General features: G+C 35.5%; 4 protein-coding genes and 1 long non-coding RNA gene across 20 annotated transcripts; 3 read left to right on the top strand and 2 right to left on the bottom strand.

The window, feature by feature from the left end:
- The first annotated feature begins 1134 nt into the window (after positions 1 to 1134).
- Positions 1135 to 17298, top strand: LOC124186333 (probable ATP-dependent RNA helicase DHX35). The gene is made up of 5 exons (XM_046577962.1): positions 1135 to 1141; positions 14826 to 15112; positions 15226 to 15531; positions 15618 to 15771; positions 16448 to 17298. Exons 2-5 carry the CDS (start codon positions 14878 to 14880, stop codon positions 16572 to 16574), a joined length of 822 nt encoding a protein of 273 aa, XP_046433918.1. The 5' UTR covers positions 1135 to 1141; positions 14826 to 14877; the 3' UTR covers positions 16575 to 17298.
- On the top strand, positions 6557 to 6927 carry LOC124186349. Its single transcript, XR_006871639.1, has 2 exons — positions 6557 to 6604; positions 6718 to 6927. It is a non-coding gene; the product is annotated as an uncharacterized LOC124186349 (long non-coding RNA).
- Positions 17299 to 18292: 994 nt separating the features above from the next.
- On the bottom strand, positions 18293 to 34032 carry LOC124187050 (calpain-A-like). Its single transcript, XM_046579296.1, has 14 exons — positions 33895 to 34032; positions 32145 to 32321; positions 30611 to 30798; positions 28233 to 28536; positions 27984 to 28165; positions 26805 to 27055; positions 26285 to 26442; positions 25970 to 26187; positions 25804 to 25846; positions 24838 to 24882; positions 24473 to 24602; positions 19906 to 20033; positions 19615 to 19810; positions 18293 to 19360 (listed from the first exon to the last, which is right to left on the bottom strand). Exons 1-14 carry the CDS (start codon positions 34030 to 34032, stop codon positions 19275 to 19277), a joined length of 2244 nt encoding a protein of 747 aa, XP_046435252.1. The 3' UTR covers positions 18293 to 19274.
- Positions 34033 to 56540: 22508 nt separating this feature from the next.
- Positions 56541 to 57787, top strand: LOC124187049 (probable ATP-dependent RNA helicase DHX35). The gene is made up of 4 exons (XM_046579295.1): positions 56541 to 56548; positions 56823 to 57109; positions 57223 to 57528; positions 57624 to 57787. Exons 1-4 carry the CDS (start codon positions 56541 to 56543, stop codon positions 57785 to 57787), a joined length of 765 nt encoding a protein of 254 aa, XP_046435251.1.
- A 304-nt stretch (positions 57788 to 58091) lies between these two features.
- Positions 58092 to 113646, bottom strand: LOC124186307 (calpain-B-like). 16 transcript variants are annotated; one of them, XR_006871622.1, is made up of 16 exons: positions 79774 to 80351; positions 78024 to 78200; positions 76490 to 76677; positions 74112 to 74415; positions 73863 to 74044; positions 72684 to 72934; positions 72164 to 72321; positions 71849 to 72066; positions 71683 to 71725; positions 70717 to 70761; positions 70352 to 70481; positions 66206 to 66340; positions 61910 to 62037; positions 61619 to 61814; positions 58356 to 58606; positions 58092 to 58238 (listed from the first exon to the last, which is right to left on the bottom strand). XR_006871622.1 is itself a non-coding variant. In XM_046577880.1 (16 exons), the coding sequence occupies exons 1-16, from the start codon at positions 113460 to 113462 to the stop codon at positions 61279 to 61281; spliced, it is 2457 nt and encodes an 818-aa protein (XP_046433836.1). In that variant the 5' UTR covers positions 113463 to 113646; the 3' UTR covers positions 59041 to 61278. The 16 variants fall into 16 exon arrangements, 14 of the variants coding, with proteins under 14 accessions (XP_046433836.1, XP_046433841.1, XP_046433840.1 ...); XR_006871623.1 differs by having other exon boundaries at positions 58356 to 58573; positions 79774 to 80350; XM_046577880.1 differs by lacking the exons at positions 58092 to 58238; positions 58356 to 58606; positions 79774 to 80351 and adding exons at positions 59041 to 61364; positions 112551 to 112686; positions 113383 to 113646.
- Between the last annotated feature and the right edge of the window lie 10183 nt (positions 113647 to 123829).

The following is a 123829-nucleotide window of genomic DNA, read 5'->3' as shown; positions in this document are numbered from 1 at the left end:
CTATATTCGTAAGCAACGAAGATCTTTTTCAAAGTACGAAAATAGAAAACATTGCTATTACAGACAAAGGATCAAATATCGATGCTTCGTTTGAAGCTGCTTCAAAATCGTAAAATAAAATATCTGCAGAAAAGATCCTGTACGATATTCACTGTAGGCCTTTCACTCTCTAGGATAGATTTCTGTTGAGCCGGAGGGCTCTCAAAATATATCAGTCTCAAACCCAACTCGTATATCCCCTGGGTACCTGTTAACGTCATTCGTAACCTCAAATAACAGTTCTTCTTTCCGTAGTTGCAACATCAATCTTAGAAAATGAGATCTGAGTATTTTATACCTCATCAGTTTAACTCCCAACTCGTACACCACCTGGTTACCTGTTACCGTCGTTCATAACCTCAAATAATAGATCGTCTTTTCGTAGTTGCATCATTATTCTCAAAAACTGCGATCGGAGTATTTTTAACAGCCACGCTTGCGACGATTTGGGCATGCCATTCTTGTTCGAGAAATGACAATGTTTTATGATGCAAATAATAAATAATAGAGAATATGTAAGTATCTCTTATTCCCATTGCGTGCAAACCATATATTTTATGTTTATTCCCGACCTAACCATAAAATTAACGTTCTTGACCTTGAAAGCGGGATGAAACATGAGATCATATTTCCCACAAATCCAAGTCCAGAAGAAGCGAGCGGCTTGAAAAAAAAAAAAGAAGTGAGCGCAAACAATTGCTCATAAGATGCAGCGCACCGCCTAAATCGCGGCCAATTTAAAAGTCCCAATTTTCAGATAAATATTGCAACCAGAGTCAAGTTGGCAATAAAGTCCTATATGTAACACAGGTATAAAAGTCAACTTTATTCCCTTGTTACATAATGTACTATTATTATTATTCATGAAGCTCAAGCTTATGATGACATGATTGTTTTTCATGTTTATGAGCCTATTGTACATGCATAATCCTCCCTATTTTAGTTTAGGTGGTTTGCCGGTACTTGACAATGCCGATCTCATGACGCCGCGCCTAACGTGTTAACTGTTGTTTGATCTTCCATGTGTTCATATTCCCTAATTGAATGCTCATATTAAATTAACTGTTTTTGAATTTGCAAAATTACATCAGCCTACATTCTTGTTTATTATGCGCTTGGTACAGCGAACATGACCTTGAACGTGTGGAAACAGTTTTATTGAAGTTCAACGAGTTATAAACGTATTGAAAGATTTTTCTATTTTGACATTTTTGCTAATTATCCTTACATATACCCAAACCACCCTATGACCGGCGTAAGAGCGGGACGAACAGGAGGGTGGCGAGTGACTTGGATACTCTGTTTAGTCACAGTTTGTTTTTATCTGGCATCCTAAGAACGACTGACTGTCGAGTGTTACACGAGCCTATAGCAGAATAATATATTGTGATACGAGTGCGGGATGTTGGCGATTCCTGATTAATGTTATTTGCTGCACTCGTCTTCGGCTCGTGCCATAAACATCTCGCTCATCGGCAATCGCCAACCAGCACTCGTGACACGTGATAACTTTTGTAACTCCTGTAACGGAAAGTTCGACCCGAGACAATTGTAAACGTGGTAGTTAGATGGCGCTAGTTGCACCGGTTCAGCTGAGTAAACTGTTGGGAAAAATACCATTTCCAGCATCTCGTGCACGTGTCGAGTGATGTCTTGCGTTCGTCTTTCTTCTTGTTGTTCTCTCTCTCTAGTTCCCATCACGTCGCCGTGCTGCTCATTGAGGTCCGCAATCAACGTTTATTGCCGATCTCGCACTGGCTCGACCGGAGTTATCCGATCAGTCGGTAATTCAGGAATCTTGAAGTGAGGTCCATACATATGGACAATAATAAAAGTTAGCCCAACCTTCCCAGATCTCTAGATCAATTATTTCAGATCTGCTACACTCAAAGATATCGCCTCAGATACATAATCTTCAATACTCGCGTTTGACAGCAGAAGCTTGAGGTGTCCCGCTTGCATGCAAAGACGATAAAGCTCACACATGCGTAGTCAAACACACAATTTCCTGGGTGGTTCACCATTTCCTCTCGGTATCTCTATCAACATTTACGTTACGTAATATAATATAATCTAATCTAACAGATGTGTAAGAGGTTTCGTATGTTTGTATGTTTGTAACCGATAACGTCAGGAACCAGCGGGCATTTACATAAAACTCGCAGCGATGTCTTTCTTATGTTTGCAGGATTAACATTGAGTCTATAAGTTATGCAAAATCAGTTTTATTTAGGTGAAAAAATGCTGCCTACGATACCAGAATAGCGCAAATCAGTATCGATGTATGCAATTGGTGAGTGAAAAATTACCAAAAAACGTGCATTCTGAATTCGATATTTCGAACTTCACCATATTCCGATGTACTGAAACACCGACATGTTCGCGGCAATTTTCAAAATTCCACGAAACTTCCCAATGGCATAAATGCTAATATGGAAGGCTGCAGCTCTTGGGCGCACCTTTACGTTAATATGCTGCAATGGATGCGTTTTATGTAGAAGAGTGGTTATTTTTTTCTCACCTCTGATAGCATTCACGTAAACATGGATATGCAGTTGAGGGGTAGTCAGGAAAATGCAACGTGATGACGAATATGTATGAATAATCGGTGTACCTGATCTTCTTCTATGGGTTCGTGCAGTCCGTTGAATGAAATAAACATTCTTATAAAAAATTTAACAGTATCGATTCTGTACCGGCACTCTACTAGTATGACCAACGGTACAAGTAAACTTACGAATCGATTCCCACCTTGAAATTAACACCTCATAGTTTATACGTGTGCATAAAATCTATCTGTTATAATAACTAGAAAGTAGCCATGAAGAGAGAAATTCTTTCCTATACACCTTGTCGACTGAATGGGTGATAAAAGTGATACTTTCTACATTGCGCATGTTTGTTTTCTTCCTCGAATTAATCGTCGAAACCTTCGTTGATCGGTCTTTTTCACTTTTCACGAATATCAATGAGATTATTTACATGTTTTCATGAGTTTTTGATACTCACGATTGACCATTCAAATAGCCATGTAGAGTAGGTTTGATTGTCGATTAGAGTATCGAAAGGAAAGGTTGTTGCAGTTTCGTAGGTTGGCCTCAGTGGCGTTCTATGACGATGAATATTACTCAGAAAACTATTTTTCAGGCATAGTTCTTGTTACTGTTTTGGAACATGTTTGGAATAATTGTAGTATGTAATAACAGTAAGTCTTAAATCCGTAATTTTAGAAACTGAGTTTACCAACTGCGGATGAGATCTTACCAAAAGTGTAACAATTTCGTTTCTTTCCCTAAAACAGATTGGTTGATGCAATTTTAACTCTACACGGTGTAAACGGTATCGCAAAGACGAAGTTATACTTCGTAGGCCTCACTCTCTACGTACAAACCGTGATACAATTGAAGGTTACATTCTTCAGACTGTCATCGCCGTCCGAAAGATCGTTTCGAACGGCCGAATTTTCATGTATTATTACTAGAGGGGCTTCGCGCGTCAACCCCCGTTTTCGAGTTTCGATGGAAGGGGGGAGGGAAAGCGATAAAAGGTCAGATTTTTGTAGGTATAGAGATGTATATGTATGAACGGTTAAGTGTCGAATCCTTGATTCCCAGATGGGTGTACATGCAGAAGGTAAAATATCAAGTCTTCATAGGTTTGCGATATACTGTATGTAGGGTAAAGGGTTAAACGTATAATGGTATATACGTAGGCTAAAGGGTTAAATCATTATAGGCGTAAGGGCATAAACGTTGCAAATATTGAACGTCGATCAATGGTCGAAAGTCGAAGGTTGATCAAATGTCGAAGGTCGAAAATCGAAGGCTGAAGGTGAAAGGTCGAAGATCGAAAGTCGAAGATCGAAAATCGAAGGTCGAAGATCGAAGGTCGATGGTCGAAGGTTGAAGCTCGAAGATCAAAGGGTGCAGGGTTGAATAGAGAAAGGGTGGGCGGTGGACGGATTGGCTAGGGTTGGTACGGGAGGGCGGGAGGGTGAAGGGAATCTATGAAGTTATGAGGGCATATATGTGGGTTTGAGGTTAAATATGTCAAGGTATAAGAGCATATATGTAGGTTCGAGGTGCGGATCAAGGGTCGAAGGTCAAAAGTCGCAGATTGAAGGTCGAACTTCGGATAAGTTCAGGCAAGTTCGAGTAACTTCGGCTGAGTTCGGGTAGGTTCGGGATTCTTGACACGGCAGCCGCGGCGGCGATGACGGCGGAGGCGATATCTTTATATAGTACAGAACGATTATGGTTAGGTTTAATGTTTTCTGAATCACTTATAACTCTAGATTGACACTCGGAACGTAGCTATATACCGTAGGGACCAAAGTGTCTAATACTGAAAAAATAAGTTATTTAATAACTCACTAGGGGCTTCGCCCCTGCGCGCTTCGCGCGCCAACCCCATCTCGGCGCTGCGCGCCTCGTGTTCGCGCCTCACTATTTCCTTACGCATTGTCTAGTAGACAGGCGAATTCCTTCATGTTGATTTGATCACAGGTCTGCACTTGCTGTCCACTTCAATTCCTTCTGTGCTTACTTTTCTTTTTTTCATCAATCTAAGCTCCCATTCGTTGGTTGAAAATTGGTGTTCCTTTTCTATTGATATCGATCTATCTCCTTGACTTGCTGAATTATTTTTGCTACCGCACTGCTCGTTATTCTCCAAAATCACCTTCTTCATATTATTTGTTTCTCTATATTTTTGTTGCTGTTCACTCCGCAGAACACCTCTTTCTCTTGTGGTTAACATAGATCCTGGTCGTCCTCTTGCCTGGTTAAAGGAATATTTGTTAATTATTATTCTCTGGCTTGTTTGGTTATTCGCACTCACAATTTTATTTTCCTTTTTCTTTTGTAATACGTCCGACCATCCACCGTCTCCATCGCCTTGTCTGCTGGTTGAAACTCCTTCTTTCTGTTCGTTGGTTGAAAAGCCAGTATGATATTTTTTGTTCGCTTCCCTATATTTTCGCTGCTGTTCTCGTCGTCTAATTTTTCGCTCTTCTATTTTCATCACATTGGTTGGTCGTCCTCTTGATTTATTCTCCAAATCAATAATCACAATCGATTCTTCTCATTCTTCGACACCCTTCGTTGAATTATTTTTACTACCACTCTGCCGGTTATTCTCCAAAATCACCTTCTTTATACTATTGTAACGATTTAGGCGTTACGTTAATAAAATATGGATCCGCGAGTTTACTTATTATCGAATCAAAGGCGTGAACAAAAATATCGTGATAAATGCTTTTAATGCAATATACGTGTTTCTTGTTTAAAGTCTGAAACAAGACTGTTTTTACAATAATATCGGTTGGCGCAGCAACCTTATTCTTTTTAAAGACATAAGAGGTTTATAAACGTCTTTTATCTATGCCGACTACTAGATCATTAAAGAGGGGACAAAAGGGGTGATTTCACCCTTTGTAACACTACTCCCCCCCGAGGAAAAGAGTCGTCCCGACTCGGGAAAGTTAAAACAATTATAAGGGTGATCCAGTAGTCAGTGCTCAAAGGTGAGTTGGAGCTGTGGCTCTAAAAATTTAAGAACTCCCTTTTTTACTATCTGGCATTTGCCCACAGTCTCAAGGTAAACCACAGAAAACCTTGAGCAGATAGTTGAGCGTTAAATAATCTCAAAAATTTATGTGCCGTGTTTTATAAAGGTTAGTGTTATTAAGTGTTATGTGGCTTCATGAATACAAAGTTTTCCGCAACGGCCCAGATTGACGTCGGGAAGAAATTCGATTTTCTTCATGAAGGATCCCTCCGAAACAGGTTCGGATGAAAACACCGAAACGGGAACCGACAATTCCAGGTCCAAATAAGACGAAAACAGACTTCTCTTCATATAAAATAAGGAAATCGTGGGGTGACTTCTTTAGAAATAGTTCACCCTAGAGTTTTGGAAGGACAAATGTGAGTGATGGTAAAACAATTCAAATTCACTAAGTGAATTTGAGAGAATACTTCAATAAAATAAATTGAATATGTATTCAAAAGAAAAGAAACGATCTTATCTGAATTATTTCTGCGTCCTTCTTCAAAATAAAACCACCAGTCATCCTCAGGAATCGGGAAAGATTGGAAGGAGAAGGCTGTGTCAAATCACCTGAAAAAGTGCTCACAAAAACTGACACTTAAGGTTAATAAAATGTGAAAATCAAGCAATCGCTCATCGACCTCGAAAAATAATCGTGGCTCATTTCACATTATTCCTTAAACCAAAGCCTATCCGACACAAAACTCGATTCCAGAGAAGAAGTTTCTAGAAAGAAACAACCGAAGAAAACAAATTTCAAATTGATTAGCAACCCAGAAATAACAACCCATTATCAAGCTTCCGTAGTAAGAAGAACCATGTCAAAAATTCATAATTTAATAAACGCGGGAATATTAGCCCAAACCTTTGACTTTATTAGTTTAAAAAACTTGTCAGAAGAAGAATTAGAAAACGTATTCCAGAACTCATGGAAAAAGTTTTCTTGTGGGTTTTTCGATTTTCGCATCGAAGAAGGGAAAATTGGTCTTCTGTGCACGTCATGCTGTACCCGCAGGTAAATGGAAAAACAAACACAAGAAACTACCCCTTATTTAAATAGAAATTTAAATTGAATTTTTTTTTTTTTTTTTTTTTTTTTTTTTTTTTTTATTATTGTGAAAATTCCAGTCCTGAACATCCGCGAGGTGAAGTTGACCTACACGTAACCTTTCTGAAGGACAATACGACCTGCAACGTTTGCAAAGATAGTCTCATTTTCATTGCAAAACCGACGGAAGGCTGCTCCGAATGTGAAGCCGTAAAAATTGAATTAAAAACAATTATTAAAACCGCATACCACTTTCAAATTATTTAGTTTTTCTGTTCTGTTCAAATATTCAAAAAAAATTCTGTTCAAACTGTTCAAATATTCTTGAAAATGTAAATAAAATAAAATTAAATTGAAAGGTTTAACTTTATCCGTGTGTCATTGCAAAACAGAAGCTAGAATAAACTTGATCGGCTGCAGATTCTGCATTGATAACCAAAACAGGAGCCGATAAAGAAGAAAAGGTTTGTTTTACTAGCCAATCTTCATGAACCTCATGGATAGTTCTGAGTAGCTCTAAAGAAATACTCGATTCTTCCTCACGAGAACGGGAACTGACTCGAGCGAAAGAAGTTTCTGGGGAAACTCGCAAATAAACAATCAAATCTACTCTGAGCTCAGGCGAGCGAATGAGAAGATCAAAATTTTTTGTCAATAAATGAGATTCGAAGTCGCGAAAATTACCTAACCTTCGACGAGCTTCTACAAAACAATTGCTACTGAATATCGATCTTTCCATCACCTTTACAGGCAATGAAGTCGTCTGCAGATGTCTATCTAACATAACCATTTGAGCGAAATGTTGAAAATAATAGCAATAACGATCTGGGTTCTGATACATCAAATCTAAAAGATTAATTCCGGCTACATTTCGATATTCTTCAAGAGGTTCTAAAAGTGTACAGACCTGGCGATCTGCTAAAAACCTCTTAGTGAAAGTTGTTTTTCCGCATCCGATATTTCCTTCAATAATAATCGTAAGCGGTCGAGTTTTACTCAAACGAATTCCGAAAGGTAAATTCTTCTCCCAATCGATGACCGACTGTAAAGAAGGTCAAGTCGATCACAGTCGTCAAGGGTGTTCGTTTGAAGATCTAACCTCGAAGGATGTCCCTGGTCGTGGAGAAATTGTTCCAGGTTGATCCTCTTCAAAAGGAGCAAGACGATCCAAGTGAACCACTTTCTGACGCGAATGAGGAGATCTTCGGATTCTATAAACAACATCATTTATCCGGTTAACCACTAAGTAAGGGCCTTCCCAATTTCTTTGTAGCTTTGGACATCGTCCTTTCTGTCTTCGAGGTTGAAAGAGCCAAACAGAATCTCCAGGGTTAAATTTTAACTCTCTGGCTCGAATATCATAACGAGTTTTCAATTTATCTGAAGCCATAGAAATTCTATTCCTAGCAAAGTGATGAATTTCTTCTAAGCGTTGTTGTAATGAAAAGGCATAATCTGTTTGATGCTGTCTTTGCACAGGAACAGGGCCTTTCTCTAAATCTGACGGAAGACGAAGATTTCTTCCAGTAAGCATGAGGGCTGGCGTCTGTTTCGTCGTCTCGTGAATCGCAGATCTGTAAGATAAGAGGAAGAAAGGGATCCAGGAGTCCCAGTCTCTCTGATTCTGCTCTACGAAGGACGACAAATATTGTAGTAAAGTCCGATTCAGACGCTCTATCATGCCATCAGATTGCGGATGCAAAGGAGTTGTACGAGTTTTTCTAACCCCTAAAATTTGAGTAACCTCTTTCATTAAGGTCGACTCAAAATTTCGGCCTTGATCAGTATGAAGTTCTAGAGGAACTCCGTGTCTACAAATAAATTCTTTAACGAATGCCTGCGCTACAGTAGAGGCTTCTTGATCAGCGAGAGGAACCACTTCTGGCCACTTAGTAAAATAATCAGCAATAACCAAAGCATATTTATTTCCAGAATGGGTTATCGGGAGAGGTCCAAGAATATCCATTGCTATCCTTTCAAATGGAGCTCCCACGTTGTAAATTTGAAGAGAGCTTTGTCCCTTCGCTCGAGGTCCTTTCTTTGCCGTGCAGATTCGACATCTTCGACACCAATCTTCAACGTCCATCCGGCAACGGGGCCAAAAGTAGAAGTTGCGAATTCTGCCCAGAGTTTTATTCGAAGCGAAGTGTCCGCCTGCAGGAGAATCATGATAAAGAGCAAGAATCTCTGGAACTCGTGACCTGGGAACCAAAAGTTGCCACCTGATTTCTTTCAAGTCTGCAGATTCCCATTTTCGGTATAAAATTCCATCAATTAAAAGAATAGAGTCCCATTGAGCCCAATAAATTTTCAAATCTGGCTCGGCTAAAGATATATCCTGCCAGTCCGGGCGAGTTTCTGCTTCTTTCCAAGACTTCACTTGATTCAAAGTGTCGTCCTCTTGTTGCGATTTTCTCCATTCCTCCTGGTTATTTTTGAAAGAAATCTTCCGTATTACAAGAGAGGGGTCACGATTTTTCTCTAATCGTGCACACTGTTTACACTCTGGCATTTCCTCACAGGGTCTTCGAGAGAGAGCATCGGCGTTTCCATGATGAATTCCTGCTCGATGACGAATATCAAAATCGTACTGACCGAGCCTTTCTAACCATCTAGCTACCTGACCTTCGGGAGATTTAAACGAAAGTAGCCACCTGAGAGAAGCATGATCTGTACGTATTAAAAATTTCCTACCGTACAAATAATGGTGAAAATGTACTACGGTCTTAACAACAGCTAAAAGCTCTCTACGAGTGACACAATAATTTCTCTCGGTTTTACTCAAAACTCTGCTGAAATAGCTTATCACTCTCTCTTGACCTCCCTGAATTTGTGACAGAACCCCGCCTATTCCTGAAAGAGATGCATCCGTATCTAAAATAAAAGGAATTTCGACCTCTGGATAAGCTAAAATCGGCGAAGAAATAAGATTTTCTTTTAATTTCTTAAAAGCCTCTTCGCATTCCGGGGTCCAGTCAAAAGAAATCTTGATTCCGGTCAAATGATGGAGAGGTTTAGCTATACTAGCGAAACCTTTTACAAATCTTCTGTAATACGTACAAAGGCCTAAAAAGCTTTGAACTTGTTCTTTATTCTTAGGTGTCGGCCAAGAAGAAACCTTCTCTATTTTGGATGGGTCGGTCTTCACACCTTGTGCTGAAACGATATGTCCGAGGAAGCCTACTTCTTTCTGGAACAGATGGCATTTTTTCGGGCTCATTTTCAGACCTGCTTGCTTCAGCCTAGCGAAAACTTGTCTGAGATTTTGAACTTCTTTTTCAAAGTTTTTGCCAAAAACGATTATATCGTCTAAATAAACGAGGCATATTTTGCCCGTGAGCCCATGGAGAACAGCCTCCATCATTCGTTCAAAGGTAGCCGGGGCATTACTCAAACCAAACGGCATAACCTTGAACTGCCATAATCCTCCTAAACCCGTAACAAAAGCTGTTTTTTCTTTATCTAGAGGATCCATTTCGACCTGCCAGTATCCGCTCTGAAGATCTATGGTGCTGAACCAAGTTGCACCAGCTATCAGGTCGAGTGTCTCGTCGATTCTGGGTAGAGGGTAAGAATCTTTCTTCGTTATATCGTTCAGCTTCCTGTAATCGATACAAAATCGTTTGGATCCGTCCTTTTTGTTAACAAGGACGATTGGTGAGGCCCAGGGACTAGACGATGGTTCAATAACATCGTTCTTTAACATGTCTTCCACCAGCTTCTTCACCTCTTCTCGGGCGTTGAGAGCAAGTCTTCGAGGAGCTTGTTTAATTGGCGAACTCTCTCCGACATCGATCTTGTGCTTGACAGAAGTACATCGGCCCTTATCACTACTATCTTTCGCAAAAGAATCTTTAAATTCTAGTAAAAGAGATTTAAACGATTCTTCCTGAGCTAAATTTAACGAAATCGAAGATTTCTCGACAAGGCTCCGTAAATGAAGAGGAAAATGTTGTTGCAAATCATCTTCCGACAGTTCTATTTCTCGAATTCTAGGAGGAGTCCAATAAATTCCATTCCTATTTGTACAAAGAGTTATTTCGCGATTGTTTGAAGCTAGTGAATTTCTCTTAGTCGAAATAACACAGTTATGGGCTGTAAGAAAGTCTATTCCCAAAATACCTTCATCCTCTATATCTGCTATAAAAACCTTATGTGGAGAGTCGATACACCCAAAAAGGTTAATTTGGACAGTAGCCTGTCTCAAAACCGGGGTCGTCTTTTCAGTGGCTGTTCGCAGAGAAAAAGAGGGAACAATCCGGTCATCGGATTTAAAGAGATCCGATCGAACTACGGTTACTTCTGCGCCCGTGTCTATTACCCACAGACAATCGACGCCATTCACAGTACCGCGCGCGTAAAGACCAGACTGTCGTAGACTTCTAATTAAAAACTGTTCTCTAAGAGGGCTTTCACTACTAACAATCTGCGATGATTTTCGCCCTGACAAATCATCTAGAATTAGTTTTTTGAGTGAGTTCCTGTTGAAGATCTTGATTGAGGATTTGCTTTCCCTATTTCTATATTTTTCTTACGCCAACTATAAGAATTTGGATTCGAGCCTTGCATCGGTTTTCCACTAATTTTTTTAATTAGAAAACAATGATTGGCGTCGTGGCCTGTTTTTTTACAAAATATACAAGTCAAGCTAGTTTGACTTGTCACGGCCACGTTTTTATTTATACGCTGGTTTTGTTGGTTTTGAAAAGAACCTCGATTTCTTGATTTAAAATTGTTACCGTTATTTCTATTTTTATAATTTTGAGGTTTTGGCTCCTCCGAGTATTCAAAACTCTGTCTTCCTGAGGTGTTTTCAGACACCTCAATCCGACGAAGTTTGCTTAACCCAAAATATTGCTTTCTCATTGCCTCCACCTCGAGGGCTTTGGCGGTTGCCTCCCGCAGAGAAGTGAGGCCCGACGTTCCAACGGCCATTTTAATTTCCGGATCATTAATCGCATTCAAAAAAGCTTGCGTTGCTAATAAGTTACGAGACGGCTCGTGATCCGGCAAAGCTATACGAGAAAGCCGTTCAATGTCCTGACTAAGAGACGCAAGGTCTTCGTCTCGTCCTTGTCTTCTCGTCTGTAATTGTGCTGTGTACAGTTTTGTTAAGTGGTCATTTCCGTACCTCAACTTTAATGCAGAACTAAGTTTTCCATAATCAGAGATTTCTTCCTCAGATAACGCCGTTAAAACATTCAAAGCCGGCGTTCGAAGACAGGAGGCAAGACTGTGGGCCCTCATGGCGGAGTCCCACTGATTATGTTTAGCAATTGTATTAAACTGGCGTTCGTAATCTGCCCATGGAACTTTTCCGTCAAAAATTGGCGGTTTTAAAGGATAAAGAGGCTTCTCATTAATCTGAGAAGCAACCTCAGGAAATCCTGAATTATTTAATTGATTAAAATGAGAATATTGAGGTCGAACTTGAGGCAAAGACTCGGAAAAACCAGCCTCATTATTTACTCTCATTCTACTAATTGGAGATTCATCTACTCTCCTAATAAAAGGCACAGACCTTGATTCAGGAACATCCTGGAATCGACCTGGATGTTGAACCTCCTGAACAGTAGGAACGGGAACAGGAGAGGGAACAGGAGAGGGAAGCGGAGTAACAACTCTGGAACCCTGCGGTGTTACAGCTGGTCCTCCAGTGCCGCTCATCTGATGAACGGACTGAAGAGCCACCACAGTCGTCCGGAGCAGTTCATGAAGACTAGTCTCGGAACGCTCTCGAGCCTCCCCTTCTCGCTTCCGTTGTTCTTGTTGTTCTTGAAGCAGCTGGATTAGTTGTTGTTGATGTTGAGTAGCTGCTTCTTGTTGTTGTCTTGCCGCTTCTTGTTGTTGTGTTAAGATATTTAACAGATCAAGTTGCGAAATTGACGAAGGAATTGGAAGAGGGTCCACTGAAGGTGATGGAATTGTTTCAGGGACCCGCGGATTCTCCGTAACGAAAGGTTCTTCTCCGCTTCTTTCTCTTCGTCGTGAGCGCGTCAAACGACTGCTACTCATAATTAAAGTTCGTGCACTGAATTGACTCAATTAATAAGAACTCAAGATCCCGCTTCTGACACCAATTGTAACGATTTAGGCGTTACGTTAATAAAATATGGATCCGCGAGTTTACTTATTATCGAATCAAAGGCGTGAACAAAAATATCGTGATAAATGCTTTTAATGCAATATACGTGTTTCTTGTTTAAAGTCTGAAACAAGACTGTTTTTACAATAATATCGGTTGGCGCAGCAACCTTATTCTTTTTAAAGACATAAGAGGTTTATAAACGTCTTTTATCTATGCCGACTACTAGATCATTAAAGAGGGGACAAAAGGGGTGATTTCACCCTTTGTAACACTATTTTTTTCTCTATATTTGCGTTGCTGTTCATTCCGCAAAACACCTCTTTCTCTTGTGGTCAACATCGATCCTGGTCGTCCTCTTGCCTGGTTATACGAATATTTGATGGATATTATTCTATGGTTTATTTGCTTCTTCGCACTTACAATTTTATTTTCCTCTTTCTTTTGTGATACTTCCGACCATCCACCATCTTCATCGCCTTGTCTGCTGCTTGAAACTGCTCCTTTCTCCATTGTCATTGTAAATCCGGGCTGTCCTTTTGACTGTTTGGTGATTTATTTGGATTTACTATTATTTGATTGTTACTTTTCATACTTATTACTCACTATCTGAATTTTATTTTGGTTCTGCAAGACATCAAAGTGTCCACTGTCTCCGTCGCCGGTGAAGCGTAGCGAGAATTGTGTTTCATTTTGTGATCCGATCCGGTGTGGATGAATTTGTTCTTCGCGATACACGATCATACATATCTTAAAAATGTCCGCAGCTGCATATATTGCATTTTTATTCATATGTGATTTGTAATCACCAGGTGACCTAATCACAGCACCGTTTGACTCATTACATGTAATAAGACCCGCAAATGTAGACCAATTATCCACTATATTTGAAACGATACTCAGTCTCACCTCTGCGTGTCGATCTTGAGTGCCATATACACAATACGCCAACGCGCGAGAAAGACAATCCCCGTCGGGAATCATCTTGATGATTTTCGTTTGCATGTTCATTTTTTGCGCGTCGGAAACAGATACCTATACAGATATTTGTCAAAGACTGTCATAAACAGCCGATGACAGCTGTCAACGGGTTTGCTAGATGCTTTTTGTTTTGTTTTCGGGATCTCATCCCACCGCCAACTTCATGCCTATACTATTGTTATTATAATCTTTTTTTTACTATTGTTATTATAATCTTTTTCTACGTTCATTTGTTTGAAACTTTTTTATTAGATAGAGAGATTTCGTTCATAGTAAACGACTATTTTCGAATAGGGGGATTTCACTTGAAGCAAATCAGTAATGTTTTGCTGTCTTGCCGTATCAGGGGGTCAAATTTTTCAACTGAGGATTTGTTTCGGAACATTATTTGTCTGAAGGTTTTTCGCAACAAATTTCTACTTGTTGTTGTTTTCCCCATAATTTATAATTTAGTTGCCAGCGCAATTAACAAAGTAGATGTTTTTGCCAGGATTCTGCAATAAAAATTAGGTTTGAGAAAGAAGTATTTGTTTTGCTTACTGAAAAAACAGTTTTCCGTAAATTTCATTGAATGTATTTTCTCGCTGAATGTACGTAATCGGTTTTTATCAGTATATATCTGTAGCAATAGTTTGAATCGTATACAAAAAAAAATAGATACTTACCTATCGTACTCTTGATAAAGAAAATTTTAACAAGTATTTGACTTGAGACAACGTACTTTTGGTATTCATGAATTAATTTACGTAACATCCGGATTAACAAAGATTCTTATGATTGTTCTGCAATTTAACGCTTGCAATCTTCAACATTCTGGATTCAAAAATTTATTCAAATAGCATGAACTTGTTAGTTCATAAATAATACAATAATTCGCAGTTTGATGAAATAACTAAAAACTTAGCTGGAAAAACATGAAACAAAAATTTTTAATTTAGGAATATAATAATCTGGTAAATACTAAATATTCGACTAACTCGTAATAAAATTATTAAAAAGTAACGATTTTTGACGAACCAATTTCGTCAAGGTGATCCATGATCAGTTACTGAAACTCTGGAAAAATGTGATCTCGAGAGCGATGGAATTGCAATGTCAATGAGATTATTTGTATATTTTCAGGCTCTACACAGAGGATGCTTTTGACAAATTTGTTGAAGCAACTCCTCCAGAAATGCAACGTTCAGATCTAGCACCTGCCATTCTACAGCTGAAAGCTCTGGGCATCGATAATGTCTTGCAATTTAATTTTCCCTCACCGCCACCAACAAAAAATCTCCTGTGTGGCCTAGAACTGCTTTATGCTTTGGGGGCCATTGACAATAATGGAGAATTGACAAGTCCGCTGGGAGCAACAATGGCAGAAATGCCATTAGATCCTGTCTATGCCAAGTGTTTAATAATCTCAGGTAGGATCCTACTCTAGTGTCATAATTTAATGTCCCTCAGATGTAATTGTTTGTTTCAGCCCAAATTCTCAACACATTAGATGAACAGCTTTCAATGAAAAAATTGCTTGCAGGTACTATGGAATGCTCTGCGGAGATAACAATCATCCTAGCTATGCTTCAGGTACAAAATGTGTTTACAATACCCGGAGGGGGTCAAGCAGCTCTGAAAGCACGAGTTGCACGTCGCAAGTTCGAAGCAGAAGAAGGGGATCTGATCACGTTGTTGAATGTCTATACGGCCTATGAGTCCCAGAAAGTAACAAGCTGGTGTCACCAGAATTTTCTCAATCACAAAACGCTACGAAGAGCCACAGAAATTCGTACCCAGATGTGTAAAATGCTTAAAAAGTTGAATATTCCACTTATCTATTGTCAAGGTAAGCAATTCCGTCGAAATGTGATTAAGTTTTATGGACGAGAGCTTGGTAAAGAGTTATTTACAAAGTTCCACTCTACTTGTCAGGTGACACCGAAAAGGTTCTGAGGTGCATTACTGCCGGCCTGTTTCCCAACACTGCGTATCTTCATTACACTGGGGTGTACAGGACCGTTCGAGGTAGCAGGGAACTTCACATTCACCCCAACAGCTGTTTGTACACTGTTCAACAGCCTCAATGGTTGGTATAGACATTTCCGAACATGAGTTTCAAAGAAAGGTAGAAAAAAAGAAGAAAATTTTGCCTCTTGGACGAAATGCTATGTATAATAATGCGGGGATGGTGGAACTAAAAATTTTTTCAATCATTTCTAATTTCAATCCTTGAATTTACACGTTGTTTACTAGAATGTGAAATTGAAATTCTCATGAATTTCAAATATCACCAGGTAATTTAAAACATTATCCAGATGTGTTGGAAATCAATTTGCTTATCAGATTAATGCTAAACAGTTACATAACTTTGCTCATTCAATTTTTTTTTTTTTTTTTTCAATCTTCGTGAAGATGAGTCATTGTCAGTTATACAAAACTTTTTTCCTTTTTATTCCAAGTAATTTAAACCAAAGAATATTTCACTAAAAAATTGCCTAAGTGACCTCAAAATACCCTGATGATTCCAGGTTTTTCCTGAACATGGATACCCTGTAAAACCAGTAATGTTTGTAAATTGGAAATATAACTAGTTTAGAATACTCCAATTAATTTGTTGAACCGGAGTAAAAACTTGATCTAAAATACCTGAAATGTTTCAATACATACATCGTTTTTTATTCGAGTAGCCACCTCGAAAGTCAATTTCCAACATGCCATACGATATTGTAAGTTGATAGTATTCAAATTCATTGTAATTCCAGGCTCATCTTTTGCGAAATTTTGCACACCAGCAAAACGTACATGCGAGAGTTGACAGTTGTAAAACCAGAATGGCTGGAAGAACTAGCACCTCATTTCTACCAAAGACGTGCCATCGATCCCTTCTAGCCCCCCAACGGATGAAAATGAATGGATCGCTGTTTTAAAATACATCATAAACGATGGAAGAATTTGCAAGCACTAAAACCATGAGAGAATTTTCAATTTTTCCATCAATGACTTTCATTAGATAGAAAAAATAGATATGAATTTTGGCAACTAATAAATTGGTACTTTGTGTAAACCGAGTTGATTTATTTTTTGTTGTCGTGATCAATACTCGAACTGAATCCGCTTACTTATTTCTACCGATGCTGCATATTAAAAAGTTCTGTAAGTGATAAGTGAACTTGAAAATTTCCTGTACATCCTTAGAGTCTTGCAACGTTTTGAATACAAAATAGGATAATTTTAGGAAATTTGATGGAATATGAAATCACGGGATGGTAAGAAAATTAGGAACATTAATTATAGCCAACCAAAAATTGTTGAGCAAAAGATAGGAATTTATGTAAAAATAAATGGGACTCTTTAGTGGATTGGTGCAAGGTGCGTAAATTTAATAAGTATAAGAAGAATACACAAGTTTCCTAAGAAATATAAAAATAAGTAAGTTGAAATATTTATCTACGTGTATGGTTTGAGTGAATGGGTTATTCGGCACGATGTTTTTGCAGTTTTGCATATCTGTAAACCTCGAGGACAGATAACTAACTTATGAAACTTCGTGATTAAATTCACGTAAATGTATAAAGCTTCAACTTTCAGATTTTCAGTGTGATCTGTTGAGTTCTGATTTATTATAAAAAAAAAAAGAAAAGGAAATAAATGAAAACAGTTGATAAAATATTAAGAATTCCGAAAATCATTTCGCGGAAAGATCAAATTTTTTGAAGCATACAGCATACAAATTTACTCAAAATCTAGAACTTGACTGTTTCTTCTAATGCATGAGGCAAACAGCCCTTGCATCTCACAATCGGTTTCTATCACCTGTATTATGACGATTTTTATCGAGTTATGTAATGCTAGTACTTTTCTTCTGTCATTTTTTCAAATGTAAATATTATCATTGTAATGACATTTATTTATTATCTCCAATACTTAAAAACAACTCTATGTAATATAAATATTTATCATAAATAAAACACTATAAGTGTAAATATACTGTATATTTTAAAGAAAATATCATTCTGATGCTACATATTAGACACAGTAGCGTTTATTGGTGCCTTCCACTCCCGGTATCCAATTAAAACTAATCCATGGTTCAGTTCTGTACGAATTGCAATTTATTACGTTGCTTAAATCAAGTATATTTCAAATGCCTTTCCGGCTATTGAGATTACCTTTATCAACCATGTCTCAGTCTTCATCTGATATTGGAAGTAAAAAGCTTAATGAACAATATGCATTCAAGCATAATAGGGATCTGGTTCGCGACGTTTCGATGCTCGAGCTACCTTAAGGCATTTTCTGGCGAGAGCTAACAGGAATACTCGAGAGTGCAACAACATGGTATATGGTTGAGCATGTATATATGTATTCTGGGCATCCATGGGTAGAAACCAGATATTACTGGTTGTATATACTATATACGCGATTTGAATTTAGCATACTGACTTATGAATAAGACAGACATGCGGAATGAGGTTAAAAAAGGCTTTTTTAGTGTCACAAAGTAAGTGCCATTTTGTAGACATGCAGCATACGAGTGGGATTTGAAAATTGTATTTTGTCAATCCGAATCCCACTAACTCACTGACCATATTTTTGTACATTTTTTCATATATAAAAGTTAGTTATAAACATCAACTATATACTTTGCACCATGAAACCAACTCGCTAATCATAATTTAGATAGCTATCCTGGTCCTGCTGCCTATGTCTTATTTAAAGAGGTGGGTTGGCCAAAATGGATACTTTTCATTAATTTCATTACAAGATACTAGCAAATTGAGTATTTATTGAATTATTATATTCGAACAAATCTACTAGATTTTTAACCATTTTAAAGCGATTAGAAACAAAGCTTCGGTGTTTAACTTTTTTTTCATAATTCGAGTAATTACGATTTTCGGATTTTTGTATTTTGTATAATGATTTCATAATTACTCAATGTATGACTATGTCGTGATGAAATTAATAAAAAGTCGTAATTTTTTGCCAATCAACCTCCTTAAGGTATCAGGATCCCTGTATACAGCCGACATAAATTAAACCTGTTTCTGTTTGACATCATCGTTTCTCCTGCAAATTGAACCAACTTCTACAAACTTTGATGTTTTCTCTTTACACACATAGGGGTTTATCATGCACCAATTGATGAATTGGAAAAAAATGATTATGCCCCGAAAGTGAAGATGTGAGTAAAATATTAATAATGTTCTCTCGATAAAACTGACTCTAAATATCAAGTTGGTAAGCCCAGTTAGCTCGAAAACTTGAATTGACTTAACACAAATGGATACACATGTACTTTAAAAATTATCTGTACATTTATGAATTGATAGAGTAAATCTGAAACGCACAAGCTTACAAACGAATATTTAGGGATAGTGAGTTATTAGTTACAATGAAAGAGGTGATCAATAAAGCTTAACAGGTACGAAAAAAGGAGTTTGGAGTTTCGAAGAAATGAGAGCTTCAATTGTATTTAGCTTCCGGGATTTGAAAAATGTAGTACTTCAAAGTTTCACGTTGACCAACATCTGGTCGATAATTTGTTCCTGAGTTTGTGCTTTTGGTTTGCCTCTTTTTTGTTATTGATTACGAATACAATGTCTTCTCAGCCCATTCTTCCATTGTAAAAGTAGCAGTGTTTGTCTTATCTGGATCGCGTTCTCTGAATATATCTACAAGCGTGAGTTAATCATGAGATATTATGAATATTTGTTGTTACCAAAGAATCGAGTGTCGATTGTTAGTTACTAGTAATGAAGAATATGTTGTTGTTAGATTAATTAGAGTACCAATCCTTATGTTGTATTGAGTATACTCTTCAAATCACGTCTAAAATTATACAATTTCTCGTTTTGAACTGACCACGAAGCTGTCTCATGTTTCTGTGAATCTTTTTTGTTCGTTTTGTTTTACCAATTTGACTCACCAATCATCGTCTTTAGACGTACAGCGCACATGATGTAGTCGTCGAATGCGATCATTCCATCCTTCGTTCCGTAACGATGTACAAGTACGTTCAAAATATGATTATTCATGCGATAGCCGGCGCTATTTAAAGCTTGTCTAAGCTCGAACGCGCTCAAGTATTCAGAACCATCTCTATCGTATAATATGAATACAGCCTGAAGAGAAGAATTTGGTAACATTCATCATGAGTTATACGTATGAATGAGCTTGGCAAATTATGATCGATCGATTAGAAAGCACCTTTACTCACCCTCCAATTTCTAATGTCATTCCAAAGTGATTTGAACTCTTCAAATCCTAGTTTACCGGAACGATCTGTATCCAGCATGGCAACCATACTACGGCATATATCTTTACTGAAACCTTCGTTTTGCAATTCTGAAATGAGATATCATTGTAGAATGAATAGCTAGATTCATAATGTAGCTGAGAGGTACTATTTTTTGTTTTTACGAATAGAATTTTTAGGGCTGAGTATAAAATATTTGTAGTAGTTATTAAAATTTATTCAATTAGTAACAGATTAATTAGCTGTCAAAGTTGTTATATGCGGTATAGCTGGTTATAGAGGTCGGTTAATTAAGCAAACCTATGAAAATAGAAAATTGTAGAATACTTATCACGAGTGACATATATCTTTCTTAATGAGTATCGATTTGTTACTACACGATCATGTTGTCAACAAACTGCTACTCGTTTGATGAATTGCGAAGCACATACATGATCGCTACTTATCTATTACTATCTGTTTTTTTATTAACATCTCTGTACATACATGTTGCATTGTTACATGTTCAAGACTAAGCGTTGGTAAATAGGGGGAACTTCGGTTCACCAAGGTATCGCAATATCAATGACGCTAAGAATTTTTGCTGTCAGCTCACCTATAAGAACTAATTCAAAGTTATAGGGCCTCGTACCATGAGATTTAAAAAATGTTCCACTTGACAAGAAAACAATAATTTCCCGTGTGAGATGATCTTTGAAAATGAATATCTACCATTCTAATTCTCCGAAAAATATTTGAAAGAAGATACATGTAAAAGTGGGTATGTTTTGGGAATTTTTATCTTGACAACCAGTTATTCAATTTAATTGGGGTTCAGATTTCCATTTCAACTCTAACCCATGCCCGTAAGAGGATGGATTTCCCCATTCAAACCCCAATAATCGCTATTTTGTATGAACAACATTACGGTAAGTGTACCAGTTATTGACACGTTTAGAACCAATTATTGCACCTTTTATTTTAAAAAATTATAAACTGACGGCGCAAATTGTGAATTTCTCGACGACTAAAACCAATTGCCAGAGGGTTGGACACTATATTTTCCAAGCAAGTATTGGAAAAACTTTTTACTTCTATGTAGGAGAAAAAAATTCATTATTACAACAATGTTGTCATTTTGTATGGCCTTTTTTATCAACCAAAATTACACCTCAAGACAGTTAATTTGAGTATCGAATGTCGTAATCAAGTTAAAACGCGATGATCAACAGAAATCGTCGATACTAGAGAATTTGTATCGCTCGAAATATGTGAAAGAAATGGCAGAAAAAATGTGTATTCCATTTCTCTAAATACAAACTACCTTGTTCTGAAGAGATGAAATTCTTGCGTTATTTATAACATTTATCGACTTATATCAGTTTTTCCACATGTGTACCAACCCTGTGTTATCCGTTCGTAGAATGAAATATACATGCAGAGTGATTCTGACAATTTTCAGCAATCGAGAATTTTCACCCACTTCAATTTTCAAATATATATTTTGTATTATGGCTCTAGATCTAGGAGTGATTAAGTTAAGTTCTAGAGAGACAGTGAATATTCAGTTCAGAATCTACGATTTTTCCAGTTCGCTATAGGTTGTTTTATAAATTTTTTCAATTTATAGCTGATACTTTGACTGAAATGATCATATGTAAAATTTCTCAGGGTTCAACCTTTTCTTGAACAAGCAGCATCCTTCAGTTATATCTCATACAATTGATGTCCAAGACATGAAATATGTAACTTTTCCAATGCTTTAAGACATAGTTTCATTAACTTTATCATCACTTCAAGCGTTAATTTTAAATAAATATCACCATAATCTTAATTTAGATTTGAGTGATGGTCGCTTTTAGTTTTGCAAACACTTGTGTACCCTAGAAGCTTCCAAACCATTCAGCGAACAAGTATGAAAAAATTCACCACAGATTCCTAGCTTTACGGCTGTGATACAAGAGATTTATTTGAAAATTTGTATTGGAATTTGATTCATAAACATCATATCCCACGTTAAGATTTCATTCCCAACATTTTTTAGCACTGGGCCATTGCCGGATAGATCAGTTTAAAAAAAAATTAGGGTTTTGATTAATTTATAAATTGAATTTAAAAATATGATTCAATTAACTTTATGAACTACATTTGAACAGTAGTTGACAAAAAAGGAATGGAATAGTTCGGAAGATAATTACAGTAATTATGCCCTAACAGAATTGATTTAGCGAAAAAATATTAGATCTTAAACAGAATTCATATGTTTACTAGCAGCATATATTTTTTAATCAATCATGTGGTGCAGCTTAGGAAATTATGTGTATATAATTTCAACTTCAGGTATGATGTCGATCCAAATTTTTAAACACGATGTTTTTTTTAACCATATTCTGAGATACGATGTTCTTGAATCAAATTTTGAGACGTTGCAATGTCGACACCCAAAATTCTGAGGTACACTGCTTTCGAACCCAATTCTCAACTACGATGTTTTGATCAGCCATTGATAGGCAATCACAGAAGCTTTAAAACAAATCATCAAAGGACTTGAGATTTCCTCTATGAATTGTTTTTTCTAAATCTTTCTCACGAATTTTCTGAAACCTCAGCGGTCGCACTGGGTCATTTTTGTTCCCAGAAACCATGTATTTCTTATCGGATGACTAACAAGCGCGACTGCAAAGGGTTAAAAATTTGAGTAATATCAAGCTTATTTTTATTTATACAGTTTTCGATAAATTTTAGCTACAAATTTTTGTGAAAATGTCTTAAGAACGCTAAGACATTGAATTAAAAGCATAGCACTCAAATGTCTGAAATTTAGATTTTAGTTTATAAATAAGACAGAACTTCCTTAATAAATTTTGAGGAAAAGGAGATCTTGATGTTGTTCTTAATACTTTTTCCCATGACAGAATTTTAGTAAAACTGGTGTAATAAGTCAATTTGTACTCTTGTTAAAAATATTAGTTGATTTGGAAAAATCATTTTCAGACTAAAAGAAACAAATCTCAGAGGTGAGAAGTCGATACAATGTAATAGCATTTTTTTAAAATACCCCTTACAGTATGAATGCACATACACTGTATGTATTATATTCATTTTTAAACCTGGACACTATCGAAAAACTGCATGGTGATTTGTACTTAGTGACCAGATACCAATGCAAATTACCATAAAGTTTTCCCACAATCTACCAGTAAATAAAGTGAAGCATATGGTTGAACTTTGATCTGACTTACAGAAGAGAAATCTGAGAAAGACAATAGAAAATGGAGCTGTGCAAATAATCGATTAATCGTAAGCTTAAATTGATTATTTTATTGAATAATCGATTGGTCGTAGAGTTTGATTAACTGTTCTTCCAATTAATCGATTGATGGATTGCTCGATAACACAATCAATCAACAAAAGATGATTAATCGATTAACATGAAAAAAAAATAAGTTAAAAAAAAAACATTTGAAAGGACCCGTGACTCCAAAATACGATTAATCAATCAATTACACAACCCGAAAAAAAACCAATCTGATGCACCGAACCTAGGTGAAAGAAAGATCGAACAAGCAAAAATAACCCAAAGTTAAAGGCGCAATACGTTTCTTTCAAATAACATCACGCTTATTAGAAAAAATTTTCCTTCCCTATTGACTATAGCAAGACCCGTTGTGCCTAATAATATATGAAACGCAACGCACGTCAATTCTCAAGACACAATGAAATATTATTCAAACCTATGAAGATTCCCATTATTTTTTATAGCAAAAAAAATTCCGCGTTTGAATTAATAATTTAAAGGATTCAATCGAACTCAAATGCAATGAACAATTACTTAATCAAAATGTATTTATGCATATATCACAATTATTATATACATGGCTCTCTATCGACAATTTATAGCTATTTATTCTCAGTCATTCTGAACAGTATTTGCATCTAACTTTACAGCATGCATTGAATCGTTTGTATCAAGAGAACAGAGCAAATTATTTGCAAACACAACGAGCCACATATATAAAATAACTAAAGTTAGAAGGCTGCATTTTAGTGGCATGTACATGCGTAAGCAAAAGAATAGAAATATGGGCATGAAATGATAATGTAGCCGTAAATAATGTGTAAACAAATTTTCGTGAAGAATTCATGCGAAATGTTCAAGTAGGTTGTGAAGATATCCAAGTGTGAATAATTTAACATTCACTGGGATGGGTTTGTTTGTTTTGCAGTGTAATTGTAAAATACTTCGAATATTATTCAAAGACAAACAGTTTTCAGTGAGTTTTTCAACTGAGCATCTCTAGCAAATACAAGACTGTGTTCAAATTTAACACAGATGTTTATCATTTGTTTGAAAAGAAACAATTATTCAACCAGCACTTCATTGGACTTGCATTTTGAAGTTTTTCAAGGTTTCCACAGCTAATGTTTAATGATTATTACATATAATGTATGTACAATGATAGTCCATCATACCTTTCAACAATATGAATATCCACCAACAAGCACACTTTCAATATTTTTGTACATAAAGATTAACTGTGCTACAAACCTTTGCGCATAGCGAAGTCCAAGATTTCTTTCAGTTCCATCCAATCGACTTCCATATCATCACCGGCAAGTTTTCTGAAGAACTCTCGTACTTTTTCCTCGTTTTTATCAGGCTCAGGCTGATCTCTTACCTGATGGAAAAATCATCACGATTGTCTTGAGTATAAAGTACATCTAAACAAAGTATACACTCACACTAAACATCAGTTTTCGTTACATCTATACATTTCAACTATGTTATACTCATTCTTGTGCTCGTGCAAGGTGCAAAGTGGAAATTTAATAAATTTCGACGAATATTTTAATTGGTCACTGTGTAACAATCTTTCCCCTAAAAATTACTTTCTCTTTAATAATAATACTTACTGTATCTTCTTGCCCTTCTGGCCTTTCTTTACCATGGTTATTGACCTAAAAGCCAAGCGACACAAACGTGCAACACGTGATTAGTGATTAGTGACAGTATATCACTTAGTTCCCACACAATTATAATATTGACAATGCCGACGGGCTGGTAGAACTGAGAAATAAAAGTTTTTCCTTGAAAATCGTATCTTTAATATAGGAAGAAATAGGGTAATTTTGCTCGGTCGGTAAAGGTAGGAGTACTCCATGACTTTAACTGAAGATTTCCGTTGGATTGTCACAGTACTTCAGGCCCAAAGCGAGTGGAATAAGGGAATATTCTCTAACTTTTCATGCTAATTAGAATGAAGTGAGGTAATAATTGCAAAAGTGTTACATTTTAAACTCTTTTCTTTTCTTTGTAAAAGCGAAATACCCTAGATAGTTTATTAAACAACAAATATTTTCGAGGTAAGAAAAATTCATATTTCGTTAAAACGTATGGAAAATGAGCAGAATGAGTTTCTACCAGCCTTGTTCAAATATATGTTTTTGTGATTGTTAGTACTACTATTTTTTCCACAAACATGCAGAGTCTCTACGTGATTTGCGTTGGCTGTGTTTCACTACGTAGCAGTATTCACATATGACTTGTGAAGTATGCTGCACACCTATAAGGTTTATAGACTGGAACAGGAAATTTGACTGTTATCTGTAATAGCAATGTTCTTGATACTTTAGAAAATTGAAAACTTAAGTAAGATTCTGTCCGATCGATATTCAGTTAGAGGATATTAGGTGAATATTAAGCAAAATTGAAAGTGACTGTTTTGTCGATTAGTTAGCGTTATCAATTAATATTTAAAATTGAAATATTAGTGTCCAAACAACTCAAGTTAATTGTTTACGCTTTCATGCATGTTCTTAGATAATCTATACACGTCTGTTGTTATTTGATTTCAGAAAACAAAACTCTATATCACATACCCTATCATCGACTTCGCCGATACCAATTTGTTCATCATTTTCCCTGCAATCAGAATTCAGAACTATAATATAATATGTAAAATCAGCATCATCTTTGACGTTTCATTAACTCGAAAGTTGCAGAAAAATTGCCAATTTCGTTATTGACTGTGTTTTCATGACTCACTCCATGTTGTTCTGATTTTCAGAAAATACTCTCAATAAGAATTCGCCTTCTTCATGCGGATCAAAAGTACTGGGAACAATGCAGTAAACACCAGGCGGCAACTTGAATCGGCAGCTAACTTCACGAAGGTTAATGAATGACGGAGATCGAGCTACCGAGGCGTTGTACTTGAAGAAATTAACATCCAACGGCTTTGGTAATCTGTCGGGATCTTCCAGCTAAAAAAAACGGATTGAAAAGTCACTACTCACATTCTTCCAACAATATGTAAGATACATTCCTCAAATTTTTCAAACATAGCCAATTAAAACTTACACGATACATGGCAAAGCCAATTGTCAGACAATCAGCACCCATCTGTTTTTGTGCCCTACGATTTTTTTGCATCAATGCTATGATAACCGTGCATTTGTCATCATCTTCATCAGGGTATTCTAATGTTATACGATACTGGGGGTTGTGCCAAAAGGTTTCTAAAAATAGTTAAGAAATTCGCTCTAACAAATGTCATCCAGCGTCAGGTTTTGAAACTTAATGATCTTTTGCATAGGCTTTTTTAATTATGGGGATTGTCACTGTATGTTGTAAAAAAATCAAAGTAATGCAACCAGGCTGACAGCTTGACCAGTTATTTCGCCCGTGGATGGTAGAACCTGTACATTATTGTTTATGTTCAAATAATTTATACAACATGAGTAATTTGAAACCCTAAGAATTAAGATTTGCCTCCATTGAAATTAAACGCTTAGGGTATCTGGTTATAGAATAATGCGAACAATTAGGTTCTGATGTTATGATGATATTTCCCAATAGTAATGATTGTTTGGCAAGGTACCTAAAAAGTTACGGCATCCACCAGCTGTTACTCCGCGTACCCATTCCCCTTCAAATATGCTCATTTCCCATTTTTTTTTACCAGCGCTGAGATCACTGTCTGTTAAAGAGTCCGGATTCAAGTTACAGATCTCAAGCCGTGTGAAGTGATGCTTGAAATCTTGTAAAGACATCCAAAATTCACCATCTACATCGAACGTTAATCCCAGTTCCTCTTTCTCATGATCAGGAATAAACCTCCATTCAGGTGATCTACAGGACACATAATTTCAATTAGGTTAATCAGATTTTTGGCAACGTTACAAGCATAAAAACTATGGCATTCTTACAATGAAGCAAATATTACTTATAGTTTGTCACGACAATAACACAATGCACTTGCACTATAATTGCTGCAGGTCAACTTCCGTAAAAAATACAGCCTGAAATTAACGAAAACTATGATCATATGCTGATTCTCAATCTCTATGACATATGAATACTGAACTTCACATTAGAAGAACAGTGACACGCCAATGGTCGTCATCTAATATGAAATCTATCTATCTATCTATCTATCTATTCATCGGGATAATATTACAAATAATGTTCATTTATATCCTTCAATCTGATTATGAAAAGTACATGGTATATTCTCGGCCGTCTGTGTGGCTGATGGGGTAGCTAAATATTCGCAGTTATTTTGTATTAAATTTCAGGCCTCATATTGTAACGCTCACATCGATAATTGGTAAAACTTCATGCATCGTTCTATGTTTTGATTCTAGTACTGTGCGCTATTAGCACATTAAGAAAATTCCGAGGGGTAACTATTCCTGAATTAGTTGGTTGTACACCAGATTTGGGGACTCCTAAACTCTAAAGAACTGGATGACTCCAAGTGACTTCACAGGACATTTTTTCACGAAGTACACACTTCCCTTTAGGAGTGTTCACCTCCTCAAGAAATCTTAAATTCCAATAGCCGCTTTAAGTATTATTCATTGAAGTGTTGCAACCCAGATGTTTGTACACTTTTGATAGATTTAGAATACGGTAGAATGCATTAAAAAAAATATGCAAATATGCACAAGGTTTTACAGCCTATTTAAAATCTCTAATTTAATTCGTATCTCTGTAATTACTTTTAGATTATTTTTTTTATCTACGTTGCAAGATTTTTTGCATAGCATATACTCACTGATCACTCCAAGGTCCGTTCCATTCAGCCTCGTTACCCCATGGGTTCCTCAATCTCAATAAAGGAATTTTTCCTACTTGATTTGGCGTCATGATATCAACATACTTGACTCGTGTAATACTATAGGCATGTCCCCTGATTAAACCTTCTGGCGTTTCAGCTTCTAATACGTTTGGATCCGGCTGAAAGATTCGTGTGTGAATGTTTAGATCATCTTCACAAGATTAAAAGTTCGCTTTTGTCAATTACCTCCAGTGAACAACCCATTAATGAGTTTCTTTCATAAGCTTTGAGTAGAATATTGAACAAGTTTGGCGGTGTTTCATTCATTTCGTACAGCTCTGTTACTCCTCCGGTAAAGTCTTCCATAGCTTCACATGTCGTTCCTCCCTTTAAAGCTTCATACGAACCATGAAGCTTCGCGTAGGCTTTCTCAAGCAGTGCACTCCAAAACTCGTTATTTTCAGCTGAATGTAAAAACATCAATTTCCCTTGACTAGTCGGCAGGCGATCATCTATGACTACATCTACCCATCTTCCGTACTGCCAAAATCTAAGTGCAGAAAGCAATTGAAAAAATCAAAATTACCACTCATTGCAGGAATACATTTATTGGACGTAAACTCGCATGATACAAAAAAGTTTTTGGACCTTTTTATTTTGGTAAAAAGAAGTGATATCTTGCTCGACCTGTAAAAACTGATAGCACCCTATTGCGGTGAATGAGTCATCCCGTCTAAATTAAAATTTCGGTAAATGGAAACCGAAGCGTTAAATAAACCTCCAACAGTGTTTTTTGTGTCAATAATGGTGAACCTGAATAAAACAACATCCCTTCTATGAAACAGCAATCCTTCTGAACAAATTCGAATACACAAGCTGACATATCAACAATCTGAGAAAAGATTTTAAAATTAAAACGTTCAAAATGATGAAAGTCTGGTCGTTTTTATTTGATTATAATGTAATTGAGTTCATTTTACAATAGCTAGCCAGATCCCTACAAACGGTCTGAAAAACATTCAAGAAGTCTTATATTGCGATAGTTATGGAGCACAAATATAGTAATTCGCGAACATTTGTACTTATACCAATCGATTTCTACCTGCTTGAGAGATCGTTATCCGTAGAATTTTTGTAGAATATCTCTAAGTAAGCCCATAAGCACTCACAGTCGGACAGTTGAGAAATTTTAAATATATATACTGCAACTCCACTCAAATTTTTGATAACTCAGCTTGTATTATTTCAAGTTGCTCAGACTCATTTTTATTACGCAATGAGGATGTTATTCCATGTGTATTCGCTATCATTGGTACAAATACGAATGTCTGAAGTTGGCAATCCAAATTCAAAATTTATTAACAATTATGAGTGTGCTGACTCTCTCCGAAAGAGTTCTGGATTTCTGAACTATTTTCAAAAATAATTCATTTCAATTATTACTGAAAAATCCATCATAACTTTTGGGGGGTTCAATAACACGAAGTACCCCATTTCAAGAAAAATGTTATGTTGACTAGAGTGCACGATAGTTATTTAGTCCCCAAAATTTACCGTACGTTGCATAAAACACTTTCTACTGACTTTTTTGATCGGCGATACGAATTTGAAAAAATAACAGCGCTGTCTCCAGTAGCCAGAGTACTTAAAGTCACGTTGCCAAGACTCCATTGAAAAAATCAGTACTGGCAATTTCTACAATTTTTCTATTCCAATTGTTATTTTACTAGAAACATCATCAATTGTCAATTCGTTTGTAAAGTGTACGGGTAAAAATCGTTTTAGATATATCGACTGGCGTAATATGTACTATGATAGATGATGTATTGAGCAAATGGAAAGAACTTACGACGAAAAGAAGTTGCTGTTTGGAGAAATTAGATGAAATTGTTAAATCTTTACAACAATATCAAATACTGATTTGTAATTACATTCTGCAAATTTTCGCGTTTGAAAAACTTTTGTACTACATTGGACCTTCAACTGTCAGCATAGCAAATTGGCTACGTTGGTGATGCAGCTATTCTTTTTTTCAATACGTTTCTTAAAATTTTAATTCAATAAATTCAGAAATAACTTGACGAATTTAGAAATTCTGATGGACATTACTAAACCTGGGATTGATCAAAAAATAAATTCATATAGCTGTCAAAATTGGGAAAACCTAATCCTTTGAGACTGCCATTTTTTTGATATTTAGACTCAGAAACATATCAGGCAGTTCAAAACAATAGTTTGCTCGATTTTTTCCGAAATGGGGTGCTTCGTAAAGTTGGCCCCTCGAAAAGTCAATATTTTTCATTAATAATTAAACAGAACTATTTTTGAAAATATTCGAGAACTCCTGAACTCATTCGGGAAGAGTTAGCGCACACATAATTTTTATTGAATTTTTAATTTGGGCCGCCAACTTCACACACCCACAAATACACACTGGCAGAGATTTTGTAAAACAGATTTTTCTTCTTCCGTAACTTACCATCGAGACAATATCACCCATTTATCTTTAAAAAGATCCCACGCACCTTGATAGAATTATTTTTTGGATAGTTAATGAAAATATGCGATCACAAACAGTTTAGATGCAACATGAATGGTGTAACATGTCAGATGCTAAATTATACCTGAAATGGAATATCCCTGCATAGTTGTCTTCGAAGCTTTGATCTTCGGGTACAATTTGAAAGAATAAGTTTGGATGTAGTGTAAGATTGGCAACAGCTGCGATGAGCCAGCAATCACCAAGCTCGCCCTGTTGTACGTCAAACCGTGAAAACCCCTCAACGAATAGTTGTGGATCGTGTGCAATTTCCTGAAAATAAGTGAACTCATTACCTATAGGTGTCTTTGATTGGTGAAATAGGAGAAAGAACGTAGCAGAAAATTCTTGTGATACACGATCTACCTGAAATTTCTATGCATCAATATTGATTGGAAACTAAAATATGATAGTCTTGAGGATTAAATAAATCTTGGTAAGCTAGCCAGAAGCATGAAACGATGAACTTTGGGCTATATATTTTACTGGTCATTATGTTTTGTTTGTTGTCCGAAATGGGAATAAAAGCAAGAATTTCAGTTTTTAATCAAGCTTGACTAATCGAGACTTCCGATACATGGTACGAGACACTGCCTCGCTAATTTGTGACCTGTCACTGACATCGAGAGTGTCAGGCCTCCGGAACACGGATTCTGCCGGAACTTTAAGGGCTGTTTCTACGGTTCAAAATGGAAAAGTTCTGGTGTGTAGTTTCATCCATTGGGCTTCTCTTCAGTCCGGTTAAAATTGATCAAATTAGCAGTTTGATGAGTGAAATACCGTAATAAAGGAAACCTGTTATGTATTTTTGCCATAAATATTAATGTTCGTTGTCCTCTATTTTCAATTCGATGAAAGACTCTTATAGATTGAACTGTATCGGGTTTATTATTATTTCAAAGCCATATAGTGCAGTTCGAATTCCAGATCTTCTACAACCTAATTCTATTGAAAACTGAGCGAGAAAGACCCAATGGATGGAACCAAGCATCGGAAGTTCCAAATTTTGGGCCGAAGAAACACCATTGGAAGTTTAAGCAAAAATTTTGAGTCTGGGTTCTAGATGTCCAATTTTGATTTCTTCCACGTAACTAATGAAAGAAAAACTAGTTTTCTTAGATAAAGTTTGCTTTTGTAGAAACCAGAACGATGTTTCGTATTTTAAGAAATTTGACCTATTTTCTCAATCGTTTATTGTAAATAAAAATTTAAAAAAACTTCAATGTCGCATCTAAATCACTCTCATTTAAAAATTTAAATGCGAAGCTGAAGTTTGTTTAATTGTCACATGCAATAAATGTTTGAAAAACTAGGTAATTTTTGGTAAAATCCGAAATATCGTTATGGTTTCTACTAATCCAGACTTTATTTACTAAAATTAGTTTTCCTTTCATTAGTTACGTGGAAGAAATAAAAATTTGACATCTAGAACCCAGACTCGAAATTCGTGTTCACCGGTGTTACATATGAACGTCAAAAAGACAAAAGCAAATTTTGTGAATATTAAATGAAGACGTTGGTTATTATTCAATGTACAGAATAAATATTTACTTATTTACATAAATACTCAAAAAAAATTTTTTTTATTTTGTTAACCTTTGTTATTCGTTCATCCTTACCATTGGACGTTTCCATTCGATGTAGCGGTCGGGTCTTCTCGAAAAATATATGGAATCATCTTGTGCCGGGAACTCGGGGTCTTCGAACAGTGTTCCATTCGATAAACATTCCTGCCTCAGCTGGTTAAAATCTTGAATTGTTCCTTGTGCTCTGATACCCGAGCCTCTTTCTCCGAGCTATGAACAACACAACAGAGGTATGAGTCAATATTTTAACGATAGTTACGAAAGAATTACAAAATAATACGAAATTGTTTATATTCTTGCTATCTTTCAAGAAGAATTATATTTTTTAAACATCTCTAGATTTACAATTAGCTTAATTAACACTTAACTTCTACATGCATTATGCTGTGAATTAATTTCAGTGGATTTATTAAAAAACCTTGATATTACTTGAAAATGTTTGAAAAAGTTTTTATGATTGTAGTCATATTGAAAATACTCTTTCACAGACACGTTGGTTCAGATTTTTTAGGATTTACATTTCAGAACCATTAATTTTAACTGTTTCCCCAAGAAATTATTATTTCTATTACAAATCTTCCTTAGTTTTTCATAACATGTTATCGTCGAAAAACAGGCAGAAACACCAGAACTCATATCCTTTCAGATTTGTAGTACAAAATGAAGTTCTAAAAAAATATTCATTCTCTAGAAATCGATTCTAAACTGCAGCTTGACTTTATCGGAAACGGTCAGAAGGATGAAAACTCAGATTTTTAAAGATTATCAATAGAAAGTGAAGTTTGTAGCGACTTTGAGAAGTCCTTTGCAAATTCATTCGATTCTGATGTAGAACTCGACTTAGGTCAGTTTTTGTCGGAAATTCTGTAGAGAATTCGTTCGAATTTTTCCAGAAATAATGCAAAACTTGTCTAAATAATATCCAGAAAAACACATATTGAATTTCTAAGAATCACTAAAAACAAAATTATGAGAAATTGCTGACAATAAGGTTTTTTCACTAGGGGTGTTATTGTTCAACGTAAGAATTTTTCTCACTGGGGTACAAACGACCCCAGTGTGTCAAGCATGTGATTTTCCAGAAGTGCGGCAAACAAGGGTTAATTATAAAAAAAAATACATAGATGATAAAATTTCAAACCTTTGGTGAGGGTTCTCCTCACAACTATAACATTCATTGAACGTAACTAACGTTATACAAAATCCATTTGATAACAATCAAAAACAAAAAACGAGGAACCAGTTTTGCCATCCGGCCTAATAATTATCAAGAACCAATAGGCGTTAAAACTAAAATAAACAATTAAAAACCAATGGTATACTCGCTTATTTGACATACAGGGAGACCACTTACGGTCAATCGCTGAACCTACTCATGCATTTTAAATTTAAACGAAACCAATATCTCTTATTCAACATCGTATCTTGCATGTAAGCCTATAAAGACGTCGTCTGTCTTACAGATCTCGATAATTATTGTGTCAGATGGCCAAAGTGGTACTTCGCTTTTTGTTTTTGGTTGTTGTCAAATGCATTACGTATAATATAAAGTATGTTCAATAAATGTTATAGTTCTGAGTAGGGCCCCCACCAGAGGGCTGAAATGTTAACATCTATGGATATTTTTTATCATTAACCTTGGATACCAAGATAAAAATCCCTCGTTAGCATCTCATTGTTAATATGCACTGTAACACATCCAAACTGCGACCATATCAAAACTTGAACCCTAAAACGCTGGCCAAAAGCTGGCAAATCGTTTGTCGGTATAATTTTTGCCTACGTTATAGTATGGTTTTCCGATGTAGTTTCCATGAGTGGTGCGAGGCTTGTCGTCGTAAGTTATGTGAGTTGGGCGTGTATTTCCGGACGCGGATTGACGATAGGTGGTACATGAAGGCGCACTCGTATTGCGATTCATTTCGTTAGATTTGGTTCCGTCATTCGATTTGTAGATAGAGTTTATTTTCAAATCGGCTGTTCCATGCTGACGATAGTTTTTGAGGCGATAGTTCCCACTATTCGATGTATACGTCCTGTGATTCATTTCAGCGTTTGATATGGCTTTGTATTGTTGTTACAATCTCTAAAACTTTGCAACTCTTCTCGCACTATGTATTAAAATCAAGAGTATTTATATATCGGCAAATAAAACTTTTTTTTTTCTTCGAATTTAAAATGCAATGAAAACTCTTGCTTTTGTGCAAACTTTTTGATGCCCTGCGAGCTTTATACCCTAGCTTACTTGAAAGTGGGGAGCTTTACCAACGCTTTATCCAGCACAATATTGCGATAATGAGTGTCAAGCAGGAAACTCGAAATGATATTTTTAAGAAGTAGGAAACGAGAATGCCACAAGTCTGAGATTCCAAAACCAAGGTTTCATTTGTTTCCGCTTTCGTAATTATCGGATTAAACTTGTTAATTGTAAGTCAGTACGATAAAAAAATTGTATTACTTTCGCTGGAATTTCAAAAACTTCATGAAGCACAATCACAGTAAAATATCAAGAAAACATTTGCGAATTTGCAATTCTTTCATCAGTCTGTAACATTTTTTTCGTCCACAGCATTTTCAACATTCACGAAATATCTTATTCCAAATATCCTTCGTACATTAGATGAGAATTTATATTATAATCTGTACGGAATACGTACATATTTTTATTTCGTAAATATCAAGATAATTGTTTTTTTCTCACTACCAGTGCAGATGGGCAAAATTGTAGATGATAAAAATCTGTGTTTGTATCTGATGTGGTTGTCATTCAAATTTGAAAATTATGACCGATCAGAATAAGAATATCAATAATTACTTGCGAATATGGTAACTAGACCGAAGTTAAACATTAACCACAAATGTAATTTGTGTTTCATTCAGTCCCGAATACAAAGTTGAGACGTACATTGCCTTTTATTTCAACCAACTTACGCGAAGCAAACGTAATTTCTATTTTGATTTTTTCAAATTACAAACAAGAATGTTATTTTGTCATCTGTTTTGTGAAAGTAATTAATCATTTACTTATGCAATTTGTCATTAAAATGTAATTTAATTATACGCGTGACTTGTAATTAAAAGGTAATTTGTAATTAGAATGTGCCCGATACCGTTGCCTGCTGGCACTTATATTTCATATTTTTATAGCAACCTTACGGTCTCTTTACTGTCTTCCTACTTCCGTTTGATATTTCAATTCTAGCCCTTGTCGAGAAAAAATTTGTAAACTTATTGTAAAAACGGTATTATCCGTATGCTGACATTTTCACAAACGCTGCCATGGATTACCGTACGTACAATCCGAGAGAGAAGTTTTAAAAAATTAGCTCTTTGCTACAGAGAATACTTTAACAAATTAAATTCAAATCTTCGAGGTACATGGTCAAACAGCTCTAGCACGAGATGAGAAATAATCGTGAGAAGCAATTTAATCATTGAGTCAAGATCACGTAGAACTCCTACCTTTACCGATCGAGTCTTTTTCTTCCTTTATGAAATGAACAACCGAACGGAAAGGGTTCAAATCGCTCGGTAAGGTAGGAGTACTCCATGATCTTAATGGTGAAGCTACGCCCTTTTTTTCACCACACCCTTGTACTAGTTCTCTAGAGTAATCTTTCAAGATACAAGATATAAAATATAAACTAATACCAATTTCCCACACCATAAAATTACTCACCGTACGACTACCGTGTGTCTTAACTTTCTGCTTGAAAAGAGAGGAAAACTATTATTATATTCATTGTCAGCCTGATTAAAATAATTTCAACCTTTCATTGCATTTTCACATTTTGAGACCTCGAGAATCATTTCCAATCACAATGAGAATAATGCCATTTGTTGTAGTTACTAGGAAACTCTAGTGAAATGGGTATAGTTACAATAATAGTTCAAATTTTGTTGGTGTTACAAGAAAATGTGGTGCAAGTAACTATTTGGTGCGTTTATAGTTACCGGTACTACATTTTCCGGGCTTTAACATTCAATCGAATTGTTCAATTTGCTCCTACTTTTAGTTAAATAAGGCTTCGACATAAACGAATGGCTTCACCGTCATCAAATTATAGCAAACGTTACAAAAAAATCTAGTTATCCCTGCACGAGTAACCATAATCCAGAACACATACTAAATTTTCTGATCAAAGCTGCAAAACTGATTTTCATTTTCTACTCGGAACTATACTTTGTTTACGGCTGTTGTAAAAAATGAAAACAGTTGAAGAAGACACAGGTGAAAAACTTGAGCCGGATTTTTTTTTCTGCTTTTATCAATGAAAAAAATTTGGCAAGAGAGAAAAGAAATTTCAGTCAAGATGATGCGTGATGAAAATTGTCTAGTGAGAGGTTTATCATATTCTCCTTAACTTCAACACTCGGGAAAAATACGGAACGGTAAGATGAAAAACTGCTCCACACGTCACACGTCATTGGCACGAATTTGATGAATTATTAATATTGCAATACATCAAAACCATTACCGGAAAATTATGCGTATTATGCCTGGTTTACACGCTATGATTATGCTGGACGGTGCGATAATCAAGGTACGATTATTACAGGATTTGCCACAGTTTTACAATTGTACCAATCATGGTGTGAAAAAAGATCCAGACCTCGAAAATCTCGGCGCGAAAAAAAATCCTACCTCCTCTTGAATCTAGAACACGGTCCTATAAACAGGTCTGGGCACTCCGGCTGTAGAACCGTGCTTGAAAATGAAGCCGATGTTGTGAATTTTCGCCGCTAGCGCTAGTGAGGGAGAGGCCTACTTAGTACGCATACACCGGCCACGGGGATGGCAGCGCTCCGGTCTTTGGTGCATAAATTGAGAAACACAGGCTTCAAGACGGTCACGCTGCGTTATATAGGAAGGGGCTTGGAGTGAGACCCAGACCTGTCTATAAGACCGTGATCTAGAACGACGACTAACCTCTAACTTCTGTGTACACGCTGCGTTCGTATGAAGCGTTGTTGTTGTGCGCACGCAAAACCATTGAGTAGAAGGGGATGAATCTTCCTCGGATTTCGCTAACGGAAAGTGGTCCCATTTTTCGGGGGAAAAACCGTTATTTTCCGACCGGTGGAAACATTCAAATAGATTTAATTTGCAATACAGAATTCATAAGATTTATGGAAAAAGACAACATAGAACGCTACCGGTATTGCAATACGCAACGATATTACGTATAATCTTATAATTTAATAAATATGTCAACCTTTCGTTTACCCATTATTCCGATAATTGTAAAAAAAAGTTTCTTACTACGAAATGCGCAACTTTATGCATGAATATCGTGAAATTTATTACAATTCGTGTAACATGCAACTGGTATCAACAACTCGAATTAGGAGGTGGAATGTGTATCTATACTTGGCTCAAAAGAGCGAATGAAAATAAATTTGCGTTGATCACAAAAATTAATTTAATTTAGAATCGATAATTAGAAAAAACAGTTAGGTATGTAAAATGTACTTGTGAAAACAGCATAGTTATTTAAGTGTAATATGCTTTACTTTATATTCATATGCTAGGTGAGTCTGGACTGCTCTCGTAGCAGTCTGAGTGTTTTTTTTTTTTTTTGTTATGTATAGCATCAAAATAGCATCGGGCAATCACGAATGTTTTACCCGTTGTTTATTCAATTGATAAAAAGTTTCATTCGTCAACAGTTCATATGACCTGACGCAACTACGATGCAACCTTCTTTAGTGCGGATGCGCAAAACGTTCCAAGTTCGATGTGAATCGATACGCTTATGTGCAGTGATAGTCGGGGAATTTCAGGAACATTAAGATACTTCCATATTATGACACAGTGAGGTTAGCCACACGTGCGTTTTCACGCTACGATTATGTTGGTATGATTATGTCGACCAATCATAATACGCACGTGCAACTGCATTACGTCTTATATTTTATTCGATGACTTGAGTCACATTCGCTGTGAATGCGAACGTGAAAAATGATACCGATAAAACTACGTAAAATCGCAAGTTCGGACAGAGTGGGATTGCGATAAATTCAAAATATCTACAAATTCATTTTTTCAACGTTACTCTCACTTACACCACATCGTATTGCCGTATAATTGTATAATAGTTGGTGAATTGTTACTGTGTTACGAAATTATTTCGCTATTGTTATACTTTTCAAAACATTTAAAGTATATCATTCTGACTACCGTGCATTGTTGGGCGAATTTCTAATTAAACCACCACACCACGATAATGGGAAGAAAATTGTGTGTATTCTCGTTATTTTTTCAAGGAAACGATGATAAGATATATATTTATAAACTAAACGTTGCGGTCTGTAGCACCACGTAGCGAAAAGTTGATATTTCAAAAATTAACAAAATGGCGGACTACTACATTTTTTTCAAATATTGCGGAAAAAGTGAGTTGTAAAAAAAAATAATAGAAGTGCGCCTATGGTAAACAATTTCCCACGTGCTGCCATAGAGACTAGCTTTTCGTAGAATAGATATGACACGCCCCGTACAAATTAAAGGTATAGTTTTTTTTTATTTGCTGTCAACCAGGTTGAAAAATGTAGTTTTGAAAAAAACGCGTTCAAAGTTTTAGTGATGGATAATTCATACGTGAACCTAAATTTATTAACTCACCGATTCTGACGTCTAATGCCTTCGATACATTCATGAGGCCCATGTAACCAGCGTTGAATAGTATACAAGCAATATATTATCAGCGACAATTTCCAAATGAAGGAGTTTAAACTCCACAGTCACGTGCTCGAAACTGTTTCACAGAAAATGCTTCATTTCCCTCAGTTTTACGAATTTCTTCATAAAATCTGGAGAGGCACTCTTGGAACATGCATCTTTAGGAAAAAAAAAAAACAACCAAAACGCAAGATTTCGCATTTTTATCGTGGTATTGTGCCTCAATTAAATACAAATTACAAATTATAATTTCAATTTCTATTTGAAAACGAAATCAATCAGAGAGTAATTTACATTATTGAAATGAAATCGGTTGCAAATTATTATTCCAATTTACCGTTGAAGCCAGAATCAAGTACAAGTTAGAAAATTAATTTATAATTGAAACGAAATCTATTCCACCGTAGATCAGAATATCCGTATTTGTGATGAGGCTGAAGTTAGTAACTTTATTGTAATGATTTACTTTGCGAAAAAATTGTTATTTCACAATTGCAGGGATGTCTGAAATGCAATAAATCGTCGTGAAACAAAACTTATCCATATTTTGAAGACTTAGCTACTTCAAAGTCACTATAAACTTGCAGAATAGTAATTTTTGACAGGCTACTTTCCAGGTTCAAATTGATCGTTATCACCTGGGAGGTTCTTAGTTCTCACGGTCACCGCAGCACGAATTGGCGCTTATGGTCGGGCGCAAGGCAAACTCAGTAGGATTTCGACAATATTAATTGAAAAAAATCGCATTATCCATAAGCGCAATAATGGGCTATGCATCGAAACTAGGATTTGTAGTTACTTGAATAAATGACAATGGTTGATAACACAATTGGTAATTACCAAAGCATTCATTAATTGATTCGAGTTGCATTAACCATCACAGTAAAACCTCGATTATCCGAACCAATTGGGACCAAGAATAGTTCGGATAATCGAAACGTGGGTTTTTCGGACGAGATCATGAACAACACCTTTTTTACATAAAAACATTACATACATATCGATTAAAATTTGGCATACGTATTGACGACTGAAAAAAGTCGAATAGCTTTTTTTATATTTTTTTTATAAAATCGTCAATTTTATATTGACGAACGGCTGTAGCGCGTTTTTGCATGCCCGCAATTCTCGCAAAGATACATTGTTGCTCACGGCGGTGGCAGCGAGCAAAAATGTATCTTTCGCGCCAACTTTCGGATAACTGAGTGTTCGGATAAACCAAACCGTCGTTCGGATAATTGAGGGTTCGGATGATCGAGGTTCGGATAATCGAGGTTCTACTGTACTAAATCAATGAGTAATTTATTTAAATTGCATTAACCATTACTGGTATACTGAATAATACACCGAGCCATTATTAGTTACCCAAATAATGCATAATGGGTAAAAATTGCATTATTCATTGAATATGTAATGAATAATGCAACGATGCCCCATTATAAATTGTCGGAAAAATCACGATAAAAAAAGAATGCATTAATCGTTGCAAAATTAACGAGTAATGAAACGGATAGTACAATAATAAAATAATGTATTTTTCATAACCCTGAATCTGACCAGCTGATCGCAGTTTATACCCAAAATGATTATAAATTTTATTTTTATTTTCCTGGCGTGAAAATGGTATATATAAAATTACATTTTATTCATAATTATTTCCAGAAACGTTAACTGCAGATATACTTATATCCTCAGTCAACGCAAAATGAGAGGTCATCAACTGGGCACTTTTTAGTTCGCGCAGTCACCGCAGCACGAAGTGGCGCTTATGGTTGAGCACAATGCAACCTCACCGGCTGATCACTATTTCTACCCAAAATTATTATTAATTCTACTTTCATTTTCCTGGCCTAAGAATGGCACGAATAAAATTATGTTTTGCTTATAATTATATCCGGAATAGGAGGCATCTCTCACCGATGGACATTACTGCCCGCAAAATTCATGAAATACGAAAATGGTGATGCGTATTGGCAAAACATATATTTTTCATAAATAACAAAATACTAATTCAACGTACAAGAGAAAGAAATTGACTGTTTACATTTGGGCCCGATTCCATTTATTTGTTTATTGAATAAACGAGAAATACAAAAAAGATGATTCGCTTAGGAAGGGCGGGCCTGTTGCAAAATAAATCTCGCCTTCAGTAGCCACTTGCCCGCATTGAAAGTCGGCTTACAATTAGTTCAGTTCAGTGCGCGTTCATAGTAAATACGACACAAATGTACTGGTCCAGGATAGTTAGCTCGAAAAGTACGAGATATCTACAAAATGGATGGGCCAGCCAAATTTTTTAGGATAAGTGCAGGGTCATTAGAGATGCCTAAATCCGTCGGATTCCAACAAAATTTCCTGGTGCTTCGTCCGCCATCTTGAAAAACGGAAAATCGTCGATATCTTTGCTCCTACTGGTTGAATTTGCGTTTATTTTTACAGTTTTGTAGGAAAAAATATTGTCCATAACTTTTGTTGGAAGAATCTTTCAATATCGGTGAAAGAAAAAACGGTACAATAAAAAAAGTTCTATAAATTCATGGTTACGATTGTTTCTTGTCATATCGCCCCTTCCAATTCTATCGAAAAATTGAAAAAAAAAAAACTTTTAGAGGACTCAATTTCCAAAAATTTTTACATAAATTATATTGCGATAACTCAAACATTGCCTGACATAGAAAGCGTCAAAGTTGTCTTTTTTCGTAATAACTGAAAAGAATCCGAACGCAACTGAGTCCGGTCAAAGTCCCCACAATTTAACTAGTCGCGACTGGCACGTTCCCATATTTTCATTTTCTCCTTCAGCCCCCACTCGAAACTACCGACAGTGTGAAGGTCACCAAATTGAAATACGGAAACGGTCAAAATATGGGAAGTTAAATTATGGGAACTTTGACTGTACTCAATTGCGTTCGGATTTTTTTCAGTTATCATGAACAAAGACAACTTTGACGCATTCTATTTCAGGTAATATTTGAGTTATCGCAATATAATTCATGAAGATATTGTTTGAAATTGAGTCCTCTACAATTTTCATTCAAATAATTTTTCGATAAAATTAAAAGGGGGCAATAAACAATAGTAACCATAAATTAATGGCACTTTATTTATTGTAACTTTTTTTCTTTTACAGATATTGAAAAATTCTTTCAACAAAAGTTGTGGAGAATATTTTATCCGACAAAACTAAAAAAAAAAACGCAAATCCAATCAGTAGGAGCCGAGATATCGAAGATTACCTATTTTTCAAGATTGGCGGACGAAGATCCAGGACAATTTATTGGATTCCGGCGGATTTAGGCATCTCCAATGACCCTCTATTTGTTCTAAAAAAATTTGGCATGCCCATCCAATTTGTCATGTTCAAACCCAACTATCCTGGACTATACTGAGTTTCCGCGTGCTTGTGAACACAATAAAAAATGTTTTCGGGAACTAAACCCGATTAAAATAAAAAAGTTTTATAGTTCACTTGTACTTTTAAAAATCATTGAAGACGTGAAAACATTAGACATAACCTCTGAACTGGCAGCTACTAGCCACCGACCCTTCAATAAGATCATAAGAGGAAGTTCCAGTCAATTTTGACAAAAATTGAACATATCTTCGCAATGATGCGTTTACTATGATTTTTGAATAATGGAATCTAACGGTCACAAAAATCATCGAAATCGTGAAGTAATGAAGTTTCGTGTGCACGTCTCACTTATTTTGACCACTCTGCAAGCCTACGCATCACCGCACCGGTGCAATTCAACCGATGATAGCCCCATTCTATGTTCAACCCTGAACAGTGTATATATGCAAGAATAATTGGGTTTCATGTAATAATTGCACCGCAAAGAAGAACTTGCAATTGCGGGTAATTGAAGCATGATGTTACAGAATTTCCGACTCATGATAGAGGCTGTGTAAATGACAGTTTTGAGGCTGTGACAATCGACCGTCAGAGCACGCCACAGTCAAATTCGAGAAATGGACAAGAAATACCGACAGATCATATTGTTAGAATTTTCAAGTCATTTAGAATTTTGAGATGATAGAGTTCTGATAGGGAAGCGCCTCTTGATGGAACTTCCATAACTTAAAATAATTTAGACGGAGTGCCAAATTATTTAAACGTCATGACATAACTTTAAGCTCTTCCAGTAGCGCAAAAATTAACATAGATCAGGAAAAGTATCTAAAAATACTGACGGCAAATTTAGTTTCTTTTATTTTCTTTAACCCTCCGCCGGCTATCCATGACGATATCGTCATCGGCTATTTCTAACCCACTTAGGAGTATCCGAAAATTCCCAAAAATTTCAGGGAACCAGTTTTGGGTCTCATCTCAATATTCCAAAATGTTCGACCAATCAAGAAATAGAAGTTTATAAACAATGAAAAACGACTAATCCCGACCATTTCACTAAAAAATCGATATCTTGAACCCAAATTTCTATTAAGAAAAAATATTCTGGGGATTTATTCTTGATACTATGGTCTTTCAAAAAAACCTGCTCACATTGGGCTCGATTCCAGAAAAACTATTTATATCACCACCTGAAAATGGGCTACTGCGAAGGGAGAAGTTTCTCATAAAATTGAAGTATTTCTGAAAACACAATGTATTTATCGCAAAAATATGTAATTGATTATTGGAAAAATGAACATCGACATGTTATATGACTGTTCAGACTCGCTTCGTTCGTGCGAACCTCTAGCAAGGTGACAAAACAGTTCGCACAACAGTGTCATAACATACAATTTAGGTAAACTTCATAAATAGGGTCAGGAACTCTGATTTTCAACGAGAAAATGTGGATTTTATATGTGTCTCAAAAGTCGAAAAAACTGACGCCGCCAGCTATAGGTGACGAATTCGTTCACTTTCAAGCTTCGAACGGTCGCCCGGTCGTAACTTCGCAAGGTCCTGACGCATACTAACGTGTTTGCGCGTGTAGCGTATACGCCATGAAGTTTTTGTAGGTGCGAGGCTCAAGCCGCATCCACCTTACCTCCCCATCCCGAGATACCTGGACGTGCCGAAGTCAGATATGACGATGTCGTCATGGATAGCCGGCGGAGGGTTAAATTATGTCGAGGCAATTTCTTTATTTTTTTCTGTTACTGGTGATCTTTAATTGATTAAAAAGTTTTGTTGAACGAATCTACCTTTCTGTCCGACAGAGTACATATAAAATTCCATTTTTATTTTCGGTCAGAATAGCAGACGGTAAGGAAGATCTCCGTAAATTGATCGGCTCTGGTTTAAAACACCCGAGTCCGGGGAGGCTGCTGGACAATTCCAAAGCAGACAGACATCCACGGCTTAAAGACTCTTAGCCTAAGGTTAACTTTCGTTTAAAATTTAATTTGTAAGCACATTAACCACGGTGGCATTACCCGGTTCAGGAGGGAAGCGGCTGTCGCTTGAAAACATTGTATTGAAGTTAGTAATGTTATCATAACAATTCGTGCCGAGGGAAAACAGTTATATCACGATTCTGGAACTGTCTAAAATTCAGTAAACCGGAATAACATAAAACACATCCATAGTTCGAAATCTTTATTCTTTAAAAATCGTTATAAAATTAGGAAAATAGTGATTGTTTACTCAATCTTTCGTTACGATAATGTTACTAACTTTAACTCGTCTCTTCAAAAAGGAGCTCTTGCTTAATAACCCGAATCTCTGAAAATCGCGCTCTGACTTGAAACCCCGAGTCTGCGAGGCGCATATTTAACTAGCGTAGGCTTTTTTTCGGTTCGGCTGACCCGATCCTTATTTTTTACCATCTAAGAGGAAGCCGTTTATGTCATTTATCTTAATCTTTATCTCACACGGTGAAGACACTCACAATACCGTGACGATCTCATACCGCCAAGTAGGCTCCGAAAATCCGCACACATCATACTATAGCATTCTTTTAAACGTCAAAGGAAAAAACGCGAAAGTTATATCTGAGTCTATTTTTACTTTATAGGTATAAAGAAATATATCCTAACCGACTCCACAATGCTCGTTGTTAGTTAGTGGTTAATTTATGGAAGACAAATACTCCCCGAATTTTATGGTTTCAGATCCAGGGTTTTTGGCTGACATAAAGAGGCAGTTTTCTATATTCTAACTCTCAGGGGGGTGAAAGAGGTAAAATGGGGTTTCATGGATTCCTCAATATTTTTCCGCTCAAAGAGATATTGATTTGATTTTTGCTCAGAAAGGTTACCTAAACAGAAGCTTAAATACAGATCTAAGCATTTTCGGTTGGTCATTTCCTGAAGAGGCGAATCGTTAGGTACATTAACATCAAGCATTTCACTTTCATACATAATTGCGATTTTCATTACTTCGTCGACAAAACAAGTCGATTTTGTGTCAAAATGTACAAAGAATAAAGTGGCACGTATGAAGTAAAAAATCAAAATTAAAAAAACTTGCTCGCTCTGTAATTATAAAAATTATCTCCTTTGCGATATAATTAAACTTATAATCTCATACGCGGTCGGTAAGTGTAGGACATTTCTATTAACCCAACTCCTTGAACGCTTTTTCGCTAGTTTCAAATACAATGATAGTTGGCTGTCTGTCTTTAATGATCTTTCGTCAATGCTCGCGGCAGTACACATAGACACGGTCTTACATACAGGTCTGGAAACTCGCTCAAAATTTCAATGGTGGGGGTGTCCTCTTATAGAAGCACCGGCCGTTTCGCCTAGTGACCACGAGTGTCGCTGCTATCGAGGGATTCCGGCTGTGTGAGAGAGATGGAAACAGGTTTCAAAACCACGGACGGTCTACAACCTGTTTCCATCTCTCTCGCACAGCCGGAATCCCTCGATAGCAGCGACACTCGTGGTCACTAGGCGAAACGGCCGGTGCTTCAATGAGAGGACATACCCCCACCACCAGAGTGTCCAGACCTGTGTGTAAGACCGTGGGCATAGACTTGCAGTTTTGGTCAATTCTTATTACGAGGATAGCGACTTTTGATTTTCTTTTTTAAATGAGTGCCAATGAAATTTTGAATAATCCAATACATTACGAATACGGGGCCATCATCCTCAGACATTCTTCACCAATAGCGTATATTCCACTTCTCTTATTGTTGGAAACGTTGATTGAAAGAAAACGACAAGCGAAAAACAGACGAAAAAACATGGAGTCAAAAGGAAGTGTGAGCTGACAATATTAAAAAAAGCACACTCCAAAATCAAACATGTACGTACACATAATCAATTATTCGCGAAACTATGGACTGACTAATATTACAGCAGTCTTTAGTTTATGCAACCGCCACTACGTGTCGCTGCTACAAGTTTATCCTCAATATAAACAAAAAAAAAAAAAAACCGCCACCGACAACGGTAGCTATTTTTATATAAATATTGATAAAATTCAGTTTTTTATTTTACATCCACTTTTTTAGCGACCTGACGAACAAACTCTGACTCACTGACCACTTCCATGTTCCACCCGTAACTCATCTTGCGTATATTTTATCCAAACTAATCACTTGTTCAAATTCAAATTCAACCAATGTTTGTAGTTTATAATTATACTCCTGTAATTCACTTGAATGCCTTTGCATCAATCTCTGCCTTCGTTTAGGATATATATTTTACAATTCACCAGCTAATTCACAATCAGTGTAATTTTTACGAATCCGTTTGCACCTCATTTGTCCAATTATTAATCAGCATCGTAACATCTTGAAATAAATGCTACAAATTTTAGTTTTTTGTAGAAGCTTAAACTTTTCCTATGCATCTATCATCGTGCTCTTTCTGAAGTCACTTTGGTACTATAAAATTAGGTCATCATTGTGGTTTACATTTCGGAATACGAATGAATACTGACTTATTCATGGAATAGCTGTCCGTTCGACAATAGACAGACGGATATTCAAATCTACTATTACCCACGTTTACCTAAACCGACAAGATGCCATCAATTTGATTGCTTATATGTAAAATAAAATAGGTATACTTTGACATGTACCAAAAATACATATCACATGATGTTTTCTTTACATTTTAATACAATTAGTATACCAAAGATGGATAGTAATCGCTCATACATGAAACATTGTAGGGATTTCATCGACGTAATAAGAGAGAAACAGACGGTGCAGAGTCGAATTTTTTACACAGTCTTATGAGAAAACTGCTCTGGAACGCTTTTGTTTGAAAAATAAAAGCAAGTATTTCGTATTGAAGAAAAAAATATACATCTGCAGTATATTCTACAGTTGTGCTGATTTAAAATATTAGGATAAAACATGAGACCGTCGAGTTTATTAGAGCGATTTTTCTACAATAAAGAGGTTACGAAGTCCATTCTAGATTGAAAAATTCGAGATAATCGTAAATACAGGACGATTAATGAAAGTAATAATTATCTCCGAGATAACAACGTTGTTTAGAACTCTTTTCAAATAAGATGCGACGCAGTTTGGAAAGGAAAAGACAAGTTTTCGGTTTATCAAGGATATCATTTTCTAACCGGTTCAAGATTAGGATACTAGTAAATTTACTACCTACGCAAGAAATAGAAGCGAACCAAAATGTGTAGAAAAAGAAACCATCGGTGCATGTTATAGTTTGTTGTTGATGAAATATCACGGAGAAGAAGGATAACCAATATATGGAAAATTACTCGAACATGCAATCGCGATTATTCGCGGTAAATGAATTTTTCACCTCGGTTTTTTTCAACTTTCTGCTCAGGGAGACATGAAAATCTTTTGGTTGCCTAGGCTCCATGATGCGCACGACTTTGAGTAAGAATAGTTAACCAATTCCAGCTAGACTCTAATGGAAGGAGTTAATGGAGGGCTAAATGAGCTCTCTCAAAGTCTGCTTGAACAAGATTATTATTCAATTTTCGACTATGAAATTAGTATCATCCGCAACTCAATTCGGGACATGAATGTAGTTTAACCATACTTTGATGGCTTGCTTTCATCGACTAGAATTGGTAGCCACATTTTCATCAGTAATGAAAAGCTGACTATAACTTATTGTTCGAAATTCCTGAAGAACGCCGTTTTCCCGAAGTTGATGAGCTTTGCGTTTAAGAAACCGTTATCGAAACTTTGAATGTATAATGTTGATCACGATTTTACAAATTGGGATGTTTCACCGAATTACATGCGAAGATCAATACACGAAGATGGTTGAGAGGATTTGGTAAAAATCCCAGAAACTCAACCTCGTCATTGCAACGATAGTTGAAAAAAAAAATGTCCTTCAGAAGTCGATTTTTTGGATGCGGAATGTTTTGCTTTATAGTAAATATTTTTAAAATATTTGAAAAAAATTTTTTCATGGCCCACGTATCTTTCAAAATGACAAATTTTGTTATTAGGACTTTTGAACCGGACTATACGGATTTCTGACTTACGCTGGTTGAATGAAAGAAAAAAAAAAAACAATCGAAAATGGACATCGAGAAAAATTTCGTATATTATATTTACAACGACTGATCGAATTTTTTTAGAATGACAAGAAAATGTGCAGGTACAAGTATAATTATTTAATGCGACTATAGTTAGTTGATACTACTTTTCCTGGTTATTGCAACATCATCTGCTAGTTCAGCTTGCTACATTTTTTCAGTCGAGCTCTATAATTCATTTTTGCACTTACACTATATTATTACAAAAGTTATAAGAAAATATAGTACACCAGTGACCATCACCGAAAAGAATATTGACGTACTAGATTTTCTGGTTACCGCTAGTCTACTCATTTTCGTGTTTTGCTCAGAACTATTTATGTTCTTTGTTCATTTTTTGTGGTGAAAATGAAAATAGCTATCGATTGTACAGTAACCGTAACTAGAAATTTTTATCGGTGCAATAGTTCAGAAGTTCTGTACTTGGACACGTGTGTCTAGGCAAAATCTCGAATAATTTGAATTATTATCTCGACTGATACCACGACTATGAAAACAGACAGGTAGAGGTAAAGTGGGGGAATCCCTCAGGTGTATTATAACACAGCATAATTAACTACCTATAATGTAAAATGTAAATAGACGCCACTCTCGGTACCTACCGGGTGTCCTCTCGTTTGCACCGCAGTGCAGTGAGTTGCTCATCGGCTTCTTCAGCTAACTGGAATTACTTAATCGTGAACTGAGATGCGACGGTTCTAAATCAAATTGTGAGGTACGACGATTGGGGATCAAAATCTGAAATACGATGTTTTTGAACCGAATACTGAGATTCGATGTCATTCTGCTTAGTCGTCGATACAGTCTGAATAAAGAAGTAGGTTAGATGAGAAAACCTTTGAAAAAATCTCCATAAGTCTTATTTAGGTTAGTGTTGGCGAATACAAATGTAAGAACATTCCTATTTATGTAATAAAAATGAATCCGAGAAAATTCGAATAATATAATACAAGCAAAGATATTAACAATTTAAGAAGAAGTCTTGTACTTTTTTTCAAAAAGTTGTTACATTCACGTGGATTAAACTCTAGTGTCGTTTCGTCTGGTTTTATGTTTTGGGGATTATTCTGTTCACCGTAGATATCTTAAGAGATCGTCTGGAATAATTGTACTAATAGTTATCTCTCGAGTTATCTGCAGAGTTGATTAAAATGTATTTGTCCAAGTACAATACAACGGATGTTCGTCAACAATTACATTTGCGTGTTAAAACTATACCATAACGTTAAATTTCTAAAGTGTTTCTCATACGATTGGTGGGGTTCTGATCAGCGTGCAAAAGCAGCCCAGAAACATTAGAATCGACTAAAAAATACCAGAGTGTGAGCATTTTTAACATTTTAATTACGAGGAGTTACTTAAATTGCTGATATTTCAGATCGTGTTTTTCTAATTTACTCAAAATTATTCCTGTTGCGTGGTAGGGATGTCATTTCATTTGTGTTTACCGTCCTTCGCAAAAGTAAATTTTTAAATGGTTTTTTCTTTTTTTCAAACTTTTTAATCAGACGGTACAGTCCGATGTCAGTGAACAAAAAATCGATGAATTTTATCAATTTTATTATAATATAGGCCGACATTGAGTATTTATCGAGTTACTATATTCGTAAGCAACGAAGATCTTTTTCAAAGTACGAAAATAGAAAACATTGCTATTACAGACAAAGGATCAAATATCGATGCTTCGTTTGAAGCTGCTTCAAAATCGTAAAATAAAATATCTGCAGAAAAGATCCTGTACGATATTCACTGTAGGCCTTTCACTCTCTAGGATAGATTTCTGTTGAACCGGAGGGCTCTCAAAATATATCAGTCTCAAACCCAACTCGTATATCCCCTGGGTACCTGTTAACGTCATTCGTAACCTCAAATAACAGTTCTTCTTTCCGTAGTTGCAACATCAATCTTAGAAAATGAGATCTGAGTATTTTATACCTCATCAGTTTAAATCCCAACTCGTACACCACCTGGTTACCTGTTACCGTCGTTCATAACCTCAAATAATAGATCGTCTTTTCGTAGTTGCATCATTATTCTCAAAAACTGCGATCGGAGTATTTTTAACAGCCACGCTTGCGACGATTTGGGCATGCCATTCTTGTTCGAAAAATGACAATGTTTTATGATGCAAATAATAAATAATAGAGAATATGTAAGTATCTCTTATTCCCATTGCGTGCAAACCATATATTTTATGTTTATTCCCGACCTAACCATAAAATTAACGTTCTTGACCTTGAAAGCGGGATGAAACATGAGATCATATTTCCCACAAATCCAAGTCCAGAAGAAGCGAGCGGCTTGAAAAAAAAAAAAAGAAGTGAGCGCAAACAACTGCTCATAAGATGCAGCGCACCGCCCAAATCGCGGCCAATTTAAAAGTCCCAATTTTCAGATAAATATTGCAACCAGAGTCAAGTTGGCAATAAAGTCCTATATGTAACACAGGAATAAACGTCAACTTTATTCCCTTGTCACATAATGTACTATTATTATTATTCATGAAGCTCAAGCTTATGATGACATGATTGTTTTTCATGTTTATGAGCCTACTGTACGTGCATAATCCTCCCTATTTTAGTTTAGGTGGTTTGCCGGTACTTGACAACGCCGATCTCATGACGCCGCGCCTAACGTGTTAACTGTTGTTTGATCTTCCATGTCTTCATATTCCCTAATTGAATGCTCATATTAAATTAACTGTTTTTGAATTTGCAAAATTACATCAGCCTACATTCTTGTTTATTATGCGCTTGGTACAGCGAACATGACCTTGAACGTGTGGAAATAGTTTTATTGAAGTTCAACGAGTTATAAACGTATTGAAAGATTTTTCTAGTTTGACATTTTTGCTAATTATCCTTACATATACCCAAACCACCCTATGACCGGCGTAAGAGCGGGACGAACAGGAGGGTGGCGAGTGACTTGGATACTCTGTTTAGTCACAGTTTGTTTTTATCTGGCATCCTAAGAACGACTGACTGTCGAGTGTTACACGAGCCTATAGCAGAATAATATATGGTGATACGAGTGCGGGATGTTGGCGATTCCTGATTAATGTTATTTGCTGCACTCGTCTTCGGCTCGTGCCATAAACATTTCGCTCATCGGCAATCGCCAACCCGCACTCGTGACACGTGATAACTTTTGTGACACCTGTAACGGAAAGTTCGACCCGAGACAATTGTAAACGTGGTAGTTAGATGGCGCTAGTTGCACCGGTTCAGCTGAGTAAACTGTTGGGAAAAATACCATTTCCAGCATCTTGTGCACGTGTCGAGTGATGTCTTGCGTTCGTCTTTCTTCTTGTTGTTCTCTCTCTCTAGTTCCCCTCACGTCGCCGTGCTGCTCATTGCGGTCCGCAATCAACGTTTATTGCCGATCTCGCACTGGCTCGACCGGAGTTATCCGATCAGTCGGTAATTCAGGAATCTTGAAGTGAGGTCCATACATATGGACAATAATAAAAGTTAGCCCAACCTTCCCAGATCTCTAGATCAATTATTTCAGATCTGCTACACTCAAAGATATCGCCTCATATACATAATCTTCAATACTCGCGTTTGACAGCAGAAGCTTGAGGTGTCCCGCTTGCATGCAAAGACGATAAAGCTCACACATGCGTAGTCAAACACACAATTTCCTGGGTGGTTCACCATTTCCTCTCGGTATCTCTATCAACATTTACGTTACGTAATATAATATAATCCAATCTAACAGATGTGTAAGAGGTTTCGTATGTTTGTATGTTTGTAACCGATAACGTCAGGAACCAGCGGGCATTTACATAAAACTCGCAGCGCTGTCTTTCTTATGTTTGCAGGATTAACATTGAGTCCATAAGTTATGCAAAATCAGTTTTATTTAGGTGAAAAAATGCTGCCTACGATACCAGAATAGCGCAAATCAGTATCGATGTATGCAATTGGTGAGTGAAAAATTACCAAAAAACGTGCATTCTGAATTCGATATTTCGAACTTCACCATATTCCGATGCACTGAAACACCGACATGTTCGCGGCAATTTTCAAAATTCCACGAAACTTCCCAATGGCATAAATGCTAATATGGAAGGCTGCAGCTCTTGGACGCACCTTTACGTCAATATGCTGCAATGGATGCGTTTTATGTAGAAGAGTGGTTATTTTTATCTCACCTCTGATAGCATTCACGTAAACATGGATATACAGTTGAGGGGTAGTCCGGAAAATGCAACGTGATGACGAATATGTATGAATAATCGGTGTACCTGATCTTCTTCTATGGGTTCGTGCAGTCCGTTGAATGAAGTAAACATTCTTATAAAAAATTTAACAGTATCGATTCTGCACCGGCACTCTACTAGTATGGCCAACGGTACAAGTAAACTTACGAATCAATTCCCACCTTGAAATTAACACCTCATAGTTTATACGTGTGCATAAAATCTATCTGTTATAATAACTAGAAAGTAGCCATGAAGAGAGAAATTCTTTCCTATACACCTTGTCGACTGAATGGGTGATAAAAGTGATACTTTCTACATTGCGCATGTTTGTTTTCTTCCTCGAATTAACCGTCGAAACCTTCGTTGATCGGTTTTTTTCACTTTTCACGAATATCAATGAGATTATTTACATGTTTTCATGAGTTTTTGATACTCACGATTGACCATTCAAATAGCCATGTAGAGTAGGTTTGATTGTCGATTAGAGTATCGAAAGGAAAGGTTGTTGCAGTTTCGTAGGTTGGCCTTAGTGGCGTTCTATGACGATGAATATTACTCAGAAAACTATTTTTCAGGCATAGTTCTTGTGTACTGTTTTGGAACATGTTTGGAATAATTGTAGTATGTAATAACAGTAAGTCTTAAATCCGTAATTTTAGAAACTGAGTTTACCAACTGCGGATGAGATCTTACCAAAAGTGTAACAATTTCGTTTCTTTCCCTAAAACAGATTGGTTGATGCAATTTTAACTCTACACGGTGTAAACGGTATCGCAAAGACGAAGTTATACTTCGTAGGCCTCACTCTCTACGTACAAACCGTGACACAATTGAAGGTTACATTCTTCAGACTGTCATCGCCGTCCGAAAGATCGTTTCGAACGGCCGAATTTTCATATATTATTACTAGAGGGGCTTCGCGCGTCAACCCCCGTTTTCGAGTTTTGATGGAAGGGGGGAGGGAAGGCGATAAAAGGTCAGATTTTTGTAGGTATAGAGATGTATATGTATAAACGGTTAAGTGTCGAATCCTTGATTCCCAGATGGGTGTACATGCAGAAGGTAAAATATCAAGTCTTCATAGGTTTGCGATATACTGTATGTAGGGTGAAGGGTTAAACGTATAATGGTATATACGTAGGCTAAAGGGTTAAATCGTTATAGGCGTAAGGGCATAAACGTTGCAAATATTGAACGTCGATCAATGGTCGAAAGTCGAAGGTTGATCAAATGTCGAAGGTCGAAAATCGAAGGCTGAAGGTGAAAGGTCGAAGATCGAAAGTCGAAGATCGAAAATCGAAGGTCGAAGATCAAAGGGTGCATGGTTGAATAGAGAAAGGGTGGGCGGTGGACGGATTGGCTAGGGTTGGTACGGGAGGGTGGGAGGGTGAAGGGAATCTGTGAAGTTATGAGGGCATATATGTGGGTTTGAGGTTAAATATGTCAAGGTATAAGAGCATATATGTAGGTTCGTGGTGCGGATCAAGGGTCGAAGGTCAAAAGTCGCAGATTGAAGGTCGAACTTCGGATAAGTTCAGGCAAGTTCGGGTAACTTCGGCTAAGTTCGGGTAGGTTCGGGATTCTTGACACGGCAGCCGCGGTGGCGGCGACGGCGGAGGCGATATCTTTATATAATATAGAACGATTATGGTTAGGTTTAATGTTTTCTGAATCACTTATAACTCTAGATTGACACTCGGAACGTAGCTATATACCGTAGGGACCAAAGTGTCTAATACTGAAAAAATAAGTTATTTAATAACTCACTAGGGGCTTCGCCCCTGCGCGCTTCGCGCGCCAACCCCATCTCGGCGCTGCGCGCCTCGTGTTCGCGCCTCACTATTTCCTTACGCATTGTCTAGTAGACAGGCGAATTCCTTCATGTTGATTTGATGACAGGTCTGCACTTGCTGTCCACTTCAATTCCTTCTGTGCTTACTTTTCTTTTTTTCATCAATCTAAGCTTCCATTCGTTGGTTGAAAATTGGTGTTCCTTCTCTATTAATATCGATCTATCTCCTTGACTTGCTGAATTATTTTTGCTACCGCACTGCTCGTTATTCTCCAAAATCACCTTCTTCATATTATTTGTTTCTCTATATTTTTGTTGCTGTTCACTCCGCAGAACACCTCTTTCTCTTGTGGTTAACATAGATCCTGGTCGTCCTCTTGCCTGGTTAAAGGAATATTTGTTAATTATTATTCTCTGGCTTGTTTGGTTATTCGCACTCACAATTTTATTTTCCTTTTTCTTTTGTAATACGTCCGACCATCCACCGTCTCCATCGCCTTGTCTGCTGGTTGAAACTCCTTCTTTCTGTTCGTTGGTTGAAAAGCCAGTATGATATTTTTTGTTCGCTTCCCTATATTTTCGCTGCTGTTCTCGTCGTCTAATTTTTCGCTCTTCTATTTTCATCACATTGGTTGGTCGTCCTCTTGATTTATTCTCCAAATCAATAATCACAATCGATTCTTCTCATTCTTCGACACCCTTCGTTGAATTATTTTTACTACCACTCTGCCGGTTATTCTCCAAAATCACCTTCTTTATACTATTTTTTTCTCTATATTTGCGTTGCTGTTCATTCCGCAAAACACCTCTTTCTCTTGTGGTCAACATCGATCCTGGTCGTCCTCTTGCCTGGTTATACGAATATTTGATGGATATTATTCTATGGTTTATTTGCTTCTTCGCACTTACAATTTTATTTTCCTCTTTCTTTTGTGATACTTCCGACCATCCACCATCTTCATCGCCTTGTCTGCTGCTTGAAACTGCTCCTTTCTCCATTGTCATTGTAAATCCGGGCTGTCCTTTTGACTGTTTGGTGATTTATTTGGATTTACTATTATTTGATTGTTACTTTTCGTACTTATTACTCACTATCTGAATTTTATTTTGGTTCTGCAAGACATCAAAGTGTCCACTGTCTCCGTCGCCGGTGAAGCGTAGCGAGAATTGTGTTTCATTTTGTGATCCGATCCGGTGTGGATGAATTTGTTCTTCGCGATACACGATCATACATATCTTAAAAATGTCCGCAGCTGCATATATTGCATTTTTATTCATATGTGATTTGTAATCACCAGGTGACCTAATCACAGCACCGTTTGACTCATTACATGTAATAAGACCCGCAAATGTAGACCAATTATCCACTATATTTGAAACGATACTCAGTCTCACCTCTGCGTGTCGATCTTGAGTGCCATATACACAATACGCCAACGCGCGAGAAAGACAATCCCCGTCGGGAATCATCTTGATGATTTTCGTTTGCATGTTCATTTTTTGCGCGTCGGAAACAGATACCTATACAGATATTTGTCAAAGACTGTCATAAACAGCCGATGACAGCTGTCAAAGGGTTTGCTAGATGCTTTTTGTTTTGTTTTCGGGATCTCATCCCACCGCCAACTTCATGCCTATACTATTGTTATTATAATCTTTTTTTTACTATTGTTATTATAATCTTTTTCTACGTTCATTTGTTTGAAACTTTTTTATGAGATAGAGAGATTTCGTTTATAGTAAACGACTATTTTCGAATAGGGGGATTTCACTTGAAGCAAATCAGTAATGTTTTGCTGTCTTGCCGTATCAGGGGGTCAAATTTTGCAACTGAGGATTTGTTTCGGAACATTATTTGTCTGAAGGTTTTTCGCAACAAATTTCTACTTGTTGTTGTTTTCCCCATAATTTATAATTTAGTTGCCAGCGCAATTAACAAAGTAGATGTTTTTGCCAGGATTCTGCAATAAAAATTAGGTTTGAGAAAGAAGTATTTGTTTTGCTTACTGAAAAAACAGTTTTCCGTAAATTTCATTGAATGTATTTTCTCGCTGAATGTACGTAATCGGTTTTTGTCAGTATATATCTGTAGCAATAGTTTGAATCTTATAGAAAAAAAATAGATACTTACCTATCGTACTCTTGATAAAGAAAATTTTAACAAGTATTTGACTTGAGACAACGTACTTTTGGTATTCATGAATTGATTTACGTAACATCCGGATTAACAAAGATTCTTATGATTGTTCTGCAATTTAACGCTTGCAATCTTCAACATTCTGGATTCAAAAATTTATTCAAATAGCATGAACTTGTTAGTTCATAAATAATACAATAATTCGCAGTTTGATGAAATAACTAAAAACTTAGCTGGAAAAACATGAAACAAAAATTTTTAATTTAGGAATATAATAATCTGGTAAATACTAAATATTCGACTAACTCGTAATAAAATTATTAAAAAGTAACGATTTTTGACGAACCAATTTCGTCAAGGTGATCCATGATCAGTTACTGAAACTCTGGAAAAATGTGATCTCGAGAGCGATGGAATTGCAATGTCAATGAGATTATTTGTATATTTCCAGACTTTACACAGAGGATGCTTTTGACAAATTTGTTGAAGCAACTCCTCCAGAAATGCAACGTTCAGATCTAGCACCTGCCATTCTACAGCTGAAAGCTCTGGGCATCGATAATGTCTTGCGATTCAATTTTCCCTCACCGCCACCAACGAAAAATCTCCTGTGTGGCCTAGAACTGCTTTATGCTTTGGGGGCCATTGACAATAATGGAGAATTGACAAGTCCGCTGGGAGCAACGATGGCAGAAATGCCATTAGATTCTGTCTATGCCAAGTGTTTAATAATCTCAGGTAGGATCCTACTCTAGTGTCACAATTTAGTGTCCCTTTGCTATAATCGTTTGCTCCAGCCCAAATTCTCAACACATTAGATGAACTGTTTTCAATGAAAAAATTGCTTACAGGTACTATGGAATGCTCAGCGGAGATAACAATCATCCTAGCTATGCTTCAGGTGCAAAATGTGTTTACAATACCCGGAGGGGGTCAAGCAGCTCTGAAAGCACGAGTTGCACGTCGCAAGTTCGAAGCAGAGGAAGGGGATCTGATCACGTTGTTGAATGTCTATACGGCCTATGAGTCCCAGAAAGTAACAAGCTGGTGTCACCAGAATTTTCTCAATCACAAAACGCTACGAAGAGCCACAGAAATTCGTACCCAGATGTGTAAGATGCTTAAAAAGTTGAATATTCCACTTATCTCTTGTCAACGTAAGCAATTCCGCCGAAATGTGATTAAGTTAAAGCCCTTTTATGGACGAGAGCTTGGTAAAGAGTTATTTACAAAATTCCACTCTACTTGTCAGGTGACACCGAAAAGGTTCTGAGGTGCATTACTGCCGGCCTTTTTCCCAACACTGCGTATCTTCATTACACTGGGGTGTACAGGACCGTTCGAGGTAGCAGGAAACTTCACATTCACCCCAACAGCTGTTTGTACACTGTTCAACAGCCTCAATGGTTGGTATAGATATTTCCGAACATGAGTTTCAAAGAAAGGTAGAAAAAAAGAAGAAAATTTTGCCTCTTGGACGAAATGCTATGTATAATAATGCCGGGATGATGGACCTGAAAATTTTTTCAATCATTTCTAATTTCAATCCTTGAATATACACGTTATTTGCTACAATGTGAAATTGAAAGTCTCATGAATTTCAAATATCACCAGGTAATTTAAAAAATTATCCAGATGTGTTGGAGATCAATTTGCTTATCAGTGTAATGCTAAACAGTTACATAACTTTGCTCATTCAATTTTTTTTTTTTTTTCAATCTTCGTGAAGATAAGTCATTGTCAGTTATACAAAACTTTTTTTCTTTTTATTCCAAGCAATTTAAACCAAAGAATATGTCTCTAAAAACTTGCCTAAGTGACCTTAAAATACCCTGATGATTCCAGGTTTTTCCAGAACATGGATACCCTGTAAAACCACTAATGTTTGTAAATTGGAAATATAACTAGTTTAGAATACTCCAATTAATTTGTTGAATCAGAGTAAAAACTTGATCTAAAATACCTGAAATGTTTCAACACATACATCGTTTTTTATTCGAGTAGCCACCTCGAAATTCAATTTCCAACATGCCATACGATATTGTAAGTTGATAGTATTCAAATTCATTGTAATTCCAGGCTCATCTTTTGCGAAATTTTGCACACCAGCAAAACGTACATGCGAGAGTTGACGGTTGTAAAACCAGAATGGCTGGAAGAACTAGCACCTCATTTCTACCAAAGACGTGCCATCGATCCCTTCTAGCCCCCCAACGGATGAAAATGAATGGATCGCTGTTTTTTGAAATACATCATAAACGATGGAAGAATTTGCAACCACTAAAACCATGAGAGAAGTTTTAATTTTTCCATCAATGACTTTCATTAGATAGAAAAAATTGATATGAATTTTGGCAACTAATAAATTGGTACTTTGTGTAAACCGAGTTGATTTATTTTTTGTCGTCGTGATCAATACTCGAACTGAATCCGCTTACTTATTTCTACCGATGCTGCATATTAAAAAGTTCTGTAAGTGATGAGTGATCTTGAAAATTTCCTGTACCCCCTTAGAGTCTTGCAACGTTTTGAATACAAAATAGGATAATTTTAGGAAATTTGATGGAATATGAAATTACAGGATGGGAAGAAAATTAGGAACATCAATTATAGCCAACCAAAAACTGTTGAGGAAAAGATAGGAATTTATGTAAAAATAAATGGGACTCTTTAGTGGATTGGTGCAAGGTGCGTAAATTTAATAAGTATAAGAAGAATACACAAGTTTCCTAAGGAATATAAAAATAAGTAACTTGAAATATTTATCTACGTGTATGGTTTGAGTGAATGGGTTATTCAGCATGATGTTTTTGCAGTTTTACATATCTGTAAACCTCAAGGACAGATAACTAACTTATGAAACTTCGTGATTAAATTCACGTAAATGTATAAAGCTTCAACTTTCAGATTTTCAGTGTAATCTGTTGAGTTCCGATTTATTATAAAAAAAAAAGAAGAGGAAATAAATGAAAACAGTTGATAAAATATTAAGAATTCCGAAAATCATATCGCGGAAAGATCAAATTTTTTTAAGCATACAGCATACAAATTTACTCAAAATCTAGAACTTGACTGTTTCTTCTAATGCATGAGGCAAACAGCCCTTGCATCTCACAATCGGTTTCTATCACCTGTATTATGATGATTTTTATCGAGTTATGTAATGCTAGTACTTTTCTTCTGTCATTTTTTCAAATGTAAATATTATCATTGTAATGACATTTATTTATTATCTCCAATACTTAAAAACAACTCTATGTAATATAAATATTTATCATAAATAAAACACTATAAGTGTAAATATACTGTATATTTTAAAGAAAATATCATTCTGATGCTACATATTAGACACAGTAGCGTTTATTGGTGCCTTCCACTCCCGGTATCCAATTAAAACTAATCCATGGTTCAGTTCTGTACGAATTGCAATTTATTACGTTGCTTAAATCAAGTATATTTCAAATGCTCTTCCGGCTATTGAGATTACCTTTATCAACCATGTCTCAGTCTTCATCTGATATTGGAAGTAAAAAGCTTAATGAACAATATGCATTCAAGCATAATAGGGATCTGGTTCGCGACGTTTCGATGCTCGAGCTACCTGAAGGCATTTTTTGGCGAGAGCTAACAGGAATACTCGAAAGTGCAACAACATGGTATACGGTTGAGCATGTATATATGTATTCTGGGCATCCATGGGTAGAAAACAAATAGTACTGGTTGTATATATTATATACGCGATTTGAATTTAGCATACTGACTTATGAATAAGACAGACATGCGGAATGAGGTTAAAAAAGGCTTTTTTAGTGTCACAAAGTAACTGCCATTTTGTAGACATGCAGCATACGAGTGGGATTTGAAAATTGTATTTTGTCAATCCGAATCCCACACACTCACTGACCATATTTTTGTAGATTTTTTTATACATAAAAGCTAGTTATAAACATCAACTATATACTTTGCACCATGAAACCAACTCGCTAATCATAATTTAGATAGCTATCCTGGTCCTACTGCCTATGCCTTATTTAAAGAGGTGGGTTGGCCAAAATGGATACTTTTTATTAATTTCATTACAAGATACTAGCAAATTGAGTATTTATTGAATTATTATATTCGAACAAATCTACTAGATTTTTAACCATTTTAAAGCGATTAGAAACAAAGCTTCGGTGTTTAACTTTTTTTTCATAATTCGAGTAATTACGATTTTCGGATTTTTGTATTTTGTATAATGATTTCATAATTACTCAATGTATGACTATGTCGTGATGAAATTAATAAAAAGTCGTAATTTTTTGCCAATCAACCTCCTTAAGGTATCAGGATCCCTGTATACAGCCAACATAAATTAGACCTGTTTCTGTTTGACATCATTGTTTCTCCTGCAAATTGAACCAACTTCTACAAACTTTGATGTTTTCTCTTTACACACATAGGGGTTTATCATGCAATAATTGATGAATTGGAAAAAAATGATTATGCCCCGAAAGTGAAGATGTGAGTAAAATATTAATAATGTTCTCTCGATAAAACTGATTCTGAATATTAAGTTGGTAAGCCCAGTTAGCTTGAACACTTGAATTGACGTAACACAAATGGATACACATGTACTTTAAAAACTATCTGTACAGTTATGAATTGATAGAGTAAATCTGAAACGCATAAGCTTACAAACGAATATTTAGGGATAGTGAGTTATTAGTTACAATGAAAGAGATGATCAATAAAGCTTAACAGGTACGAAAAAAGGAGTTTGGAGTTTCGAAGAAATGAGAGCTTCAATTGTATTTAGCTTCCAGGATTTGAAAAATGTAGTACTTCAAAGTTTCACGTTGACCAACATCTGGTCGATAATTTGTTCCTGAGTTTGTGCTTTTGGTTTGCCTCTTTTTTGTTATTGATTACGAATACAATGTCTTCTCAACCCATTCTTCCATTGTAAAAGTAGCAGTGTTTGTCTTATCTGGATCGCGTTCTCTGAATATATCTACAAGCGTGAGTTAATCATGAGATATTACGAATATTTGTTGTTACCAAAGAATCGAGTGTTGATTGTTAGTGATTAGTAATGAAGAATATATTGTTGTTAGATTAATTAAAGTACCAATCCTTATGTTGTATTAAGTATACTCTTCAAATCACGTCTAAAATTATACAATTTCTCGTTTTGAACTGACCACGAAGCTGTCTCATGTTTCTGTGAATCTTTTTTGTTCGTTTTGTTTTACCAATTTGACTCACCAATCATCGTCTTTAGACGTACAGCGCACATGATATAATCGTCGAATGCGATCATTCCATCCTTCGTTCCATAACGATGTACAAGTACGTTCAAAATATGATTATTCATGCGATAGCCGGCGCTATTTAAAGCTTGTCTAAGCTCGAACGCGCTCAAGTATCCAGAACCATCTCTATCGTATAATCTGAATACAGCCTGAAGAGAAGAATTTGGTAACATTCATCATGAGTTATATGTATAAATGAGCTGGGCAAATTATGATCGATCGATTAGAAAGCACCTTTACTCACCCTCCAATTTCTAATGTCATTCCAAAGTGATTTGAACTCTTCAAATCCTAGTTTACCGGAACGATCTGTATCCAGCATGGCAACCATACTACGGCATATATCTTTACTGAAACCTTCGTTTTGCAATTCTGAAATGAGATATCATTGTAGAATGAATAGCTAGATTCATAATGTAGCTGACAGGTACTATTTTTTGTTTTTACGAATAGAATTTTTAGGGCTGAGTACAAAATATTTGTAGTATTTATTAAAATTTATTCAATTAATAACAGATTAATTAGCTGTCAAAGTTGTTATATGCGGTATAGCTGATTATAGAGGTCGGTTAATTAAGCAAACCTATAAAAATAGAAAATTGTAGAATACTTATTACGAGTGACATATATCTTTCTTAATGAGTATCGATTTGTTACTACATGATCATGTTGTCAAAAAACTGCTACTCGTTTGATGAATTGCGAAGCACATACATGATCGCTACTTATCTATTACTACCTGTTTTTTTATTAACATCTCTGTACATACATGTTGCATTGTTACATGTTTAAGACTAAGCGTTGGTAAATAGGGGGAACTTCAGTTCACCAAGGTATCGCAATATCAATGACGCTAAGAATTTTTGCTGTCAGCTCACCTATAAGAACTAATTCAAAGTTATAGGGCCTTGTACCATGAGATTTAAAAAATGTTCCACTTGACAAGAAAACAATAATTTCCCGTGTGAGATGATCTTTGAGAATGAATATCTACTATTCTAATTCTCCGAAAAATATTTGAAAGAAGATACATGTAAAAGTGGGTATGTTTTGGGAATTTTTATCTTGACAACCAGTTATTCAATTTGATTGGGGTTCAGATTTCCATTTCAACTCTAACCCATGCCCGTAAGAGGATGGATTTCCCCATTCAACCCCTTCAGGGGCACATTAAATCCACCAAACGGGTTTCAATAAAATTTGGTCTGGAGGGTTTTTTGGGTCGCTGATTACAAATCTGAAATAAAAATTTGACAATTCAAAATGGTGGATCCATTACGGCGGACAAAAAGCGAAAAAGTCATTTGATTTCGATAACACTCAGTGTGCGGGAAGTTGTCGAGGTCGCTGATTATAAATCTGAACTTGAAACCACAAAATTCAAAGTGGTGGGTCCAATGCGACAACGTCAAGTGACTTTTGGGATTTTCCGTTCAGTAGATTCAATGTGCCTCTGGAAGGGGTTAACTGGGAAAATCCACCCTCTTGCAGGTACGAGTTAGAATTGAGATAAAAATCTGAAAATATAAGAGAATTCTTTGGAGCCGATTTAAAAATGACCATTTTAATTACCACCCTAATATATAGTCCCTTAAATACATACATATACTTTGTTCAACAAGAGAACAACCTCAATCTGCTAATAGGCTGTGGTAGAACAGGGAGAGCTGTGGTTGGTAAAATTTCCAGCAAAAAAAAAATGATGCTATTTTGTAGGTCAAGAAATGAAAAAAATTTGTTCTCTGGTTTTGTTGTGACCAATATTTTTGAACCTACTTAAGAGTATGTAGCAGTCCTACCTTTACCGACTGAGTAAACTCACCCATTTTTGCTTCCTATATTAAATAAACAAATGAACGGAAACGGTTCCAATTTCAGCGGTGCTTCGATCTTCCGCAGCGGAATTCAAGAAAGTTACTCATAATTCGAATATCGTCAATAAAATTTGTGGTTTTTTTCATACGTTACTATTCCCACATTTTCCGCAATTCAGGGGCCAAAAAGTGCATAGTTGTGATACTTTGCGCAATTAAGGAAAAAATTAGAAGTGAAATGAGCCATCGTGAGACTGTTTTCATGCAATATTGAGGTCGCTAGACGAGAACTAAGAATTACAATAATTTCGTAAAACCAAGGAACGTTTCAACCAAGGAACGCTCGGCCGTGCGCCCAGCATATCGTAGGAGTATTTTTTATTTACGAAATTATTTTAATGCCTGGTTCTCATCTAGCGATCTTAATATTGCATGAAAACAGTCTCACGATGGCTCATTTTACACAGTATTCTTTCCGGAATTCCGCAAAGTATCTCAGCTATGCACTTTTTGACCCCTCCTTTTCATGCGGCAAATGTGTGAATAGTGACGTGTTTCAAAAAATTACACGTTTTGGGACAATTTTTGAGATATGACTAGCTTTCCTGAATTCTGCTACGAAAGAGCGATGTATCGTTGAAATTTGAAATTCGAAACCCTTTCCGTTTGTTTGTTTATTCAATATAGGAAGAAAAAGGGTGAGTTCGCTCGGTCGGTAAGGGTAAGACTGCTACATGCTCTTAAGACTCATTCTCTTGAAAACCCGTTACAAGATCAGATGAAAATTCTGGACAGTGGAAAATCGAAGGTAAAAGTTGTGAAAGCAAATGTTATTGAAATAGGCTTTAGTTTGAAATTTATACATTTCTCACAGCGTGATAAGCACGACCATAATATGTACCTGAAAACATAAATTCGAATGTTATAAACACAGAATGTAATAACAAGAATACATGACGTCCCGACACTCATATTAGTGAGATATCGTATTATACATACAACAATGCTGCCATGATTAGTAAAGTTATATATACACGTACATAACGAAATTTGATGAAATAGTTAGTTCCTTAATACAATGAGGATTTGGTAATTTTAGCCGTTCGAAACATTCAAGGAGATGATTAAACAATTTGAAATAATCTTAAAACTTCCTTATATTATACCGTAATGCACAGATGTCAGTGAGCAACATATACATGAATATATATATGTATATATATATATATTGTGCATGTAATATACAATACATATAGGTAATGCAAAGTCTGTACTTTGCAATTTTCCATGTTCAAATGTTCCGTTGAGTCACAGAATAAAATTTGGAAATGGAACGTGGGGACGGAGGCTGAATTATTATCTGTACCTTCACCTATTGTAAACATACCAAACATACAAAGAGGAAACGTGAAACGCCACCAGAGTGCTACGCAGGGAAAATTACTCTAGTGCGACAAAAACTTGAGAGGAGAAGCATAGCATGTTGAGACACAATCACCTTCGCAGCACTGTCAGCAACGGTCGGTTCACTGATTTTTGCACCCATGGACAGGACCAGTAAATGTTCACATACAGAAAGGGAAACAGTATGTCCGTATAATCAGACTTTTGATTAGAAACTTGTAAGTCTCTGTAGAACTTCAAATACCGTGAGGTAAGTAAGTGTAACACATTTGGATTGCGGAATACGTATGAGTAAATTTTGCTTCTGAATATAATAAAAAACTACATTCAGACGATGATTCTTGATCCTACTTTTCATCCCTGATAAAAAAAATTCCTATGATTTTCTACAAAAATCCCTACGATCTTTAAGGAAATTTGGAACACACCTCTAGTATTTGAATACACTTTTTCATAGATTTCAGTGGTTTTTTTTAGAGACTTTTTATAGGTAATTGTAGAATGAATTGCATTTTCGCGAACGTTTTTCATATATGTAATGTTGAAATGCATATAATTTGTATCGTAGAATTCCTGTTTTAGAGATATAACAAATGTTATTTTTTTGGTAAGACTCGTATTGAGACAAGGTGAGTTCAAAAATGCACGATAGCATTCCTAAATCCATCTTGATCATACACAAAAGATTAAAAGAGTCTTTAAACATAAACCCAAATTCTGCTAGGTACTTAACTTGTCTGCAATAAGTTAAAAAATACTATTTCATACTTTCTCGTACATATTCGTAATGTTGTCGACAATCATTCTTAGAAATTAATATATTTCCAGAAATTGTATGAAAAACAATCATTTCATTTTCGAGATCCAGATTTCCTTAATACTTTCAAAAATTTTCAGTTTCTATGCCAATAGATTATGATGGGAATTCGTACAATTTTCCAAAAGGTTGCAAAATTTTATTTTCATTATAATGGCCAGTGGACTTTTTTATTTTTGTTATAAAAAATTATCAACTATCATCATTTTTCATAATATTTTGTACTTTTATGGGAATTTGTGGAGTTTAATTTAATTTTATTGACTTGATTTTTCAATAGCAATATTTCGTGGTTTTCTATAAATGAAATACAAAAAAAATAACCATTTTCTACAACTTACTATAATTCTATATTTTTGTAGAATAGCGTAGAAATTATTTTTACCAGGGGGGCGCCTAGAGTAAAATATCTTTGTGGAAATTCTTGTTTCACAGTCCAACGTGACGTCACATATTCATAATTTTTCGTCTATACTGTTAGGTGGTAGCTTGCAGAATACCTTACCTACAGGTTTATTGTATTGCTCGTTATTACAAACAAGACCACAGAGTAACGAGATGAGCGTGTCGACAATGGACCCTTCTCCTGGGGTGATTTCTGGGGCTCGAGCCTCGCTACGTCGAGCAGATGATGGTAGCTCTATGCGTAACACACACTACGAGTTAGCTAGACTATTAACATATATACATTTGGATTAATGTCCACCGCGCTGGCAAATATCAATTCTGACAAGATTTGCGTCATTCAGGTACTTTTTTTCTAGATAGTGAAAGTGTCGTTAATTTGTCTACGTACTAAGTGCAAAGAGAATCCTCGAACAATTGTATTTGTAACATCATAATGTAGAGGTATTTTAAAAGTCTACAAATTTATACCTTATACAAAACATCGATTCAGGGTTTGTACTCTTTTTAGAGTCTAAATATTCCCTCACTTTCCCAGGTAATCCAGTCGTCTAATAAGACTTTTCCAATAGCTTTTCGAGAAGCATATTCCTCAATAATCGCTATTTTGTATGAACAACATTACGGTAAGTGTACCATTTATTGACACGTTTAGACCCAATTATTGCACCTTTCATTTTAGAAAATTATAAACTGACGGCGCAAATTGTGAATTTCTCGACGACTAAAACCAATTGCCAGAGGGTTAGACACTATATTTTCCAAGCAAGTATTGGAAAAACTTTTTACTTCTATGTAGGAGAAAAAAATTCATTATTACAACAATGTTGTCATTTTGTATGGCCTTTTTTATCAGCCAAAATTACACCTCAAGACAGTTAATTTGAGTATCAAATGTTGTAATCAAGTTGAAACGCGATGATCAACAGAAATCATCGATACTAGAGAATTTGTATCGCTCCAAATATGTGAAAGAAATGGCAGAAAAAATGTGTATTCAATTTCTCTAAATACAAACTACTTTGTTCTGAAGAGATGAAATTCTTGCGTTATTTATAACATTTAGTGACTTATATCAGTTTTTCCACATGTGTACCAACCCTGTGTTATCCGTTCGTAGAATGAAATATACATGCAGAGTGATTCTGACAATTTTCAGCAATCGAGAATTTTCACCCACTCAAATTTTCAAATATATATTTTGTATTATGGCTCTAGATCTAGGAGTGATTAAGTTAAGTTCTAGAGACACAGTGAATATTCGGTTCAGAATCTACGATTTTTCGAGTTCGCTATAGGTTGTTTTATAAATTTTTTCAATTTATAGCTGATCCTTTGACTGAAATGATCATATGTAAAATTTCTCAGGGTTCAACCTTTTCTTGAACAAGCAGCATCCTTCAGTTATATCTCATACAATTGATGTCCAAGACATGAAATATGTAACTTTTCCAATGCTTTAAGACATACTATCATTAACTTTATCATCACTTCAAGCGTTAATTTTAAATAAATATCACCATAATCTTAATTTAGATTTGAGTGATGGTCGCTTTTAGTTTTGCAAACACTTGTGTACCCTAGTAGCTTCCAAACCATTCAGCGAACAAGTATGAAAAAATTCACCACCGATTCCTAGCTTCACGGCTGTGATACAAGAGATTTATTTGAAAATTTGTAGTGGAATTTGATTCATAAACATCATATCCCACGTTAAGATTTCATTCCCAACATTTTTTAGCACTGGGCCATTGCCGGATAGATCAGTTTAAAAAAAAATTAGGGTTTTGATTAATTTATAAATTGAATTTAAAAATATGATTCAATTAACTTTATGAACTACATTTAAACAGTAGTTCACAAAAAAGGAATGGATTATTTCGGATGATAATTACAGTGATTATGCCCTAACAGAATTGATTTTACGAAAAAATATTAGATCTTAAACAGAATTCATATGTTTACTAGCAGCATATATTTTTTAATCAATCATGTGGTGCAGCTTAGGAAATTATGTGTATATAATTTCAACTTCAGGTATGATGTCGATCCAAATTTTTAAACACGATGTTTTTTTTAACCATATTCTGAGATACGATGTTCTTGAATCAAATTTTGAGACGTTGCAATGTCGACACCCAAAATTCTGAGGTACACTGCTTTCGAACCCAATTCTCAACTACGATGTTTTGATCAGCCATTGATAGGCAATCACAGAAGCTTTAAAACAAATCATCAAAGGACTTGAGATTTCCTCTATGAATTGTTTTTTCTAAATCTTTCTCACGAATTTTCTGAAACCTCAGCGGTCGCACTGGGTCATTTTTGTTCCCAGAAACCATGTATTTCTTATCGGATGACTAACAAGCGCGACTGCAAAGGGTTAAAAATTTGAGTAATATCAAGCTTATTTTTATTTATACAGTTTTCGATAAATTTTAGCTACAAATTTTTGTGAAAATGTCTTAAGAACGCTAAGACATTGAATTAAAAGCATAGCACTCAAATGTCTGAAATTTAGATTTTAGTTTATAAATAAGACAGAACTTCCTTAATAAATTTTGAGGAAAAGGAGATCTTGATGTTGTTCTTAATACTTTTTCCCATGACAGAATTTTAGTAAAACTGGTGTAATAAGTCAATTTGTACTCTTGTTAAAAATATTAGTTGATTTGGAAAAATCATTTTCAGACTAAAAGAAACAAATCTCAGAGGTGAGAAGTCGATACAATGTAATAGCATTTTTTTAAAATACCCCTTACAGTATGAATGCACATACACTGTATGTATTATATTCATTTTTAAACCTGGACACTATCGAAAAACTGCATGGTGATTTGTACTTAGTGACCAGATACCAATGCAAATTACCATAAAGTTTTCCCACAATCTACCAGTAAATAAAGTGAAGCATATGGTTGAACTTTGATCTGACTTACAGAAGAGAAATCTGAGAAAGACAATAGAAAATGGAGCTGTGCAAATAATCGATTAATCGTAAGCTTAAATTGATTATTTTATTGAATAATCGATTGGTCGTAGAGTTTGATTAACTGTTCTTCCAATTAATCGATTGATGGATTGCTCGATAACACAATCAATCAACAAAAGATGATTAATCGATTAACATGAAAAAAAAATAAGTTAAAAAAAAAACATTTGAAAGGACCCGTGACTCCAAAATACGATTAATCAATCAATTACACAACCCGAAAAAAAACCAATCTGATGCACCGAACCTAGGTGAAAGAAAGATCGAACAAGCAAAAATAACCCAAAGTTAAAGGCGCAATACGTTTCTTTCAAATAACATCACGCTTATTAGAAAAAATTTTCCTTCCCTATTGACTATAGCAAGACCCGTTGTGCCTAATAATATATGAAACGCAACGCACGTCAATTCTCAAGACACAATGAAATATTATTCAAACCTATGAAGATTCCCATTATTTTTTATAGCAAAAAAAATTCCGCGTTTGAATTAATAATTTAAAGGATTCAATCGAACTCAAATGCAATGAACAATTACTTAATCAAAATGTATTTATGCATATATCACAATTATTATATACATGGCTCTCTATCGACAATTTATAGCTATTTATTCTCAGTCATTCTGAACAGTATTTGCATCTAACTTTACAGCATGCATTGAATCGTTTGTATCAAGAGAACAGAGCAAATTATTTGCAAACACAACGAGCCACATATATAAAATAACTAAAGTTAGAAGGCTGCATTTTAGTGGCATGTACATGCGTAAGCAAAAGAATAGAAATATGGGCATGAAATGATAATGTAGCCGTAAATAATGTGTAAACAAATTTTCGTGAAGAATTCATGCGAAATGTTCAAGTAGGTTGTGAAGATATCCAAGTGTGAATAATTTAACATTCACTGGGATGGGTTTGTTTGTTTTGCAGTGTAATTGTAAAATACTTCGAATATTATTCAAAGACAAACAGTTTTCAGTGAGTTTTTCAACTGAGCATCTCTAGCAAATACAAGACTGTGTTCAAATTTAACACAGATGTTTATCATTTGTTTGAAAAGAAACAATTATTCAACCAGCACTTCATTGGACTTGCATTTTGAAGTTTTTCAAGGTTTCCACAGCTAATGTTTAATGATTATTACATATAATGTATGTACAATGATAGTCCATCATACCTTTCAACAATATGAATATCCACCAACAAGCACACTTTCAATATTTTTGTACATAAAGATTAACTGTGCTACAAACCTTTGCGCATAGCGAAGTCCAAGATTTCTTTCAGTTCCATCCAATCGACTTCCATATCATCACCGGCAAGTTTTCTGAAGAACTCTCGTACTTTTTCCTCGTTTTTATCAGGCTCAGGCTGATCTCTTACCTGATGGAAAAATCATCACGATTGTCTTGAGTATAAAGTACATCTAAACAAAGTATACACTCACACTAAACATCAGTTTTCGTTACATCTATACATTTCAACTATGTTATACTCATTCTTGTGCTCGTGCAAGGTGCAAAGTGGAAATTTAATAAATTTCGACGAATATTTTAATTGGTCACTGTGTAACAATCTTTCCCCTAAAAATTACTTTCTCTTTAATAATAATACTTACTGTATCTTCTTGCCCTTCTGGCCTTTCTTTACCATGGTTATTGACCTAAAAGCCAAGCGACACAAACGTGCAACACGTGATTAGTGATTAGTGACAGTATATCACTTAGTTCCCACACAATTATAATATTGACAATGCCGACGGGCTGGTAGAACTGAGAAATAAAAGTTTTTCCTTGAAAATCGTATCTTTAATATAGGAAGAAATAGGGTAATTTTGCTCGGTCGGTAAAGGTAGGAGTACTCCATGACTTTAACTGAAGATTTCCGTTGGATTGTCACAGTACTTCAGGCCCAAAGCGAGTGGAATAAGGGAATATTCTCTAACTTTTCATGCTAATTAGAATGAAGTGAGGTAATAATTGCAAAAGTGTTACATTTTAAACTCTTTTCTTTTCTTTGTAAAAGCGAAATACCCTAGATAGTTTATTAAACAACAAATATTTTCGAGGTAAGAAAAATTCATATTTCGTTAAAACGTATGGAAAATGAGCAGAATGAGTTTCTACCAGCCTTGTTCAAATATATATTTTTGTGATTGTTAGTACTACTATTTCTTCCACAAACATGCAGAGTCTCTACGTGATTTGCGTTGGCTGTGTTTCACTACGTAGCAGTATTCACATATGACTTGTGAAGTATGCTGCACACCTATAAGGTTTATAGACTGGAACAGGAAATTTGACTGTTATCTGTAATAGCAATGTTCTTGATACTTTAGAAAATTGAAAACTTAAGTAAGATTCTGTCCGATCGATATTCAGTTAGAGGATATTAGGTGAATATTAAGCAAAATTGAAAGTGACTGTTTTGTCGATTAGTTAGCGTTATCAATTAATATTTAAAATTGAAATATTAGTGTCCAAACAACTCAAGTTAATTGTTTACGCTTTCATGCATGTTCTTAGATAATCTATACACGTCTGTTGTTATTTGATTTCAGAAAACAAAACTCTATATCACATACCCTATCATCGACTTCGCCGATACCAATTTGTTCATCATTTTCCCTGCAATCAGAATTCAGAACTATAATATAATATGTAAAATCAGCATCATCTTTGACGTTTCATTAACTCGAAAGTTGCAGAAAAATTGCCAATTTCGTTATTGACTGTGTTTTCATGACTCACTCCATGTTGTTCTGATTTTCAGAAAATACTCTCAATAAGAATTCGCCTTCTTCATGCGGATCAAAAGTACTGGGAACAATGCAGTAAACACCAGGCGGCAACTTGAATCGGCAGCTAACTTCACGAAGGTTAATGAATGACGGAGATCGAGCTACCGAGGCGTTGTACTTGAAGAAATTAACATCCAACGGCTTTGGTAATCTGTCGGGATCTTCCAGCTAAAAAAAACGGATTGAAAAGTCACTACTCACATTCTTCCAACAATATGTAAGATACATTCCTCAAATTTTTCAAACATAGCCAATTAAAACTTACACGATACATGGCAAAGCCAATTGTCAGACAATCAGCACCCATCTGTTTTTGTGCCCTACGATTTTTTTGCATCAATGCTACGATAACCGTGCATTTGTCATCATCTTCATCAGGGTATTCTAATGTTATACGATACTGGGGGTTGTGCCAAAAGGTTTCTAAAAATAGTTAAGAAATTCGCTCTAACAAATGTCATCCAGCGTCAGGTTTTGAAACTTAATGATCTTTTGCATAGGCTTTTTTAATTATGGGGATTGTCACTGTATGTTGTAAAAAAATCAAAGTAATGCAACCAGGCTGACAGCTTGACCAGTTATTTCGCCCGTGGATGGTAGAACCTGTACATTATTGTTTATGTTCAAATAATTTATACAACATGAGTAATTTGAAACCCTAAGAATTAAGATTTGCCTCCATTGAAATTAAACGCTTAGGGTATCTGGTTATAGAATAATGCGAACAATTAGGTTCTGATGTTATGATGATATTTCCCAATAGTAATGATTGTTTGGCAAGGTACCTAAAAAGTTACGGCATCCACCAGCTGTTACTCCGCGTACCCATTCCCCTTCAAATATGCTCATTTCCCATTTTTTTTTACCAGCGCTGAGATCACTGTCTGTTAAAGAGTCCGGATTCAAGTTACAGATCTCAAGCCGTGTGAAGTGATGCTTGAAATCTTGTAAAGACATCCAAAATTCACCATCTACATCGAACGTTAATCCCAGTTCCTCTTTCTCATGATCAGGAATAAACCTCCATTCAGGTGATCTACAGGACACATAATTTCAATTAGGTTAATCAGATTTTTGGCAACGTTACAAGCATAAAAACTATGGCATTCTTACAATGAAGCAAATATTACTTATAGTTTGTCACGACAATAACACAATGCACTTGCACTATAATTGCTGCAGGTCAACTTCCGTAAAAAATACAGCCTGAAATTAACGAAAACTATGATCATATGCTGATTCTCAATCTCTATGACATATGAATACTGAACTTCACATTAGAAGAACAGTGACACGCCAATGGTCGTCATCTAATATGAAATCTATCTATCTATCTATCTATCTATTCATCGGGATAATATTACAAATAATGTTCATTTATATCCTTCAATCTGATTATGAAAAGTACATGGTATATTCTCGGCCGTCTGTGTGGCTGATGGGGTAGCTAAATATTCGCAGTTATTTTGTATTAAATTTCAGGCCTCATATTGTAACGCTCACATCGATAATTGGTAAAACTTCATGCATCGTTCTATGTTTTGATTCTAGTACTGTGCGCTATTAGCACATTAAGAAAATTCCGAGGGGTAACTATTCCTGAATTAGTTGGTTGTACACCAGATTTGGGGACTCCTAAACTCTAAAGAACTGGATGACTCCAAGTGACTTCACAGGACATTTTTTCACGAAGTACACACTTCCCTTTAGGAGTGTTCACCTCCTCAAGAAATCTTAAATTCCAATAGCCGCTTTAAGTATTATTCATTGAAGTGTTGCAACCCAGATGTTTGTACACTTTTGATAGATTTAGAATACGGTAGAATGCATTAAAAAAAATATGCAAATATGCACAAGGTTTTACAGCCTATTTAAAATCTCTAATTTAATTCGTATCTCTGTAATTACTTTTAGATTATTTTTTTTATCTACGTTGCAAGATTTTTTGCATAGCATATACTCACTGATCACTCCAAGGTCCGTTCCATTCAGCCTCGTTACCCCATGGGTTCCTCAATCTCAATAAAGGAATTTTTCCTACTTGATTTGGCGTCATGATATCAACATACTTGACTCGTGTAATACTATAGGCATGTCCCCTGATTAAACCTTCTGGCGTTTCAGCTTCTAATACGTTTGGATCCGGCTGAAAGATTCGTGTGTGAATGTTTAGATCATCTTCACAAGATTAAAAGTTCGCTTTTGTCAATTACCTCCAGTGAACAACCCATTAATGAGTTTCTTTCATAAGCTTTGAGTAGAATATTGAACAAGTTTGGCGGTGTTTCATTCATTTCGTACAGCTCTGTTACTCCTCCGGTAAAGTCTTCCATAGCTTCACATGTCGTTCCTCCCTTTAAAGCTTCATACGAACCATGAAGCTTCGCGTAGGCTTTCTCAAGCAGTGCACTCCAAAACTCGTTATTTTCAGCTGAATGTAAAAACATCAATTTCCCTTGACTAGTCGGCAGGCGATCATCTATGACTACATCTACCCATCTTCCGTACTGCCAAAATCTAAGTGCAGAAAGCAATTGAAAAAATCAAAATTACCACTCATTGCAGGAATACATTTATTGGACGTAAACTCGCATGATACAAAAAAGTTTTTGGACCTTTTTATTTTGGTAAAAAGAAGTGATATCTTGCTCGACCTGTAAAAACTGATAGCACCCTATTGCGGTGAATGAGTCATCCCGTCTAAATTAAAATTTCGGTAAATGGAAACCGAAGCGTTAAATAAACCTCCAACAGTGTTTTTTGTGTCAATAATGGTGAACCTGAATAAAACAACATCCCTTCTATGAAACAGCAATCCTTCTGAACAAATTCGAATACACAAGCCGACATATCAACAATCTGAGAAAAGATTTTAAAATTAAAACGTTCAAAATGATGAAAGTCTGGTCGTTTTTATTTGATTATAATGTAATTGAGTTCATTTTACAATAGCTAGCCAGATCCCTACAAACGGTCTGAAAAACATTCAAGAAGTCTTATATTGCGATAGTTATGGAGCACAAATATAGTAATTCGCGAACATTTGTACTTATACCAATCGATTTCTACCTGCTTGAGAGATCGTTATCCGTAGAATTTTTGTAGAATATCTCTAAGTAAGCCCATAAGCACTCACAGTCGGACAGTTGAGAAATTTTAAATATATATACTGCAACTCCACTCAAATTTTTGATAACTCAGCTTGTATTATTTCAAGTTGCTCAGACTCATTTTTATTACGCAATGAGGATGTTATTCCATGTGTATTCGCTATCATTGGTACAAATACGAATGTCTGAAGTTGGCAATCCAAATTCAAAATTTATTAACAATTATGAGTGTGCCGACTCTCTCCGAAAGAGTTCTGGATTTCTGAACTATTTTCAAAAATAATTCATTTCAATTATTACTGAAAAATCCATCATAACTTTTGGGGGGTTCAATAACACGAAGTACCCCATTTCAAGAAAAATGTTATGTTGACTAGAGTGCACGATAGTTATTTAGTCCCCAAAATTTACCGTACGTTGCATAAAACACTTTCTACTGACTTTTTTGATCGGCGATACGAATTTGAAAAAATAACAGCGCTGTCTCCAGTAGCCAGAGTACTTAAAGTCACGTTGCCAAGACTCCATTGAAAAAATCAGTACTGGCAATTTCTACAATTTTTCTATTCCAATTGTTATTTTACTAGAAACATCATCAATTGTCAATTCGTTTGTAAAGTGTACGGGTAAAAATCGTTTTAGATATATCGACCGGCGTAATATGTACTATGATAGATGATGTATTGAGCAAATGGAAAGAACTTACGACGAAAAGAAGTTGCTGTTTGGAGAAATTAGATGAAATTGTTAAATCTTTACAACAATATCAAATACTGATTTGTAATTACATTCTGCAAATTTTCGCGTTTGAAAAACTTTTGTACTACATTGGACCTTCAACTGTCAGCATAGCAAATTGGCTACGTTGGTGATGCAGCTATTCTTTTTTTCAATACGTTTCTTAAAATTTTAATTCAATAAATTCAGAAATAACTTGACGAATTTAGAAATTCTGATGGACATTACTAAACCTGGGATTGATCAAAAAATAAATTCATATAGCTGTCAAAATTGGGAAAACCTAATCCTTTGAGACTGCCATTTTTTTGATATTTAGACTCAGAAACATATCAGGCAGTTCAAAACAATAGTTTGCTCGATTTTTTCCGAAATGGGGTGCTTCGTAAAGTTGGCCCCTCGAAAAGTCAATATTTTTCATTAATAATTAAACAGAACTATTTTTGAAAATATTCGAGAACTCCTGAACTCATTCGGGAAGAGTTAGCGCACGCATAATTTTTATTGAATTTTTAATTTGGGCCGCCAACTTCACACACCCACAAATACACACTGGCAGAGATTTTGTAAAACAGATTTTTCTTCTTCCGTAACTTACCATCGAGACAATATCACCCATTTATCTTTAAAAAGATCCCACGCACCTTGATAGAATTATTTTTTGGATAGTCAATGAAAATATGCGATCACAAACAGTTTAGATGCAACATGAATGGTGTAACATGTCAGATGCTAAATTATACCTGAAATGGAATATCCCTGCATAGTTGTCTTCGAAGCTTTGATCTTCGGGTACAATTTGAAAGAATAAGTTTGGATGTAGTGTAAGATTGGCAACAGCTGCGATGAGCCAGCAATCACCAAGCTCGCCCTGTTGTACGTCAAACCGTGAAAACCCCTCAACGAATAGTTGTGGATCGTGTGCAATTTCCTGAAAATAAGTGAACTCATTACCTATAGGTGTCTTTGATTGGTGAAATAGGAGAAAGAACGTAGCAGAAAATTCTTGTGATACACGATCTACCTGAAATTTCTATGCATCAATATTGATTGGAAACTAAAATATGATAGTCTTGAGGATTAAATAAATCTTGGTAAGCTAGCCAGAAGCATGAAACGATGAACTTGGGGCTATATATTTTACTGGTCCTTATGTTTTGTTTGTTGTCCGAAATGGGAATAAAAGCAAGAATTTCAGTTTTTAATCAAGCTTGACTAATCGAGACTTCCGATACATGGTACGAGACACTGCCTCGCTAATTTGTGACCTGTCACTGACATCGAGAGTGTCAGGCCTCCGGAACACGGATTCTGCCGGAACTTTAAGGGCTGTTTCTACGGTTCAAAATGGAAAAGTTCTGGTGTGTAGTTTCATCCATTGGGCTTCTCTTCAGTCCGGTTAAAATTGATCAAATTAGCAGTTTGATGAGTGAAATACCGTAATAAAGGAAACCTGTTATGTATTTTTGCCATAAATATTAATGTTCGTTGTCCTCTATTTTCAATTCGATGAAAGACTCTTATAGATTGAACTGTATCGGGTTTATTATTATTTCAAAGCCATATAGTGAAGTTCGAATTCCAGATCTTCTACAACCTAATTCTATTGAAAACTGAGCGAGAAAGACCCAATGGATGGAACCAAGCATCGGAAGTTCCAAATTTTGGGCCGAAGAAACACCATTGGAAGTTTAAGCAAAAATTTTGAGTCTGGGTTCTAGATGTCCAATTTTGATTTCTTCCACGTAACTAATGAAAGAAAAACTAGTTTTCTTAGATGAAGTTTGCTTTTGTAGAAACCAGAACGATGTTTCGTATTTTAAGAAATTTGACCTATTTTCTTAATCGTTTATTGTAAATAAAAATTTAAAAAAACTTCAATGTCGCATCTAAATCACTCTCATTTAAAAATTTAAATGCGAAGCTGAAGTTTGTTTAATTGTCACATGCAATAAATGTTTGAAAAACTAGGTAATTTTTGGTAAAATCCGAAATATCGTTATGGTTTCTACTAATCCAGACTTTATTTACTAAAATTAGTTTTCCTTTCATTAGTTACGTGGAAGAAATAAAAATTTGACATCTAGAACCCAGACTCGAAATTCGTGTTCACCGGTGTTACATATGAACGTCAAAAAGACAAAAGCAAATTTTGTGAATATTAAATGAAGACGTTGGTTATTATTCAATGTACAGAATAAATATTTACTTATTTACATAAATACTCAAAAAAAATTTTTTTTATTTTGTTAACCTTTGTTATTCGTTCATCCTTACCATTGGACGTTTCCATTCGATGTAGCGGTCGGGTCTTCTCGAAAAATATATGGAATCATCTTGTGCCGGGAACTCGGGGTCTTCGAACAGTGTTCCATTCGATAAACATTCCTGCCTCAGCTGGTTAAAATCTTGAATTGTTCCTTGTGCTCTGATACCCGAGCCTCTTTCTCCGAGCTATGAACAACACAACAGAGGTATGAGTCAATATTTTAACGATAGTTACGAAAGAATTACAAAATAATACGAAATTGTTTATATTCTTGCTATCTTTCAAGAAGAATTATATTTTTTAAACATCTCTAGATTTACAATTAGCTTAATTAACACTTAACTTCTACATGCATTATGCTGTGAATTAATTTCAGTGGATTTATTAAAAAACCTTGATATTACTTGAAAATGTTTGAAAAAGTTTTTATGATTGTAGTCATATTGAAAATACTCTTTCACAGACACGTTGGTTCAGATTTTTTAGGATTTACATTTCAGAACCATTAATTTTAACTGTTTCCCCAAGAAATTATTATTTCTATTACAAATCTTCCTTAGTTTTTCATAACATGTTATCGTCGAAAAACAGGCAGAAACACCAGAACTCATATCCTTTCAGATTTGTAGTACAAAATGAAGTTCTAAAAAAATATTCATTCTCTAGAAATCGATTCTAAACTGCAGCTTGACTTTATCGGAAACGGTCAGAAGGATGAAAACTCAGATTTTTAAAGATTATCAATAGAAAGTGAAGTTTGTAGCGACTTTGAGAAGTCCTTTGCAAATTCATTCGATTCTGATGTAGAACTCGACTTAGGTCAGTTTTTGTCGGAAATTCTGTAGAGAATTCGTTCGAATTTTTCCAGAAATAATGCAAAACTTGTCTAAATAATATCCAGAAAAACACATATTGAATTTCTAAGAATCACTAAAAACAAAATTATGAGAAATTGCTGACAATAAGGTTTTTTCACTAGGGGTGTTATTGTTCAACGTAAGAATTTTTCTCACTGGGGTACAAACGACCCCAGTGTGTCAAGCATGTGATTTTCCAGAAGTGCGGCAAACAAGGGTTAATTATAAAAAAAAATACATAGATGATAAAATTTCAAACCTTTGGTGAGGGTTCTCCTCACAACTATAACATTCATTGAACGTAACTAACGTTATACAAAATCCATTTGATAACAATCAAAAACAAAAAACGAGGAACCAGTTTTGCCATCCGGCCTAGTAATTATCAAGAACCAATAGGCGTTAAAAATAAAATAAACAATCAAAAACCAATGGTATACTCGCTAATTTGACATACAGGGATACCACTTACGGTCAATCGCTGAACCTACTCATGCATTTTAAATTTAAACAAAACCAATATCTCTTATTCAACATCGTATCTTGCATGTAAGCCTATAAAGACGTCGTCTGTCTTACAGATCTCGATAATTATTGTGTCAGATGGCCAAAGTGGTTCTTCGCTTTTTGTTTTTGGTTGTTGTCAAATGCATTGCGTATAATATAAAGTATGTTAAATAAATGTTATAGTTCTGAGTAGGGCCCCCACCAGAGCGCTGAAATGTTAACATCTATGGATATTTTTTATCATTAACCTTGGATACCAAGATAAAAATCCCTCGTTAGCATCTCATTGTTAATATGCACTGTAACACATCCAAACCGCGACCATGTCAAAGCTTGAACCCTAAAACGCTGGCCAAAAGCTGGCGAATCGTTTGTCGGTATAATTTTTGCCTACGTTATAGTATGGTTTTCCGATGTAGTTTCCATGAGTGGTGCGAGGCTTGTCGTCGTAAGTTATGTGAGTTGGGCGTGTATTTCCGGACGCGGATTGACGATAGGTGGTACATGAAGGTGCACTCGTATTGTGATTCACTTCGTCAGATATGGTTCTCTTATACTGGCGATTGCTAGTCGGGCTTTTCTGCCAGGAATATTTTTTGTTTGTGTCCGTGATCTGTGGACCTTTAATAGTTATCGCCGAAACGTAAGTAGGCGCAGAGTCTAATTTTGGATAGTTGTTATTCGATTTGTAGATAGAGTTTATTTTCAAATCGGCTGTTCCATGCTGAAGATAGTTTTTGAGCCGATAGTTCCCACAATTCGATGTGTACGTCCTCTGATTCATTTCAGCGTTTGAAATGGCTTTGTATTGTTGTTACAATCTCTAAAGCTTAGCAACTCTTCTCGCACTTAATTTTAAAATCAAGAGTATTTATACATCGGCAAATCAATTTTTTTTTTTTCATCGAATTCAAAATGCAATGAAAACTCTTGCTTTTGTGCAAACTTTTTAATGCCCTGCAAGCTTTATACGTCAGCTTACTTGAAAGTGGCGAGCTTTACTAACGCTTTATCCAGCACAATATTGCGATAATGAGTGTCAAGCAGGAAACTCGATAGGATATTTTTAAGAAGTAGGAAATGAGAATGCCACAAGTCTGAGATTGCAACACCAAGGTTTAATTTGTTTCCGCTTTCGTGATTATTGGATTAAACTTGTTAATTGTAAGTCAGTATGATAAAAAAATTGTATTACTTTCGCCGGAATTTTAAAAACTTCGTGAAGCACAATCACAGTAAAATATCAAGAAAACATTTGCGCATTTGCAATTCTTTCATCAGTCTATAGCATTTTTTTCGTCCACAGCATTTTCAACATTCACGAAATATCTTATTCCAAATATCCTTCGTACATTAGATGAGAATTTATATTATAATCTGTACGGAATACGTACATATTTTTATTTCGTAAATATCAAGATAATTGTTTTTTTCTCACTACCAGTGCAGATGGGCAAAATTGTAGATGATGAAAATCTGTGTTTGTATCTGATGTTGCTGTCATTCAAATTTGAAAATTATGACCGATCCGAATAAGAATATCAATAATTACTTGCGAATATGGTAATTAGACCGAAGTTAAACATTAACCACAAATGTAATTTGTGTTTTATTCTGTCCCGAATACAAAGTTGAGACGTACATTGCCTTTTATTTCAACCAACTTACGCGAAGCAAACGTAATTTGTATTTTGGTTTTTTCAAATTACAAACAAGAATGTTATTTTGTCATCTATTTTGTGAAAGTAATTAATCATTTACTTATGCAATTTGTCATTAAAATGTAATTTAATTATACGCGTGACTTGTAATTAAAAGGTAATTTGTAATTAGAATGTGCCCGATACCGTTGCCTGCTGGCACTTATATTTCATATTTTTATAGCAACCTTACGGTCTCTTTACTGTCTTCCTACTTCCGTTTGATATTTCAATTCTAGCCCTTGTCGAGAAAAAATTTGTAAACTTATTGTAAAAACGGTATTATCCGTATGCTGACATTTTCACAAACGCTGCCATGGATTACCGTACGTACAATCCGAGAGAGAAGTTTTAAAAAATTAGCTCTTTGCTACAGAGAATACTTTAACAAATTAAATTTAAATCTTCGAGGTACATGGTCAAACAGCTCTAGCACGAGATGATAAATAATCGTGAGGAGCAATTTAATCATTGAGTTTAGATCGCGTAGAACTCCTACCTTTACCGATCGAGTCTTTTTCTTCCTATATGAAATAAACAATCGAACGGAAAGGGTTCAAATCGCTCGGTAAGGTAGGAGTACTCCGTGATCTTAATGGTGAAGCTACGCCCTTTTTTTCACCACACCCTTGTACTAGTTCTCTAGAGTAATCTTTCAAGATACAAGATATAAAATATAAACTAATACCAATTTCCCACGCCATAAAATGACTCACCATACGACTACCGTGTGTTTTAACTTTCTGCTTGAAAAGAGAGGAAAACTATTATTATATTCATTGTCAGCCTGATTAAAATAATTCCAACCTTTCATTGCATTTTCACATTTTGAGACCTCGAGAATCATTTCCAATCACAATGAGAATAATGCCATTTGTTGTAGTTACTAGGAAACTCTAGTGAAATGGGTATAGTTACAATAATAGTTCAAATTTTGTTGGTGTTACAAGAAAATGTGGTGCAAGTAACTATTTGGTGCGTTTATAGTTGCCGGTACTATATTTTCCGGGCTTTAACATTCAATCAAATTGTTCAATTTGCTCCTACTTTTAGTTAAATAAGGCTTCAACATAAACGAAAGGCTGCACCGTCATCAAATTATAGCAAACGTTACAAAAAAATCTAGTTATCCCTGCGCGAGTAACCATAATCCAGAACACATACTAAATTTTCTGATCAAAGCTGCAAAACTAATTTTTATTTTCTACTCGGAACTATACTTTGTTTACGGCTGTTGTAAAAAATGAAAACAGTTGAAGAAGACTGCGCAGTAACCACAACCAGGAGTTTTTAAATTTGCATCGTTGCTTGGACGAGTGTATGTATCCCGTTCATGAGACACATTTTTCGTCTGTCGTTAACTCGAGAACAAAAATTAATTTTCTGCAGTATTCAAACTTTTTCATAGTTACACGTTTAAAAAAAAAATCAAGCCAAAGGTATATAAGCCGTGAAGAAAAAATTCAAACTGCCGCGGGTGGATAGAATATATAAATCAGAGTCTGTATTTTTAGATTGTGTTATCTCAAATCTGAAAAGGTACACGACGTTATCGTATAAAAATTTATGATGTACAGATATAACTAAATAATGATATAACTGATTTATTTCATTCAAGTAAACACCTGTTTGTAAAAAAGTTATTAATAAATTTAGAAAAACTAAAACTAAAAAATCCATGAATTTTTATTTTTCGTTACGAACATAATTGTGCCAAAATGATTTGTATACTTGTATTGGGTAATTCACCGTTTTGCATTCAATAAATAAATAAATACATTACGTTATAAAGCGCCATACATATGATATACATAAATGACGGAGAGCAAAATAAAAGTATCCCACTTCACCGAAGTGATGTTTACAATGAGATGTACTGTATCTGAAGTTTCGAACAGTTTCAAACTTGGAAAGCCAATTCCTTGAGAGTCATTCCAAAGTTAAGTAATAATGATTTTCTCCTTGATGTTTCGTTACGTTAACGTTACTAACTTCAGCCCCATCACTACGTAAACACACCACGTTATCAGAAAAATTTTGTAGCTATGAATATCGTGAATTATTTTTTGTTCAATTGATTGATACGCATTAAAAACGAATATTCGGAAACATTGTCGAAGTCTGAAAAATTTGGTGTATTTTATAGGTTAAAAAATTCAGTATTCCACCCCTATAAATTTTTTTTTTATAAGTGATATAATCACGCTAAAAACGGTTTTTGACCAAAAAATTACTCTGGAATTACTTTGGTTCTTTAAAAACATTCCAAATAAAAAAAAGTCACATATTTTTTTCATATAATTATATTCTGATTTTATTTTAAATTGGTGAAAAAAAGTAAACATAATGACAATGCAAAGTTTAGAATCAAAGTGCATCAAATAATAATGTACAAACATATACGTGTACAGAATCATCGAGCATTCCAGAGTATATGAAACCAACGTAATGTCCAAATTCTAGAGAATTTCATTGGTTTCTTCATCAAGACGACGAAAAATACGAATGAGATTGATTAGTTGTAGGCAAAAGTGGAAATTTTTTATCGCCTTCATACCAAAACATAATAATAAAAAAAGAAAATAAAAAGTCGTGTTTCTGTTGTGAAATTTTTACTTTTAAAAATGTATGTTAAATAACATCACAATCTTTCTGATCACCTGGAACATTTTTACGACGACATAGCGAAAATATTTTTATGTAATATTGTTGAGATGTTTCTGAAGCATAAGCGTGATATAAATTCCCGGTAACTCATATCGTTACACTCGACTGCGTTGTTTTGAGTTCCATTTTAGGTTCAAATCAGTATTATAATTTTGTACAACGCAGTATAATATGAATAAATTCGTATTTGCCCGGTACATTTAAATGGGTATACTCGACTGGGTTGTATTATGATATCTTTTCTTTAATCGTAAGCACGTTTAAATTAGCAATGTTATCTTGTATGACAAACTATATATAAATAAACTTACAAAAGCGATAAAATCATTAAAAACATTAAGTCATATTTTATCCCATACTTAGCCAATGGAAAACAATATTTCAGTCACCCATAAAAAAAAAAATGTTTTTAACTAAATCCGGGCCCATAACGAAATTCAAAATATCATTTTTCTTTTTTGATATTGATGCAAGAGTATTTTCTCAAATTTTAAATCGAAAGACGCATATTTTTTCTGAAATATAAAAAACTAAGGTCGCTTTTTTCATCAACTTTCAGAGATGACTATACTTTAACTGGTGTTGAAAGGGTCAGCAGAAAAACAGCGTTTAGTATGAGACAAGTTCCTATTTTCTCGAAAAGTGATAGTAGTTTTACCTTAATCTAAATTAGAAAAGTTGTGTAACTAGGGAGTGAGATAAAAGAGAAAGCTAAATTAGTACTGAAAAACTTGATCCGGATTTTTTTTTTTGCTTTTATCAATGACAAAAAATTGGCAAGAGAGAAAAGAAATTTCAGTCAAGATGATGCGTGATGAAAATTGTCTAGTGAGAGGTTTATCATATTCTCCTTAATTTCAACACTCGGGAAATATACGGAACGGTAAGATGAAAAACTGCTCCACAAGTCACACGTCATTGGCACGAATTTGATGAATTATTTATATCGCAATACATCAAAACCGTCACCGGAAAATTATGCATATTATGCCTGGTCTACACGCTATGATTATGCTGGACGGTGCGATAATCAAGGTACGATTATTACAGGATTTGCCACAGTTTTACAATTGTACCAATCATGGTGTGAAAAAAGATCCAGACCTCGAAAATCTCGGCTCGAAAAAAAATCCTACCTCCTCTTGAATCTAGAACACGGTCCTATAAACAGGTCTGGGCACTCCGGCTGTAGAACCGTGCTTGAAAATGAAGCCGATGTTGTGAATTTTCGCCGCTAGCGCTAGTGAGGGAGGGCCTACTTAGTACGCATACACCGGTCACGGGGATGGCAGCGCTCCGGTCTTTGGTGCATGAATTGAGAAACACAGGCTTCAAGACGGTCAGGCTGCGTTATATAGGAAGGGGCTTGGAGTGAGACCCAGACCTGTCTATAAGACCGTGATCTAGAACGACGACTAACCTCTAACCTCTGTTTACACGCTGTGTTCGTATGAAGCGTTGTTGTTTTGCGCACGCAAAACCATCGAGTAGAAGGGGATAAATCTCCCTCGGATTTCGCTAACGGAAAGTGGTCCCATTTCTCCGGGCAAAAACCGTTATTTTCCGACCAGCGGGAATATTCAAATAGATTTAATTTGCAATACAGAATTCATAAGATTTATGGAAAAAGACAACATAGAACGCTACTGGTATTGCAATACGCAACGATATTACGTATAATCTTATAATTTAATAAATATATCAACCTTTCGTTTACCCATTTTTCCGATAATTGTAAAAAAAGTTTCTTACTACGAAACACGCAACTTTATGCATGAATATCGTAAAATTTATTACAATTCGTGTAACATGCAACTGGTGACAACAACTCGAATTAGGAGGTGGAATGTGTATCTATACTTGGCTCAAAAGAGCGAATGAAAATAAATTTGCGTTGATCAGAAAAATTAATTTAATTTAGAATCGATAAATAGGAATATAGTTAGGTATATAAAATGTACTTGTGAAAATAGCATACGTTATTTAAGTGTGCAATATGCTTTACTTTATATTTATATGCTAGGTGAGTCGAGACTGCTTTCGTAGCAGTCTGAGTGTTTTTTTTTTTTTTTATGTATAGCATTAAAATAGCATCGGGCAATTACGAATGGTTTACCCGTTTTTTATATAATTGATAAAAAGTTTCATTCGTCAACTGTTCATATGACCTGACGCAACTACGATGCATACTTCCATATTATGACACAGTGAGGTTAGCTACACGTGCGTTTTCATGCTATGATTATGTTGGTATGATTATGTCGACCAATCATAATACGCACGTGCAACTGCGTTACGTGTTATATTTTATTCGATGACTTTAGTCACATTCGCTGTCAATGCGAACATGAAAAATGATACCGATAAAACTACGTAAAATCGCAAGTTCGGACAGAGTGGGATTGCGATAAATTCAAAATATCTACAAATTCATTTTTTTAACGTTACTCTCACTTACACCACATCGTATTGCCGTATAATTGTATAATAGTTAGTGAATTTTTACTGTGTTACGAAAATATTTCGCTGTTGTCATACTTTTCAAAACGTTTAAAGTATATCATTCTGACTACCGTGCATTGTTGGGCGAATTTCTAATTAAACCACCACACCACGATAATGGGCAGAAAATTGTGTGTATTCTCGTTATTTTTTTTAAGGAAACGATGAAAAGATATATACTTATAAACTAAACGTTGCGGTCTGTAGCACCACGTAGCGAAAAGTTAATATCTCAAAAATTGACAAAATGGCGGACTACTACATTTTTTTCAAATATTGCGGAAAAAGTGAGTTGTAAAAAAAATAATAGAAGTGCGCCTATGGTAAACAATTTCCCACGTGCTGCCATAGAGACTAGCTTTTCGTAGAATAGATATGACACGCCCCGTACAAATTAAAGGTATAGTTTTTTTTATTTGCTGTCAACCAGGTTGAAAAATGTAGTTTTGAGAAAAACGCGTTCAAAGTTTTAGTGATGGATAATTCATACGTGAAACTAAATTTATTAACTCACCGATTCTGACATCTAATGCCTTCGATACATTCATGAGGCCCATGTAACCAGCGTTGAATAGTATAGAAGCAATATATTATCAGCGACAATTTCCAAATAATGGAGTTTAAACTCCATAGTCGCGTGCTCGAAACTGTTTCACAGAAAATGCTTTATTTCCCTCAGTTTTACGAATTTCTTCATAAAATCTGGAGAGGCACTTTTGAAACATGCATCTTTAGGAAAAAAAAACAAACAAAACGCAAGATTTCGCATTTTTATCGTGGTATTGTGCCTTAATTAAATACAAATTACAAATTATAATTTCAATTTCTATTTGAAAACAAAATCAATCGGAGAGTAATTTACATTATTGAAATGAAATCGGTTGCAAATTATTATTCCAATTTACCGTTGAAGCCAGAATCAAGTACAAGTTAGAAAATTAATTTATAATTGAAACGAAATTTATTCCACCGTAGATCAGAATATCTGTATTAGTGATGAGGCTGAAGTTAGTAACTTTATTGTAATGATTTACTTTTCGAAAAAAATTTTATTTCGCAATTGCAGGGATGTCTGAAATGCAGTAAATCGTCATAAAACAAAACTTATTCATATTTTGAAGACTTAGCTACTTCAAAGTCACTATAAACTTGCAGAATAGTAATTTTTCTTCCTCAATGTTTCGTTACGTTGACTTTACTAGCTTCAGCCTCATTATTTGTTTCATATCTACTCGAGTGAACCACACCTAATCATTACTACTCATACGTGTTAGAAATGGTTCGAAATAAGTAGTTTGAAAATTATAATTTATTTGAAAAATATGTCAATTATTTTTGAATATTGATTTCGTTTCGATTATAAATTACTTTCGAATTTGTAATTTGAATGTAATTAGGTGCTGTCCAAAACTGCTACGGCTGTGTGATTTTTTCGACAGTGGTAACTATTCTCTAGTCTATACAACATGACGGACCAAAAATGAAAAAGTAAACGAAAGGGGGACGTACCACTTTGATGTTACGAAGTGACGGTAATATACGTTTAATTTCTGCAACCTTTTTCACGAAAAACTCGAGTCCTGAATATCCTTCTTGATTCTCATTATCATCATCATTATCTTCGTATGACCTAATGGGGTAGGATTCATCACTGTCATAATCGTTGCCCATCACAAATGAACTGAACCGCAATTGAATCGAAACAATTCTTCACTATTGAGAATAACTATTCATTTATTGTCGTAGATTGTACCGTTTACTCACCAGTGCATAGCAAGTGTTTATTTTGAAATTATAGGTATGGTTACCGAATCGATGGCACGGTTGAATGGTTTTGCGTGTAATTGCTCGACGTGACAGTCGTTTATCACTAGGTGTACAGGAAGAGCGTAAACTCTACTATCAACCAAATTAACTGCGCTCGACGGACCGCGATAAGCGTGAAACGCGAGCGTGCGTCACGTTTCATCCGATCGCAGACCGGCCGTGATGAGGTCACATCTGATTCATTACGAACTCGTACTACTTAAATTATAATTATAACATAACGTTATTGTATAACTTTTATCAGGTGAAAACATGGCTGAAATTCACATTTGGCGCTGGGAACAGCCTGAGCCATATCTATTGAATAACCGCACCATGTAAAGTTTGAAAAATTATCTTCAGTCGCACGAATTTGCATGACGGATTTTTTAGAGGAGCCAAAAATAATTCCGGTGCCCCTCAGCTACTTTCGATATGTATGCCATAAGAGTCAAGAGTATTCGTAATAACGGCCTTTATTTGACAGGGTACTTCCAGGTTTAAATTGATCGTTATCACCTGGGCGGTTCATAGTTCTCACGGTCACCGCAGCACGAATTGGCGCTTATGGTCGGGCGCAAGGCAAACTTAGTAGGATTCCGACAATATTAATTGAAAAAAAGTGCATTATCCATTTCAAAAATAATGGGCAATGCATCGAAACTAGGATTTGTAATTACTTGAATAAATGACAATGGTTGATAACACAATTGGTAATTACCAAAGTATTCATTAATTGATTCGAGTTGCACTAACCAAGAATAGTTCGGATAATCGAAACGTGGGTTTTTTGGGACGAGATCATAAGCAACACCTTTTTACATAAAAACATTACATACATTTTTTTTTAAAATCGTCAATTTTATATTGACGAACGGCTGTAACGCGTTTTTGCATGCCCGCAATACTCGCAAAGATACAATGATGCTCACGGCGGTGGCAGCGAGCAAAAATGTATCTTTCGCGCCGACTTTCGGATAATTGAGTGTTCGGATGATCGAGGTTCGGATAATCGAGGTTCTACTGTACTAAATCAATGAGTAATTTATTTAAATTGCATTAACCATTACTGGTATACTGAATAATACAGTGAGCCATTATTAGTTACCCAAATAATGCATAATGGGAAAAAATTGCATTGTTCATTGAATGTGTAATGAATAATGCAACGATGCCCTATTATAAATTGTAAAAAAAAAATCTCGATAAAAAAAGAATGCATTAATCATTGCAAAATTAATGAGTAATGAAATGGATAGTACAATAATGAAACAATGTATTTTTCATAACCCTGAATCTGACCAGCTGATCGCAGTTTATACCCAAAATGATTATGAATTTTATTTTTATTTTCCGGGCGCGAAAATGGTATAAATAAAATTACATTTTATTTATAATTATTTCCAGAAACGTTAACTGCAGATATACTCATATCCTCAGTCAACGCAAAATAAGAGGTTATCAACTGGGCATTTTTTAGTTCGCGCAGTCACCGCAGCACGAAGTGGCGCTCATGGTTGAGCACAATGCAACCTTACCGGCTGATCACTATTTCTACCCAAAATTATTGTAAATTCTACTTTCATTTTCCTGGCCTAACAATGGCACGAATAGAATTATGTTTTGCTTATAATTATTTCCAGAATAGGAGGCATCTCTCACTGATGGACATTACTGCCCGCAAAATTCATAAAATACGAAAATGGTGATGCGGATCGGCAAAACATATATTTTTCATAAATAACAAAATACTAATTCAACGTATAGAGAAAGAAATTGACTGTTTACATTTGGGCCCAATTCCATTTATTTGTTTATTGAATAAACGAGAAATACAAAAAAAGATGATTCGCTTAGTAAGGGCGGGCTTGTTGCAATATAAATCTGGCCTTCTGTAGCCACTTGCCCGCATTGAAAATCGGCTTACAATTAGTTCAGTTCAGTGCGCGTTTATAGTAAATACGACACAAATGTACTAGTCCAGGATAGTTAGCTCGAAAAGTACGAAATATCTACAACATGGATGGGCAAGCCAAATTTTTTAGGATACGTACAGAGTCATTAGAGATGCCTAAATCCGCCGGAATCCAACAAAATTTCCTGGTGCTTCGTCCGCCATCTTGAAAAACAGAAAATCGTCGATATGTCGGCTCCTACTGGTTGAATTTGCGTTTATTTTTATAGTTTTGTAGGAAAAAATATTGTCCACAACTTTTGTTGGAAGAATCTTTTAATATCGGTGAAAGAGAAAACGTTACAATAAAAAAAGTGCTATTAATTTATGGTTACGATTGTTTATTGTCATATTGCCCCTTTTAATTTTATCCGAAAATTAAAGAAAAAAAACTTTCAGAGGACTCAATTTCCAAAAATTTTTACATAAATTATATTGCGATAACTCAAACATTACCTGACATAGAAAGTGTCAAAGTTGTCTTTTTTCATGATAACTGAAAAGAATCCGAACGCAACTGAGTACGGTCAAAGTCCCCACAATTTAACTAGTCGCGACTGGCACGTTCCCATATTTTCATTTTCTCCTTCAGCCCCCACTCGAAACTACCGACAGTGTGAAGGTCACCAAATTGAAATACGGAAGCCATCAAAATATGGGAAGTTAAATTATGGGAACTTTGACTGTACTCAATTGCGTTCGGATTTTTTTCAGTTATCATGAACAAAGACAACTTTGACGCATTCTATCTCAGGTAAGATTTGAGGTATCGCGATATAATTCATGTAAATATTGTTTAAATTGAATCCTCTACAATTTTCATTCAAATAATTTTTCGATAAAATTAAAAGGGGGCAATAAACAATAGTAACCATAAATTAATGGCACTTTATTTATTGTAACTTTTTTTCTTTTACAGATATTAAAAAATTCTTCCAACAAAATTGTGGAGAATATTTTTTCCGACAAAACTAAAAAAAAAACGCGAATCCAATCAGTAGGAGCCGAGATATCGACGATTACCTATTTTTCAAGATGGCGGACGAAGCACCAGGACATTCCGTTGGATTCCGGCGGATTTAGGCATCTCCAATGACCCTCTGTTTGTCCTAAAAAAATTTGGCATGCCCATCCAATTTGTCATTTTCAAACCCAACTATCCTGGACTATACTGAGTTTCCGCGTGCTTGTGACCAAAATAAAAAATGTTTGCGGGAACTAAATATGAATAAAATAAAAAATTTTTATAGTTCACTTTTACTTTTAAAAATCATTGAAGACATGAAAACATTAAACATAACCTTTGAACTGGCAGCTACTAGCCACCGACCCTTCAATAAGATCATAAGAGGAAGTTCCAGTCAATTTTGACAAAAATTGAACATATCTTCGCAATGATGCGTTTACTATGATTTTTGAATAATGGAATCTAACAGTCACGAAAATCATCGAAATCGTGAAGTAATGAAGTTTCGTGTGCACGTCTCACTTATTTTGACCATTCTGCAAGCCTACGCATCACCGGTGCAATTCAACCGATGATAGCCCCATTCTATGTTTAACCCTGAACAGTGTATATATGCAAAAATAATTGAGTTTCATGTAATAATTGCACCGCAAAGAAGAACTTGCAATTGTAGGTAATTAAGGCATGATATTATAGAATTTCCGACTCATGATAAAGGCTGTGTAAATGACAGTTTTGAGGCTGTGACAATCGACCGTCAGAGCACGCCACAGTCAAATTCGAGAAATGGACAAGAAATACCGACAGATCTTATTGTTAGAATTTTCAAGTCATTTAGAATTTTGAAATAATGGAGTTCTGATGGTAAAGCGCCTCTTGATAGAACTTCCATAACTTAGAATAATTTAGACGGAGTGCCAAATTATTTAAACGTCATAACAAAACTTTAAGCTCTTGCAGTAGCGCAAAGATTAATATAGGTCAGGAACAGTGTCTAAAAATACTGACGGCAAATTTAGTTTCTTTTATTTTCTTCAACCCTCCGCCGGCTATCCCTTTTTTCGACTACGCCGCCGGCTATCCATGACGATGTCGTCATCGGCTATTTTTAACCCACTTAGGACTATCCGAAAATTCCCAAAAAATTCAGAGAACCAGTTTTGGGCCTCATCTCAATATTCCAATAGTTTTTATTCCAAAATGTTTGACCAATTAAGAAATAGAAATTTATAAACAATGCAAAACGAGTAAATTCGACCATTTCACTAAAAATCGATATCTTGAACCCAAATTTCTACTAAGAAAAAATATTCTAGGGATTTATTCTTGATACTATGGTCTTTCAAAAAAACCGACTCACATTGGGCTCGGTTCCAAAAAAACTATTTATTTCACCACCTGAAAATGGGCTACTGCGAAAGGAGAAATTTCTCATAAAATTGAAGTATTTCTGAAAACACAATGTATTTATCGCAAAAATATGTAATTTATTATTGAAAAAATGAATGTTGACATGTTCTATGACGGTTCAGACTCGCTTTGTTCGTGCGAACAACCTCTAGCAAGGTGAAAAAACAGTTCGCACAACAGTGTCATAACATACAATTTAGGTAAACTTGATAAATAGGGTCAGAAACTCTGATTTTCAATGAGAAAATGTGGATTTTATATGTGTCTCAAAAGCCGAAAAAACTGACGCCGCCAGCTATAGGTGACGAATTCGTTCACTTTCAAGCTTCGAACGGTCGCCCGGTCGAAACTTCGCAAGGTCCTGACGCATACTAACGTGTTTGCGCGTGTAGCGTATTCGCCATGAAGTTTTTTTAGGTGCGAGGCTCAAGCTGCATCCACCTTACCTCCCCCTTCCGAGATACTAGGACGTGCCGAAGTCAGATATGACGATGTCGTCATGGATAGCCGGCGGAGGGTTTAATTATATCGAGGCAATTTCTTTATTTTTTTTCTGTTACTAGTGTTCTTTAATTGATTAAAAAGTTTTGTTGAACGAATCTATATTTCTGTCCGACAGAGTACATATAAAATTCCATCTTTATTTTCGGTCAGAATAGCAGACGGTAAGGAAGATCTCCGTAAATTGATCGGCTCTGGTTTAAAACACCCGAATCCGCGGAGGCTGCTGGACAATTCCAAAGCAGACAGACATCCACGGCGTAAGGACTTTTAGCCTGAGATTAACTTTCGTTTAAAATTTAATTTGTAAGCACATGAACCACGGTGGCATTACCTGGTTCAGGAGGGAAGCGGCTCTCGCTTGAAAACATTGTATTGAAGCTGGTAATGTTATCATAACAATTCGTGCCGAGGGAAAACAGTTATATCACGATTCTGGAACTGTCTAAAATTCAGTAAAACGGAATAACATAAAACACATTCATAGTTCGAAATCTTTATTCTTTAAAAATCATTGTAAAATTAGGAAAATAGTGATTGTTTACTCAATGTTTCGTTACGATAATGTTACTAACTTTAACTCGTCTCTTCAAAAAGGAGCTCTTGCTTAAAAACCCCGAATCCCTGAAAATCGCGCTCTGACTTAAAACCCCGAGTCTGCGAGGCGCATAGTTAACTAGCGCAGTCTTTTTTTCGGTCCGGCTAACCCGATCCTTATTTTCACCATCTAAGAGGAGGCCGTTTATGTCATTTATCTTAATCTTTATCTCACACGGTAAAGACACTCACAATACCGTGACGATTTTATACCGCTAAGTAGGCTCCCAAAATCCGCACACATCATACTATAGCATTCTTTTAAACGTCAAAGGAAAAAACGTGAAAGTTATGTCTGAGTCTATTTTTACATTATAGGTATAAAGAAATATATCCTAACCGACTCCACAATGCTCATTGTTAGTTGGTGGTTAATTCATGGAAGACATATACTCCCCGAATTTTATGGTTTCAGATCCAGGGTTTTTGGCTGACATAAGGAGGCAGTTTTCTATATTCTAACTCTCGGGGGGTCGAAAGAGGTAAAATGGGGTTTCATGGATTCCTCAACATTTTTCCGCTCAAAGAGATATTGATTTGATTTTCTGCTCAGAAAGGTTACCCAAACAGAAGCTTAAATACAGATCTAAGCATTTTCGGTTGGTCATTTCCTGAAGAGGCGAATCGTTAGGTACATTAACATCAAGTATTTCGCTTTCATACATAATTGCGATTTTCATTACTTTGTCGACAAAACAAGTCAATTTTGTGTCAAAATGTACAAAGAATGAAGTGGCACCTATGAAGTAATCAATCAAAATTAAAAAACTTTCTTGCTCTGTAATTACAAAAATGATCTCCTTTGCCGATATAATTAAACTTATAATATCATACGCGGTCGGTAAGTGTAGGACATTTCTATTAACCCAACTCCTTGAACGCTTTTTCGCTAGTTTCAAATACAATGATGGTTGGCTGTCTGTCTTTAATGATCTTTCGTCAATGCTCGCGGCAGTACACATAGACACGGTCTTACATACAGGTCTGGAAACTCGCTCAAAATTTCAATGGTGGGGGTGTCCTCTTATTGAAGCACCGGCCGTTTCGCCTAGTGACCACGAGTGTCGCTGCTATCGAGGGATTCCGGCTGTGTGAGAGAGATGGAAACAGGTTTCAAAACCACGGACGGTCAACAACCTGTTTCCATCTCTCTCGCACAGCCGGAATCCCTCGATAGCAGCGACACTCGTGGTCACTGGGCGAAACGGCCGGTGCTTCAATGAGAGGACATACCCCCACCACCAGAGTTTCCAGACCTGTGTGTAAGACCGTGGGCATAGACTTGCAGTTTTGGTCAATTCTTATTACGAGGATAGCGACTTTTGATTTTCTTTTTCAAGTGAGTGCCAATGAAATTTTAAATAATTCAATACATTACGAATACGGGGCCATCATCCTTTGACATTCTTCACCAATAGCGTATATTCCACTTCTCTTATTGTTGGAAACATTGATTGAAAGAAAAGGACAAGCGAAAAACAGACGAAAAAACATGGAGTAAAAAGGAAGTGTGAGCTAACAATATTAAAAAAAGTACACTCCAAAATCAAACATGTACGTACACATAATTAATTATTCGAGCAACTATGGACTGACTAATATTACAGCAGTCTTTAGTTTATGCAACCGCCACTACGTGTCGCTGCTATAAGTTAATCCTTAATATAAACAAAAAAAAAAAAAAACCGCCACCGACAACAGTAGCTATATTCATATAAATATTGATAAAATTTAGTTTTTTATTTTCAGATAACTCTTCACCGAGATAGCGATGTCACGATGAAGAGAAAGGTTCATACCTTTGTTAATCTCAAATATTTTTTAATACAGATTTATATAAAATAAGTTTAATATACACTTAATAAAAACTAACAATCCGATCCCTTTATTAATCAGTTATCCCTGTGAAAAAAACCCTTAGAAAATCGGTTATGTTTTTGGCCGTTTTGCTGGCCTTTCACCATAAGGTGTAGGTAGCAGATCTCTATAAGCAACGAAAATGTACAATTGACTTTTTAGCACTAATTATTTTCAACAGAGGAAAAGAAGAAGAAGAAGAAGAAGAAGAGTATACTGACCGAAGAACTTCATTTTGTTTGTTTTCTCTTTCGTCAACGATGTTAGTGAGTCAATGTTAATTCGTTATTAGCTAGAATGTATAAACTATACTTACATCCACTTTTTTAGCGACCTGACGAACAAACTCTGGCTCACTGACCACTTCCATGTTCCACCCGTAACTCATCTTGTATATATTTTATTCAAACTAATCACTTGTTTAAATTCAAATCCAACCAATGTTTGTAGTTTATAATTATACTCCTGTAATTCACTTGAATGCCTTTGCATTAATCTCTGCCTTCGTTTAGGATATATATTTTACAAATCACCAGCCAATTCACAATCAGTGTAATTTTTACGAATCCGTTTTCACCTCATTTGTCCAATTATTAATCAGCATCGTAACATCTTGAAATAAATGCTACAAATTTTAGTTTTTTTGTAGAAGCTTAAACTTTTTCTATGCATCTATCATCGTGCTCTTTTTGGAGTCACTTTGGTACTAGAAAATTAGGTCATCATTGTGCGTTACATTTCGGAATACGAATGAATACTGACTTATTCATGGAATAGCTTTCTGTTCGACAATAGACAGATGGATATTCAAATCTACTATTACCCACGTTTACCTAAACCGACAAGATGCCATCAATTTGATTGCTTACATGTAAAATAAAATAGGTATACTTTGACATGTACCAAAAATACATATCACATGATGTTTTCTTTACATTTTAATACAATTAGTATACCAAAGATAGATAGTAATCGCTCATACATGAAACATTGTAGGGATTTCATCGACGTAATGAGAGAGAAACAGACGGTGCAAAGTCGAATTTTTTACACAGTGTCTTATGAGAAAACTGCTCTGGAACGCTTTTGTTTGAAAAATAAACGTAAGTATTTCATATTTAAGAAAAAAATATACATCTGCAGTATATTCTACAGTTGTGCTGATTTAAAATATTAGGATAAAACATGAGACCGTCGAGTTTATTAGAGCGATTTTTCTACAATAAAGAGGTTACGATGTCCATTCTAGATTGAAAAATTCGAGATAATCGTAAATACAGGACGTTTAATGAAAGTAATAATTATCTCCGAGATAACAACGTTGTTTAGAACTCTTTTCAAATAAGATGCGACGGAGTTTGGAAAGGAAAAGACAAGTTTTCGGTTTATCAAGGATATCTTTTTCTTACCGGTTCAAGATAAGGATACTACTAAATTTACTACCTACGCAAGAAATAGAAGCGAACCAAAATGTGTAGAAAAAGAAACCATTGGTGCATGTAACAGTTTGTTGTTGATGAAATATCACGAAGAAGAAGGATAACCAATATATGGAAAATTACTCGAACATGCAATCGCGATTATTCGCGGTAAATGAATTTTTCACCTCGGTTTTTTTCAACTTTCTGCTCAGGGAGACAAGAAAATCTTTTGATTCCCTAGGTTCCATGATGCGCACGACTTTGAGTAGGAATATTTAACCAATTCCAGCTAGACTCTAATGAAAGAAGTTAATGGAGGGCTAAATGCACTCTCTCAAATTCTGCTTGAACAAGGTTATTATTCAATTTTGGACTATAAGCTGAAGCTAGTCGCCTATTCACAGAAAGTTCGTGCACGGTATCATTTTCTTTGGGTACCACACGGATCAACGGAAATTCGATGTTTTCGATACTAGTCACTGACACGAGAAGATCTGCCATAAAGAACATCGCGTGAAATAACTTTTGGTGACTCGCTATCGGCTGCTAACTTCAGTATCATTGCGACACACCCTGTTGCAGTCCACGCCCGTCCGCATATTATAGATCCACCTACTCATTAAAGTTTATTTTGGTGACTCTTCTCTCTATACAGAATACTGATAAATCAATGGGCGCGTACTGTTTTCATAAAGAATCGCAAGTATCTAACTCCGTAAGAAGTGAATCAGGTTGGCTTTTTGGTGCAAGTAAACTTGTTCATCGTTTACAAATAGGTATTCGAGTGCTTGAGGTTTCGTTCGACCAAACTTAATTGAAAAAAAAAGATAAATAAATGGTTCGAACAAATAGCGAGCCAGGATTCATTCTCTACTGAAAAATTCACTATCGGTACTTTATATTATAGTAAAGACTCAAATCTTTATTCAACGTAGATCGATCAGAACTTCTGATAGGTAAATAATTTACTCATGTATACTGTTAAAGATTTCTGCATGGAACTTCCTACACTGTATCGGACGTTTTATTCGAATAGGGAAGAGCGAATTCATCGCCATACATTTATTGTTTATTCGATTTACAAGTACAATAAATTTACTACACAATTTAATTTACGTCGCCACACCGAATTTATAAACTTGTAACCTGATTTCGTAAATTGACAACTCTTGTACATTAAATTTGTAATAAATTCACAATCATTTTTAACAGTGTAAGCAAAGAGCCAAATCTTTGTCAGCTCTCTCTTATTGATCCCGGCTTTATGTAACGTACTACAGTAAAAACCATCGTCTGCATGCCATTCACTGCAGTTTGACCGAATACAGAACATAGAAACTGTCGCAGAAATTATCACGCACATCACGCATACTAGTCCAGTCGAGATAGTCATTCAAATGGAAATAATTAGGGGGAGCGATTAAATTTCCAACAACTTTGGATTCTGCCATTTTTGCTCTAAAGTTGTAAATTAACGAGTTATTTCAGAAAAATGAAAAAATTGAACTTTAAATCAAGATGGCGGCAAACGCAATGGCGGGATTTTCCCGAAATTCGAGATTTAGACTTCCGACCTCCCCCCCCCCCCCCCCCGAAGTTGAAAAAAAAAAAATCGCTCCCCGTAATTATTTCCATTTAAGGCTATTTTAATGTCTATCTCGACTGGACTATACCAAGGAATAGATTTTACTGTCAATTATTGAGAGTCCGTTACGTAAATCGCGTTACGAATGAACCCTTTTATTCTGTACAGTGTTTTAGGAAAAAAGCATGTCACGCCCAAAATTTTTGTCTGATAGCATCGTCACATCGCGTGCAAACCGAACAAGAAATAATGTATTTAGCTCATAAATAAACAAAAGATATTTTAATAGATGAAAATTACGTTTCATTACAAGTCTTTTTCCTTTTCTCAAAGTGTAAAAATTGTCGGAGATTTAGGCATACGTTACAGGTAGAATTATGAGGTCAGAATGGAACTATACAGCCTTATATAAATATAATGACTTTCATCATTAATATCTGTTGAAAAACGGATAACAAATCCTCTATAAGCTTGCCTATCCTTTGTAAAATACAATAAATAAATATTGCAAAGAATAGTGGAAAATGGCATTAATACCCGATTACAATTTTCTAAAAGTATTTTTAATCGCGGAAATAGTTTCAACAAAAAATTATGTCATTATAGTTGGTAGAATTTTCATTTCGAGTAAGCAAAATCCCAGAAAATGTTGTTTTTTTCTCTCGGAAACTACCGTTGATATCAATATTCCTATTAAAAAATTCAGCCAAAATTGATCGAATCATTGGATAATACAAATTTTAAGATACAAATGATTCACCAATTACTTATACATATACGACTTCCCGTCGTGACTGCAAAGTTCTTCAACCTGTGTGAAAATACAAAGTGATTGTATTCCTTTTGATCACAGATCCCAGAACCTTGAGTCCAAATAATATGCCTATTTTTCGTATAACTCGTGGATATTAAGATAAATGTAAAATTTACATTATACAAAGTTTTCAGGCTTCAACACTGGTAGAATCTGATGGTTCTAATCAAGTTTTCAACACAATGAAGTTAATGTCAGGCGATGGAAATTTCAAGGTCACGATTGGTGAGACATGAGTCTGTTATACAGAGAACGGTGAAGCGGGAATTAGTTTGAGTCACCATCCTTTGCTTCGGCATCCCGCTGTACTATTAAATCGAGTAATATGCAGAACGATTTTTATAACTATCCATACATATACAACACGTGTATGGTGTCGAATAAGACTATTGAATTATTTGTATCCATGGGGCGACTAATTCAGAACCCGTATCGATTCCATTACAGAAATTAATCTAACCCGTTGGGAGAGTTGCTGAACTTTTCGATAAAAATGTAATGGATATTCGTATAAAAATATAGAACTCTCATGGAGAAAAATTATGAAATTTTCATGGGAAAGAAAAATCAAATTTTCCCTGCCGTTATACGAAAATTGCGGTAAAAACGCTGTCAGTTCTTTCTTGCACTCAACTTGAAAGTCATCGATATATCACGTGCACAAGGAACGAATCGTGAGCATGACAGCAAAATGAACATATTTTGAGTTTCTTCAGATTTTGGTGAAACTTCTCACATCAAATTTACAAATGAAAAAGTAATCGGTATTAATCGGCGTGACGAGCTGTGAAAACTGTTGAAGATGACAGCACTTGTGGCGGTAAATTAACGTCAATTTACTTTTCTAAACTTTACATTACCGCAAAAATTGTTATAACGAACTCGGTTCATGTTTTTGCTGCCGACGAATAACGGCGGATCACGCGCGCACGATACGTCATACATAATATAATAGCTCGGCATATGTATACGTATACGCATCAACGTGCCGAATGTTAATAACTCGAAAGACTGATATTACATTGCACTTTGCGTATGAGTAGGTATGCGGCATACTTTAAAATTTTCTAAAGTGTCGATGGAACAACGCAAACTTGTCGCTCCAATCGACTACAGTTGCGTGGATAAAGTGTAATCCGATGGGTAATAAGAAAGATTTTTATATTACAAATATATTACAAATATACGCAGTGAAAATTAATTGCAACCACGATGAAGCGCTCGTCCCTTTTGTTTTTATTTAAATTTTAGACGTCCACCTCTTGTGAATTGTGTTTTTTTTTTACAACCGGTTTCGAACGAGTGGAAAAACACAAACTAATTGGCCGGGAATACTGGAACTTGTTAACTGTAGTTCCGACGACCTGGATCAGAGAAAATAATCGGCGAAGTTGAAAGCGTTTCGTCGCATCAATTGACAACAACATGATAAACTACGGATAAACGTAACGTGATGGCACGATGTACGGTTTGTATGCATATAATGTATCGCACAATGATTTTTAATTGACTTCCACAAACGGCGGCTACGTATCGCCATTTGCTAAGCCGTATGCGCTCAATCATCAATTTACTGTCATAATGTCGTTCAGCTGTTGTTCACTTTTCGCTTTCCACCAGAGCTGTCTTGTCAGCTCGGCTTTCACTTTGTTTAATCACAGTGCGATTTGACCGCGGTTGATAATTTCCACGTACAATTGCCGAACACAAGTACGCAAGATACTCACTCAAACGGACACGAGAAGACTCGACAAATGCCGAGGAAAACGCGAGAATCGCCTTTCATCTGTTCTCGCTTCACGCCAGCTCAACGCTCACTGCGCCTGCCGGTCGGATCCATGCCGCCTCTGTCGGCCTTTGCTTCAATAGATGAGGAAGATGTGTGCGTGTGTTGTCTGTATTGACGCACGCCGGCGTGTATCTTAAGGCTGCGTTCGCATTGCTCGTGGTTAAAATCCGCGGAAACATTCGTACGAGGGGGTCATAAATTTAACGGTTGGAAATCGAATGGCACACGAAGACAAATGAATTGCTAGAAGAAACTAAACTAGTGGAATACTTTTGCTCTCACCGAAACAAAGGACTACGCAGAATTCTTATGGAATTTGGCTCCAGGTCGAATCGGCTAGCGTTTTAGTATGTTACGGCACAGATCGTCGCGATTGAAAGTTCTCGTCTACACAAGTCCCAGAAATCAGTAGTTTTCGAGATATAAGCATCGGAAGGGGGTTGGATGGATTTTTTTATATCTATGGATTGCGCGATTTTTACGAATTGCAAAGCTTCGAGGGGGACTGAAATCAAATATGTCACTCAAAAACTGTACAGTCGATTCGCAGGGACTCCGCGGACGCGTGAAAAACAGGACAAGTCGATTATTGCAAGAGTCGGAGGGTCTCGTTCTTCAGGAGAAATCTGACGTTGCACCTTCTTCTATGGATGGAATGAGTCGGAGCTTCCTGTCTAGCTTTGAGAATCAACCGTGTAGTTTTTTGAAAGATTTGTTTGATAACTTTATAATTCATGAAAATCACGAAATCTATAGATACATATGAAAAAAATGTGGACATCCTTCTTCCGAAGCCTGTATCTCGGAAACTACTGACTTTTGGGACTTGTGTTCATGAGAAATTTTAATCCGGAGGATATGTACTACACATACTGAAAATCCAGCCAATTTGACCGGGAACCAATTTGCATAAGGATTCTGCGGGTTCCTTTGACTGTTGGAAATCAAATTGCATAACGGGACAAACGAATTGCTAGAAGAAATTAAATTAGTGGAGTATTTTCGCCCTCACAAATCTGTGTTACGTTGGCAAAATTTAATTCTCTATTGGAATCAAATGAGAAGTTTCTTCAAAGTGAATTAAGTCTGTTTACATTTGTGGATAAATTTTTAGAAGATTCATAAAAAAAAAAATTATTCATTAGTCTTCAGTATTTCACTTTTCAGAGCGCAAATCGAGGGAACTCAAATGACTTGGATAGTTATTCGAAATCGTGAGGAATCGATTGAGTCAGCTAAAATTATTTGAAATCAAATGTGATTGCGCTGAAAGAATGACGCTAAATTTGCATTGGAAATCACGTAAATTTCAATTAGTCAATATTTGTCAACAAACAGCAAATTGTTTAAAATCATGTTCAAATTGTCATGTGCTTTTGTTGATGTCCAGTTTATCAAATGATTTCTATTGATTTCCCGGCATTCTAGATGATTATTAGCGAATTTCACTCATTCCCTGAGCAGCTTCTATCTAATCGACAAATCACTGGGAATCGCATATAAAACGCTAACAAATTATTCGGAATCCGGAGCACGAACATTCGAAATCTATAGAAATCACTTGCCACAATAAGAATTAACTAAATCAAATGATGAGGTGGAAATTAATAGAAACCTGCACTCACATTGGTTTCGGGACTTGATTAAAATTTGCGCAGTTGCCGGTTCTCTGCTCAAAGTCATATTGACGGACGTATTATAAACCCTGAGGAAGCTTCTACAATCAGACAGTTTTGAACTTACGATTAGCGAGGGTATAAATTCGACGCTTGACTCACCGGTACTCCAGGAACTTTCCTCCCATGACTCGTGTCTTTACTTACGCCTGTATAAAAGCAACATGATGCTTCTCGGAAATATCATTAAAATAGGCGCATGCATGCAGCGTTAAAATGCCGGCGATTAACAATAAATATAATAATAATAATAATATAAATAACTGTTACTTATTTTTTGCACGACTACATAACATGGGGTCGAATCGAGACGTGATATCATAATCACCACTTCTGGCAGGCTTCACTTTTCAAAAATAGATTTACTAAACTACATCTCCAAGTTTAACGTGAACATGCAAAACAGTATTATAGGTCTTGAAAACGCTGATTATGAAAACTATGCTGATAAAGAATGTTTGTATCATGACGTTTAGCGTTACTTCATCGGAACTGATTTCAAACTCGCAACGCATATGTCATAAAATACGAACACGTCACGAGTTTTAAATAGAGAATATGAAACTGAAATCCGGACCAAGCCGCGAAACCTCTTTACATCAGAAGCGAAGTTCGTGAAAACATGAACAATGCAGCATTCTTCAAAACCGTTTTACCCACCGAATCTTTTTTTATGAACGTAAAGGTTTGCGATCATTTCTTGATTCACTCACAATAAGTCGTCACTCAACTGAGGATAAAGATACACGAAAGTATCCAGCGCCAAGTATAATGAAAAAGAAAAGGTGAGCGTCAATGTTTACAATTATTCTTTTTTCAATGCTGACAGAAAATCACCTTTAGTTTTAATCATTTTTTTCAATTATCGGTGTGCACTTACTTCGCTAGATTTTGGCATCTTCATTTATGATCTTTTCTTTTTTGTACTAGATTGAAAAATTGTGACCCGTGGAGGTCATTCAAGTTTCCATTCGTAAACCACTCCACCGCCATTTCATTTCAAAAAAATAAAACAAATTTTCTTGTACTTCAAGACTGATATTAACATGTATGAAAAATAGAATTAATAAATAATAATTCATTTTTCTTAAATAAATTGGAGAAAATGACTCTTGATTTCGCATACACAAACTATTATTACCACTTAGGTAATCATCGGTTGTTTATTCATTTGTTCATGTATGTACGGTTACTAAGCCAACGAACATTATTGTAAAAATATTCAGTCTCGATACTTTTAAACCAGAATATCTACATATTTCAATTGCTTTCGCTTTTCCCTGATTTCATCTTTGCTGTGAGGTTAATAAAACAACTGGAAATTGTCTTTACGTAAGTGGAGCCATAGAAATATTTCATTTTGTGCTAAAAAAAAAATAATTGCACACACTATTGCAGAGAAATTCGAAAAATGGTTCAGAGAAATGCAAAAAAAAAGAAAAAGAAAGATAGCTGATCTATGTGTTATTATTAGGGCTTTGCGGTTAAACGATTATAATCACAAAATCCTATCCAATACACAAACGTTTTAAAGTGTAGTGATTTCGTCAAATTCAATGACTGATTTCTCGTTGATTATTACCACACTTAACCTTTTCACACACACATTTTTCCTTACATGCAATTGACTCAAAATTTTGCATTCATGGGCTTTGACGATCGTTGATTACGATTCTGAACTCGAAATTCGAAAATTCAAAATAGCAGATCTGATATGGCAGGCAAACAAATAATTAATTGGTGTGTATTAAGTTCCAGCGTGAATTAAAGGGTTAAGAACGCTTTCAGAAGAAATCGTTCTTGTGGGACTAAAATAAACGCAGTCAAGAACTGCGATAGATTTATTTCGATAGTGTTTTAGGGACTCCCGGTGAGACCCTGGGAGAGCAATACGAACTCACTTATCGACTTGAATTATGTAACTCCCCTTAGACAATACGTTGAAAAGTTTGACGGATTGGATCACCGTGATTGGATTATGTTGTGAAATGATGAATCACCGTATCATTGAGCATGAAAAGACCGATGGGATATTTTCGTTGCAAAGAATATGATTGCGATTAAGAGTGATTGATTAGAAACAAATGTTTACGTAATTCTAAGAAGGAAACGTTTTCAGGTGTCCCCCTCCGATTTCGATGAAACTCTGGTATGTTATAGAGGGTCAAAATCGATGACATACGTATTTTTTTTATCGGCCCAAACTCATTTTAAAGGGGTGAAACACCCTCCAAAGTTGACCACCTCCCAAGATGATTTTTCTGTTTTGCATACAAGGAGGGGATTTTGATAACTAATAATGATAGTAATAAATACCTTGTCAAAAGTGATGAAAAACACACTTCGAATATTCTCAAGAAGTCTTTATTTTAGGGGTTAACTTCTATATACAAAGTTCATTTTTTACATTAGAAACAAGATCTTCATCAGAGCTCAATGAATCCAACAGCACTGTGAAGAGCATACAAGAATACAGAATACGTGTTTTCGATTTTTTCCCAAAAACTAAATTCTTATCGACTTTTTTCCTAATATTGCGGATTATGTCTAGTATTTAGTCGTGAATCATTGAATAACATTGTTTGAGGCTCGCACTCATTCTGGCATCGCTCTCTTATCATTTTACTGTTTTATCATTTTTTTTCAAGAAACGTAAATATTTCTCATTTCAAGCAGACTATCAACTACTCGAAAATTCGATGTGTGTCATATGTAAACAAGTCATATCTCTACTTGAATTAATTCTATGGCACAGATATTTTTTTTAACGATTACGCGTATCTTTCGGATATTTTCAATATGAAAAGTCGTGAGACCGTTCAGTGCTTGTTAATACGTTAATAACAGAACTTCGAGCAGTTATTGAATTTCTTCTCACGTTTACAATGAAAGTGAATCCAATAAACGTTATTAAACTTCCGTGGGCAGCATTTGAAGTAACGAATATACCCGAGTCCCCGTTAACAAATGATGAACGTGAAATAGTATCGAACTTCGAAAACATTTTATTACAAAGCATGACAGAATATAATAGTGCGGAAATGATTGAGGAAAATTTTCATGACTTTGAAGAGCCCTGCAAAAATCTTGAAACGTTCGCAGTGGAAGATGCGGATTTTCAGGTGCCTTCCGAAGGACCTGAAGATAGCTGTTCCGAAGATGACGAACCTTTAAGTTTCGATTATAAAACAAGAGCTGTTAAATATTGGAGAAGTACAAAGACGAAAAAAATCGCTCAATTCATACGGTTCGTCATAGATATAAAAAAGTCAAATCAGTACGACAATTGCGTCGTTGGGCACACCAAATCAACCAGGGAGGGACATACGTGGAAAAATTGGCTCGCATATCAGAGTATACATTGCAGAATATGAAAAATGCCATTGACGTAGGCTTGATTGTTCATGATACGGATCTGCGAAGATGAGCTTTACAGGCCCAAGGACTTATCAGTCATAAGGATTTTCGATTTAAAGCATCGCCAACGTGGTTACTTCACTTTAAGAAGATCCATCGCGTTACTAGCAGAAAAATCAATAAATTCGTCACGCGAAAATCAGTGGAAAATAGTGAATATTTACACAAGAGTGCTGAAGAATTTTTGAAAAGCGTTGAACCTTATATTTCCGAACATGGATTACAAAATATATATAATTCTGATCAGAGTGGTTTCCAAATAGAGATTCATTCTGGACGAACGTTAACGGAAGAAGGAACTAAACAAGTGTCGTGCATAGTACAATCAGTAACTTCAACAACGCACAGTTATAAATAGAAAGTGTTCTTCCTCTTAAGCAACAGCTGTAAGAATGTATGTAAGGAATGTTTACAATTTGGAATCTTACGCTTCTGATGGGAAGCCCGTAAGGCAGTTTCCGTTTTTCGAATTTACCAGTTTATCAAATTTATATCTTCAACCATGAATTTTCTCGTAATTAATGATAATGCATATCCGCATTTCAATTATTAGACGGTCTTTGACTGTCTTACGGGCTTCCCATCAGAAGCGTAAGATTCCAAATTGTAAACATTCCTTACATACATTCTTACAGCTGTTGCTTAAGAGGAAGAACACTTTCTATTCACACATACAAAAGCACAAAAAAACAAATTTGAACTAATTGGTGATGAGAGGAATTAACGACATCAGAGTCAGGGCGGCTAGGTGGTCTAGTGGAGTAAGGCTCCGGTCAAGCATCTCTAGATACCAGGTTCGATTCCTGGCTCCGCCGTTAATTTTTCGAATTTACCAGTTTATCAAATTTATATCTTCAACAACGCACAGTTATACTATACAGCCTACAATTTCAGCGGACGGAAAATTATTATCTCCTTTATTTATTGTTTTAAAAGAACCATCCGGAACGTTCGGACCTATAGTTGAACAACAATTATTCAGACCGCCAAATGTTTTCATCACAGCTTCCAAATCAGGAAAACTTACTTCAGGTATAATAATTCTTGTTTCGCGCTGCATATATTCAAACGGTATTAATCACAATGATTCATTACAGAGCATTTCAAGATGTCGTTAGAAGAAGTGTTTATCCCAAAAGTGGGACCGAAGAGTCTACTTCTAATTGATTCTTGGAGTGGGCATTGTTCTAGAGTTGTGCAAGAGACAACACCCCCAGACAAAAAGTTGACGACTTTATTGATACCGAAAGGAACCACTGGAAAAATTCAACCTCTCGATTTTCTCGTCTTCCGTACATGGAAAAATTATATTCGTCATTTTTCAGACACCGTAGTTCTTCTTGATTATGATTTAAATTTACATTTAAGGAATAATATAATAAAATTACAGTCTTTAGTTCACAACCAACTGTCATCTCCGCGATATCATAATTTGTTTCGTTATGCGTGGCATAAAAGCGGGTTCATTGCAAAGAAACCTGATGAATTTGATAACCCCGTCGATTTGGACAGTCATCTCATCCGAACTGTGAAATCGAAGGTTGCACGAATGTCGCAGTAATCAGATGTTCTTGGTGTAAAAAATCACTTTGCCTACAGCATTTTTTTGATGAATGTGATTATTGTACCGACTATCATCCATAAAGCGATTTATAGATAAACTTGGAACTTGTTTTTGTTTGAAGGGTGTGGCCACGGTAGAGGAAGTAGAATGATCTGCATATTCAACAATTTTGTATTATATAAAAACGTAATTTATTTACAAAACTATTTACAGTTGTATTTAGTGTATGAATCAAAGTAACAAAAAAAAATTTCTTTATTCATTTTTTCAATGCAAAATGGCTAATAATCACTACTTGTTTTTTGTTTGTCTTTTTCCCAGCCCTTACCCCTCAAATATCTGTGCCATAGAATTAATTCAAGTAGAGATATGACTTGTTTACATATGACACACATCGAATTTTAGAGTAGTTGATAGTCTGCTTGAAATGAGAAATATTTACGTTTCTTGAAAAAAAATGATAAAACAGTAAAATGATAAGAGAGCGATGCCAGAATGAGTGCGAGCCTCAAACAATGTTATTCAATTATTCATGGCTAAATACTAGACATAATCCGCAATATTGGGAAAAAAGTCGATAAGAATTCAGTTTTTGGGAAAAAATGGAAAGCACGTATTCTGTATTCTTGCATGCTCTTCACAGTGCTGTTGGATTCATTGAGCTCTGATGAGCATCTTGTTTCTAATGTAAAAAATGAACTTTGTATATACAAGTTAACCCCTAAAATAAAGAGTTCTTGAGAATATTCGAAGTGTGTTTTTCATCACTTTTGACAAGGTATTTATTACTATCATTATTAGTTATCAAAATCCCCTCCTTGTATGCAAAACAGAAAAATCATCTTGGGAGGCGGTCAACTTTGGAGGGGTGTTTCACCCCTTTAAAATGAGTTTGGGCTGATAAAAAAAAATACGTGAGTCATCGATTTTGACCCTCTATAACATACCAGAGTTTCATCGAAATCGGAGGGGGACACCTGAAAACGTTTCCTTGTAAGGTATTTTACTGACCACCGTTTGGTCATTGCTGTATTTTCAGAATCGATGTCAGATTGATATAAATACATCGTGAATGAAAATTATTTACTTACAATTTTTGTACGTTTTTTCCCGTTCCGATAAGAATATTATGTAGATTTGGAAAGACGAACTATTTTAAAAAACCGATACATGCAATATGTTTTTTACAAATGTGAACGATAAGAAGTATTAAATATAGGTTTTTACGGATATGATTTTATGAAACCAATTTCAGAAAAACGTTCTGTGAAAATGTCGTAAACAAGGTCTTTAATACGCCGAACATTTGTCAGAATGTAACATTACTCGAATATCTTGCTTTTCAGTCAACCAAATCGTAGTTTCCGTAAGTTATCCACTTTGAGAATGATCTCCATGTTGGCTGCATATTAAATGGCCCAGCATAAATCTGGAGTTCATAATACGAGGATTCGTGAGGGGTATCAGTTCCACACATAGCTTTAATACAAATTTAGTAGAAATATTTTCATTTTAGTTACTTGGAATCTTCTCAAGCTGACTGGAGACGATACAATGTTTGTTCAACCAAATTTAGCTAGAGTCCATTCCAGAATCTTCTCTATCTATAAACTCGATGTAATTATTTTCTTTTCTGTTTCAAACGTGAATCCATAAGTCTATTTTCAGTTCAACGTTTACTCGGTAAAATCTGTCTAGGCAACCGAATTACTTGATGCTTCTATAGCTTTAAACAACACAACGGCAGGCTCGAGTTTCTGGAAGCTGGAGTAAACATTTAAAAACTATTTTCAACTTTTATAAATTATGCTCTCGCAGTATTCTCATTTTGGAATTTATTTCAAAGAGGAATCAGCTGCAGGATTTTCCTCAATGACGCATTCCTCAACTCCTAATTGTTTTCATTCTGCAAGATGCGTATTCGCGCAATTAGTCAAATGTTATACATACACTGAAAAAGATGATATAGTCAAAACAACTATAAGATATATAGTTGAAATATAGTTTCACTCACTATTGTATAACATCTAATAATTGAATGCATGCATCAACTTTAAGAATGTAGTAAACGAAATGTAGCATTTGGTGTGATTGTCATGAAAATAATGCATAGTTGCATTAACATGTAATATATAATTCACCACATAATTTCACACGCAACGACAACGTTATACAAACGAGTTATGCGATTAAATGAAAATAGTCGTTATAATTATGAAAAATATATACGTCTCCTTTTCATACACGGAAACAAAAAAATCGAAAAAATCAACCAAATTGATTCATTGAAAAATTGTTGTTTCAATCATATTGTGAAAATAAATACACCGTAGTCAACGTAATGATTTCTGTCCAGTTGAATCGACCAAACGAGTTGTTTGAACTGGGCGGTTGATGTGATAAAAAATTTGATAGTTCTGAATAATATTTAGCTGCACCAATGCGAACGATTCGCTTGAAGAACGATGTATAGACCTGCGGTTGAGTTCGTGAAAATTGTTTCGACTAAATATTTTGATATGGTTAAAGAATATACACGGAGGGAAAGGATTATTCGAGTCAAATGATATTCGTTTGATTCATTTGAATGCTACAGTCAAATGCAGCGAACGTAATACTTACTTAATTCAACAAAATACTTTTGTCAGGGGAAATACTTGTGAAAACTTTATCTAGAATTGAATCAAGGCTTTTGAATGACCATGCTATTACTTTATTCAAGATAACATGGCGCGAGTTTCTTGCGACAATGTCAATTTTGCATTAAGAAAATGTGTGATTGGAATGATAAGAATTTTACTGAACGCACCTCAATCGTTTTGTTTTAAAAATATGTAATTGCTATTTCAAAACATATTGAGCTTGTTGATATTAATGTTTTGTTGAGTCGAGAGTTCAATGGTTGAAGCAGGCAACAACATTTGTTATTACAAAAAAATTTTTGCCTTAACTAAACATTACAGCTGTTCAAGCGCACGAATTGTATTATCCGAATGATATCATTTATCATTATACTGAATTAAAATTTTGCGAAAATTATGCATGTAGACAAATACGTTGAACATATATCTATCGTCATCTTCGACGATACGTAACTTAATATCATGCTTTCTCCGGTCGTAATACGCCTATAAACATCTAAATTTATGTTATCCGTATCTTAGTTTCTATCTGGCTACCCGGTTTTATAACTATCTCTGAAGCTTCTTCCGTAGCGAGAAAGTTCACCGCCTAGTGGCCGTTTATAGTACTAGCATACTGATGTGTACGATGAATATATTTTCTACTTGTTTTAAAGCATGTGGTATTTTTTTTTACCTTTTCAACAAATTAGTGCAATTTATTCAAACAATTACGCCAAACAATCTCCGGTTAGATTAACAAATTATGGCACTCGATCAATGTAAATGATTTGTTGGCTAGAGTCAAGTGTTTATTTATTTGAAGTACCCAACTGTTTCTGTCAACGGACATCGACTTGGAGGATCAATATATAAACTTCAAATAAAACGATATGTAGTTGACTCAATTTCGGTAACACATTAAAAGGTTCACTCTAATCAATACTTCACTCGATCGCGACAAGAAAGGCTTTTGTTGAATCAAGGAATTCACTTGACTAAATCATTTTGGCAAATCAACTAAATCGCAATTGTGGAATCGCAGTCATCGCAGTTGCAACAAATAAGGGACAGTAGATTAAAGTAAATAGACTACAAAAAACTCCATTTTGTTGGTTCAAGAATTTCTTTCCCTCCGTGTACTGCTTCTAACACGAAGATGGAACAGATACAGAACACGAATTATTGCACTCACGGTAGTAAAAATCAAACTTCGGTGATTCGCGAGCGTTCTTATAAAAAATCTGCAGTGCTTTGAGGACACTTCTGATCATTGTCACTTTATTTTATAATGCATATGGAACTGCATTATCAGTGATACGTGTGCCGTAATAATTACTGAAATAAGTTACATCTTACATTTTCTTCTCTACTTTAAGCATTTTAAGGATTTCTCTCAATATTGTAATTTCATAAGCAAGTCGGTAAATGTAGGGCACTGCTGTTACTTTCACGCTACTGACGTTCAACTTGCTTCGAAAAAATACTCGTGGTGGGCTGCGTCATTGACTAAGAATTGCTAAAGACATCCAGTCGTGGACATTCTTTTGAAACAAGCGAAGGACTCAGGGTTGACGGCAACGCTCTACGTTTATCGACTCGCTTATGAAAATCCAATGTTAATCGTGTCGGTAACAGTAGGAAATTTCCGTACCAAAAATCCCCACTTAGCTGGTTGGCTTTAACAATCTTTAGTTAACGGCTGGGTTTAGCAATCGTTAGTAAAAGACTGATTGCACGCAGAACAATAGCGGAAAACTTGTATATTGTTTTGCACCTAAAACAAGTTAGCCGGAAGAGAAAGGCGTTAATAAATATTATTGTATACCTATGTAAATACGCTATACATTTTGTTCATGTCAGGGATAGTTTACTTCCGAGTAATGGGTGAAAAATCTAAAAGCGTTCTCAGGAAAAGCATAATCATTATGTCGAACCTATATATAAACCTTCAGAAAAAAGTATCGACGCGCGGCCTCAACGTTAATGCGTTTTAGCTTTACAAAATATAAAAATATGGGCGAAGAGAAAGAAAGGTTTTAAAATAGTTGAGACTATAAATATGAGATGACCTGCAGCGCTCCCGTCTTGGAATGTATACCTCGTCTTTGTGCGAGCACGTATATGTATGAAATACATGTGTTATACGTTTTGGCGCAAGCCCAAAAGATGTCAAATATTGTTCCTGGGAGTCATTGAACTTTGATGCTGTAATGTTATAGCTGCAGTGTAATATTTGTGAAAAATGATCAACGTCGTATAATGACGCGATCCTACTATTTATTCCTACCAAGTTCAAAGAACATCACTTGAATTAGAAAACCTTAAAGATCGCATTTGCGGGGTGGTAGACGTCTCCGGAACCGGACAGACCGCCTTGCAAGAGGCGTGAAATCAAACGATATCGGCCGGATGTCGACCACACATCATCTGCTGGCATTCCATGTAGCGCAGGATTTCTGGAAGAAGCGTGCATGAGACGATGATCTGATTTTCAAGATTTCGCGGAAAGAGAGTATCTCAGATATATTCATGAAATACGCCGAACTCCCCATTTGTCTCTATTGTGAGTTCATTCGAACAGTTATTTTCTAATAATTTTTTTTTTTCAATGTATGAGAAAGTATTTTAGACGATTTCGAACAACTTAGGAATATGAATCGCCATATGCGTACCACGTAGTAAATACGAAACTGAAATAACAAATTTGAGAATGTGCCTGTAAATATTTCAGTTCATGTAGAAACTCGAATGGATACACCGTTGAAAAAATTTAACTAAACATAATGACCCAGCAGACCCACTTTACATTTATGTTATTTGTTACATTTCTGGTAGTGAATATGATACAAATTTTTGTCATTTCAACATTTAAATTGTTATATCAACATTTAATTTGTAATTTTTACTTCTTCTTTCGTTCAGTGAGTCATACACTAACATATGGTTAAATCACCCCAAAAATATTCGTGTATCTGCTGGCAAATTTTTTTTCTAACCGTGTATAACTTTTGGTAATGACTATTCGCAAATTTTACAGAACTTTTCGCAAAACTTGACTTCAGCACACATTCCAAGGAATTTACAAGTCAATCTTTCTGAGAAAAATTTTTCCTCCAGGGCGTCATGTAACATGTAGAACAAAAATTACTTACCCAGTCTGAAATTTGTAGGTTTTCACATCGCCGTTGTCGCCAAGGACGGCTTTTGTATAAAAATACGAGTAATTAGGCATCTTTATGTTAATTTACCAAATTATTTCAGGCCCCGCAAATTATAATACAATCCTTGATGGTTGATCACAAACAATAAACATTATCTTATATTTTTATGTAAAAATCTGTCCAATGTGTGTAATTGAAAAGTTTAAAACCGCGCAGAGACGGACGCATGAATTCTGGGGGTCTCTTTCTGTACTGCCAGCAAGTGGACAGAACGCGTACGTGTGTCGTACCTACACAGGCTTATCAGTTCATACACATGTATATATTATGTTCATATACACATTCAACAGAGACATGCTAGGTTCATAAGTGAAAAGGAACGATATTTTGACTGTGGTAAGTAAGCCTGTTGTACTCTCACCTTGAGCTGTACAGAAATATTTTCACGAGTCATTGCATATATCGAATATTACAAATATGAATCAGGTTTCACTATTTATTTACATTTCATCTGAAAGACTCTTGTCAATCTCACGTTACCGTCACAAAATTTTGGAATTTGCATGTCAAGCTATGGTGTAAGTAATTTAGATAAATTCAAATTCGGCGTGGCGTTTTTATATCAGCAATGTACACTTGGGGACAATGAATCGGAGACGGCTAATTTTTTACACTAGACAGCTATATTGTCCCATACTCTTTGATATTGGCAACACAGAGAAACCTACAGCGCTACAGTCGGCCGAGCGCGAAACAAACTCTATCTCACTAAACATAACATAACCCATGACCGTCGAATCTAACCTTAGAATACCGCGGGGATAAAGACTTGTTGGATTGACACGTGTTCTAAGGTTAGATTCGATGGTCATGGGTTATGTTATGTTTATTGAGATTGAGTTTGTTTCGCGCTCGGCCCATTATGGCGCTATCGGTTTCTCTGTGTTGCCAACATAACTATCTAGTGTAAAAAAATAGCCGTCTCAGATTCATTGTTCCCAAGTGTACCTTCTTCTGAAAAAATAACGCACGAAAACAATGGTACCCAACAGATTTAGCGCCTAGTTGTGCATGCGTGAGCTTTATCGAGTTTTCATGCAAACTGGATCATCTGAACAATCAGCTGTCAAAGACGGCTTATCGGGGCCGTAAATGATGCGATTTTTTTTAGCAAGTATGCCAGCTCTCCAGCTCTTGCAAATTAGACCAACCGACAGAGAAAATAATAGCCGATTTCTTAACGTAAAGTTCAGCCGAAAACCAGTTGTCCACGTTTTGAAACGTGGTTCATAGATAAAAACGTACATGTTTCTAACACTTCATTTTATCCCTTTTTTTTTAAGAAGATTCCGAAGCGGAAAATTTTTTTCTTCAACGTTTTCGTAGTTTTAGTAGTGAACATCACGTAGAGCACATGGTCGATGATGCTACGGGATTAGTAATTTTAATACTGCAATTGCATATTGGAATTTGCATCCTTACATAAAAAATGCGTCCAAACATATGTTGATGTCAGAAATTCACTTATCCACAATTTTTTTCCATGAAAACTCGTTTGTTTCTTGATGCAAAAGTCAGTGCACATCGAAGCATGTTCGGACATATGTTGTATAGAAAGTGCATATGGACGCATATAAAATACGAGCGTTCTGCACACATACGTCGTTTATTATACTATATAACTATAGAATTTTCGTTCATATTTACGTATATGTGACATACGTTTCATCATGACATATTTACCACCAGCCATTAAGTTTTTAATCCGGGCGCTCGAAACGACGCTAATTCAAAGATTTTTCAATTAATTAATACATCTAACACCGTTTTATACGCACAATGTTCAGTCGTCGTACTTTTTTGTCGCAGACATGATTTGCAATTAACATAATTGGTGAGAAATAGATTGACATGTTTATTTTATTCTGATATAAAAAATATATAACGCTGGAAAAAGTCGTATATATCTTATAAAATAAATGTGAATATTCATTTTTGAACCTTGTATAATCATAGTTACGTTGAGAAAATAGTTTCCTCGGCAATAATGATGTCATGGATGTTGAAATTGTATAGTTATTGTGATCTTTTTGAGTCGTTCGTTTTGAGGTTATTTTCGATAAGATTGAAGTAAGCGGTTCTTGTATAAGATTTTATTTTATCCAACATGTATAATACTCTTATGATCTACTACCACAAAACATTCAAACATATATGGATATACGAAATCAACGGTAAAACAGTTTTAAATATTCATATAAACGTATATGATAATAATACTTAATAAATAGCTGCACATAATAATTATCAGTTAATGCCAATTATAGATATATGTATTAACAGTCAATAAATTTTCAAAAAAAAAAAAAAATACACTGTTAAATATGATGTTTCTTATAGACTTATATTTAAACATAAATAACAAATATTTGACACATCAGTTTATCATTCGTTTAGTATGATTGTAACATTTCTTTCTTTTTTTGGCACGTAAGATAATTTGGCTTTTTTCTCAAATAATATATAGGTTCATCATACACATCACATTGTGCTCTTCAGCAACTTAATTTAATATCGTTCTTATCTTCTCTTACATGCTGAATGTTTCAGTTGTTGAATAATATGTACAAATTACAAACGGAGAGAAAGTAATCTACTGGCAGATTTGCAGCATCAAATCATCAATATTTACAATTATTATATACTATATATATATATATATATACATTATACATTACACAGGGTAGAGTACTTAAAGTGTTACAAAGCAATAGTGCTCGAACTGTTGGTGATAACCCAAAAAAGTTTTAGTCACAAGTTGTATTTTTCGAAGAAGACGTCATTCGTGACCGTTGTAATTTATTTTGCCATTGTAATTTTGAAATTCATGTATAATTTATTCCATTCATCATATAGTGAACTATACTGTACATACACTATAATAAATTAGGCGTGAATTTCAGACATAACGCTTTATAATTTAACACATGTTCATTTTCAGTAGGATAACCACTATTAAACGATTTACAAATCACAGTTTGGGTCAACCGACAGAAGAACCACGAAATGATGATCCTGGACTTGTGAGCCTTTGTTTATTTTCCGATAAAAAGATCATCTAACTTCAGCCAACATTTAGGGTGTAATTTGGGCGTATGCAGTAAATTCTTTCTTTCCTATCGTCAGGCGTGGCAGGTGCTTCCGCCATTACGCGCTCTTTCACAAAACCCCGTAAAAAGTAAGCTAGTGATGTTGGATCTAGCAAAAGAGGTCGTCAAACTGCAGGACTGGCTCATCCTATCCACTTCTCGCCCAAAAAAGTCACTCGTCATCATACTATGCGTCACTAGAATGCCTTGTATTATGCGTCACTAAACTCGTCCTGTTGTCAGCGTCAGTAATGATGTCATGAAGAAAAAAGTACATGGTTCAATTCAAAAAAGTGGAGTTGACTAACTTGGACGTTGCTTTGGCCTCTCCACCGAAAAAAGTTACAATGTTTCTATGTAGCGTCTTTATCGAGCAATACAACTTTTGTCTGAAACTTTTTCAGATATTACCAATAGCTTGAGTGCTATTTCTTTGTAACATTTCAAATGCCCCACCCTGTATAATATTATAATAGACTTTTTGTTCAAATTTATTCTACAGGGGATCATATGCTTTTATAATAACTGTTGAGCACATCTACAATCCGCTTGATTCTGAAAGGATAAATAGTTTACGAGTGTTTTCTTCATAAAAAAATAATACCTTTGAAACGACATCTTATAAACTTACTATTTGATGCTGTATAGCGAAATTTGGACATGCCTCAACTCCGTCTTGAGAATTTGAGATCTTGTGAAATTTGTAACTATCTTAACTATGTATTTCGACGTCCATATTTAAATGTTAATCAACCATACCTATAAGATCTCTAAAAAATTCTCTTAGCGCTGGCTACAAACATTAATCCGACGAAATTGTTCACTTTGTTGTCATAAAATTAGGCTATATTCTTAGGTGTTACAATATGTTTTTCGCGAGCATTTATGTGACGAATAATTACAATTAATACTATGCCATCACCAGCACAAAATTTTTCATGGCATTTTTGCATTGAGCTAACAAGTTAAAATTATTGGATTTTTATTCAATTGGTTACTTGCCAAGGATCACCGTCGTGTATACCGTATAGTGTATAACATGGCCTGATACTCGTTTCAAGAAAACATGCCGTCGTTGATTCCACAAGTGAGCCGAAAAAAATGCTGGAAAACCAGATGTCATTGACACCATAATGACTTTCAATCTCTAATTGTAGGGATACGTGTGTGAAGAGGAGGCAAATATCGTGTTTTCGTCAAGTGTCCTTGAGACAATGCTTTGCGACTAACTGTAGAATCTGAAATGTTAGACACCACAGTTTGGACGAGCTAAATTCCAGGATCCTCTAGATTGTTAATAATACTCTATTGCTGTCCTGCTAAATTTTCCATACTCGTAGCTAATAACAGAAATATGCAGACTTAGGTTCATCGTCATACAGGCGATTTGGGAAAAATTCGGGCTTCAGTAAAATAGTTCCACACGTGATATGCGCTGGTTATATTATGCTGTAATAATTTACTAGACTGATTGTTGGTGCCAATTTCTCTGTCTTTAGTAAAGCAATGCCAGTTCTGGGCACAGATTCTTATACAGTTACCGAGATTTGGGTTAGACATAAAACTTTTTTTAGAATTTATAAGGGTGGAGGATATCCTCACTCTCATTGACTTCATCGATCATTAGATAATTTTGTTACATCAACTTACTGGCAATTTGCTATGCCTTACCATAATTCTAGCCCTAATTGTGCAAAATCTTGGCATTGCGGTATGCCGTATTATGGTTTCAGCCCCTCTCGGGCAACATCCCGTAAGTTCGACGATTCCAGAAGGTTGTTTCATCGTGAGTCAAGTTCGAGAAAGTTCTTCCATCAGTACTGACCTCCTCCGATGACCAGCAGTTCTCGGAATCGACGGGTCAAAGGGATTCAATGTGACGTGAGTTTTGGAATCATCTAATAGCTTTCGACGCGACATTGAATTCTGGAAGGTTCTAAAATTACTCCACGGTTTTTGGTGTAACGTTGAGTTCAAGAACGTTCCGAAGGCGGTTTTCAGTATCTTCTAAAAAATCAAGATTTCCAAAAAATTTTCTCAAACGACAGATTGTAACTTGTGTATGCTGGGGGAGACATGATATTATAAAGGTATAGAAATTCATGCCAAGACGTCAGTCTTGAATCGATTCTACGCTAACGAAGAGAATTCAGACACAAAAATAACTCTGAGACTTAATCACCTTGTTCTTAAAAAATATTAAGAAAGTACAAAACCTGATTCAATTGAAACTGGAACTGAACCACTTAACAACAATGTTGAAACGTTGAAATTTATGAAAGAACCTCAACTCTATACGAAAAAAATAAGTTATGAAGTTTAAAAGTAGCGTGAAGATAAATAACCGTAATAACAGACTAAAAAAAAAGAATAGAAAAAACCGTAAAATCATATTAATTTCGAGCTTGAACGAAAAAGTGACAGTTTTTACAAAAAAAAATTACCTTATTCGTGCAATAAGAGAGGTATAAAATTACCTCCTTATTAATGTTCTCAGTTCGTCGATAATACAAATATATGTCAAGTGACGGAAGAATATTCTCGAAACTGACTCATGGTGGAAGAACCTTCTAAAATCGATGATCTTCGTGTCTGCGCTTGGTAAGCTCGATGAGGTACGCATCGCGGTAATATACAGTTTCTCGATTTTTCTCGATAGCGTAGGTATGTTGCACATGCAGTTTTGTGACTTTGCCAACGAGAATTGAAAACATGGTAAGGCAGAGTGTAACTCCCACTGATTGTGCCTGATGAAAATTAAAACTGGGGTAAGGCAGAGAAAATTGCCGGTGAGGTAGAGCAACGAAATAATCCGATGATCGATAAAGTCAATTATAGTGGGGATATCTCCTACTCTCGAACATTCGCGAAAGCGGTTTGTGCCTTCACTAAGTGCCGGTAACTGTATCGGTATATAGGAATCTGTATCCAGAACCGGCATTACTTTAGTATTTTCCTCTCAAGGACACTCAAGTGCCGAGACTATTTGAAACATAAAACTGCCCGAAACATTTTTACACGAGCGTTTCTACAATTGAAGATTTCCATGCTCTCATATTCTCGATTACATTTACAAGGCGACTGATGGTAAGCTCTGTTTTTCGGTTACGGCACCGTGGCTTCTTCACAACGTCACTTGCGGGGACTGGCTCGAATATGGAATGTTTAACAGAAAAAATCTTTGATACAGAGAGTATGGAAAACTTTGAAGGGTCCTTATTCTAAAATTTTATCACGTGTATTTCATGCTTGTGTCACAGTTAAGCATTCCTTATCCCTTAGGCGAGGTAACCGCCCTCATTTCTTTCCCCGAGACCGCGCCTGATTTTTTAACAGCTCATAAAATAGGCTGAACATCAGTTCATTATACGTTTTGTTACTTACTCGTTCCACTATTTTGTGATCGAGGATATGTCGCACGGAAAATGGATGTAAGAATATTGTTCAACCCAAAAACATTGAGTTTTATCTCCTGAATCACCGTGCCAACACAATAAAAATTCAGTGACAGGTCTCAGTTTATCCTAAATTAAACACGTACCACAGCGATACGAGTTTTAATCATTAATTGTCACTTTACCGAATAATGATTCAATGATGAATCGTATTGTTATGAGTTTGAAAAAGTAACGTAACCTGCATGGTTAGACGACACGCTTTTGCTAATGTATATAATAAAATAAATAAATAAAAATAATCTATAAAATACTTTCACTACTATACATATGAAAATAGAATCCATAAATGTAGAGTTGTGTGCAAATTTCCTAGAGTTGATGATCAGATGATGAAAAACAGTTTTGAGAAGATCAAAACTTAGGTATATATTGATCAAATTGTATACTATCAACTGATTTTCTGCAGAGTCGTATTCAAATTTTGCGTTTGAGAATCATTACAGCTTGTGTTTACGTCATACTAATTGCACCGTCATTACAAACAAGGGTTCATTTTTTCGAGTATTCCACTGTCAAATCAATATCCAATATCTCTAAGACTGTTGAATTCAGTAAAATGTTTCAAGTAAAAGTTGTCCTGTTTTCTGAAGCAAATAGTTACAGCACGTTCAATAAGAGATCTTTCTCTTATTACACAGAATATTGTGACTTCAACATTTATCTAGTAGACAAATTACAGGTAGCTTGATTTTGAAAAAATAAGAGCAACAACCCTTTTTTCGCAGTAGTCGATTTTATAATATTCCAATAAAACTTGCAATTGACTTTGAGACCAATGCACCAGAATTTTTTTTTTTTTAATTTATAATTTCTATGTATACAATCATTACAATTTTAACTCGAAGCATTTTTTTATGCATTCAAAACCAAGCACTGCGAACGGTTTTTGAGCCTTACAACTGTGTGTATATTTTCTAATCATACTAACACAAATTTAGCACATTTACCAAGAAAAGTGAAAAACTGTTATTTGAGACAATACTAAAACACCCACATTACTTCAAATTCAAAATTTGTACATATATGTGTTTTTTTGGTTGAAAAAGATTTCTGTTCATAAGCATGAAAGTCTGCTCGCACGACGAAATACCACGGTTTCAGGCGATGTAAAATCTGAGACATTGTTGTGCGTCACCTGCACCCTCAGGTAATATACAGTCTGACGATTTTTTTTAGACGCGCGCAGCACTATGGATCACAAGAAAATGACGTTGTATCAGAAACAAGATTAGGTGCTGGAAACGTTCTTGACGTGAAAAGTTATTCTAATAACGAGAATGATGAGACCAACGTTATGTGTTTGAAACGGAAAATCCAAAATTACATTCATTCCTGGTGCTATTAGTAGGCATAAAGCGTGAAACATAACAGTTCCGCGGATTTATGGTCTCGGAGAGTAGTGAGTAAAAGTCCCGAAAGCCGTGGAGTGTATCGTATACTTCACATTCTTTTTCATTTATGACGGATCACGAATATACACATTCATTTAGTAAGGAATATAATAAGAAAATATACATAAACCAAATGAATATCGGCAGTTATGAAATTTAAAAATAATGTGTGTATCATATCGCGCATCAATAAAAGTTACAGTGCTGAAAAGGATGCTATAAACAGTATCGACTAACCGAGTAAAATGTTACTTACTTTGACTATTCTTGAAGTCTATAAGTATCACTGACTTGAAGACGCTGCAGGATGCGCAATTCTGCACTCCATGATACCGAACATGAACATCTGAAGAAAGTCTTTTTTGCCCAACATTGATGCTAAAAACGTCCACATTCCTGTCACTAAATTACCACTAAGCGCAAAAATACACTCCCTGCCGTTATTCTCGTACGAATGAAAAAGTGTTTGGATATTTTTGTTAGACATTGTATTCAGAATCGCGCTATCCGCGGAATCTTCACGTCAGAGATGCTTAAGCTCACAATCAGATAACATCTGGAATATTAAATGACATTTTGCTCGATCAGTTAAGACTGATTATAAAAAAAAAAAACACGTGATGCGTAACCACGAACAAACCGTTTACATACATGCATAATATAACTATCAATTAAGCATGTTCGGTATTGAAAATTTCCTATCAGCCTTTCATAGAATATGAGGCATTTAGTCAATGTCAATGATGCGTTAAAATAATGGAATACTCAAACATTCATAAACGTAACACTGTACCCATTAATCCAATTTGAGGAACTATTTCGTGAATATCTGTAGCGTAAACTTGCAAAAAACACAAGTATGAGTATTTTTAGTCATATTGAGCACCAAAAATCTAAACTTAATAAGCACTTGCATTAATAATGCAGTAGGTACCACTGCCATAAATTGAGCACCACAAGGAGAATGGATCTAAAATATACTACAGTACTGTCATGCGTGGCTGCGCTTTTCTGTTGATGAGGGAATCACCTTAAGTGACTTTGGGATAGTGAACTAAGGTATTCGCAACCAAATTTCAGACTTAAATACCCTGTCAGCTTCGCGTGTTTTTGATAAACATTCAGTGCATACGTAGAAATATAGTTCACGTAACAGTTGCAGCATAATGAAAACTGTTAGTTGCATCACTTTGCAAGACTCCAGAAGCTCCCGCAATCTTCAATGCAAACGAAGTTGTCTTGACAATATTTGGGGGGTATTCCATACCAAATAAAGGAAATTTGAACAGATGTTTTGTGAAAATTCTTCAAGCGATAACACAATTCCTAAATTCCCTAACATGTTTTTATACCATTTTCTTATGGAATTAGTTTAACTTACAAATATTTAAATCTTTAGAAAGTTCCGCCTTTCTGAATATTTGAAAAAGATATCAATACCTCATTTTTTGCTCTGATCATTTTAAAATTGGATCCATCATGAAAAAGACTTTCGTCTTTTTTTATACTTTGCGAAAAATTTTGGATTTATAAAAACCAATGCTTGACGAAATTTCGAAAAATTTCTGATTCTGTTGAAAGACGTCACAAGTGGACTGATTTAGTTTCCTGTCTTTCATCATGTTTCTAATGGATTTTATTGTTTATAAACAAAGTTAACATCTTATGGATGGATTTGATTATTTATTTTTCTATTTTTACAAGGATTTCGGTAATTCCCATCGATAAAATCTATTTCTGATTATAAGTCTCCAAAAATTTGTAAAAAATTCAGAAAAATAAATTTCACCTTCAGCATAATCGTGTCGGTTGCAACGTACTTTTCATAAAGTGTAAAATGTTTCATACATTTTATGATATTTCTCAAAGGTTAAACATTGATTTTTGTCAGCGAAAAATTAATTCAAATGCTCTCTAAAATAAAAAAAACGTTTTATAATGAGACCAAGCTTAAAACGATCGAAACAAAAATAACGCTTTGGAATAATTGTTCGAAATTTTACAATTCGGCACTTTGAGAAGTTTTGAATATTTGTAACTTGAAAGAATCAGAATAAATCGAATGGGGGTCTTAGGGATGTGATTATGACCTGAAAATGTTTCAAAAAAATCTAAAATAGTGAGAATCTGAATTGGTTGATTTGACACGAAACGCCTTACTGGTATATAAGATATATACATATTTTGGTATAAAAACTACTAAAAAATCTATGATTGTGTTGAATGATATGAGAAAAGTTTTATTGATAATTTTTCAAAATACCGAACACCCCTACCAGCGATTGCGAAATCTATTAAACCGTCTATTTTCCAGTATATTTAAATATTAATATATACGGGACTGTCCAACCTAATTAGACCACCTCGCAACTTATAGATTAATCAGCTCCGAATTATGCTCACACGATATTTTTCTTGCATTGAGATTGAATTCAACACA

Source organism: Neodiprion fabricii, chromosome 7 (genome assembly GCF_021155785.1).
Source record: "Neodiprion fabricii isolate iyNeoFabr1 chromosome 7, iyNeoFabr1.1, whole genome shotgun sequence".
Taxonomy (NCBI): Eukaryota; Metazoa; Arthropoda; class Insecta; order Hymenoptera; family Diprionidae; genus Neodiprion; species Neodiprion fabricii.
This window is presented reverse-complemented; position numbering and strand designations above follow the sequence as displayed.

Bases quoted from the DNA above. Each gene is read 5' to 3' on its own strand.
- LOC124186333 (XM_046577962.1), top strand. From the start codon at position 14,878: ATGCAACGTTCAGATCTAGCACCTGCCATTCTACAGCTGAAAGCTCTG. The intron at 15,113-15,225 runs GTAGGATCCTAC...AATTGCTTGCAG, and splicing joins CAAGTGTTTAATAATCTCAG to GTACTATGGAATGCTCTGCG. The intron at 15,772-16,447 runs GTTGGTATAGAC...TTGTAATTCCAG, and splicing joins ACTGTTCAACAGCCTCAATG to GCTCATCTTTTGCGAAATTT.
- LOC124186307 (XM_046577876.1), bottom strand. From the start codon at position 80,163: ATGAATCAGAGGACGTACACATCGAATTGTGGGAACTATCGGCTCAAA. The intron at 74,045-74,111 runs GTAATTGACAAA...CGAATCTTTCAG, and splicing joins TAATGGGTTGTTCACTGGAG to CCGGATCCAAACGTATTAGA. The intron at 72,935-73,862 runs GTGAGTATATGC...TGTGTCCTGTAG, and splicing joins AACGGACCTTGGAGTGATCA to ATCACCTGAATGGAGGTTTA.
- LOC124187049 (XM_046579295.1), top strand. The intron at 57,110-57,222 runs GTAGGATCCTAC...AATTGCTTACAG, and splicing joins CAAGTGTTTAATAATCTCAG to GTACTATGGAATGCTCAGCG. The intron at 57,529-57,623 runs GTAAGCAATTCC...TCTACTTGTCAG, and splicing joins TCCACTTATCTCTTGTCAAC to GTGACACCGAAAAGGTTCTG.
- LOC124187050 (XM_046579296.1), bottom strand. From the start codon at position 34,032: ATGAATCGCAATACGAGTGCGCCTTCATGTACCACCTATCGTCAATCC. The intron at 32,322-33,894 runs GTAGGCAAAAAT...TGTTGTTCATAG, and splicing joins TCGGAAAACCATACTATAAC to CTCGGAGAAAGAGGCTCGGG. The intron at 26,188-26,284 runs GTAAGTTTTAAT...CGTTTTTTTTAG, and splicing joins TTGGCTTTGCCATGTATCGT to CTGGAAGATCCCGACAGATT.